The sequence below is a fragment of the Myxocyprinus asiaticus genome, chromosome 27 (assembly GCF_019703515.2).
Source record: "Myxocyprinus asiaticus isolate MX2 ecotype Aquarium Trade chromosome 27, UBuf_Myxa_2, whole genome shotgun sequence".
In the NCBI taxonomy this organism is placed as follows: Eukaryota; Metazoa; Chordata; class Actinopteri; order Cypriniformes; family Catostomidae; genus Myxocyprinus; species Myxocyprinus asiaticus.
This window is the reverse complement of record NC_059370.1, coordinates 5,009,968-5,154,146: the sequence shown is the minus strand read 5'-3', so window position 1 is coordinate 5,154,146 and position 144,179 is coordinate 5,009,968. Positions and strand designations below refer to the sequence as shown.

At 38.0% G+C, this 144,179-nt stretch overlaps 1 protein-coding gene across 2 annotated transcripts; it reads left to right on the top strand.

Moving 5' to 3' along the window:
• Window positions 1–85,304: 85,304 nt before the first annotated feature.
• On the top strand, window positions 85,305–143,509 carry gabra4 (gamma-aminobutyric acid type A receptor subunit alpha4). Of its 2 annotated transcripts, XM_051658566.1 has the most exons (9): window positions 85,305–85,724; window positions 85,931–86,049; window positions 94,228–94,295; window positions 96,260–96,480; window positions 99,125–99,207; window positions 110,583–110,726; window positions 113,357–113,509; window positions 123,568–123,836; window positions 139,632–143,509. In XM_051658566.1, exons 1-9 carry the CDS (start codon window positions 85,639–85,641, stop codon window positions 140,169–140,171), a joined length of 1,683 nt encoding a protein of 560 aa, XP_051514526.1. In that variant the 5' UTR covers window positions 85,305–85,638; the 3' UTR covers window positions 140,172–143,509. The 2 variants fall into 2 exon arrangements, with proteins under 2 accessions (XP_051514526.1, XP_051514527.1); XM_051658567.1 differs by lacking the exons at window positions 85,305–85,724; window positions 94,228–94,295 and having other exon boundaries at window positions 85,943–86,049.
• The last annotated feature ends 670 nt before the right edge of the window (window positions 143,510–144,179 follow it).

Below are 144,179 nucleotides of genomic sequence, written 5' to 3'. Positions count from 1 at the left end.
TTAGTCCCAGGTATCATGTTGATTGCCGACATAAGAGGAAATCATCACTTTGAAAGTTCGATTTATTCATTTTGTGGGATTCATCTGTGGGTGGTAGCTGGTGATTAATTTCTGTAGGATGCCCCAAATTTTACAGACATCCTTAAGGATAGCTGATGTGAATTGTGGTTCTCGGTCTGAGATTAGGTATTTGGGTACCCCCCCCCCCCCATCGGGTAAAGATCTCTTCTTTAAGTATTCTCATGATTCTCTGTGTTTTACTATCCCTCAAAGGAAAAAAAAACTGAACATTTCTTTAGGTATTCCAAGATATCTTTCCTTATAGTGGGCCACCAGGCTACCTCCAAGATTTTTAAAAGGGTTTGAAGCTTTTCTAAGTGGCCTCCTAGTGGGTTGACGTGAAAGTAATGTTAGAAGTCTGGGATCAAACTCTGTGGAACCACCAGCTGGTATTTTCCAACTCCATTTTGGATGGGTAACCATTGGTACAACACATTCTGATGTTCTTCAAATGTGATGCGATCTGAAGGTGATTTGTGGTCTTGAGTCTTACTCATCAGTTGGAATAGCTCCTTATCCTCCGTTTGTGCCTTGGCAATCTCTGCCATGGTATGTGTATTGCTTGGAGGCTATTACCATGCAGGAAGCTATATCAGTGTTTGATGGTATACAAATCCTTGACAAGGCATTAGGTACCAGGTTCAGACATCCCTGCCTATATTTACTTTGAAACTAAACTGCTGGAGCCTTAGTATCCATCGGGTTAACCTTGATAAAGTCTTTGGACAACTGAATGCCCAGGCCAAAGCAGCATGATTGGTAAATACTTCAAATTCTCCACTTTCAAGGAAATGCCTCCATTTCTCCACAGCCCACACCACAGCCAGGCATTCTTGGAAGTTGAGTAGTTCACCTCCACCCCTCTCAATGCCTGGGAAGCATAAGCTATAACCCTGTCTCCATCTTTTGTCTGCTGAGTTAGGATAGCTCCAAGACCAACATTGCTGGCATTGATGTGGACTTGGAAGGGCTGCAAGAGGTTTGAGTGAGCAAGCATCTGAGAATTCTGGAGAGCATCCTTAAGGGCTTTGAAGCTTGCCTGACATTCTGTTGACTAATTCCATTGGAATCCTTTTATCTTTAGATGGTTCAAGGGAGCAGCCAAGTCAGCAAAGCCTTGTATGAACTTATGGTATCAACCTGCGAGTCCTAGGAAACGTTGAAGAGATTTCAGATCAGATGGTTCGGGATTCTTCTTGATCACTCTCATCTTTGCTGTATCTATTTCCACTCCTCCTCCCGAAATAATATGCCCCAGGAATTTTAGCTGTTGTTTGAAGAAATTACATTTGGCCGTGTTAAGGGTAGGGTTGGCTTGCGTAAGTCGCTGAAGAACAACGTTGAGGTCTTCAAAATGCTGGGCAGCTGTTTCTAAATAAACAATGATATCGTCGATGTAAACGAAGCAGATTTTCCCTCTTAGGTCTGCCAGCACTCTTTCCATCAACTGTTGGAATGTGGCAGCACCATTTCAAAAACCATATGGCATGTGCTTGAATTGGTATAGGCCCTTGGTGGTTATAAAAGCCATCTTTTGCTTGCTGTCTTCCTCCATTTTCACCTGCCAATAGCCTGACTGCAAATCCATTGTCGTGAACCATCTTGTGTCTTCTAATGATTCTAAGATGTCGTGAATAATTGCCATAGGATACGCATCAGAGGTAGTCTTGCTGTTGACTTTTCTGTAGTCCACACAGAAACGGTAATAGCCATCAGGTTTAGGAACGAGAACCACATGAGTGAACCAGGAAGATATGGAGGGTTCAATGATTTGGTCTCATAGCATCTTATCCACTTGCTCCTCAATAATTTTTTCATGGCAATCATACTGTACAGGTTTCTGCATATGTGACTGGTGAATCGTGCCATCGGCCATGATGAATCTTTGTGGCTTGTAATTGTAATGGTCTGTCTGGTTAGCCCCAATTTTTTTCCACAAGTTCTCCTTCATCAGTGGGTAAGTGCTGCCAGGGGAAACTGCATGTAAACGTTCCAAGGATGGTGTACTGGTATGTTTGTTTGTTTTTTATTAGATTTTTCCAATTTTCATTCTCGTCTAAGAAAACAATCTACAATTGCTCTCTCCAGCTTCTCGAAAGACTGATAAACAAAATCTTGGAGACCAGCTATATCGGCCTGAACTGCCTCTCTTAGAGTAGTTTCTCGATTTATTTGACTGGTCAGGGATTGCTGAAATCGGATACTAAAGTCTGTACTTGACTTTGTAGGGCCAACCAAACACTTCTCACAATTCAGTTTGCATAGACAGGAGCAACTCATCATTAACATCATTGGCACATTCAGCATCAGATTCAGCCTCATCGTCCTCATGAATATACATTGAAATTAACAAAGTTGTAATTTATTCAGTTGGGTTGCGGCTCATTACAAACGGTCCTGCAGTAAAATCAGTCAGCACAACCTCAACATTAGACAGCCTTTCATCTTTCTCAGGGTTAACATTAGAGCTTACAACACTGGTATCTTCCTTTACAGAGCCAGCCATACTTGGAGACTCCATAATACCGCACCTACACACTGTGACAAATGCCTATACACAATTACATTAAACTATATACAACATACACCAAGATCCCCGTAAGGGCCACCACTATGTAACACTCTGTCCTAAGATGCTTGGGTACACAATACAGTTCGGAACCTTGACCTGATAAAAGTGTAATGAAATGAGTGACATCCAACTGTAGGGCTTTACTGGTTGTTTAGATCAGTGTTACTATCAGAAATAATTAATAATTATTTCTTTAGTTATTAATTAATATTTAAATTAATTAATTGAATCTAACTCATTAAAACCTCATATGGGGCTCCAGTAAATGTAGTGCACTACGTTTAGGAGCGGGTTTGGTTATTAGCAATAATTAATAATTATCAAAGATAATTATTAATTATTAAAATCAATAGAGCATTGATGAGAATCAATGTTAGCTTTTTTAAACCTTTAAATCAAAAATTATCAAAGATAATCGTTGATTGTTAACATCGATGAAACATTAATTAAAATTAACACTAGCTTATTGATCATTCAGATTCAACAATCATCAAAGATAATTATCAATTATCAAAAATCAATAGAATATTAATAAGGATTAACATTGATGGGGCACCACCCTGGGATCAGGGACTAATAACCAGATAGTATAACAGTCTCAATATTAGATTGTTTTCTTAAGAAAATTGACATCCGAAGAATATCGATTTTTCAGGGGAAAAAACAATGAATGAAGACTTGAATCCGAGCACTGACATCCCATCAGCATGACACAGGTGTATGCAAAATAAACCAAAACACTTCTCTTTGTAATATAAACAAAGTTTATTTATGCAGTAATATCAATTAATAATTAACACAATGCAGTCAATAAACTTCCGACTTACAATTACAAACTAAACAGTGATATGATTAGATATGGAAATCAAAATAATCCTATAACACATGAGGGTGTGTGTGTATGTGTGTGTGTGAGGAGGGATGCGCACAAAATGGCGGAGGTGACTCTCATGGAGAGTATGTCACACGAGACTTCCGGCCAGGGAATATGACCGCGAATGTGGGCGGAGAGAAACCAGTCAATGGCGTCTACCAGTTACCACGTGTATCCGCTTGTACGATAGCTCAAGGACAAAGCTGAGCTTTAGCACGGAGCTATCTACGAGCCAAAAATGTGTGCCAGAATGTTTGTGAGGGGTCACGCGCGTGTGTGCGTGTGTGTGTGTGTGGTTAGTACGAGAGAGAGAGAGAGAGAGAGAGAGAGAGAGAATTAAGTGATGGCCCCAAAGCCGATTTCGCAATCGTGGGAGAGAAAGCAGCTGTTAGTTTATCACTCAGAGACGTGTGGACGGCTCGTAAACAGTCCCACGTTCTTTGATTCTTTAATGGATAAACTCAGTTTGCCGGTCTCACCCGCGATGGCGGAAATGCACAACAGCCCACTGTGGTTTGACCACAATACAACAAATCTCATTCGTGATAGTATTAATAATGAGTGGACATGGCAGTCCGTAAACTGTACAAGCAAAAACCTTGAAACACAAGAATAACACACTATAATATTCTATCTCTGCCCAGACGTAAACCTCTTACTTGAATCGTATAAGGACGTAGAATGTGTGTTCATCTGTCCTTTAACTCCGACCCGGTTCCTTGAGGCTCGGGTGATGACGGGAGGCCGTTTCCTCACTCTGTTGGCGGGCACGGCTGCTGATTCTCGGCGGGCTGGCGGAGAACTCAAATGTCGACTTGATTGAAGATGGAAGAGAAATCTTTAATCTCTTCACTTCTGCAGGCAAACGGATGAAGATGCGGATTGCTGGCGGTCTCCTTCGGATCCGTTAGAGTGTTCGGTTGATCACAGAGTAATCGCAACTCGTCCAGCGAGATGGAGATTGTATAGCCACAGTTTCAAGTCGGACGTAGATTCCTTGTGCCACGAAGCTGCACCTGAGAGCAGCGATGAGCTGCGTCTACACCCGGCAAGCAAAGTTGCTGGAAGCAAATCCCGGAAGCATTTCAGAGGTATTTCTACTCCTGATGATGTCATGGTTGAGGTGTGTTCTGTTGTGTGCCTCATCCAATAGGAGTTGAGAGTTCGATCCTTTAGTGAGCAAGGCTTCATGGGATTTGTAGTCTGTTTTGGACTCCCTTTGTTTGATTTTTGGCACGGTTTTTATCAGTAAGATTTATGACCTGGTATGTGGGGGCCTGAGTTAGGTTTTATGACTGTGTTAGGCCTGCCTTTGTCTTCTATCTGAATACATGAGGCCCAACACAACACAGCTGTGCAAGTGCAACAATAAAGGTGTATTAAACAACATAAGTTTCAGCAGAAAATATGAATTTATTTATTTATTTATTCTTCATTTACATATATATATATACACACACACACACACACACAAAAACACCCAACCCCAATTCACATTCTTCTCTCTCTCTCTCTGAAAGTTAAAACCACTCTCGATAGAATCCTTTATAAAGTCTATAGACAATGCTACAGTCTTAATGAAACAATCTCACCCGAGAGCAATATTCCATATAGTCCTCTGTGTTTTTGTTGGGAAATCCTACAGTAAGTAAAGTGGTTCCACCAATCTCAAAGAGAGCGATAATCCACAGATCAAGTGTAATCCAAAGGGTAAAACAGCAGTAAACAGCACGCTTACTAGCAAGGTTCACGTTTCACTCGAGAGAAGTGACCCTATCACCCTGTCGTTTTCACTACCCTTTTTATCACAGTCTTTTGCAACACCACTTCAACACTTCCGGGTAGTGCCAAAAGATGACATCATCCAGTAAGTACAGTGTCCTAGCAATGACTTAGTTCACACTACATAGCCAAACACATCGGTGGGGAAAAAAAGCAAACAGGGATAGAGGAACAAAAAACACTTAATATAATTCCATTTATTTAAACATATCCCTGTAACCTATGTGGCAGTGTTACATGTTAATATAAGTTAATGCATTATGAATTAAATTTGAACAGTTTAATTTTCATAAACTAACATTAACTAAGATTAATAAATGCTGTGAACATTTTTGTTCATTGTTAGTTCCTGATGCCTAATACACAACCTAGTCTCATAGAATGAACGTTACTATAACTACATTTTTGTAAACTGAATTTACATGCCACATTCTATATTTCGCTGCAGTTTCCTGGTGAAATGAACACTAGAGGCACTACAACAACTGTGTGTTTTATTAATTTTCACACAAATCATGAGTACAACAGCTGATTATGACTTTATACTGTAAACACTTATTTTTGTCTCTATTTTTCACACTGCTATGCAATGATATTGAAACTTTTAATCTAACGCATCATTTGAAAAACAATACATTTTAATGGATTTATTACAAAGTGATTCGCTTGCACTGTAGCTTAAGTCATAGACTGTTGAACTTTGGACTTGGAGGTCCATGGTTAGAAACCAGCCAAGCATGCAAGCTGACATGTGAGAAGAGAGTGACATGGAATGATGTGGTTGCTTCAGAAAATTTGCTTTTCATGTCACTTTTACTTTTAGGACACTATTGGTTATAGAAGATTAAGGATAAGAATGTCTGTTTTGTTTACCTCTGATTTATCTTTTAGAACACTATTGATTAGGTTTAGGTTAAAGTTTTAGATTAGGAGGTGCATATTAAAAACTCCATCTAATATTCATATGAAAAAGCTTGTCTGATTACGACACCATTTCACTCATTTTTGGCATCCCCTGCTGGACATTTCACTGGGAAACTGCAGCGAAACATGCAATAAGGCATGCAATTTCACTTTGCAAAAATGTTGCCATGGTCACGTAATGTTAATGAGACCAGGCTGCTGATGCATTAACTAATGTTAACAAATACAATCTTATCGTAAATTGTAATCAAATATGTTATGTATATAGATTTATGATCACTTTACAATAAATGTAAACTTTTCTAAAAAAATTTCTTCATACATTTTATTTGGTTGATTTGAAATTTGTTACATTTGTATTTGTGTAAACTGTTATGGATTAACACAATAACAGAATACTCAGTGGCCCGCTATAAGACACTAAATGAGTGGTATCATGATACTTTAGCTGGTATAGTATCATCAGACATGAATATGATACTGTGACAACCCTAATGTACATGAAGTTCAGTCTGGTTTAATGGTCATCATGCATAATTTTATGGTGAATGAGCATGAAGAGCTGAAAAGTGTTTTTGCAGTTGACTTTAGGTAACTTGGGACAGCACTTGGTGTATCACCATTCTTTTATAATCAATCTGACAAGGACAGTGACAACACAAGTGAGTCAAGACATTACAGGAATGAATATAAACACAAAACAGACTGTAGCAAAATGACATAATCCCTCCTTGTAATCTCACTAATATAATAGTCTATTTTTGCTGCATTGTGACAGAAATCATGAATTAGGGATTTTTATGTTTTCGATTAACAGAAAAAATTAACAAGTGTATTTATTCAGCATTTATAAAAATATTAAAAAAAAATTAAATGGTCACAATTTGGAAGTCTCCCTTTTTATTCATGTTGTTATAAAGGCAAATCGTTTATAATGCATTTGTAAATGACATATTAGTCATTAATGAGCCCCTTTATAAACCATTAACAATGGGAAAATTAAAGTCAAGTCATTTTTATTTGTATAGTGCCTTTCACAGCACACATTGTTTCAAAGCCGCTTTACAGAAAATCATGCATTAACAGAAAATGAAACTGTAATATATATATATAATGTCTTAGAGTCATCATTGTGTAGTTTGATAAAACACAATTGTGAATTGTGTTTAAAAATAAGTAATTCAATAGTAATTGTATTTAGAAACCCAGTGAGCAAGCCGAAGGCGACTGTGGCAAGGAACACAAAGCTCCATATGATGTTGGTTAATGGAGAAAAATAACCTTCAGAGAAACCAGGCTCACTCTGGGGCCAGTTCCCTCTGGTTAACATCATGAATATAATGCCAATATTAATTAATTATGTACAGTGCAAGTCATGGTTTAAAATGATTAAACTAAGTAAGTGTTAAGGGTCGGTGTTTAAACAAAGATTTTGTAAGAACTGTAAGATTAATGACTAATGTCTTTGAAGTTCATCCTGGATTAACTGCAAAAGTTCACTTAGATGCACTGTCCTTTGTTAGTTGGTTGATGAAGGGTTTTGTTGGCAATTAATTGATAGTCTATGTATTCCATTTCAAGAGTGTAGTCCATCATTAGACTGAGGTGATGCAGGCAGAGATCAGTGAGGTGCATCGCAGTTCAACCGGCTGGTAATTTCGGTGAGGTCTATCCTAAATCCAAGGTTCAGGCAATGGCATATGATGTATCCCATGTTTTATGGTTTGAGTTAGTATCAGTTCATCCTCTGAAGTCCATCGTAATAGACTGAAGTGATGTTTGGATAGCACCGGCTGCATTTAGTCATCATCACTCAGAGACAAATAGCAGTGACCTAAACCATGCTAATGCAAGTCCACAAATGCCAACATAATTCTCTAGCCTATTCAAGGGAATGTCATGATCTGTTGTGTCTAAGGCAGCACTAAGATCTAAAAGCACTAGAAGTTAAATGCAGCCGCGATCAGATGAGCAAGTCATTTGTAACTCTGATAAATGCAGTCTCTGTACTGTGATGGGGCCTAAATCCTAACTGAATTTGTTCAAATATTCAATTTCTTTGTAGAAATGAACATAGTTGTGAGGACACTACCTTTTCTAGTATTTTCGACATAAACGGGAGATTTGAAATCAGTCTATAATTAGCCAGTTCTCCAGGATCAAGTTGTGGCTTCTTAATAAGCGGTTTGATAACTGCCATTTTCAAGTTTCTTGGGACATGTCCTAAGGATAGCGAGGAGTTAATAATATTAAGAAGAGGTTCTGAGATTACAGGGATACCTCTTTTAAGAGCTTAGTTGGTAATGGATCTAACAAACATGTTGTGGCTTTTGATGTTTCGATAAGTTTTGTTAGCTCTTCATGACCTATCATAGCAAAGGATTGAAGTTGCACGTGAGGAAAATTATGAGACACTGTTTTCTGAAGTACTGTGACAGATGATTGCATAATTCCAATTTTATTTCTAATTATTTCAATTTCATTAGTAAAGAAATTCATGAAGTCATTATTATTGTGCTGCAATGGAATATCTAGTTCAGTTGAGGCTTTATTCCTAACCAATTTAGCCACAGTACTGAATGAACACCTAGGATTGTTGTGGTTATTTTCTATGAGTTTGCAAAAATATGCTGACCTGGCAGCTTTTAGTGCCTGTCTGTAGCTAAAGACACTATCCTTCCATGCAACTCTTTAACAGGTCTGGTGTACCCCAATTGTCTATAAATCCTATGCTATTCTCCGGACACCACTCAGACATCCAGCCATTCAGTGATGCTAATCTACTATAAACCTCGTCACCACGATGAGCAGGGAGGGGGCCAGAGCATATTACAGTGTCTGACATCAAGTTTTTCAAGTTGACACACCTCTTTAACATTATCTCTAGTGATCTCGGACTGGTGAAGCCAGACATCATTAGTGCTGACATGAATAACAATTTTAGAATAACTAAGTTTAGCATTAGCCAGCACTTGTAAATTTGATCTGATGTCAGACGCTCGAGCCCCAGAAATACATTTAACAATAGTGGCTGGAGTCTCTGTTTCCACGTTCCTTACAATAGAATCACCAATTATTAGGGCTCTTTCAACATGATTCTCAGTGGGTGCATCACTAAGTGGGGAGAATCGATTGGAATCCCTAACAGGAATGGGAGAGTGGTGTCGCTTTGCTGAGTGAGTATGCTGCCAAGACGTCACCCAAATGCCCTGCTGTGGGGGCTCTAGAGCCAGAACCAAAGTGTGTGTGTTGCTCGTTGTACAACCGCATAAACAGTATCTACCAGCTTCTTTTTCTCACTGACCTCCAATAGCGTTCGGATGCGGTCTCTAACTCATTAACCTTCTCCATCAGCGCCTGACTAATTCCTTACATTTATCACATGTGAATCCCTCACTGCTGACGGAATAAGCTATAGTAAACATGTGACATGCAATGCAGGAAGAAATAACATGAGTGGATGCCATGACTTACCGCAATTGTTTGTTGTTGTTGGTTGTTCCTGAGCTGTGAGGGTTTGAGATAGATGTGAATCCCTCACGCAATTGTTTGTTGTTATGGTTGTTCTTGATAAGCGGTGCTTTGAGATCAATGCAATAATCTGTTTAACACAGAGGAGAAAAACCGGTGCGTGCTGTAAAATGCGTGCAGTTTAATTGCGATACAAATAGAAAGTGGATGCACGCGGAAAATGCACGCAGTTGAATCGCGATAAGATAATAATGCGAGGGGAAAACTCGATGAATGCTGAAAAATGGCAGATGTAAAGGATTAAAAGCTGAAAACAGAGATAAGCGATGCTAAAAAAAGCTGGCAGGCTACAAACACAGACTCGAGCTAGGCGCCACCAGCAACAGGTAAAATACACACAGATGAAACAGTAGAAAAGCAGAAAAACCGAAACACATGGTAAAATGACAAGATAATATGATGAACGTATTAGAATAAGAATAAGCAATGCTAAGCAGGCTAGCAGGCTATAACACTCGTGCAGTGTGCCGTCAGGAAGTCCAGTGACGAGAGCAGTGACGTAAGACTCTGTAAGTGAACCATACCAGAGTAATGTGAAGGGTTACAGTCCTTCCTTCTGTCATTCCTTCCTTTGTTAGATGGGAAAAAAAATGTGCTGGACAATAAGATAAAACTGGCATTCCAGACATGGAGCCATTGATTTGGTTGGTCTCCCAAGTACCCCAAAGTTTTGCGTCACTTTTGGTGAAAACAGACTTTTAGTCTGTATCCACCATTTAGTCTTACCAAGGGTAAAATATATATCGAGACATTTCCCACATTTTCTTCAATAACATTAATCCAGTGACCTAAAACCTTCAAAGTAAAGCACTATAGTATTTCATCAAATCAAACACACTAGCATTGACTAGACCCTCCAATTTACCCCTTAAACGATGATATGCTTTTGAATTTACTTAACTGAGTTCTTCCTGTTCCAAGCAACAGTAATTTTCAAGCAATTTACGTCTCCTGATATTGTTGGTCTCTTTAAGTATGGGGAATACAGGTGTGCTATAGAAGTAAATTCATGACTAAAGTCTTTGAAGCATAAAAGCATGTTAAATTGCTCTAATCGAAAAAAATAAATAAATGCATTGTATTATCAGTGCTTGCATTTAAATTCGTTGAATTTACAGTGCTTGCATTTTGGGAGGCTGAAATTTAACATTGTTGTAATTTTAAGCATTGAATATTTAATTTGGAAACATTTCACAACTAATTTCATTATTAAAAATTCAACAATTATTCACCTTCCAAAGTTAATTTCCAAAATATTCAGTACATTTGAAAATACCATCTAGATTTTTCAACAGGTAAAATTCAGCCCATTCTATTTTGCTTAACAAAATTCGCTTCCTCAAATTCAGTTGCTCAAATTCAGTTGGAAATTCAACCTTCCACATCCGGGGCTGCAGGAAAAGCAGCAGAATACCGATGCACAATCTCCACCTGATGCTTTTCGTTCTCCCCAGTAGGTGGTGCAATGCAATCGGGTGTTGACTGATGAAAACCAAAGCTACAGGTAGAGAGAACAGCCGTGTACATTTTGATAATTTGTTTTTCAATTTGAAAAGAAATGAGCAGAAACGAGATAATTATAAAATAATCTTTCAATAAAAATAATAAATTAATGAATGAAAAATGAATTAGGCCTAAATCAACAAACAATAGGCCTACCTTTGTGCACGAGTTGGTACAAAGTGGCCACATGATATTGTTTTAAATTCAGAAGAAATGTCGATGTTATACTATCTTTGCGCGTCTTCCCACATTCCTTCTCTTTACAAATTCTCATATTCCTCTCTGACACTGAAGGATGCTGTTTTGTGCACAGTTATGCATTGATGTCACCGATATCAGTTTGGGCGCAAAGCACAGATCTCCACTTAATCAGTTAGTGTTTGTACATTTACACTATGTTAGTGCTTCCATTACCATTTGTGCACATGAAATAGGCCTGCCAACATGTTAACCTCTTTATACTTTTTATATAGTCTTTACAGACCCTAGAAGCTAGCACCCCGATGGTCGACCCACAGATGATAAATGAAACATTGCAAACGCACATTTGATGAACAAAGCAGTATGTATTAAAACAGTAGATCATAGCCTCCAGCACAAAAATAATTACAAAACTATGTATTGAATTATGTAGTTAATTAGTTTGATTATTTAAGAAAACAACTTTAAACATTTCTCAGTGAGGTAAATTACAAGTGTTTATAAAGTTTTGCACAAATCTATTAATGATCGACACTATAAGGTCAGATTTCAGCACTTCACAATGAACAGCAACTCTTATGAAGTGCTTAAAAGTGCGTTACACATTCCTGTTAAGTGCAGGTTTGGGAAGCGCAAATGAAAAAGGAAAGAACGTTCGCAACTTTGCATGAAGAGAATGCTCTTAAGAGCTAAGACCCATAGTTATCGGAAAAGCATGCAGCCTGTCAGTGGCCAGGCCAGCAATTTTTAAGTGGGTGGACCTTGGTGAAACAGTGATGGACCTCTATTCGGAGCCTAATTTCATCATGAATATAATGAAGCGTACACCTTTGCTCAGCCATTATGAGTTAATATTTGCTAATTTACACAGCGTAATACTTAGATGCCTATACTGATACAATAACAATACTTAGTTGCTTTTAAACACTTAGTATGTTTAATATTAGTAATTTACCTTAATATGTCAAATATAGGCCATAGAATAAAATAAAATTAATTAATATAAGAGATAAGATACAGTAAACATCATTATTAGAAACTTTTCAGCCTTCCTGAAAAACAGGAGTCTGGTGAATTAGGTGTTCTACTTAACATCTGTGCAATAGACTTGGGTAATGCTACTTTTAACAAAGTCATTGTTATCATTACTTTGCATGGAATGCAGTGCGTTTTAGCATAATTTTTTGTAAAAACATTTTTTTTTTTTTGTTCCTCATGTTCAATGCACTTGGCTGGGAGCACTCTCCGTTTCAGTTTGAAGTGCTTAGAAGCAATGGCAGCTTAGAAAGAAATGGCATGCAAAGAAAATAGCGCAAAACAACGTACATAAATTAAGAGAAATGTCAAGAGATATAAAGCTCTTAATCCCTCATTACACATGGTCAGCGCATACTATTTGTGCAGTGCAGGCAGTTTCAGGCACGGCCGTTGCCATATTTACAATGAACAAGAACTCCATTGCGCCAAGTTACATACACACACGTTTGTTTTTACTAAAACCAATGTAATTAAATACAAATTTTATCCAAAGTCGTTTTGGGTCTGTTTTACCTTACCTCAAGGAGAAGTGCCCTGTCAACACTCTTTAATTAAGATGCAGTTGACCACAGATTTTAAACTGGGCTCACTTTGTTTCTTTAACTGTTGCACTTCATATAGTAGTTAAATAAAATCAGCAGATAGTCAGTTAAATAACAGAAGTCAGTTGAATCATAATCGGGTGTTACATGAGAAACCATTTGTTAAATAAAATAAAAACGGCACTTGATTTTGTTGATTTGTCTGTCTTTGATTTGCCTATGAGAAAACTTGATGCGAATTTTGCGCAGCATACAACCATACACAATGTATTATTTTTATTTGTTGTTTATAATTTCATTAGAATTAAGTAAAATATTTTGCATATGGTTTATGATTAGCATTGACTAATTTTTAAAATTAGGTTTCATTTTGCAGTTTATTTTAATCTGGCAAACCAACTTGTGCATTTATATGCTCCCAAGCCCTGGCTTTCAAATAATGTCTGGGTTTCCCGAAGCACTAAGTAGAACGTTAGCAGCACTTAAGTAATACTTAATCCCTATTGCGCATTTCCCAAAAGCATCATTATCAATGTAGTTTATAAAAACGTTCAAAAATTAACGAGAGCTTTGAACCGCTCTTAAGTCCATTAAATGCAACTTAAACTTATCTTTCTGCCATATTTCACAGTTTATCAAAAACAACAGGACATTTAATAAATTGTATTAATATATTATGATCATTGAAAAGCCATTGTAAACTACACTGATCAGCCACAACATTAAAACCACCTGCTTAACATTGTGTAGGTCCCCCTCATGCCGCCAAAACAGCGCCAACCAGTAGCTCAGAATAGCATTCTATTTTTCTCACCACAATTGTACAGATCTGAGTTCGGGGCCAGATGTAGGCATGGGCAGGGGTGGGCTGAGCCCACCCAAATGTGAGTCTTGCCCATCCAATCAAAACATTTTTTTAACATATATATATATATATATATATATATATATATATATATATATATATATATATTTCCAATTTGTGCATTGGTTAAAAGCAATATGGGGGCAGACTATGTGTTGCAAACATTAAGGGTGGGCTGTAGACTGTCCAACCAATCACAAAACAGCACAGGAAATGTGTAGTTTTTTCTATTTTTGTCATTGGCCGAAAGCAACGACACACTCAAGAAGCGGCTGCTGCAAACCAGAGAGTCCGAGATATCACGTGAGCGAGAATGGTAATAAGAGATATTTTTGCGCAATGCATAGGTTTTTAATGCCCATAAAGAAGCCTGGTGCTGTCTCAGTGTGCTGTGACCATGTAGCTGCTATTAATGTACCATAGGCTCCCTCTTATCAAATAAGACTGACTCCCTCTACCTCTATATCAGCTCCCCAAAATCGTGCTGCGGGTGTTCGTGAAATACTGGACCTGAATTATAAAGTAGTCTGCACGGGATGGATTTTCAGACCCGCTCCCGCAAGATTCTGTCCCACTCCCACAAAAAAAAAAAATGTAATATTTTGTCCCGCTCACGCCTGCAACTTTTACGATTTGTCCGACTCCCAACCACAAGCCCGCAGTGGTGTGCACAAATTTTTCAGTCCCGATCCCTTAAGAACCTGTCCTGCTCTGGTATCAGGCTTTTTTCTTTTTCTTTTTTTACAATTCCCACCCGAGGAAAAAAAAAAAAAAAAAAAAACTGGAAAGAGAGAGAGAGAAAAAATACTTGTTTTGTTATCACTCTAACATTGCCAAATATCTGATTGAACTTTGGTTGGTTTCAAAGTTTTGTTTGTACATTTCTTTAATAAATTGTTAACATCCATAGCACTTTCCATCGCATGGAGCACAAGGAATATTTTGTATGAATTAGCCACCAACCCTGCGCCTGTAAATAGTTTATTTTTTGTTGGTCTTGCACAATAGACAAATAACACGAATAACACTCTGTACCTTAAATACATTAAATACATTTGAGGGACATCGTTATTTAAATGTTATTTAAATATTTATATTTGCAAGTCATTTCTTGCTCCTGCGACACATCATCTTGCGCCGCACTCTGTTGCGCCGGGTCCCATTGATTCCACGGTCAATATTAGCTGATAGTACCGTACGTGATCATGATTCATAGAATGTGCTTCCGTTTCCTCTGTTGTTAATTCGGAGTCGATGAGAGATACTGTCTGTCTCCTTGTGTCTTACATCTCCTTTATACACATTTTTACAGTGCTTTGATAGTTTGTCGTTTATTGCTTGGCATTGCACTTTAAACTACTGTTTGCCATGAAAATAACCTTTGGTGCTTACATGGCATTATTTTCCATCCATCATTCCATCCAAATTTCTGTGTTCCCTAAATTACTTTACACATATAGTTTCACTGCTACAAAGGCCATACTCATTAACTAACACTGAAACTGAGAAAAATGGCTTGAATTATTTTGATGTGGATTTTGTAGTTACTGCATTTTCACACAATGGTTACTCTGAATTTCAGTAAATGAGACAAACTCATCTGTCACTGGACAGATCATAATAGACCTTTTTCATTCATAACTCTATTTTGCATTTTGCCTTTGTGGGGCAGGATCATAACTTATTACATTTCTGTCAAACAGAAAAGTCAAACAGAAAGAATCGTCATCATTTAATATTATATAATTACTTCTTTAAGCAGTTCCCATCTGTGTCAAATTTAAGGTTCTTAATCTTGATCTCTCCATTTAATATATTTTCTTTCACTCCATCCTTATTTTCCTCCTTGATATTATTTCTATCCACTCCATCCTTGCATTGTCTCTGATTTGTCTTTGTAATTTGCTTTAAGGCTGTAATTCTAATTACTCTGAAAGTGTGAAGCTGTCAGGGCCCACTTCAATCTTATGATTATATACAGTGTTTATCAGTTTATTTATTTCAATATATTAATAATATGGGGGAATAAGTGTAAAATATAGTTATATTGGGCCTTATGATCTTGACAATTACGCCATGTCATGCCAATTAAAGACATTAAATTAGTAGTCTGAGTAACCCCCCCAAATGCCCAACTATAATATCCCCCAGCCCAGCCTAGCAAAGCTGGCAGGAGCCGGCCCTGTCTGAGTTACTGTAGACTTTGTCAGTTCGAACCAGTCTTGCCATTCTCTGTTGACCTCTCTCATCAACAAGGCGTTTTCGTCCACAGAACTGCCACTCACTGGATGGTTTTTGTTTTTGGCACCATTCTGAGTAAAATCTAGAGACTGTTGTGTGTGAAAATCCCAGGAGTTCAGCAGTTACAGAAATACTCAAACCAACCCGTCTGGCACCAACAATCATGCCACAGTCAAAATCACTGAGATAACATTTTTCCCCATTTTGATGATTGATGTGAACATTAACTGAAGCTCCTGACCCGTATCTGCATGATTTTATGCACTGCACTGCTGCCACATGATTGGCTGATTAGATAATCAAATGGATGATTGTTGGTGTGCATCAGTTTCCAGCAAAAAAACTTTAGGCTATGTGAGAGCCCCTTATGATTCACATCATGTACATTCACATAACTTGCATTTATTGAATCATTTCACTTTCATTAATCTCTATGATTGAGCATCAAAACATCTGAATCTCCGTCTTACTAAAGCCATCATTATTTCTTTTATTAAATTCTGTAATAGTTTGGTAATAAATTTCGGCACCTCGACAAGGTTACAAACAACTGCATGTTTGTCAGTATTTCCACCTTCTTTTTCATTTTGAGAAGACAAACTCCTGGACATACTGGCCAAAGGGATCAGCACCTTTGGACTGCAAAGTTCCCATAAAGAAGCACTTAAGTTCTACTTAATAATAAGCGATGTACATGCTGGTTTGGGAAACAGGCGTTACTCCATTGTAAAATAACGAGCGATGTTAGTTAAGATGATCGTTAAACCTTAAGTTGCAACGTTATCGTGAAACCCAGCCCTTGTCTAATAAGATGATGTTAGCTCTGTACGATTACTCCAGAGCACTAAATCTACGAGCATTTTCAAGTTCTACTTAAGTTATGATGGCTTTGGGAAACAGAAGCAAAACTAAGATGACTCGTAAGATGCATTCTACGATCTAGGCTTACGATGCTTTTAGGAAGCGAGGCCCAATGCTGCTCGGTGCGCTCACATCTGCAATTAAAAACGTGTGATTAGAAATTTGAACCCATTCACATGTGAGCGATAATCTTTGTTTCTATCTTGGAAAATCCACAAATGTAGCATATTGATAGCTTTGCAACGAAGAACTTGTAAAATGCGTCTGTCTACTTTGCTATCACAAAATATGGGACATGTCTTCTGGGTGGAGGTAATGGGCATTTTCCAAACTGCATTTTTGCACCTGTGAAGTGCACTTCGGGAAGGGGACGCCACTCGAAGAGTCGTTCCAAACAAAAGTAAGAGTTTATTTTTTCACAAAGGGCCCTTTTACAGGACTTTAGTGAAAGGTACATTCAAACTGCAATGCCATGCTCTCTTTAGAGAGCCCACATCAAGAGCTTTGTCCTTTTGTAGTGAGTAGGGCATAGGGATGATCACTTTCGATTGGAATTCGCCCAATGTTCCCTCTGTGCCGCGTCCAGGCGTGCAGCTGCGCTCAATAGACGCAATCCATAATTTAATGAGCTGTACACAAAAACAAGAGCAGAAGAAATTGAGAGGCGATCAAATAAAATGCTAAATATTATTCTGTTTGCCAACAAGTCATGCATGTGAGTCCTTTATCTATAGTAGATGCTTGATTTGAAGAGAACAAGCTTAAAGATGTTAAATTTGACACAGTAACACTGAATTCAACATGTTTCTTGTAGAAACATCATGCCATGTGTTCCTCTAATAGACTATTCATATTAGTCGTTGACAATGTATAATTAATATAACAACATTATAATGAATATAATGTATAATGTAAATTGTTTTTTTTATTAAAATAGTTATTTATTCTTGCAGTGTTACTGTACTATAAAGCAGGAAATAGGAAAAATGCATATTCTTTGGTGTGTTAGAGTTTCAGAAATGGCTAGAATTTATCTGAAAATGAAAATGAATAGTAATATAAGTATGTCATTATTATTTCAAAGCATGGTATGGATATAGGATTGATTATTTTGCACTCTCTATGTTTTAGTTTCTAAAACAGAGCGAGCAGAGACACAGAGAGAGAGGAGAGAGAGAAGAACTTGCTCGCCGGCTCCTGGACGTGCTGTCGCCCGGTCCTCAACCGCTCCTCCACCCACGGCAGACAGCCGCGGTTCCTCCGGCTCTCGGTGGGAAGCAGCGACCCCTCCGTCCCCAGGCAGATGGCCGCGGCTGATCCCCTGGTGGATAGCAGCAGCGAGGACAGCACATCCCTCCTCCTCCCCGGTTTTGGCACCACTGTAACAGATAAAGGACGGGCAAGGAGGAGGTGGGAACCTGCTGAACAGTAAACATAAACTTTAATGGTAAACTTAAAGCCAACATAAACAAACGTGCAGTGCGGCCACGTGCATTTTTCTCTCGAACCAGCATCTCCGGCCGCCCCTTTATCTTGCTCTCCTGCTGATCAGCTGATTCAGCACCGGCTGTGCTCCATCATGTCCCGGCCATACCCTCCTCCTCGTCACAATGATGTAAAAAGCAATAAATTGCAAGAGCTGTCAGAAACTCCATTCTGATTGGCTGGCAGCTCTTATGAGGTGCACAGGTTTTTATCACTTTATCAGATAATAATAAAGTGTTGTTTAGAAGTTACCAGGCTACAAGAATGAAAAAACAAACAAACAAACAAAAATAAATAAATAAATAAAACAGTTAAAAGTACTGCTTTAAACAGATTGTTAAAGTGATCATTTGAATGAGCTACCACATTGTTGTATGTCATGCCACATTTAATGATAAAAATAAGTCAAATATATATATATTTATATATATTTTTTTCCTGAAAGTGGAACCCCTGCTTCCTGTAAGTCATAAGCAGTGTCCCGCATTTCAGTTATTTGTCTATATAATTTTTTTGTTGTAAAAAAAATACACATTCATTTACAGCCTACCCACTTTACCCTGTGAGACCCAAATATAGGAAAGAGAAAAAAAATGTCACCTTTTATATGTTGTTGTAGGAGGCCTCTAATGCAGAAATACATTTTTCAGGTTTTTACATTTTTTACATTTTAGTAAGTTTTTAGGGAAAAGTTGTAATATTGCAACGTTGAGCCTGTTGGGTAGCAGAATTTCAGAGATTTGACTCACTGTCTGAACAAATGAAGAGAACATCTAATGGTTCATTTGCAGGGTGTACTCCTTATGTAGCCCAATAACAGTAGCCTATATATCTATACACTAATAATCACACAATAATGATTATCAGACAAGTCATATTTTTATGAAAAATTGTTTATTATACAAATATGTTCAGATTGTATTTACAAAACCTGATGAACTGAATGAAAACTTTGTCATTTACTATGTTTAGCTCTGTTCATAGCCCTGACCAGAAAAAACAGTGTTGGGACTGATAAAATCCTTTTTCAGCCAGTGATACCTGTCTCGGGGCATGGTCTGTGTTCTTGAATGGCTTGGTTTTGTTGGCATGATGTCCAAATAATCATCCGATGGGCAGTCATTGGGTTTTTTATTTTCCTTTTCCAGTTCACAGGCATCTCCACATTCCTCTTCATCACTTGTATCAGAGTCCTTCTCAAAGTCACTGTTCCCATTTTGGACGGCATCAATGACATCATACACATTGTAGATAAGACGGTCTTTCCTGGCTGGTGGCATTCTGAAATGGAAAAAAAAAAATCACTTATTATTTTCCAGGCTAAATAATCTCAATGCAAATCAATCCCAATCATACTTACACGTTTTAAAGAATTGACCCATTCAACAGAATTCACACATTCCACAGAATTCACACAATACTGTCTGGCTAGCTTATCGTGCCCTCTACTTATCATGCTAAAAGCACTTATACCCCCCACATTATTTATATATAAGCAGATATTTGGGCAAACAAGCAAAGCCCAGAAAAGAAAACAGGACCAGTTAAGTATATTTTATAAATGATAAGATACAGATAGTTTCAAATATTGCTACACAAATACTTTCAAATTCTCAAAGAAATAATTTATTCCTTAATTCAACTTGAACTTATTTAATAATCATTTAATTTTGATTGATACTCAAAATGGTAACAAAGACATTTTAAACTTGTGAATGATCAAAAATAGTATGTTTCTATTAGTATTTTTTTTTTTCACATGGAACAGGTGAGAAGTACAATTCATCCATGTAATGTGCAAGGTGCACAGGCAAATTTTGCTACCCCTTTCACCCAGTGTTGTAAAATTACAACACTGACATGACATAAGCTCAAAATCTAATATGATCAAAGCATTCAACAGTACCTTAATGTCTGCATGATCTAGACATATTACTAATCACAGAAAAAAATATTTTAGGCATTTTACTTACTTGAATGTTAATTTATCCAGTCCAGTAAAACAAAATAATGTGCTTCAAGGCAAGTTTGCAGGTTGTGTGAGTTCATGGGCCAGAAGAACAGGCCTATTTACAAAATCTACCATCCAATAGCATTGCAAGGCTGAACAATAGGACCTATTAGTTGTGTAAATGTGGTCTTTGGGAGAAAAAAATAAAAAAATGTGCAGGTTTATTTTAGTAGAGCTAAAATTGATATTGTAATATTACAACAGTGGGCATCACAGGGTTAAGGTCGCGAGGGTACTGGAGTCTATCCCAGCTACATGGGGTGTATCAAGGCAGGGAAATAACCTTAACAGGTGGATTAAATTAATATGTAAGATGCAATTAATCCATTAATATGATTTGCTGGAACAGGTATTTTTTTATCTGACAATGTACCATTGTGAAAACAGAGCATTGTGTTTTTTTGTTTTTTTTAATGTTTCATTAACCACGTCTATATCTGCGTATTACTGTCCGGTGCTGAAGTAAATCATTCCAAAAAACCAAGGACTTCTACACAGTCGATGATTCTTAAAATCTGAAAAAAATTGAATAAACATTCAAATAATCTTATCTATGCTAACATTGTATTAATTTCTAGTAGAGACACCTCTGCCTCCCTCTACCATCTTCATTTGTAAAAGTCAAAGCTCAGTTTTCAGCTTTTCTAATGTTAGATAATTTTTTTTTAAATAAAATATTCCTGGGATAGGCTCCAGTACCTTCGTGACCGTACATATCAAATCATCAATCAAAAATCAAATCACTTTGTCACACAGCCATATACACAAGTGCAATGGTGTGTGAAATTCTTGGGTGCAGTTCCGATCAACATAGCAGTCGTGACAGTGATGAGACATATACCAATTTACAATAACATCAAATTAACACAACACAATTTAAACATCTGTTATACACATAATTACACTCAACAGTATACAAATAATAACATACACTGTACAGTATACAATACGCTGTTTTTTTTTTTTTTTACTATATAGATCCACATTATTCAATAAAAATTAAAAATAAAAATATATTTAAAAAAAGTATATATATATATATATATATATAGAATGTACAGTATTGTACTGTATTGACATTCAGGCTGTCGATTGATAGTCAGTTGTTAAGAGAGAACATAATATAATAATAATAATATAAATTATAATAGTCCGGTGTGAGATATAAGAGTAAGGGTAATAAAGTGCAGTGCTGATGTATTTTGATCGTGGGAGATCAAGAGTTCAGAAGTCTGATTGCTTGGGGGAAGAAGCTATCATGGAGTCGGCTGGTGCGGGTCCTGATGCTGCGATACTGCCTACCTGATGGTAGCAGTGAGAACAGCCCATGGCTCGGGTGGCTGGAGTCTCTGATGATCCTCCGAGCTTTTTTCACACACCGCCTTGTATATATTTCCTAGAGGGAGGGAAGCTCACCTCCGATGATGTGTCTGGCAGTTCGCACCACCCTTTGCAGTGCTTTGCGGTTGTGGGCGGTGCTATTGCCGTACCAGGCGGAGATACAGCCAGTCAGGATGCTCTCCACAGTGCAGGTGTAGAACCGTGTGAGGATGTGGCGGTTCATTCCAAACTTCCTCAGCCGTCTCAGGAAGAAGAGGCGCTGATGAGCCTTCTTCACAACGACTTCAGTGTGGACGGACCATGTGAGTTCCTCAGTGATGTGGACACCCAGGAACTTGAAGCTGCTGACTCTCTCCACTGGTGCTCCATTGATGGTGATGGGACTGTGTTCTCTGTCTTTTCTTCTGAAGTCCACCACAAGCTCCTTTGTCTTACTGACATTGAGGGAGAGGTTGTGCTCCTGACACCAGTGTGTCAGAGTGTGCACCTTCTCTCTGTAGGCTGTTTCATCATTGTCAGTGATCAGACCTACCACCATCGTGTCATCAGCAAACTTAATGATGGCATTGGAGCTATGTGTTGCCACACAGTCATGTGTGTACAAGGAATACAGTAGTGGGCTGAGAACACAGCCCTGCGGGGCTCCAGTGTTGAGGGTCAGTGATGAGGAGATGTTGCTGCCTATTCTAACCACCTGGCGTCTGCTTGACAGGAAGTCCAGGATCCAGCTGCACAGCGAGCTGTTTAAGCCCAGAGCCCGGAGTTTCTCATCTAGCTTGGAGGGCACTATGGTGTTGAATGCTGAGCTGTAGTCTACAAACAGCATTCTCACATAAGTGTTCTTTTTTTCCAGGTGGGAGAGAGCAGTGTGTATTGTAGATGCAATGCCATCATCAGTGGAGCGGTTGTTGCGGTAAGCAAACTGCAGCAGTTCAAGATTGAGTGGCAATACAGAGCAGATGTAATCTCTGATTAGTCTCTCAAAACATTTGCTGATGATGGGGGTCAGAGCAACAGGATGCCAGTCATTTAAACAAGTTATTTTTGATTGTTTTGGTACAGGCACAATGGTGGATGTTTTAAAGCATGTGGGGACTACAGACAAAGAGAGGGAAAGGTTGAAAATGTCCATAAAAACACCAGCCAGCTGGTTCGTGCACGCTCTGATGACGTGGCCTGGAATGCCGTCTGGGCCCGCGGCTTTGCGGATATTCACCCGTCGGAAGGATCAGGTTACATCCGCTACAGAGACGGAGAGTGAACTAACCTCTGTAGCTTCAGCCGCGAGAGCTCTCTCCACGAGGGCGGTGTTATTTCCCTTGAAACGAGCATAAAAAGTATTTAGCTCATCCGGTAGAGAGGCAGCGGTGTTCATGGCAGAGTTTTTATTCCCTTTAAAGTCCGTGATGATGTTAATTCCCTGCCACATGCTTCTAGAGTTGGTGGTGTTAAACTGTCCTTCAATCTTACTCCTGTACTGGCGTTTTGTGGTTCTGAGGGCATAACTGGCTTGTTTATGCTCCTCCGCGTTCCCGGAATTAAAAGCGGAGGTCCGCACATTAAGTGCCGCGTGAACATGGCTATTGATCCATGGCTTCTGATTCGGATAGATCTGTATTGTCCTGGTCGGAATCACTTCCTCTACGCACGTTCTGATGAAACACATTACGCTATCAGCGTAAAGCTCGATGTCGTCATCAGAGGCGGACCGGAACATCTCCCAGTCCGTGTGATCAAAACAGTCCTGTAGCGTAGAGTCTGATTGGTCCGACCAGCACTGGATCGTTCTGAGGGTGGGTGCTTCCTGTTTCAATTTCTGCCTGTAAGCGGGCAGAAGCAGAATGGAAGAGTGGTCCAATTTGCCAAATGGTGGGCGGGGGAGGGATTTGTAACCATCCCGGAATGGAGAGTAGCAATGGTCCAAAACCCGGTCCCCTCGTGTGTTGAAACTAATGTGCTGGTGATATTTTGGTGCGACTGATTTTAAACTGGCTTTATTAAAGTCCCCGGTCACAATGAACGCGGCCTCAGGGTGCGCGGTTTCCTGCTCACTTATACTCCCATACAGTTCCTTGAGTGCCCGGTCTGTGTCGGCTTGTGGGGGGATGTACACAGCAGTGATAATGACCGCTGTGAATTCCCTCGGTAGCCAGAATGGTCGACATAGAAGCATAAGAAATTCCAGATCAGGAGAACAGAAAGACTTGATAGAATGTACGTTCATCTGATCACACCAGGATTTGTTGATCATAAAACATACACCACCTCCTCTAGTTTTACCTGAGAGGTCTTTCGCTCTGTCCGCTCGGTGCACGGAGAACCCCACGGGTTCAATGGCTGAGTCTGGAATCTCCGCAGACATCCAAGTTTCTGTAAGGCAGATAATGCAGTAGTCCCTCGTCTCTAGTTGGAAAGAGATCCGCGCTTTCAGCTCGCAGAGCTTGTTATCCAGAGACTGAACATTTGCCAGTAGAATAGTGGGTAGCGGGGGTCGATTTGCGCGGCGTCTTACTCTGATGAGAACGCCAGCTCTGTTTCCCCTTTTCCTCCTGCGTTTCCGCAGCCGTGCTGCCCAGACAAAGGGCTCCGCTTGCGTGTTTGTAAACAGCGGGTCGGCATTGAGGAATGTGAAGTCCGGTTTTCGGTGTGAGATCGCTGAACCAATGTCCAAAAGTGTTTGTCTGTCATAGACAATAAGGCAGACAACATCCAAGACAAAAAACATAAGAATTGTGAATAAAACAAACAAAACATTGCTATGTTGTGTCGGAGCTCGCAACGCAGCAGCCGTACTCGGCGCCATCTTGAGTCCTACATAGGATAAGTGAGAATAAATTAATTGTATTTTTTACAACTAAAAATAATATAGGCTGAGTTTCCCGATAACAAGTTGCAATTTAAACTTTGATGATCATCTTAATTAACGCAGCACATTATTTTACATAAAGAATGCCTGTTTCCCAGTACTTAGACTGCTCATTATAAAGTAGAACTTAAATACTTCATTACAGGAGCTGTCCGGTCCAGTGCTGAAACCTTGGCCAAAATGTCCAGGAGTTTGTCTTCTCAACATGACAATAATGCGGAAATACTGACAAGCATGGAAATGATATGTAACCTTGTCGAGACACCAAAAGTTAATGAAGATCACTGCATTTAATTAAAGAAATAATGATGACTTTCAGAAGACGAGGTTTCAGACTGATACTCAATTTTATAGAGATTAAGGTTAGAAATGCATGTTTGTGAATGCATGCAATGTGAATCATAATAAGGGGCTCTAATGTAGCCAAAAAATTATTTTGCTGGAAACTGAATGCACACGGTATTGTCATTTTTCTATTTCATAAAATGCATCACACATTTATTTCATTTCCAAAATTAAGTTTTTGAATCAGTGAATGTAAAACCTGGTGTAGTACTTTTTGTCAGTTAGTGCAAATTGTCCCTTTATTTACCTGTGCATTTGTCTTCTGGATTTTGGAAAATAATTATGTAACTTTCTAAAATAATTTAATCAAATTTTATGACTAAATATCAAGCCTAATATTTGGATATATTAAAAGGCCTGCCAACTCCATAGATAAGTGTCATTCATTTGTTTAGACTAATAAATTCATTATAAAGTAATGCTGGGCTAAATAGAAAGGAAATCTAGCGCTAAAAATGGTTATATCTGTGAATGGCAATTGTTGTTAAAATACAAAAAATTTCACTTTATTTGCTTCAGTTCTTACACACAGTTCCCTATCTGTCACTCACTTGACGTTGTGTCGATGTAGTGACACTAGGGGTCACTCTTGGGAGCCCGAGACACCTCTGGTCTTTGATAAAAGGCCAATGAAAATTGGCGAGTTGTATTTGCTTGCCACTCCCCCAGACATACGGGTAAAAAAAAGGAGCTGGTATGCAACCACTCATTCAGATTTTCTCTTCGGAGCCAAATGGTCATGCTCACTGAGCTGAATTCCCACGACTGTTCATTCACCTCTGCTGGATCTGACGGTGCATTTCAGTGGCTTCTCCCTCCTCTGCACTGGTGCACTGCAGAGAATACCCCTGGGTGCTTTGGCAGAAATAAGAGTATATTTCTCTAAAAGAGTATATTTCTCTAAAAGAGCGGCACACATGGAACGTCTTTTTAAAGACGCGTCTTTTTAAAGATGCCTTTCCGATTGTGTGTTATTCCTGGTTGCGCTCATTATCTCTCGCCTTCTGACCATCACGATCACTGTCTTTCGTGTCTGGGCACTGCTCACGTGGAGACAGCATTCATGGATGGTCATTTTCTCGTTGCGAGGACATGTCCATGGCAACGATGCGGTCGCGGCTCACCTTCATAAGAAAGTAAGCCACCCCAGAGGCTCCCCGCCTTGGTCCTTTTACCTGCGTGCCCGTTGCAAACAGCGCCCCAGCCCGTTTTGGAGGCGTCTGTTGTGACCACGACGCACCTGGAGACCAGTTCTAGGGGAACACCTGCCCGGTCGGTCCAAGGGCTGAAAAGACGGTGACAGCCGCCTGCGGTGGTAGACACGATCACTCAGGCTAGGGCCCCCTCTACGAGGCGTCTGTATGCCTTTAAGTGGCGTCTGTTCGCTAAGTGGTGTCCTTCCCGACGGGAAGACCCCCAGAGATGCGCAGTCGGATCAGTGCTTTCCTTCCTGCAGGAGAGGTTGGAAGGGAGGCTGTCCCCTTCCACCTTGAAGGTGTACGTTGCCGCCATAGCAGCACACCACGATGCAGTCGACGGTAAGTCCTTAGGGAAGCACGACCTGATCATCAGGTTCCTAAGAGGCGCCAGGAGGCTGAATCCCACCAGACCATGCCTTGTTCCCTCAACGGACCTCTCTGTAGTTCTTCAGGGTCTACAGAGAGCCCCCTTTGAGCCTTTGCAGTCAGCCGAGCTTAAGGCACTCTCCTTGAAGACTGCCCTCCTGACTGCGCTCACTTCCATCAAGTGGGTAGGAGACCTGCAAGCGTTCTCTGTCAGCGAAACGTGCCTGGAGTTCGGTCCGGGCTACTCTCACGTGATCCTGAGACCCCGACCGGGCTATGTGCCCAAGGTTCACATGACCCCTTTTAGGGACTAGGTGGTGAACCTGCAAGCGCTGCCCCAGGAGGAAGCAGACCCAGCCCTGTCATTGCTGTGTCCAGTGCGTGCTTGACAGATCTATTTGGATCGCACACACAGCTTTAGGATCTCTGAGCAGCTCTTTGTCTGCTTTGGTGCACAGCGGAAAGGAAGCGCTGTCTCCAAGCAGAGGATCGCCCACTGGCTCATTGATACCATAACTATGGCATATCACGGCCAGGACATGCCACCCCCGGTAGGGCTACGAGCCCATTCTACCAGGGGTGTAGCGGCCTCCTGGGCCCTGGCCTGGGGTGCCTCTCTAACAGACATTTGCAGAGAAGCAGGCTGGGCAACACCCAACACCTTTGCAAGGTTCTACAACCTCTGGGTGGAACCGGTTTTGTCCCAGGTAGTGGCACGCAATACAAGCAGATAAGCCCGGGATAGCCTGCCGGGTGTATCGCTTGCACATAGCGCCTTCCACCTCCTTTTGAGCTGAAGATGTGCACCATTAATTCCCAGTAGTCTTCACAAACTTTGTTCCCTGGTTGACTTCCTACCTTGAATACTCTCTACGTGGTTGGAAAGACCATGTGACATATTTTTCCACTTAAATATCCCCCCCTCTTTGGGCAAGGTGTGGTCTCCGTGGTGTCTTCCCCTTGGGAGGGACACCCCCCGACTAGACCTGGCAGCCCAGTCGGATAATCCCCCTTCTTTTTTAGGGAGTGGAAAAAAAGAAGGGGAAAAGAGGCCATGACTGGGGTTAGCCTGTCTCTATCTTTTGGGTAGTCGACTTGTCCCCAAAGGGGCGTTCGACACTCATAACTATGTTGGGGGAGGTTACGTGTCGACCTGGTGTGCTGGCTATGAGGCACACAGTAGTCTGCCCACTACACACCGCCAGTTCACGTAACACAGTTCAGCCAATTCAATCAAATACCCTTCCCTGACTAGTACAGTTTGTGTCACAGGCATTCTTTAGTATGGCAGTTTGATGAGAGAGAGATAATATGTAGTTGCAATAAAAGTTGTGCAGCGGTGGATAACTATTCTGTTGCACGGCATTGAGGAACTGATGATGGCGTGGGTTGACCAATCAGTGGAAAGGTGCATTTCATGCCCACCCACATGTGCAAATCAAATATTTATCTATTTTCTACCCATGAACAAACATTTTGAAAACAAACTATCAAAACATACATGGCTGTTCTCTCTACCTCCAGCCTTGGTCTTCAGTAGTCAACACCCCATTGAATTTTACCACTTACTGGTGAGAACGAATAGCATCACTTTTCCTGCAGTTCCCGGATGTGGAAGGTTTCCAAGCGAATTTGAACCACTGAATTTGAGGAAATGAATTTTGTTAAGCGAAATAGAACGGGCTGAATTTTACCTGTCAAAAAATCAAGATGGTATTTTAAAATGAACTGAATATTTTAGAAATTAACTTTGGAAGGTGAATATTTATTGTTTATTTTTTAATAATGAAATTAGTTGTGAAATGTTTCTAAATGAAATATTCAATGCTTAAAAATAAAACAATGTAAAATTTCAGCCTCCCAAAATGCAAGCATTGTAAATGCAACACATTTAAATGTAAGCACTGTAAATTCAACACATTTAAATGCAAGCACTTATAATACAATGCATTTATTTATTTTTTCGGTTTGAGCAATTCAACATGCTTTTATGCTTCAAAGACTTTAGACATGAATTTACTTCCATAAGTGCAGTGAAGCCATTATTTGTATCTGTATCTGTGTCATGATTCACTGCTGTTTTGCCCTGTGTTTTGCCTCCATCTTCTGTATCTAGTCTCCCTTGCACTACATTTCCCATAATTCACTGCCCTGATCACTACCAGCTGTTCCCTATTGTTCTCACCTGTGTTTAATTTACCTCATTTATCCCTATGTATATATTGCCCTGATGTCTGTTTTACCTTTGTCAGTTGTTGTGTTTCTCTCCAGTTCGTGCGCTGGTTTCTATCCTGTTTGTTTACGTTTGTTTTGCTTCCTGGTTCCCAGTCTTGCCCTGTTCCAGCATTTATCCTGTTTTGTATTTTGTTTTATTTTTTCATTAAAGTTAAGCTGCTCCTAGATCCTGCTCTCGTGACCTTCTTTAAACATTACAGAACAACTGACCGAACAGAAATGGATCTAGCGGCTTACTTTGTCCAGTTGAACCGGGCGGATTTACCCATTCAGGAATACTCACAGCTTTTTAGCACCGTTGCCAGATACACAGGATTTACTGATTCCCACCTGAAATCCCTGTATCGGATCGGATTCGTAGCTCACAGGTGGAGGGATTTGTCTGCTCCACGGCATGTCACAGCCACATCTGAGTCTGCTCCACGGCATGTCACAGCCACGCCTGAGTCTGCTCCACGGCATGTCACAGCCACGCCTGAGTCTGCTCCACGGCATGTCACAGCCACGCCTGAGTCTGCTCCACGCCATGTCACAGCCACGCCTGAGTCTGCTCCACGCCATGTCACAGCCACGCCTGAGTCTGCTCCATGTCACAGCCAAGCCGCCCGCGGCTCCTTGCTCCATACCTGCCACGGCCACCGAGCCAACGCCCACGCCTGCCACGGCCACCAAATGCCACGGCTTCGCCCCTCGAGCCTCCTTTGGCTCCGCCTTCCATAGCTCCAGTTTCTAGTCTGCCTCCCAGGCCTCCTGACCCTGTTTCAGCCCTGTGGCCGCCAGCCAGGCCTCCTGATCCAGTCCCTACCCTGAGGTTGTCTCCTTGCTCCCCTGGCCATCCGCCTGATCTGCTCTGGTCTCCCTGGTCTCATGGCTGTCCGCCTGATCTGCTCTGGTCTCCTGGGTCCCCTGGCCATCCGCCTGATCTGCTCTGGTGTCCTTGGTCTCCCGGACTTCCGCCTGATCTGCTCTAGTCCAGCTCCATCTTGGCCCTGCCTCCCTTACCTGCCTTCCTTGGGCATCATGAGCCGCCCATTTATGGGGGTTGGGTTATGTCATGATTCACTGTTGTTTTGCCCTGTGTTTTGCCTCCATCTGTCTCTAGTCTCCCTTGCACTACATTTCCCATAATTCACTGCACTGATCACTACCAGCTGTTCCCTATTGTTCTCACCTGTGTTTCATTTACCTCATTTATCCCTATGTATATATTGCCCTGATGTCTGTTTACCTTTGTCTGAGTTGTTGTGTTTCTCTCCAGTTCGTGCTCCGGTTTCTATCCTGTTTGTTTACATTTGTTTTGCTTCCTGGTTCCCAGTCTTGCCCTGTTCCAGCCTTTATCCTGTTTTGTATTTAGTTTTATTTTTTTTCATTAAAGTTAAGCTGCTCCTAGATCCCGCTCCCATGACCTTCTTTAAACATCACAATCTGTATTAGGATAAAGCCGGATGTTGGCGGAGCTAAACCCGGAAGTGCATACAAACTAAATGAAACGCACATTTTTAAATGTAACTATTACATCTTTGTTTTCTGCAAATAAAATATGCCTTGTATATGCCTATTCACAATAATAGCCTAATAATAATGTTACATTTGTATAGCGCCTTTCTAGAGCTCAGGGACACTTAACATTTAAACAAAGTTTAGTAGAGTTAAAAAAAAAAAAAAAAAGGAATATTCTGAATAGATGTAGTACACACTATGGAATATTTAAACTTTTTGGAAATAAAGTCTTAGCCAGATACAGTAATTTTCTTCATCGTTGATGTGGATGTAAATGTGATCAACTTCAGAGACAGACAGACGAGCTCCAATATGAAATTATCATTTCAGGTCAGGAATTTAACATCTCACTCAGGCTGGTTTCTAAATGAATACATGGGAATCCTGTGAAACATTACCATAAACATTTCAAGAAGTTGAAAATGTGTATGATGTAGTACAGTATCTTAATTTTAAAGCTTTACACTTTAGAAGGCTAATATTGACTATATAGACTCATCATTTCATAATTTTGGATATGTTTACTTTAAATGTTGCTTTATCCTTGTGCTTCAAGGACAATCAGTCAAACAAATGTTTTTCTATTATTCGGATGAATCTGTTATTTCTTTTGAAGTCATTATTTGTGCCTTTTCAAATATGGTATTCAGCTTCGGGCACATCCCTAAGGGGGAACATGATAAAATCCATAATGACAACATACAAATGTAATGAGTTTCACTTTCTTTGAAGTGTAAAATCTTTTTTCATTGGCAGACGAAAATTTGTGTTGTGTTCGGTATTTACAGTTTTGACGTGAATTTTCACAAATTAATTTCACTGGTGATTTGTTTTGCTTGGATGTGCATCTTTCCTTTGAGTATTTAAACTTTTTGTGTGTAGCCTGTTCAATTTTGCAAGTCAAATTAAAGAGACAAAATTACAAGTAAATCAGTGAACAACAGACAGAAATAATGTCATGCTTTGTGTGAACAGTTTTGGAGTTGTGCATTGTGATTTGACTTTTATTCCCATATAAAAACAATCCTATTAAAATCATGGTTAGGTTTAGGGCTTGGTTAAGCAGTTACACTTCATGTTAAGGTTTGGGATAGACTTAGGAAAAACTGTAGTATCATTGTTCGTTGGTTAATTATTTTTTTCTTTGTGGGAGTAAAAGTAGTGTGTTTTTGTATGAGCAACTTGAGATTTCTTACCATTTCGCCATCGTGTACTACTGTTATTATTTGTCATGAGACCGGGTTGATTTGTGTTCACAATTAACATCACATTGTTGTCACTTAGTGTGAATAGGTCTTTTGTCTGTAACCATAAGATATTTTATTTCCCATATTTTCTTCATTGTCTTAAACCCTGTGACCTAAACCCTTCAAGAAAAGGCACTGATGTAATTTATCAAATCAAACACACTCGCAGTAACTCAGGAAGTCCTAGGCCCATCTACTTGAGTTCTTAATGGATGAAATGCTTTTGCCTTTTCCTCTGTAATTTGCAAATAAAACTTGTTCCTGTTCTTCTGAGGAGTTTTCAAGCAGCAACAAAATGCTTTTATGTCTCCTGCTTAAGATGAGTTGCAGCCAGTGAAAACAGCAAGAAAATAATGCTGCTAAACGTGTTTGTGTCCAACATGCATGCATGTTTGTGTTAAATGCATGCATGTGTGTGCCTTATTGTTCTGTGTTTGTGTTAATATTTATGAAGTGAGATCTTTATGAAGTGACTTCAGCGATTATTGAGTCTCATTCACTAAAGGTGTTTATGTACACATCATTGCATAAAACCTGTGTCCAAATGCTTTCATGCAGAAATCATGATTCATCAATGAGATCACACATATTCTAAACCACATGTATGAAAAAAAGGCTCCAGGTTGGATTTTATGTTTTATATACATTATTAAAATTCAGTAACTACTGTAAGTGACTGTTACAGGGTTAAAAATGGGAAATGAGGAGGCGGGAACCAGCTGAACAGTCAAAGTAATATTTGAATAAGAACTTAAAAAGACACAAACATAAACACACACACGGCAGCTGCGTGTGGCTCTCTCTCTCCCGAACTGCCGCATCCAGCTGCATTTATCCCTCTCCTCGACTGATTAGCCCGACTGGGTGCCAGGCGTGCGTTGTTACGGCCCGGCCCCGCCCTCCTTCTCGTCACAGTGACCCTACAATAAATCGCACTTATTTCAGAGTAACAAAAATGTGTTATAGCTCAAAAGCAAATGTGAGGTGAAAAACACAATTGTTGAAGCAACCACATCATTTTGTAGTGTTTCTATTTTTGTGATTCTATGAGACCAGGTTGAAGAATACAAACGAATACTAGTGAGATCATGTTGGAAATTTAGCTCGAGAGGCTTTCCCACAGTTTTTTTTGTGCACGCAAGTGAAAACACTTGTATGCAAATATTAGTGAATGAGATCCATTCAGTGTAAACATTCTCTTTTTGCACAAGTCAAATGCTCTTCAGGCTCCATTAGTTTCACTTTTTTATAGCCATTACCAAAGTGGGAGGAGAAATCTGCTTTGGCAGGCTGTTTTTGCATGAGTGTCCCCAATCTTACTCAATTCTCTTTTCATTTGGAAATGAACAGAAAGCAAATAGCTTTCTCTCGTTGATGTATGTTTTTATTGCTTAGTATACCCTGCAGGGACAATGTAAAACAAGTTGTCATTTCAAACAGGCAACACTTGTTGAAATCATTTCAGCTTGTCCAGTGAAACGATGAGTCTATTGCTCACTTCAGCATTTTGTTTGAGATAAGGTGAGAGTCTTGTGATGAAAGCTTTCAACAGGAACTGTTGCTCTAAAAGGGACTGAAGTGTTATCTGAAAACACATACTGAATGTTCTTAAAAATATAGGTAGAAACTGAGAGATAGTCATGGATTTGTGCAAATCTAACGAAAGGAAAATGTACAGTCAGACAGTTTTTATCGCAAAGTAAACCTGATACATGTCCTGATCACCCTGTCGGAATTTATTTTGCGATAATGACCAGCTTACTGTACATTGTCCCTTTCATATAAACCCTGACAGGGTGATCAAGACTTGTATCACCTTGAAGGGGTTTAGTTTGCAATAATGATCAGCTGACTGGACATTATCCTGCTTATTGCACTGCTACTTACCAAATAAATAAATAAATAAATAGACATGAAATATCGATTTGAGTTTAAATTATTTTATTAGCTTAGAGACTCAGGCAGGACAGAACATGAGTATGGCTATGAAGGAAACAAACGATTTCCAGATGAACGGTCAGTTGTACAGTGTTTCTGAGGCCATTATTCATAAATATTTCACTGGTAATATCGAGTTGAATATCGACCAATCAAAATCCAGTATAGAGAGCCATGTACTAGAGCAGTCTGGTTTCGGAAGTAAAAATCCAATTCTTTTTTTTCCATAGCGTAACTGATTTTTACAGATAACTTATGAGAAGCTTCGAGGTTGTTAATCAATGGTACGCTTCTGTTGAAGCTATCAATCCGCATTATTTCAACTTAATTAAAAAAAAAAATCTTGTTAAATAGCGGAAATCCTGGTGAAAAACTACACTACCCATGATCCTGAGGGGGGAAATACACAAACCGTGACCAACAAAGTGCAGCAGAAGAGCTCTGCACTGTGAATGATGCAATTGAGTCGGTCTCCCTACACTTTCAAACTACTTATACTGTATATTTTCATGAATCTGAATATTTTGGAATATACTTCAAATATATAGATTCTATACTTAAAATCAACAAGTTTAAATAAACAGTTTTATATAGGGTTGGGAAGTTTAATGCGTTAATTTCTGCTGTTTAACACGATAAAATAAAGCAATTAACGCAGTATCCGACTTCCTGAAACTTCACTAAAGTATTTCCCCACTTCCTGTGGCTAAAATTGGCATACATAAATTTCCAGGAGACACACACTCGACTCGACTCGACTGCACATCCTGGCACAGAAACTGATTGTGTGGAGCAGAGCATGCTTATTCATTACATGGATGCATATCCCGGGCATAATAAACAGGGGAGTGGATTTACTGTACAAGTGACTTCACCCGCAAGCGGTGAGCCAGGTGTGGGAGAAAGAGCTAGCCGTATTTCTTCGCATCGCTCGAAAATGCCCACTCACTGTCATCTGATTCTGAATGAAACAAAATGAAACTGCCTGAGAGAGACCCAGCATGTTTGCCATAGAGACTGAATGGCAGCCAGAGAAAATAGTTTTGAGATTTTAAACTTGGACATTATCCCACTTATTGCACTGCTACTCGTGGTGATGAGGTTTATAGTAGATTAGTGTCAGTGAATGGCTGGATGTCTGAGTGGTGTCCGGAGAATAGCACAGGATTTATAGACAATTGGAAGAGTTTTTGGGGTAGACCTGACCTGCTAAAGAGAGATGGACTCCATCCCTCCAGGGAAGGTGCCACTCTCCTCTCTAGTAATTTGGCTCATAGTCTTAATAGTGATAGTATTTGAGTAACTGGGGCCCAGGTCAGGAAGCAGACAAACTGGTTAATCTGAACGTCTGCTAGCTGCCTTGAGACATCACACAGGTCATATAAACTACAACAAATAGAGACTGTATCACCTAGATATCATATAGAGACTGTGTCTGTTCCCCGAACTACCAAACACAAACCCCTCACTAAATCATTTAGAAAAAAAATGATTAAGGTCAAGGCCTTATTCTGATTTCCTTGGTGAATTTGCACATTTTCTATCAGATCTAGTTAATGTAGATAGAGCTTTAATTGTTGGTGACATCAACATTCACATAGATAATGAAAATGACACATTGGAATTAGCATTTATCGATATTCTCAACTCTCTTGCAGTCAGACAAAATGTGACAGGACCAACCCATTGCCATAATCATACAATAGATTTAATTCTGTCATATGGAGTTGATGTTGATACTACCACAGAGCAATGACATCTCAGATCATTACCTTGTTTCTTGTTTGCTGCGATCAGCTAATGTCACTCAATCCACACCATGCTATCGTTCAGGTAGAACTATTCTTTTGACAACTAAAGATAGCTTCACTAATAATCTTCCAGAATTGTCTCACATAAAAGTCTAGAAGAACTTGATGTAATAACATAAATACAGTCTTCAGTCAACTGTCACAGCACCTCAAAAAACAGTGTCTCATAATTTTCCTCACGAGCAACTTCAATCCTTCACTGTCATAGGTCACGGAGAGCTAACAAAATTTATAAAAAAAATCAAAAGCCACAACATGAATGTTAGATCCAATACCAACTAATCTCTTAAAAGAGGTATTCCCTGTAATCTCAGAGCCTCTTAATATTATTAATTCCTCACTATCCTTAGGACATATCCCAAGAAACTTGAAAATGGCAGTTATCAAACCCCTTACTAAGAAGCCACAGCTTGATCCTGGCAAATTGGCTAATTATAGACCGATTTCAAATCTCCTGTTTCTGTCAAAAATACTAGAAAAGGTAGTCCTCCCAACTATGTTCATTTCTACAGAGAAAATTTATATATTAACAATTTCAGACAATTTCAGTCATGATTTAGGCCCCATCACAGTACAGAGACTGCACTTATCAGAGTTACAAATGGGTTTGATTGTGACTGCATTTCTCTTCTAGTGCTTTTAGATCTTAGTGCTGCCTTCGACACCATCGATCACGTCTGATGCAGTGAGATCCAGCAGATGGAAATGACTTCAATAAATCAGATGATTTGTAGAAGGAATAACAACTTTAATTTGTAAAAATGTATAAATGAATAAAAATTAAATAATGAATACTGAGAATAAATGCGGTAATACAGAAAATAAATGTTTGATTATAAATGTTAAGTAGATATATCTTAAGGATATATCCAAGGCCTAAGTCCTGGAATAAACCTAACAACACTTTTGGCAGCACATACCAGACAATTCCCGTTTTTTTACTATTCAGACGCTTTGCTGGAAAATTTATTCGGAGACACAGCTGTGTTGTTTAAGAGATGCAGGCGAGGGAAACGAGCTGGCGTGCTGGTCAGGCTTCGTCAGCGCGGCTTTCGAAGAGCGCTGCCGAGTATTCATCTAGCAAATCTCCACTCTCTTCCTAACAAAACGAATGAACTACATCTCCTCACCCGTACAAACAAGGACTTTTCAACCTCTACTGCCTTGTGCTTCACAGAAACCTGGCTGAGTGAAGCCATTCTGGACAGCGCACTACATCTGCCGGGCTTTCAGCTGTTCAGAGCGGATCGCGGATTTAATGGGGAAAACGAGAGGCAGTGGAACATGCTTTTACATCAGTGAAAGTTGGTGTACAGATGTAACAACGTTAAAGAAGATGTGCTGTCCTAATTTGGAAGCACTCTTTATTAACTGTAGCCTTTCTACTCACCATGGAAGTTTTCCTTGTTTATTCTGGTGAGTGTTTATATCTCGCCACATGCGTGCATGAACGCAGTGCTGCAACAGCTGGCTGATCAAATCACAGACACGGAACAAAAATACCCGGACTCAGTTATTATTATTCTTGGAGATTTTAACAAATCAAACCTCACACGTGAACTGCCCAAATACAAACAGCACATTACATGCCCAACCAGAGACAGAAATATACTGGATCATTGCTACACAACAATAAAGGATGCATATCACTCTGTCCCTCGTGCAGCTCTGGGACTCTCTGATCCCTGTCTGGTTCATCTTCTTCTAACCTTCAGGCAGAAACTAAAATCAGCTAAACCTGTAGTAAAGACTGTAAAGGGATGGACCAATGAAGCAGAGCTGAAACTACAAGCCTGCTTTGACTGCACTGATTGGAGTGTTTTTGAGGCTGCAGACACTAATCTGGATGAGCTCACAGATACTGTGACATCATATATCAGTTTCTGTGAGGATATGTGCATTCCTACTAGGACTTATTTAACATACAACAATGATAAACTGTGGTTTACAGCTTCATCAGGCAGCTTCGTCAGGCAAAAGAGGATGCTTACAGGGGTGGGGATAAAGTCTTGTAGGATCAGGCCAGGAACACACTGAATAAGGAAATCAGAGTGGCTAAAAGAAGCTATTCTGATAAACTGAAAAACATGTTTTCAACTAACGACCCTGCATCAGTGTGGAGTGGCCTGAAACTAACTACAGGATTCCTACCCCCAACACTGTAGTGGACCAACAACTGTCTGATGACCTGAATGTGATCTACTGTAGATTTGAAAGGCCCAATCTCACACCCCACATCTGCTCTGACCTGCTCACACAAACATCAACACCTCCTGCAACCCCCCTCCTCCCCCTCCTGCTACTCAACCTGCACTTAAGATCTGTGAAGAGGAGGTGTGCCGTGTCTTCCGAAAACAAAAGACAAGGAAAGCACAGGGCCCAGATGGTGTCTCACCCACTTGTCTAAAATCCTGTGCTAACCAGCTGGCCCCCATTTTCACACTGATCTTCAATAGATCACTGGAGCAGTGTGAAGTCCCATGCTGCTTCAAACACTCAATCATCATTCCTGTCCCAAAAAAACCCAGAAGGGAGGTTGAACAGCTGGCTCACTGGTGTAGACAAAACAACCTGGAGCTGAACACGCTCAAAACAGTGGAGATGATTGTGGACTTTTGAACACCCCAACATTGACCCCCCCTCACCATTCTAAACAGCACTGTGGCAGCAGTGGAGTCATTCAGGTTCCTGGGCACTACCATCTCACAGGACCTGAAGTGGGAGACCCACATTGACTCCATTGTGAAAAAGGCCCAGCAGAGGTTGTACTTCCTTCGCTAGTTGAGGAAGTCGAACCTGCCACAGGCGCTGCTGATACAGTTCTACTCAGCAGTCATTGAGTCTGTCCTCTGCACTTCAGTAACTGTCTGGTTTGGTGCAGCTACAAAATCGGAAATCATAAGACTACAAAGGACAGTTGAGACTGCTAAGAGGATTATTGGTTGCCCCCCCCCTCCCCCCACCCTTCAAGAACTGTATACTCCCAAAGTGAGGAAAAAGGCTGGAAAAATCACTCTGGACCCCACTCACCCCTGCCCAGTACCTTTTTGAACTGTTGCCTTCTGGCAGGCACTACAGAGCACTGAGCACCAGAACCATCAGGCACAGGAACAGGAACAGGAACAGGTTTTTCTCTCAGGCTATCCATCTCATGAACAGTTAAAACTGCCCCATTGAGCAACAATTAATGTGCAATACACAGCTTAGTCTATTTATATTTATCCAACATACCACACCTCTTCTGCCATTACATTCCCTTGCTTCTGTATATAACAGATTTGTATTTGTATACTGTACATACACACACAAACACACACACACACACACACATATATATATATACGTCCTATTGTGCATTTCCATATATATTTTATTTTTATTCTATATTTTTTATTATCTCTGTCTTGCTGTATTGTTTGTGCACTGGAAGCTTCTGTCACCAAGACAAATTCCTTGTATGTGTAAGCATACTTGGCAATAAAGCTCATTCTGATTCTGATTCTGACTACACTCTTGAAATGGAATACATAGACTATCAATTAATTGCCAACAAAAGCCTTCATCGGCCAACTAACAAAGGGCAATGCATATGTGAACTTCTGCATTTAATCCAGGATGGACTTCAAAGGCATTAGTAATTAATCTTACATTTCATACAAAATCTTTGTTTAAACACTGACCCTTAACACTTAGTTTACAAATTTTAAACCATGACCTGCACTGCACACAAATAACTAATATTGGCATTATATTCATGCTGTTTAGCCAGAGGGGAACTGGTCCCCACAGTGAGACTGGTTTCTCACAAGATTATTTTTCTCCACTAACCAACATCATATGGAGTTTTGTGTTCCTTGCCACAGTTGCCTTCAGCTTGCTCATTGGGATTCTAAGTACAATTATTATTTAACTATTTAATTATTTTATACACAATTTACAATTACACAATGATGACTCTAAGAATTTATAGATATTACAGTTTCATTTTCTGTAAAAGCATGATTTTCTGTAAGCTGCTTTGAAATGATGTGTGTTGTGAAAAATGCTATACAAATAAAAACGACTTGACAGCCAATCAGTCACAGATGTTCTTATATGTAAATTGGAGGGGCTTCAAGGAAAAAAAAAAAAAAAAATGGGAACCATTGTACTACTCCTTTTTAATGCTTCAGGAATGCTTGGAAAATTGTGAAATGTTCTCTACCATGAAACAAGAATTAATTTCTCTCATTCCAAAGCCCAGACAAAAAATATATATTTGATTGATAACTAGTGACCTAATACCCTTGTGAATGTTGATTACAAACTGATTACAACAGCATATGCAACAAATTTAAAACAGTCTACATCAGATCATATATGAAACACAAACAAGTCTTGTGAGATTTGATTTGTGATTTTGTTGTCCTTATGCCTCTCTCTCTCTCTCTCTCTCTCTCTCTCTCTCTCTATCTCGTTCTCATTGTGTATTTGTGCACTTGTGGCCTTTTGGGGAATTTGAGCAGCTGTTTGGGAACCTGGCCATCCATGAGTGCATCTCTGGCGATCTCCCTGGGAGAAGAGTTTATTTCTGGAGCTCCTATTTGCAGTATCCTGAATGAAGAGGACATGGTAAAGGGTACCAGCATCCTGACTGGAGAGCAGGAAAGCATGGGATGGGTATGTCCCAATAGGGGATTCAAAAAGACACCCACAAGAGACAGCAAGCGATACACGAGCATGAGAGTGGCACCACTAACTGCTGCAGAATGTCCTCCTCTTTATAACATTAATTAAATCAAATGAGTCAATAATAATAATAATAATGAAAACAATTCTTTACCATAAATCTCAAAATTTGTGTTTCACACTGTTGCAGGCTTTAAGTACGAGACCGTAGACAAGCTTGATGTGAAGATTAGGTTCATACTTACTAAATTTTTTACAAAAAGAGAAAAAAAAAATGGCGCACACACATGCCACATTTCTCCCATACTATGATCCATATACTTACTCCCCCTACTCATGACAATGACCCAAAAACTTCCTGTAGAGCTGCATAATATGTGCCTTATTATCAGGCTTGGGGAGTAATGGAATACTTGTAATGGTGTTACGTAATCAGGATACAAAAAAAATTTGTAACTGTAATCCGTTACATTTACATAAAAACTCAACGTATTCAGATTAGTTACATTTGGTAAAAATTGGGATTACTAGCTGGATTGCAATTTTCAATATTTAAAAAAATAAACAAAAGATCCTCCTGACATAAAATGATAAAGACCGCTGCTTGTTTTAGAGTGGTACAGATATGATCAGATGTATGCTGGAGATCTCTTCTGGTTCTCTCTCATGACTCACGTGAATCTGGTGTCACTTACTGTCGCATGCACAAATAACACCAGTCTCACATCAACACTGCACTCTCCAAATGAGGTCAAACCATTAAAAGGGCAGTTTCATTGTACACATGAATACCAAATGAATTGAAAATATTAAGTTCTTAGAGGAAAGTGCAATGGATAATTTATCTGATTTTGATACTTATTATAAATGTATCATTAAGAAGTTCAAAAGTATGAGTGAGGGAGAAATACTGGCAAATGTAACATTTGAAAACTCATAGAAAGTAGGAATAAGTAAATCAAGACACACTAAAAAAGGTTTACATATATTTTTATCTATTCTTTAAAACAAGATTACATTTTTTTTTTTTTTTTGGTCATTAAAATCCTCCTTAAACATAAACATAGAATCACCCATAAACGTTAGCTGGTGATGTTTTACTGTGGATCATGAGCAAGCAGAGGACAGGTACTGGAGGCATTAATAATAATGATGATGATGATGATAAAGAAGATAGCCAGTGATCTACCTATTGCAGTCGGAAGTTAATAAATGGTCAGTGCCAAATGGTCTACATGCTAACTGCAATACATGGCAGAATTCAACTTTGTAGTGTCTTTGAGTCTGAGGCATATCCTGTAATATTTTGTTTAATGTTAACCAAGACATAATTCAGTGCATCTGTTTAACTGTATTTGCTTGATGAGAAAATAAACTATTTTCTGTAACAGATTACCTCATTTGGTTAAAAATGCAGAGTAGCTCTACTTTTGAACATATTCTGTTTTCCTATTAAGGCGGCAATGTCCCTGTTTTTCATGTTTTTTTTTTATTTATTTTTTTATACTGTATATAATAATAGCTATCACTCATAATATTCAAATACAGTTTGTTTGCATTCAGAAGGCATGATTAAAAGTCTTTGAGAAAATATTGCTTTTCTCTTGACTTTATTCACATATGCAATCTTGAGGTAATCAAAAAGTAACTAAAGGTAATATGATTACGTTACTTTCTTATTGAGGTACCTGGATTAAGTTACTGAATATTTTTTTACTAAGTAATCTCTATTTGTAACAGATTACATTTAAAAAGTAACCCTCCCAACCCTGCTCATTATTTTAAATGCCTTTTGGATGTATTAACATGAATATACTTTATTATTTTTTATGTTTAATGTTACAGTAAATGTAAAGTTGCTTACTCCATGGTTATAACACTATATTAGACAAATGTTACACTGTAAAAATGTATTGTGAGGTAACTTAATGTGGTAACATCTTTAATAGATAGTTTTATTCAATTAATAATGTTGCTTAATCAGACTAAATCTACCTAACAAATAAGGTTACACCAACAAAAGTTATTTTTCTTGGGTAAATCAAGTAGAAATAGATCCTTGAGGGAACAATTTCAGGTTACCTCTTTTATTCAGTATAAAATATGTATGTATAAAATATGTTGCTAGCATTAGCTACATGTAGTATTTCCCTCTGTAACTAACTAACTAACTAACTAACTAACTAAATAAATAAAATAATAATACAAAGTTTTAAAAAGTGCCATGGTGCAGTAGTCTTTAGGACATGTACCATGGTAGAACCATAGTATACTTTGAAAACCCTTGGAGTACCAAAAATACCATGGTGCATGAATATGGTGCACTGACAAAAATGTACACCAAATAAATAAATAAATATATAAACTGGGCTTCACGTGGTAACATCTTACCACAAAAATATAAATCTGAATACATTAGGTTGCACACCAACGAAACAAATTTTAAGTGATAGATCAGGCAGAAACAGTTTTTGAAGGTAACAATTGCAGTTTACCACTTTAACTGTGTAGTTTTTGTACTGTTCCATTACACAAAAGTACTGCGGCACAATTTTTGGGATATGGTACCACAGTATTCTTTGAAGTACTATGCAAATACAATGATATGTGAATATGGTCAATTTTATTTCTTTCCCTTAGTAACAAAAAAGTGCTACATGGTCCTACTTAATGGTACTACATTAATTTGGATGTGGTGCCATGTTAGTACAGAGGAATTACCACTTGGTTTGGTATGTATGGTATGTAAGGGGACAGTGTTTTTCTCTGTGGTTCTTGGTTCGGTCTGTACAGCGGTACAATATTGTGTGCTGTTGTTAACACAGGTTCCCAATGCAGGCTAATTTCAAATCCAACTGCTTCCTCTCTGTGAATGTGCTCTGCTTCAGTTACCCGCGGGTGAATTTCCTAATCGCTCGCTCTTTGTAATGAGAGATTTGGTCAGTGGGCTGCACAGTGCTGTAAATGAACGTTTATTTTTTGCCTCTGAAACTACAAAACATTTACACAGTCGCAGGACTCGGGAGGATCTGTGTAGGTGTGAGGACACAGCCACCTGACAGTGGAAGCTGTTTACATTGACAGAGAACCTCATTGAGTGTTTCCTGTTTAATAATGTTTGACGTCAGTTTTCAAAGGAAACATATTTAACCCTCTGAAGAATGAATTATTAAATTACAAAAGGAAAACAAACATATTTTAATGTTTCTTTGGTAATACTTTAAATTAATATTCCCTTTCTGTTAAGGGTTTATAAAGGGGTACATTAATGACTAATAATTTGTTTACAAATGCATTATAAATCACTGATATGCCTTTATAACAGCATGAAACAAACGAGAGGTTGGCATGCATTACTTGGCAAATAGTGAGCCATTTTACATAATATGTTATAAATGCTTAATAACACTTATTAAAAGCAAAATGACATAACCTCTCCTTTTAATGTCACTGTAATTTTTGTTTTGTAATTATTATTTTTGCTGCATTATGACAAATCATAAATAAGGTCATTTTATGTTTCTTTTTAATTAAAATAAGTGTATTTATTAAGCATTTATAACATGCAAGTTAATTTGCTCACTATTCTGCTAGTAATGTATGAAACACCCTTTTTATTCATGTTGTTTTAACTGCATATCAATGATTTATACTACATTAATAAATGACTTATTAGTCACACACTAATGAACTCCTTTATAAACCATTAATAAAGGAACATATAGTAAACCATTGTTACCATTTTTTCTTTCTTTTTACCCCAAAATACTGTATTTTGGGAGAGGTACACATCTGTCCACTGCAATAAAAGTTAATGGAAAATATTACAGAGGTCATCGCCACTTTCATCAGCCATTTTCAATTTATGTCAGAAAAAAAATAATAAATAAATACAAAATTACATATAAAGAGGACAGTCATGTACTGTAGAATCATGGGTAAGGATCAAAATCACCCATGGCTTTTAAAGGTGGACACCAAGCACCAGAGGGTTAAATAATATCATTTTTTGTTGTCTACTTTTAGATATATCATTTATTTTTGTACGGTTTCTCTCTTTTTTTCCTATCCCTGACATTATTTTGTATTAATTTGCTTAATTTGCTTGAATATATTACACAGGGTTTCATACATAGTACTCTTCATTATTCATCTCAGAATGTTTGTTTCAGCTACTGTAAATTTGTATCACTATTTTTATTGGCAATTTTTATTCTAAATTTAAAATGCCTTTTTCTATTTATTTATTTATTTATTACGATGTATGACACTTAGCTTACATAAGGACACTGATGAATGAGTGTTGATTTCCGGCCCTCCTGATAATGTAGTTACTAACATGTTTCCTATTTTCATTTCCCTCTTTCTCCACTGAGACTAAAGCATCTTTGTAGTGAAACCGAGCAGAGAAGCATCTTGCTTCCTCATACATCATGTGTGTCAATTCTCAAATCTACTGCATGGAAAATTGCCCCACAAATCAGCAAGCAATAAAGGAAACAGAGCGTTTAAAAAAAGTATTTTTACAATTTTGTGCAGCTGTCTGTGCTTCTCAATCTGCATACAGAACAAAACAACTTAGTTTTGAATTGCTAAAAAGAAAAGAAAAATTACTCAAACTGTTCAAATCAAGCAAGCGATTTGGATATCCATGTGGAAGCTTTTCCTGTGTCCTTATGGTTACACCTTTAAATATCTCTGTACTGTTTGTGTAATGCCAGTGTGGCATAAAGCGCAGGTCATACACCTGAGAGCAGCGGTCGTGTGCCTGGCCTGACGACTGGGCTGTGGATTTTCAATTGCTCTGCGTGATTCAGTGGTTTACAGTAAGCAAAATGTGTTTGGCCTTAATACACAAACATCTGGCCTCAGGGGACATTATGCCAAGTGAGTGAGTTCACACACACACATGCAGTAAAACCCAACTATGAAAGTGACCTTTAGATGTGTAACATTTGATAGCATTAAAGGAATAGTCTGGGTTAAATACAACTTAAGCCACAGACAATAACATCAACTCATTCCTCAATTTGTAAAAACAAAGGATAATGTGTTTTAAGCAATACATCCATGGATACGTTTTTAAAATATGAAACTATCATGCTGTTCTGAAAGTGTGACCATAACACACACACAAAAAAAAAAAAAAAAAAAAAAAGAAATACATGTGGTGTTATAGACTGATGTAATAGAATCATTTACCAACCTTGTCTATTCAAAGGAATCGTTCAGCTTGTACTGTAAATCCAGTAAACCCGGTAACTTTCAAATGATATCCATGCAGAGATACCAGGAAGTTAAGTGATATAAGTAAGGGATAATATGCAGTCATATACATATTGCGGTTGTTATTGCAAAATAAATCCCAACAGGGTGATCAGGACCCAGACGCGAAGCAGAGGGGTTTGTATCACCCTGTCGGGGTTTATTTTGCAATAACAACCGGCTGACTGTACATTTTCCCACTTATTACATGGCTACTAACCTAATAAATAAATACATGGACTTCAAATATTGATTTACGTTGAAATTATGTAATTGTGTGTGAAGTAATAAATCGCTGAAATGCTAAAATTCAGTTCCTGTTTTCATCAAAGTTCTGTTGGTGTTTATTTTGTAATTAATGAACGTCTGACTGCTCATTGTGTATCATGGCTCATAGCTGGTCGTGCTAATGCATTCAGGCACTCTTGAGTTAACTGATCAAAAAGGGGATTTTGCTTTTTCTCCTGTAAAGCAGGAATCTTGGAAGCTGAATTCTTCGTTGATCAGCATTCAAATCTTAGGATGTTTTTGTCATACTGCAGACATTTGTACATTAAATAATGTGCTTGTATCTTTTTACTAATAATTTGTACAAATGATACAATCCGCCCCTGCAACCTCTGGAAAATTACTAAATAAAATGCTCTATCCAGTAACCACAAATGACTGTGATTGTTCCATCTGATCAAGCGCTGAGAAAATTAACATGTATGGTGTGATAACGTCGGTGGTTCACTTCAGTAGTGGTCTGCATTACAATAATAAGGAAATTTACACAAATTAAGTTTATTAGGCACTGAATAGGCTAAATATAATTTAAAGTCAATAATAAAACATGCTCTCTCCTAGTTCTGTTCCTTTTTTTTTTTCTTTTTCTTTTTTTTTTTTCTTGCCATTTCATCACTGTCATGTGACCGTCATGTGATTTTGGTGACGTGCTGGCTGTTTCTAGAGCACACGTGCAGACTGTAGAGACATGATTTTGACTTTCTGCCTGGAATCGTATAAAATGTAATGAAATATTTGTAGTAGGTCCACTGGTGAAACTAAGTTAAACAGTAATGTTAATTGGCAATCCGAATTATAATGAGAACAAGTCTGCTCATAAAGCTTAATAGGATGGAACATGCTAAAGTGCCGTTTGGGCAATTTGCGGATCTCTTTCAAACACTTCTTTACCACTGGTTTGCATCAACTAAAATACATCAGTTAGGTATGATTAACAAGTTGTTTACTAAGTATAAAAAACTATTATCAAACTGCCTATAAATGAACTTATTAAACAATAATAAATAATTTGCTACAGTGAATATAAAGAAATAACAAACTATTTATATGTGGCTTATTAATGTATTAATAATGTAGGAACAATAATTTATTAATGATCAATTGACTATAAGCTAATGCTTTACAAATATTTTATACTGTGTAGTTATTTTAAAGTGTTACCCACCCGCAATATTGGATTTCAATTTCAGTTTCAATTTCTCCCATTCGTTTTTTAAAAAGTGGTCTTGGGTCTAAACAGTCTCTTAATCCATTTTACTTGATACCACATGCCTTAAATGAAACTAAGTATCTTTAAAAGATTTGATGTCACTAACCTTTCAATCTTTGGCAAGTCAAATGATTATTTTATCCTCAAAAGCACTCTTTGTATCAACCTGGAACCTTGTGAACATGACTCTTATTAGATCAAGAAAGCATTTTCTAGTTTTGTGTGCAATATGCATTAGACAGTTAATGCATGAACTGTGAGGGGTCCGTGGGTATGCTGTCTGATATAGGGCTTAATTGCACACAGGTGTATTTCCCATAAAACAACATAACTCACTGCTTAACCCACAAAGTACGATGCACCGCTAAGAAATTAAGTAGCTTGTCATGACTGTTTCCTGAAACAGTCGCAACTATGTTGCACATCCATTGTTTCAATCACGTTGGTTCAACAACCGTTACATAAAATCTAGAGTTGTTGCAAACTTGCAGCAAGCTTACTGCAAATTTGGCACTCGTTATTTTCCCATGCAAATGAGCTTGTTATTCGGAACAAATTTTTGCCAGGAGTATTCAGCTCTTCACCGGTAGTGGTGAACCTGTATCAAATCTTTGGCGACAATGAAGAGTTTGCCACAAAGCTCATTTGCATGTGAAAATAATGAGTGACGAATTTGCAGCAAGTTTGCATCAAGTTTACAGCAATTTTGTGGCAACTCTTGATTTTTGTAAGTGAATATAAAGCTGTCGTTAATGACCTAACGCAGGAGTGGAGTAATCATTTCTGCAGAGATTGAATTGGATAGCAAAATCATAGTTTGTTTACATGGACACTAGAAAGCCGTTTATTGCGAGAAAGGTGCTTAAAACATGTAAGTGGCGTCCGCGTTTGTATGCACTGTGTAATCGCCGTTCTCTTTACCCCAGTATACATGCAGCTCAGTAAGTAAGCAGCTTTCTTCACAGCAACATAATTTCCTGAACATGGCATCTGAAGACAACTTCGCTATTTTTTTTTTTTTTCCATTGCTTCGCTTTATTTCCAAATGTCCCACAGCTGCTGCTATATTTTTTTATTTAACTTTCTATCATGTCCTGCGCACTTGAGCACACACGAACATGCACACTCTTTAAAAACTTATAAGAATGCTGATAATGCATTTACATGGCAGCATTAGCCGCGTTCTCTGATAGAAACCTTGGTGCGTTATGTTGTTTTCTCTTAATCCGTTAAACGGTGTATGGAAAACAAGCACGTTTAAATGACATTTCAGATGGCGATTTCTACAAAAACCCTTAAAATAAGCAGTTTTCTTAAGTGCATGTAAACGGGATCTTAACAAATGTAAGATATGTACACCGCAAACTAATAAGGAACTGCGGTGGAGAGCTGTAGTTCCAACTACACAACTTTGTTGGAACTATGGTTTCGGGAAACACCAAATCACAGAACTATGTTGGTAATGAAGGAACTTGTGACTATAGTTGGCTAGGAATGCTTTTGGGAAATGCACCCCAGAAAAGAAGTCGAGTACTCAATTACTTGGCAGGATCAATGTTTACCTTATGTAAATGACTCAGAGGTTCCCTTACAAAAATAAGAGGTTTTAAATGGGTTTAAAATTAGCTTGCAGGTTCTTCCATGGTTCATGTTTCCTCACGCAGCTGTAATCAATCGCGTGCATGATCGTTATTAATGCTCTTAATATTATGGCATTAAAATGCCATAATTTTTCACGATGCAAGAAATTTCCAGTGGATAAAATAAAATCCCAACCTCCATTTTTTCTCATTAAATATCCTCTTTCGATCGTAAACATCACACTGCAGAAGTAAAATTTGTTGTGAATACCCTATCATGTTGATGTTAAGATGTTTTTAGACCCAGAATATTCCTTTAATATTGATTCACACACACATGAGACTCCTGGCCTTGGTTTCCTCATCACAAACTCTGCCATATTCTTTCCCAACACTAGACTGCGTAAGGAGCGTCTCTTCTGATATTCTCTCAGCTCAGATCACAAATGACCAATTCTTTTTGCTCTTTTCTGTCTACCTGAGCATCATGCCAGAGTAAAATCTACAGAAACTTGAATTTCTGCACGTAAGAGGGGGAACTAAGCAGGATCTAATCCCAGTGAAGTGAAGTCTGTGGATGTGGACAGAGTTGAGCTGTTTCACAGGATTTACACTGACTGATGTGCCCAGAGAGCTGAACACACTGAACGATCTGGCGCATGTTGCAGGGGCTGTGTAGGTGGCAGGTATTTATTGCTTTAACATGGGCGGCAATGAGGCGTAGTCGAACACTGGCCATTTACACACTGCTAACGCTCTCACCCCAGGCCAGAGAGAGACAGTAGGAGAGACACGTGCTCTATTCCAAAACCTAGTGAGCTGCCTGCAGAGCCAGCATTTTAAAAGGATAGTTAACCCTCATTTGAAAATAGTCTCATCATTTACTCATCCTCATGTTGTTACAAACCAGAATGAAACACAAAATCACGCTTGACACTGATTATGCAAACTTGATTGCTTCCTGCTTTCAACGAAGGACAAGAACCTGTGTCTCTGAGGCTGCTGACACAACATGCTATTTCCGTGCCAAAGAAGAAAGTAAACACTCTTGAACTGATGCAAAAATGTCAGATGGGAGATGGAGACATGGTTTTTGCTCCATTGACAGTTAGGTTTAGGGTATGAGTTTGGGGGTAGAGATAATGAATTCCTCTTCACTGTATTAAATCATACTAACTAAAAACAAAACTTGCTTTTGCTGCCTCTCTGTGGACATTTCGTCCAGTAACTGGAGCTCACACATGCCCACACATTCAACAACACTTCCAGCTTTTGCCACTGGGGGCAGTGGTTCTAATTTTAGTAAGCACAGAGTGAGTTTAGCTGAAGAACTTTCAAAACTATTGGGTGTGTTCCATTCAGAAGTGATCATCCCTATATCCTGTTCCCTTCAAAGACTTTATCATCCACTGTGAGAGCTTTGGACAGCTAAAATGTGTGGGGTTTAAAAATAAGGGTCATTCGAAACTGACATTTTAAGTAATTTTTATTGGAAATTCTGTTTAAAACAATCTTACAGCATGACTAAAATGATTGTTCTCTCTTCAAACTGCCCTTTGGAGGGTGATTTATCCCGTTTGGAAAGCAGGGATTGTCACCGAATTCAAAGTGAGATCAGTGTGTTTGAACAGCGTTAACTGAGATTCCCATTTGTATAGTGAGGTGTGACTCACGTGAAACCTCACACACATTTTCCAGAGCACAAGCATTTAAATCTCTGCACTTTCCAGAGCACAAGCATTTAAAACTCTGGAATCTACCACTCACTTTGTTAATAAATGTCTATCTATGACCATGCACTGCATGGATTTTAAATGTCAAGTCATGTCATTTTTATTTGTATAGCACTTTTCACAACACAAATTGTTTCAAAGCAGCTTTACAGAAAATCATGCTTTAGCAGAAAATGAAACTGTAATATCTATAAAGTCCTAGAGTCATCATTGTGTAGTTTGATTAAATGTGATTGTAAATTCTGTATAAAAATAAATAGTTCAATAATAATTGTATTTAGAACCCCAGTGAGCAAGTTGAAGGCGACTGTGGCAAGGAACACAAAACTCCATATGATGTTGGTTAATGGAGAAAAATAATCTTGGGAGAAACCAGGCTCACTGTGGGGGCCAGTTCCCCTCTGGCTAAACAGCATGAATATAATGCCAATATTAGTTATTTGTGTGCAGTGCAGGTCATGGTTTAAAATTTGTAAACTAAGTAAGTGTTAAAGAGGCCCTATTATGCTTTTTAGTATTTTACCTTTCCTTTAATGTGTAACATAGCTCTTTGTGCATGTAAAAGGTCTGCAAAGTTACAAAGCACAAAGCCCACGCAAAAGGGAGTTATTCTCTCCAACAGACAACACTGCTCAAGAACTACAAGAAACGGGGGGGCCTGGTAGCTCAGTGGTAAAATACACTGGCTACCACCCCTAGAGTTCACTAGCTCGCTAGTTTGAATCCCAGGGCGTGCTGAGTGACTCCAGCCAGGTCTCCTAAGCAACCAAATTGGCCCTGTTGCTAGGGAGGTTAGAGTCACATGGGGTGAACTCCTCATGGTTGCTATAATGTGGCTCATTCTTGGTGGGGCGCATGGTGAGTTGAGCGTGGTTGCCGCGGTGGATGGCGTGAAGCCTCCACACGCGCTATGTCTCCGTGGCAACGCGCTCAGCAAGCCACATGATAAGATGCATGTGTTGATGGTCTCAGATGCAGAGGCCACTGGGATTCGTCCTCCGCCACCCAGACTAAGGCGAATCACTACACGACCACAAGGACTTAAAAGCACATTGGGAATTGGGCATTCCAAACTAAAAAAAAAAAAAAAAAAAGAACTACAAGAAACAGCTGTTTGTTTTTTTTTTCCGTAAAATATCTAGGTCTATGTGATACATTTGCATAATGCCCGCCTAAGGGCTACTTTGACCCACCCTCCAACAAACATAGTTATAGCAGAGGCCAGGATGAGTTGGGTTAGTGTTGTCACCATGTCGAGAAGATGCTGTTTTCTTCACTGCATAAGCAAAACCCCTTTTGTTTGAACTTCCAAATGCAGACAAATTGAAGTATCATTTATTAATTTGGCAGATGCAGTTTCAGTGGTTAAAATTTATTTTTATACCACTATTCCTCAGCAGTACAACTACAACCAATGCCGGATTTTCAAGACGGTTACTCCTGAAAGACGGTGCAGTTCCCACTTTGTTTGGACAATCTGCCGCTTCAGTATCACAACCTGTATGCATGTTTGATTATTTGTGGATTTATCTGCTACCGAGAGTTCAAATGCAGAGTTTTGTGTTGTAGCTACGGTGTACACCCAGTGCACAGCTGTAGGCTTCTGCTAACGTTACTGTGTTGAAATAGATTTGCTAATCAGCTGCGGGTCCACTTTTACCTACAATTGTGTAGAATTATGCAGATTGTTTGTCGTTTTTACTATCATGAATAGTGATCAAGTGTGGAGATGGATTTATTTTTACAAATGGTAATTTTACATCTGCAATCCATGGTAGAGCTTGGCTAACTTGCTATGTAATGTTATTGTTTTGGTAAGGATTTACTATTCAGCTGTGGGCCAGCTTTAACCTAAAACTGTGTAACAAAATGGTTGATCTCAAAAGTCTTATATAATTATATAATTACAAGCTGTAATGTTACGGCCACTATCGATAGTACACGGCTAACTTGCTCACTAACTCACTAATACACCTGATAATGTCCAACCTGGAGTAAGCCTCTGTTTTCTGTTCATATCTCGGGCAAAAAAAGTTCAGCTACACCCATTCCAGCAAAAGATGTCTAACTTAGATGCACTACGTCTTTTACTTGAAGCTTTGTTAAGTTCACAATAATCAACAGTGTACTTGTAAGAAAGCTACAAAATTAAAATTTATCACTGTGAAACGTCCTGCTCAAGTTGTGCTTGCGAAGGTGGTTCGGGTTGATCAGCTTGTTCCAAACTTTCATTATTTCATTCATTATCGGTCTCGTTATAGAGCTATTACGGCAAAAACCGATGCCACTGTTACCATAGTTACAGCAGTGTTTACAGAGCTGCTCACAAAGCCTCGGGAGCTGAAACTCGTTTATGGTAAGGGGTGTTACATTTCCGACACATGCTCTATGCGGTTGACCAATCACAACAGACTAGGCCAGCTGACCAATCAGAGCAGACTGGGCTTTTCGGAAAGATGGGCTTTAAAGTGACACGAGGTAAATCAGAGCATTTCGGCCAGAGTATGAAGAGCAGGGAAAAGAAATGTATGGTATGCAAAAAAGTATGTGATTTTTGAACATTAAAGCATGTAAACCTATTCTAGTAGACCCCCAAAATAAAATTATGAACCTGTAAATTCGAATATGAACTGTGAGATTAATGACTAATGTCTTTGAAGTTCATCCTGGATTAACTGCAGAAGTTCACATAGATGCAATTGTCATTTGTTAGTTGGCTGATCAAGGCTTTTGTTGGCAATTAATTGATAGTCTATGTATTCCATTTCAAGAGTGTAGTCCATCACTAGACAAAGGTGTTGCAGGCAGAGATCAGTGAGGTACATCGGAGTTCAACCGGCAGGTCATTTTGGTGAGGTTTGGTATCCGATGTATCCAATGTGGAGTCCGACACCAAGCAGGAATGGAGCTGAATCCTGAGGTTGAGACAGGGAAACAAATAGAATAATATTAGCGTAGATGCCATTCAATTTATTGCAGACTTATAGATTATGAGAAAATAGATTATGAGAAATCTAATTAAAATGCTAAAATACCACTGGCTTTCAACACAAAAATGCTTCCGATTACATAATCAAAAAACAATTTACCCATTAAATCCTCAAATGCAGCAAGACACATTATCAAAACTTCATTTTATTTGTCAGTAAAGCCACAACTGCAGCAAGACTTCAACATTTACTTGACGATTCAATCATTTAAAAAATTCAATTTCACATTAATTTCACATCAAACATTTATAAAAAACAATATCTTTGCAAAGGTGTCATTGACCTCATGGTATTGGTTTGCTTATGAAACATTCAACTGGAAGTGGCTTAGTCAACTTTAGCAAAACACTGAACTGCATATAATTGAAACAACTATCAAAAAAATGTTTAAAAAAAAACATAAACAAAAAAAACCCCACTTTTAAACTAAAAATGATAAGACTCTTTCACCTCCATGGTATAGGTATATGTATGAAACTGTCTACAGGAAAATTGAGTGACTGTCAATAAATGAAGCAAAACGTCAAACTGAATAAGTGAAACTAGGGCTGCACGATTTGGACAAAATGTCATATTGCGATTATTTTGAAAAATATTGCGATTGTGATTTGAAATGCGATTATGATAGACAAAAAAAAATGGTAATGTTTTTCACATGTTCAACTGCCAAAAGGCTACTGGGGTTTTCACACTTGAATTCTCTTAAAAAGAACCAAACTGAGACATTTTTTTTTTCAATTCACCCACTAACAAATAAATATATAAACAATGAAACAACAAAAAAAAAAAAATACTGTCTTCTTCATATTCAAATTGTACCATCCACAGTGTACCATGTCCATTTTGTGATACGGTCTCCCACTAATCATCATCATTTAGTTTTAACCCAGTCAACTTGAATATTAGGGATGCTCCAATCAGGATTTTAACATCCAATACCGATCTCCAATTTTCTTTTCATCTAATTATCCGATGCTGATCATTTAACTTTTTATCAGCAGCTCTGTGATACCCGGCGGAGGTGTTCCCATTGGGGTCCCCAAATCGCCCCCAGTGCTAGCCGTGCTGGCCTCATACCCGTAGGTAGAAGGACCGAGGCGGGGAGCGACCGCAACGTTGCCATGGTCATGTTCTCGCAGTGAGTACATGATCCATCCACGAATGCTGTCTCCGCGTGGGTCGCGCCCAGACACAAAAGACAGCGATCGTGACCATCCGAAGTTGAGAGGAAACGACCACATCCAGGAATAACACACAAACGGAAAGGCATCTTTAAAAAGATGTGTCTTTAAAAAGATGTTCCGTGTATGCCGCTCTTTTAGAGAAATATACTCTTTTAGAAAAATATACTTTTTTAGAAAAATATACTCTCTTTTTTTCTGCCGAAGCACCCAGGGGCGTTCTCTGCAGTGCACTAGTGCAGAGGTGGGAGAAGCCACTGAAATGCGCCGTCAGATCCAGCAGAGGTGAATGAACAGTCAGCTCAGAAAACACCGACTCTTTGACTCCGAAGAGAAAATCTGAATGAGTAGTTGCGTACCAGCTCCTTTTATACCCGTATGTCCGGGGGAGTGGTATGCAAATACCACTCGCCAATTTTCATTGGCCTTATCGACAAAACGTCGAGTGAATGACAGATAGGGAACTATTCTCTACTGTATATAAAATAGTCCTAAAGATCGAGGCTTAGTGTCAAACTGAAGTTGAAAGTGAAAGTTTTGGTTAGTTACCATTTCATTTATCTAATTCTTTTTATTCATTATTTTATTATATTTAATTTAACAATGCATTATATTATAGTATCTAAATATTTTATATAGATTTGTTAAATGTAAGTTCCTTCCTTTTTTCATTTTGTTGGATGTTGGTAATATCAGTTACGCTTTCACTTGTTTCCGCTGGGAGTGTAATAAGGGCGACACGCTCTCTCAAACAAATGGTAGGAGAATGGAGGAAGAGCGCATGTTTCTGGGCTCCACAAGTGCAACTGTTAAAGCTTAAGTGATAAATATAAAAATGTAAAACTGTTATAAAGGTGAAAATGTCATCTCAAAGGAGTCCTCCACTTCCAGAGAAACAGATGATGTGCTCGACATACAGTATGCTCAGGAGTACATCCCAAATGTTCCATAACCCCTGTGCAGTGCCGAATTTTCTGAGATGACAGGTCACCAGCATATACATGGGTTTTCTGTTTGCTGAGGTACTTCAGATCACTCTCTAGTTGCATCTGCATTTTTCTACAGAGATAATCAACAATTGGACTATGACATGGTGGCTTAACCAGTCACACTGTCCTTCCTTACAACATCCCATCCTCTTCATCACTCATGTGACTCCACCCCAGATAAAAAAGGATTATTGCTAAAGTCAGGATATTTTTAACAAAGTTTCATCTTTTTTTCTCCTAAAAAGTGCCCATAGCCATCACATTGTTTAGTCTAACACTGTGGTGGTTAGGAAGGACCTCTTAACTGGAAGCAATTCCCTCATTGCACAAAACCTGCTTTTTTAGAATCATGTGTTAAGGCCTATCCACATCAAAAGCGAATCAAATATTCATCAGGCTGAAAGAAAACCAAATTTAATCTGGTGGAACAATGCACCTTTTCATCAGAGCTCCATTGAAATCTACTGAGCTTGTGAATCAATTGTTAATAGTTCAAACAAAAACAATTCTCATCATTTACTCAACCTTATGTTGTCTCAAACTCGTAGGGGTGGGCGATATGACCAAAATCTTATATCACGATATTAATAATTTTATATCATAATAATGATATATATATATATATATATATATATATATACAGGTGCATCTCAATAAATTAGAATGTCGTGGAAAAGTTCATTTATTTCAGTAATTCAACTCAAATTGTGAAACTCGTGTATTAAATACATTCAATGCACACAGACTGAAGTAGTTTAAGTCTTTGGTTCTTTTAATTGTGATGATTTTCGCTCACATTTAACAAAAACCCACCAATTCACTATCTCAAAAAATTAAAATACATCATAAGACCAATAAAAAAAAACATTTCTGTGAAATGTTGGCCTTCTGGAAAGTATGTTCATTTACTGTATATGTACTCAATACTTGGTAGGGGCTCCTTTTGCTTTAATTACTGCCTCAATTCGGCGTGGCATGGAGGTGATCAGTTTGTGGCACTGCTGAGGTGGTATGGAAGCCCAGGTTTCTTTGACAGTGGCCTTCAGCTCATCTGCATTTTTTGGTCTCTTGTTTCTCATTTTCCTCTTGACAATACCCCATAGATTCTCTATGGGGTTCAGGTCTGGTGAGTTTGGTGGCCAGTCAAGCACACCAACACCATGGTCATTTAACCAACTTTTGGTGCTTTTGGCAGTGTGGGCAGGTGCCAAATCCTGCTGGAAAATGAAATCAGCATCTTTAAAAAGCTGGTCAGCAGAAGGAAGCCTGAAGTGCTCCAAAAGTTCTTGGTAAACGGGTGCAGTGACTTTGGTTTTCAAAAAACACAATGGACCAACACCAGCAGATGACATTGCACCCCAAATCATCACAGACTGTGGAAACTTAACACTGGACTTCAAGCAACTTGGGCTATGAACTTCTCCACCCTTCCTCCAGACTCTAGGACCTTGGTTTCCAAATGAAATACAAAACTTGCTCTCATCTGAAAAGAAGACTTTGGACCACTGGGCAACAGTCCAGTTCTTCTTCTCCTTAGCCCAGGTAAGACGCCTCTGACGTTGTCTGTGGTTCAGGAGTGGCTTAACAAGAGGAATACGACAACTGTAGCCAAATTCCTTGACATGTCTGTGTGTGGTGGCTCTTGATGCCTTGACCCCAGCCTCAGTCCATTCCTTGTGAAGTTCACCCAAATTCTTGAATCGATTTTGCTTGACAATCCTCATAAGGCTGCGGTTCTCTCGGTTGGTTGTGCATCTTTTTCTTCCATACTTTTTCCTTCCACTCAACTTTCTGTTAACATGCTTGGATAGAGCACTCTGTGAACAGCCAGCTTCTTTGGCAATGAATGTTTGTGGCTTACCCTCCTTGTGAAGGGTATCAGTGATTGTCTTCTGGACAACTGTCAGATCAGCAGTCTTCCCCATGATTGTGTAGCCTAGTGAACCAAACTGAGAGACCATTTTGAAGGCTCAGGAAACCTTTGCAGGTGTTTTGAGTTGATTAGCTGATTGGCATGTCACCATATTCTAATTTTTTGAGATAGTGAATTGGTGGGTTTTTGTTAAATGTGAGCCAAAATCATCACAATTAAAAGAACCAAAGACTTAAACTACTTCAGTCTGTGTGCACTGAATTTATTTAATACACGAGTTTCACAATTTGAGTTGAATTACTGAAATAAATGAACTTTTCCACGACATTCTAATTTATTGAGATGCACCTGTATATATACTGTATATCACAATACGAGTAACTGTTATTTAATATATTAAATAACCATATTGTACTGGCTATTTTTTTTTGGGATAATCCTGTCATTTATTAAATACTTTAAAATACTTTCTCTTATATAATTTTCTCTTTATTGGAACTTGACAATTTTCCAAGTTAAAAAAAAAAAAAAAAAAAAAACCAACTTGATTTTAAATCATTCTTACCATTATGCAATATTTTGCATTATGCCATGTTTCAGTTTGATATGTTGTTGACCAATATTATTATTATTATAAACTTTCCTCAAGAAACTCTATCTTCCAGAAGCAATGTATCAAAGAAAATAATGCATAAAAAAAACACTTGCAGAAAATATCCAAAATTATGTAAGCACTTCTTGCAGAAACTAAGTATAAAATAAATATAAACAATTCTTGCAAAAAAATAAAAAATAAAATAAAATAAAAAATATGACCAAATGCATTTCCAATACAGTTATTCCTTTAGCAGACACTTTTATCCAAAGACTTACAAAATGAGGAAACATTCACAGCAGCCTGCGGAGTGGATCTTTTGGCTTTCTTAATATTCTTTTGAAAATTTGAGGAGGTAAAACAGATTGCTTGTATTATGAATGATTATCGTTGTGTGACACAGTTTGCAGATTACATTTTTCTGCTCTGTGTTGGTTTTTGTGAACCTACACCACAGACGTTGCACCTTTTTTAATAACAAGCTCCTCTTCGTTTTCTTGACTTGTTTGGAGGTGTTTTTCAGGGTTTTTCCTGAGTCAAAAATGATTGAGTAGCGCGCGTGATCCCGCTCTGCGCTGAAGCTTGCTGGACTGGCACACGCTGATGTGCTCCAGAGATAGCGTGCACGATATGCACATGAAACACAGATGTGTATGTCAGATGAGAAGCATATTAAGTGCTTATAAAGTGCCAGACTTGAGATGAATGTCATTGAATTTGTTTTGGCAGCCGCAGAATTCTTTTTTAATGCCATAAAAACTTTCTTAAATTCTCTCATTCTCATGTGATGCCCTTCCCCACTGGCAGACAAGCCCAAGCTGCGCAAATGGATCTTTACATATCTCGATATACACGATTTAGCTGACTCCAGTGGTTTAACCCATGTCTTCTGAAGCATTCCGGTCGGTTTTGGGCGAGAACGGACCAAGATGTAACCCATTTTTCCACTATAAATCTTGACATCAACTGTCTCCTTGGTGATCGTGATTTCAAGCTCTATTACTCTTCCTAGCTTTGATGATTGTGCATGTAGATTTCAATGGTAAGATGTACAGTGAAAAAGGAGTTACATTTTGGCCTGTTTTCACCCAAAACCAACCTTTTTACTAATACAGATTAAACAGCTGGAGTCTTATGGATTACTTTTATGCTGCCTTTTTGGAGCTTGAAAGTTTGGTCCCCATTGACTTGTATGATATGAATATATTCAAATCATATATCCATCAAAATATCTTTGTTTGTCATGAGTTTGAGACAACACAAGAGTGATTAAATGATTAGAGAGTTGTCATTTTTCCTATTTCTTTTAAGCAAAATAATATATGTAAAAAACCTATATTATATAGTAATAAAAACGTATTCAAAAAAGCAGTAATGAAACACAAATGAAACTGTGTAAGCTTACCCTTTTGCTCCTCTGGTGAGCTTTCTTGGCACGCTTTTGGACAAGGCCGTCTTCCAGATTTTCAGGCAAGCTTGATTTAAATGTTTGCCCCGGGGCTTTGTAATACTGCATGAAGCTGTGAAATGACATAACAAATATGTGAGTTAATGTACATTTTACTTTCTCTTTACAGAAGTACAGTGAATAGGCTTTTTAGTTACTGATCAAAAAAAAAACAAAAAAAAAAAAACTCTTTCATGTCAAAGTCAAAACACAACTCTACCAATAAGTATACATTTTTAAATATTAAATACAAAATTGTATAAGTATCACTGGTGCTTAGGAAAATGGTGAGCTGTATGTACATTCAAGGTGTTTCAAGTGATTGCAGTATAAATACAACTGTATCTGTAAAATCCACTTAGTGGTGAGTCAGTATATTGGGAATTAAATATGGGGTTGTTTTTCACTCAAAGTGAAAACTGTCATTTACTGACCTACACGATTTTCTTCTTTCCATGGAACACAAAAGGAAATATTCTGCTGAATGTCCAAGCTGTATTGAAAAGCACAATCTTGACATTCAGCAAAATAACTCTTTTAATAATAATAATAATAATAATAATAATAAATAATGACCTACTGATGACATCTGGAGGGACATCAGTTGTTGCTGCTCTTCTTTCATAAGGAAGGTCACCACTGACAGGTTGTGTGCAGAGTTAAATCTGTGCAAAAGAAGAATGGTGTTACAGAAGATTTTGCTTCAATTATATGAAGTACACTTGACAAAGGGAAACATGTAATTGCATCTCCTATTCAAGAAGATCTGTAAAAGATCTATTCTGGCATAAGCTACATACTTCTCCTCAAGACGAAATTGCTTGGTGTTGTCCTAAAGAGCTGTTAAGTCTCCTCACCAAGTCCTAAAAGTGATTAGTAAACTATGAATATTTAAATATTAAATACTCATTTTGTAAATAAAAGCATTTTATCTTAGTATATTGTAGAAATGTATACTGTATTTAAAAAGCAAGCAAACAAACAAATAATCCAATTACTTTTTTTTACAGCGATGTCCTTAAAATGGCGCTGTTTTGCCTCGTCTTCTGTGTTGAGCAGCAGTTACCTCAACATTCCCTCTCTTTTATATTGCTTCATTGCATTGCTAATATGTACATTACTCTTCCCTCACATACCTAAAGAAGTATAACAATGTAAAAAAGTAGAATGTTATGTTAAATTATTTCTTTTCCAGTTGATTCAGCTAACTAGCTAGCAAATATGGCTATCTGCTAATGCTTATTGCAATTTGGCAGGAAAGGGCCCGCTGTTTCCTTTTTCTGTTGTGGAAGTGAAATGTATTGAAGCTATTGTGCGGTTCTGTAGGTTTGTGGATGGGGGATTATCACTCGTTTTATCACTTTGAGTTGACAAAATTGAATATTTTTCCATCTTAACCATGTGTTGTACACTGGAGCCATTTTTTTCCTCAGTTAAAGCTGCCTCTATAACCTAAATTAAAATACCAAAATTATTTTACAATTCTTTACAGAAATTATCAAAATGGGATGACAGGGTTGACATGTTTAAGCTGTGATTGCAGAGACTTCAACATTATTTGTTTAAAATATATATATAAAAAAAAATATATAAAACTTTCCAGACCACGTGTCCTACTGTTGCATCCACCATGAGCAGTAAGTGGGAAAGAGGTACTCAGAGCTGACCATGACATTGTCTGATTTATTCAGGATTATAAAAAAATCTGATGGAATTGATGCAAAGTGAGGACACAACTTTGATAGACAGTTTTATATTTACAGTATTAAAGTTTACTTTATGTATAGTTTGATAGCTTACAGATCCATACTATTCATTTGATATTTCATATGATATTAATTTGTTGCATTTTTAAACACTTTGTTTGGCAGTTTAACATTGTGACATCTTGCTGAGTATATGTGTAGTTACATGTGCAGTATAGAGAATGCATTAAATAAATAAATAAATAAATAAATCACATAGAAATGCACATTTGACTGTGAAGCATTCAGCTGGGAGGCAGATGTGAATTTACTGATATTAACACAAATAAAATCATAGTAATCAATGTAAGGCTATGACATTAGGACTTCCTAACTGATATTTCTCTTTCATCAGCATCTTGATTATTGAATTGACTTTTTTCCATTAAAGTTCATTAGAACTGAAAATATTTACAGAGGAGGAAAAACTCAGAGCTTCATCCTTAATCACGGGGGCCCAGGCTTTAAAGCTATTGTTAAATTATCCTTCGTACTTGCCCGTATGAAAATTTACCACAGTTTTTCCATAGAATCCAGAGTTTAACTGTAATTAGTAAGAACATGGTGATCATAGGTAAAACTATGCTCCTTATTACCAGATGTAATTATGGTTTCTAAAAAACAAACTGGAAATGAAAATTATGAGAAACAATATCCATGTAAAGACTATTAAAAACAACTGCATTAAAAGTGATATATATTTCCCTAACATACAATATTTAATATAATTATAATTATAGTGACACATATTTCAAATAAATACAACATTTCTGGCAAAACACCATAGTTTCCACACTGTACATACATAAAAAAAAAAAAAAAAAATTTAACGGTAAAAGATTGTAAAAATGCTACAGTAAAAAAAAAACTTAAATTGGTTAATGGGTAGTTACCTTAAAATATATGGTAAAATGTTTACATATATTTAAAAAAGACAATACATGTAGTTTTACAGTAAAATTTTGTAGAAAAAAGTATGATTTTCTGTATAATTAACAGTACAAATTTATGTTAAGTTTAACAATTGAGTACATGTACTTTTTATGGTAAATTATTGTTAAAATTATGGTAAAAAACAAAAACAACAATCAGGCATTCCCAGAATTCCCTTGTGTGACCCAGTTCATTTCATTATATTTTATGGGAATAGTTATGTTTCTTCTTATTTTTAATATCAGTTATGTACATTGGGATGTTCTGTGTTATATTTAATGTAGTTTAGTTAATGATTATTACATTTTATTAATTTCACACGTGTTATCCTGATGGTGTTTAGTGTTTGTGTGAGTGACAGTGAGTGCTGTCTCTACATGTTTATTGTATTATTTAATTTCGCATGTGTTACTCTAATGGTGTTTAGTGTTTGTGTGAGTGACACTGAGCGCTGTCTCTACGTGTTTATTGTATTATTTAATTTCACATGTGTTATCCTGATGGTGTTTAGTGTTTGTGTGAGTGACACTGAGCACTGTCTCTACATGTTTATTGTATTATTTAATTTCGCATGTGTTACCCTGATGGTGTTTAGTGTTTGTGTGAGTGACAGTGAGCGCTGTCTCTACGTGTTTATTGTATTATTTAATTTCACATGTGTTACTCTGATGGTGTTTGTGTTTGTGTGAGTGACAGTGAGTGCTGTCTCTACGTGTTTATTGTATTATTTAATTTCACATGTGTTACCCTGATGGTGTTTAGTGTTTGTGTGAGTGACACTGAGCGCTGTCTCTACGTGTTTATTGTATTATTTAATTTCACATGTGTTATCCTGATGGTGTTTGTGTTTGTGTGAGTGACACTGAGCACTGTCTCTACATGTTTATTGTATTATTTAATTTCGCATGTGTTACCCTGATGGTGTTTAGTGTTTGTGTGAGTGACAGTGAGCGCTGTCTCTACGTGTTTATTGTATTATTTAATTTCACGTGTGTTATCCTGATGGTGTTTGTGTTTGTGTGAGTGACAGTGAGTGCTGTCTCTACGTGTTTATTGTATTATTTAATTTCGCATGTGTTACCCTGATGGTGTTTAGTGTTTGTGTGAGTGACACTGAGCACTGTCTCTACATGTTTATTGTATTATTTAATTTCGCATGTGTTACTCTGATGGTGTTTGTGTGAGTGACACTGAGCGCTGTCTCTACATGTTTATTGTATTATTTAATTTCGCATGTGTTACTCTAATGGTGTTTAGTGTTTGTGTGAGTGACACTGAGCGCTGTCTCTACATGTTTATTGTATTATTTAATTTCACATGTGTTACCCTGATGGTGTTTGTGTTTGTGTGAGTGACAGTGAGCGCTGTCTCTACATGTTTATTGTATTATATTAATTTCACACGTGTTATCCTGATGGTGTTTAGTGTTTGTGTGAGTGACACTGAGCGCTGTCTCTACATGTTTATTGTATTATATTAATTTCACACGTGTTATCCTGATGGTGTTTAGTGTTTGTGTGAGTGACACTGAGCGCTGTCTCTACGTGTTTATTGTATTATTTAATTTCACACGTGTTACTCTGATGGTGTTTAGTGTTTGTGTGAGTGACACTGAGCGCTGTCTCTACATTTTTATTGTATTATTTAATTTTGCATGTGTTATCCTGATGGTGTTTAGTGTTTGTGTGAGTGACAGTGAGTGCTGTCTCTACATGTTTATTGTATTATTTAATTTCACATGTGTTATCCTGATGGTGTTTAGTGTTTGTGTGAGTGACACTGAGCACTGTCTCTACATGTTTATTGTATTATTTAATTTCGCATGTGTTACTCTGATGGTGTTTAGTGTTTGTGTGAGTGACAGTGAGCGCTGTCTCTACATGTTTATTGTATTATTTAATTTCACATGTGTTATCCTGATGGTGTTTAGTGTTTGTGTGAGTGACAGTGAGTGCTGTCTCTACATGTTTATTGTATTATTTAATTTCGCATGTGTTACCCTGATGGTGTTTAGTGTTTGTGTGAGTGACAGTGAGTGTTGTCTCTACATGTTTATTGTATTATTTAATTTCACATGTGTTATCCTGATGGTGTTTAGTGTTTGTGTGAGTGACACTGAGCACTGTCTCTACATGTTTATTGTATTATTTAATTTCGCATGTGTTACCCTGATGGTGTTTAGTGTTTGTGTGAGTGACAGTGAGCGCTGTCTCTACATGTTTATTGTATTATTTAATTTCGCATGTGTTACCCTGATGGTGTTTAGTGTTTGTGTGAGTGACAGTGAGCGCTGTCTCTACGTGTTTATTGTATTATTTAATTTCACATGTGTTACTCTGATGGTGTTTAGTGTTTGTGTGAGTGACAGTGAGCGCTGTCTCTACATTTTTATTGTATTATTTAATTTCGCATGTGTTACCCTGATGGTGTTTAGTGTTTGTGTGAGTGACAGTGAGCGCTGTCTCTACATGTTTATTGTATTATTTAATTTCACACGTGTTACTCTGATGGTGTTTAGTGTTTGTGTGAGTGACAGTGAGCGCTGTCTCTACATGTTTATTGTATTATTTTAATTTTGCATGTGTTATCCTGATGGTGTTAGTGTTTGTATGAGTGACATCTTGCAATGTCTTTACCATGGGACTGCAGGGTGTGAGTGCAAGGCAAGTTGGTCAGTGCTGTGCAGGTTTAATCAGGTAGCATTATTTCATCATACTTTGAGTATTTGGGGTTTTTGTTCTGCAGAGACACAAGTCCTCAATACTCGACTGGCCCACCAGGAAAAGTTCCGGTGCTCCAGACGGCCAGTCCATCACAGCTTTATTTGAACACAAATTCCATGCATTTTTTCTTAAGAATCTGAGTGAATTTACGGTAAAGTCATATCAATCGCCTCTCTTCCTTGATTGAAATCAGAGATAAGTCAGCGATGACAGCCGTCAGGATCTTTCCTTTCTGGATTTAAAGGTCTTTTAAAACATATTTTGGCAGCCTTAAGACAGTAGTTATCTTTTTCCTCTCAAAACAACTTTGCGAAATCCCCCTAGGTTGTCAATGCTCGCAGTACAGTTATTCATTTAAACTACTACAAGTAACACTCGGATGTGTCGGCGCAAAAAATTACAGCCAATCAACAGGCGACAGACCAAATGCACTGCTGACATACAGCATCGAATAATGTTTCAAATACAAATTATGCTTTTTGGTCAAAGTGGGGGGCATGGCCATCAGGTGCCCCACCCCGTGGTTTTGTTTGCCTTCAGATATTCCAAGAGATGATCTGAGCCTGATAAAAGTAAAACAATATCTGCTATAAGGATTAAAGGAAACATTTTCATTAGCAGCACAATCCCAACTCATTAAATGTGATCAAAACTTCTAATGTGTTCATTTATTGTGGTTCTTTCTTATTCATTTTCTATTTAAAGTCTTTTCAGTTATTTATTAAACAGTTTGAACTTAAATTTGTTTTAGTGTCTCTTATTAAATACGCAACAGTGCTTGAGTTTACATTTATTAATATTGATACAGTTTATATATATATATATATATATATATATAAAGGTTGTTGTTTCAGGTTAAGATAATATAGGGGCCCAGAGCAGAAAGCTGTCACGGGGCCGAAAAATCATATGGCACCCCTGTTTACTGGAAAACAATGAGTTTTTTTTTTTTTTTTTTTTTTATTTATTTTGAGGTTCCATGATGGTTTGGCCTCTGCCTTTGGAGGGAGGCGCCTATGATGGTAGACAGTGAGGCTGCTCACTAGGCTTGGAACAAAGCAAAGAAGAGAAATGTTGGGGTTGTGAAAGCATACATAAACAGAGGTGATGAAAGGGCATTATATATAAGTCTGGCGTTTGCTGTTGTGTACACTTGAGGGCTTCTTTCTCCCCTTTTTCTGTGTTTTCTTTATCAGTCTATCTCCCTTTTCTGTTGTGAACTGGTACACAGTGCCTGAATATTGCAGGAGAAGACAGCGTGAAGCAGCCTCCTGTTGATCTGAGGGTTATCGAGTTAAGTTCTGATGTCTGACAGTATAGCTTTATCACTACAGCTTTAATGCGCCAACAGGGATGTGCGAATGCCTGATGGGTCCATTTCTAGCCCTGTCCTGAGGCAGATGATCAGAGTTAATTGTTGAAAATGAAGTATCATAGCTCTAGATCAGACCACGTCATCTTTGACATTTTGTTTGACACTTTTTCTCTTTCTACCGGATGAAATATTTAGTCTTGCAGGGCTTCACAGTTCTGTTGTAATTCATCCAGTAATCTTGCAGCACAATACACAGCTCCGCGGCTTGATTTCCGAGAAACTCTTTTTAATTAGGTGACATATTTAAGCACCCCTCCCACTCTGTTTTACATCCATGTCTCTATACCCCTCAAAAGCACAGTGCACTCTTTTCCTGAGGTTCCTGTGAAGAGAATCAAGAGCCCTAATGAGTTTCATCAGTGTAATTGACGCTGTAGGGTTGCTTTTACAACCATTTACACCACTTTGTTCCCCAGGGTTCACAGTGTAAAATCTATCTGGGTCTGAGTGCACACTGTACTATCTAATGTGTGAAATTTCACATACTGACTCTGTGTGTGAGTTGCTGTTTAGGAGAGAATGCAAACTTGTGCAAGAGAATCTACTGTACTGTATGTGTTATTGAAAAAATAAGGTTGTCCGAGATGATAAAAATGAGAAATCTTTTAAAAATGTAGTTTAAAACATATGTGTCTAGTTTGTAGAAATGTAAGGTACAACACTAAGGAAAAGTGTTGGCACCACTTAGGAAAAATATATATATATATTTTTATTTTTATTTTTTTTGGTCGCAAAATGCATCAAGATTGAAAAAAAAAATACATATTGTTTTTTGTTTTATTTTATTTTTATTAAATATTGATAGAGCAACATAATTTGTTTAAAAATAAACAATAAGAGAAGGCTGTTTTGATTTAAATTCATTAAAAAAGTTGTAAACCTGAGGTAAAAAAAGGGTTTATAGTAATATATTTTATTTACTTATTTTATTTTAAATGTCACACGAGGTCTAAAGGTGTCCTATCTTTTTTTTATTGTTCACATGACAACAAAATGGTGGCCTGCATGTTGGTTACACAACACTGACTTTGATTTGATGTACTTTTTTTTTTTTTTTTTTTTTTTTTTTATATTTTTTGGGGGGAAAAAAGGTTTCATTACTTCTTCTTCTTTTTTTTTTTTTTTTTTTTTGAAATAAAAATACAAATTATTCCAAACTATTTATGCCAACATTTCTTTTATTAAATGTAATTTATTTATTTTAATTCAGAGACTCTCATTTATTTATTTATATATATTCATATAGTTGTGCTCAAATGTTTGCATACCCTGGCAGAAATTGTGAAATTTTGGCATATATTTTGAAAATATGACTTTTATGTGTTTTATATTACCTTCTATGGTGTGGTTGTTTCAAGGAGCACAATACTTGTTGACCCCTCTCCAAACTCCAAATTAGGTCTCATCACTCCAAATTACAGTGTGCCAGAAGCTGTGAGGCATGTCAAGGTGTTGTCGGGCATATTGTAACCGGGCTTTTTTGTGGCATTGGCTTCTTTCTGGCAACTCAACCATGCAGCTCATTTTTGTTCAAGTATCGTCGTATTGTGCTCCTTGAAACAACCACACCGTCTTTTTCCAGAGCAGCCTGTATTTCTCATGAGGTTACCTGTGGGTTTTTCTTTGTATCCCGAACAATTCTTCTGGCAGTTGTGGCTGAAATCTTTCTTGGTCTGCCTGACCTCGGCTTGGTATCAAGATCCCCGAATTTTCCACTTCTTAATAAGTGATTGAACAGTACTGACTGGCATTTTCAAGGCTTTTGATATCTTTTTATATCCTTTTCCATCTTTATAAAGTTCCATTACCTTGTTACGCAGGTCTTTTGACAGTTCTTTTCTGCTCCCCATGGCTCAGTATCTAGCCTGCTCAATGAATCCACATGAGAGCTAACAAACTCATTGACTATTTATACACAGACACTAATTGCAATTTAAAAATCCACAGGTGTGGGAAATTAACCTTTAATTGCCATTTAAACATGTATGTGTCACCTTGTGTGTCTGTAAAAGGCCAAACATTCAAGGGTATGTAAACTTTTGATCAGGGCTATTTGGTTGATTTCTGTTACTATTATGATTTAAAAAGGAGCCAAACAACTATGTGATAATAAATGGCTTCATATGATCACTATCCTTAAATAAAAGACCGTTTTTTTGCATGATCAGCCATATTTTAAAAATCAATGCCAAAATGTCACAATTTCTGCCAGGGTATGCAAACATATGAGCACAAGTGTATATACACAGGGCCGCATTAAGGTGGTCCGGGGCCAGGGCTTATCGTTTCACTGGGCCCTTGTCAGTCATCAGAGCGGGGGCCGAGTGAAACGACAAATACATTTTATATACAGACCATTTTTGTGTATAATATGAGCCAGGTGATGTGAAGTGAGTCAGCATCAGTCAGTGTTTTCATTCATCAGCACTACGTAATTGCTCGGATTACGACTACACTACTAAAGCTAGGAAATAGCTTTAAACGGCTTTAAACTAACAACTGCAGCATTAAGGGTCATTACAGCTGAGAGACACAACAGACACATTGCTTACAGAACTCAAGGCACTTACCTCTTACCGGAGTTTCAACATTGAAGAGGAAATACTGTTCAAAATGGCAGAGGAGATTGCGGTTTCTATTGTGAATGACTCTTGTGCACCAACTGCTGTGAAATAGGGAGGAATACCCCCACTTGGACGACTATTTTTCCACTGAGAAAATTTATTTTGATAAAAATGAAATGTGTTAAAGCTGTTAAAATTATGTAATGCAGTTAAAGGAATACTGTATTAGTAAAACTTTACAATAAGGTTACATTTGTTAACATTAGTTAATAACATTAGTTAAAATTAAGATTAATATATGCTGTAAAAGTATTGTTCATTGTTAGTGTTAATTTCAACATATACTAATACATAAATCAAAAGTTGTATTTGTTAATATTAGTTAATACTCTAAGAACTAACAATGAACAATTGTATTTTTATTAACTGACATTAACATAAATTAATAAATGATGTAACAAAAATATTGTTAATTGTTTGTTCATGATACCTAATGCATTAACTAATGTTAAAAAAATGGAACCTTATTGTAAAGTGTTACCTGAATAGTTTACCCAAAAATGTAAAATTCCATGATATTTACCCAATTATTGTTCCAAACCTGTATGACATTCTTATGCTGAACACAAAAGGAGAATTTTTAATGAATTTTCCAGTCCATCTTTCAACACAATTGCAGTTTCTAGTGACTCACTTCAAAGCTTAATAAAGGACCCCAAAGTAGCATGAAAGTAATCCACGTGACTCCTGCGTCATATTCCATGAGTTCTGAAGGCATATGACCCAAAAGTCATTATATAGTGAAAATCATGATGTTCAACACACGTTCATGACCGCTATAAGGGAAGCTCATTCACAGTGCCTTGTGTGGGGGCGGGGGGTGGGGGGGGGGGGGGGGGTGGTGTCTGTGTGGGTGCCTCGTGCCGCCCCCCTGCAAGATGCCGCCCTGGGCAATTGCCCATGTTGCCCATGCCCAAATCTTTATTGTAGTAACAGACCATTTTGTTATATAGGCATAAGATGTTAATACTTGTCATTCTCATACAAGTTGTACAACTCATCTGGTACGCATCATAATTTTGTCATTTCCTACAGCTTTCAGTATGCGGTTATGCCTCTTTCTAAATTTTGTGTGGTCGGCTTTATGCCCTCCCTTTTTCAGAAATAAAAATAATACTTTTTCCATTGCTTCATCCTCATGGAAAAATTATCTCAGTTAGCTCCCGCATCACTTCCTCAGTCATCGCCGTGGTGACACCACCCCCCACCAACTGCAACAGATGTATCCCCAGCACTTTTCTGGGGCTTTTGCTGAGTTGAGAAAACAGGGCAAGAACCCACTGTAGCAACATCGCCCATCAGATAAACCTGCATCAGTTTTGAAGCTCATACAACAGAGGCAGAAAGACAAAATGCATCGCTCGCACACAGCGTGGGTCATGTCTGCCTTACTCACGGTTGTTGTTTTTTTTGTTTTTGTTTTTTGTTTATATCCTCCCAGAGAATTTTTCCCGGGTTTGAGCTGAGCATATTGTCATGCTGCTCTCTATTTGCCCGAGGCCAGATCACCGATTGTTGATGCAGAGTCCACTATATCACCTTTGAGATGTTGTGGAGAAATTAAAAAGAATTAGTTTTGCTTCAGAACCTGGATTATACGTTGGACATCAAGTGGAGTATAAATATGGATTTAAATGTATAAATATGAGCATGAACTGCATTAGGGGTGGGAATCAGCTGGACCTGACCATTCAATATTATTTTGATAATGTGGAAGTCTTTTTGCTTAGTGTATCCTGATTAAAAACTGTTATATATTGCAAACTTTCACTTATTTACCATGTTTCTCTATTGCACTTTGGTGCTTTGCATAATTTGTGTTGTCCTGCTTTACTTCATTTTAGAGAAGTAGTGTAGAGCAAAGACTTGCCTGTGTTGACATGAGGGAATAGCATATCTTTTGTTCCAGCATGTTTATTATTACATGAAAACCCTTGTAGTCCAGCTGTATGGAGGATCTGTATGGATATCCTTACAAAAAACAAGTTATACACTTATATTGTTAGCTTGTTCAGAATTGGCCTTTTGGTCGATAATGAGAACATAATGAGTTGACCAAATGCTGCAGGGTGATTCTCACAAAACCTTCCAAGACAATTACCATATTTAACCCAAAATAAATGCAAAGAAATTATCAAATTATATTTTGCATAAAGAAAAAGAAGCCTATATTTAGGAACATTTCGATTTTTTACATTGTGACATTATTTTCAGGACACTTAAAGAATATTCCTGGTTCAATACAAATTAGTTCAATCAACAGCATTTGTGGCATAATGTTGATTACCACAAAAATTAATTTTGACTTTTCCTTTCTTTTCTTTAAATAATATCAAGGTTACAGTGAAACACTTACAATTGAAGTGAGTGGGGCCAATCTGTAAAAGTTAAAATACTCACTGATTCAAAAGTATAGACACAAGACATAACAATATGCATGTTAACATGATTTAAATGAGATAAAATCTCTTACTAACCTTTTCTGTGTTCATTTAAAGCCAATTTTACAACTTAATTGCCATGACGATGTAAAAAGACCTTAAAAACAAACAACAATTTAAACAACTTTACAGCTCAAATAATACACAAGTTTTGACAGAAGAATTAATGTAAGTGCTTTTATAAAATTATAAACTTCACATTTCTGTGTTTAAACCCTCCAAAAAGTGGCCCCATTCACTTCCATTGTAAGTGCCTCACTGTAACCTCCATTTTTGTTTTTTATAAAGAAAAGGAGAGACGAGTTGAAATCATTTTTTGTGGTAATCGACATTATGCAACAAATGCTGTCGATTGAGCTTAACTTGTATTGAACCCAGAATATAAAAAGTACATTTTACAGCCCCGGACCACCTCTGCTTTATTTGTACTTTTCCCATTGTTTTCAATGATTCAATCACTAGCGCATTGTTTAACAGAATAATGTGGTGCAATTTTTTTTTTTTATTATTATTATTAAAATCAGTGAGAATGAAAGATGGGCCCTGCTTTAGGGGGTACTACTATAATGTATAAATACTTTACAATGTAAATAATATATCTTTTTTCATGTTGTGGTAATGAGAATATCATAATGACCATTCCCCCCCCCCCCCCCCACACACACACACACAATGTAATAGATCTTAATGGCTCTCAAAATAGAAAACATTTAATTTCTTATTTGTTTCTTTTGAATTTGGAGTTAAATAGGACCAGGTCATTTTCTTGGCTGGTTTCATGAGCAGTATTTGCTCTCAGAGGTTGTCCATAACTTTTCCTCAAAACAAATATTAATGTGAAAAATGTAACTAATAATATTGATTTTTGTTGTTAGAATATCAATACAGTATTGTGAGGGAAAAAACTGCAATACTTTAAAATATCCATTATTGATAACATGATGTAGGCGGCATAAGATAATTGACAATTGTCTCTAGATTTCTAAAAAATAAAAAAATAAATATCATGCTTTTGGAAGCCAAAAATTCAGCACACAAAACACATTGTGGTGGAAACAAACCATGTTTATCCTTGCTGCAATTAAACCCATATTTAGCTGTCTGTTTTTTTGTTTTTTGTTTTTTTACGTAGATCTGTGTTCATGGTTTTCAAGGATGACAGCATGTCACGCAACCTGTCCATGTTGGCGTCTGCCTAGTTTGGCTCGCATCTACCAAGTGACAGATAATTTTGTGCCAAAATAACATAGCGTTTGATTGGCTGTAGAGCCTTTTAGCATAAAATAATAATAATAATAATAATAATAAAATAAATATGGGAAGCCTTTTCTCCTCCCTTTAAAAAGTTGACAAGTCTTTTTATTTTGCTATCTCCTGCAGAAATAATAATAATAATAATAATACTAATAATATAAAAATGCTTAAACCATTATCAGAAATTAACTTTATCATTAAGGACTAATATTTGCACCCTGGATTTGCTTTCCAGGGGCATTTCTTAGCTTTAACCCTTAAATGCATGGTAATTTTCCCAAAAACTATTACATATTCCAGTCTTTAGAGACCCGGCACTTATATCTATCAAAAATGGTTGTACAAAATGCACAGATAGTGTAACATTTTACAAAAAAATTCAAGAAAATTAGAAAATAATAAAATAAAATATATTTTGATGTTTTAATTTTCATGAATTAAAAAGATAATGCATCAAATCAGGACAAATCTAGAACGGGATTCATTATTTTCACACTGAAATTTCATGAGATGCAACTGGCTACACATAACACATAATCTACACATAAGATACACATAAGTTACACAGACATTAGACATATGTACAGTGGTGTGAAAAAGTGTTTGCCCCCTTCCTGATTTCTTATTTTTTTGCATGTTTGTCACACTTAAATGTTTCAGATCATCAAACAAGTTTAAATATTAGTCAAAGATAACACTTGTAAACACAAAATGCAGTTTTTAAATGAAGGTTGTTATTATTAAGGGAAAACAAAATCCAAACCTACATGGCCCTGTGTGAAAAAGTGATTGCCCCCTAAACCTAATAACTGGTTGGGCCACCCTTAGCAGCAACAACTGCAATCAAGCATTTGCGATAACTTGCAATGAGTCTTTTACAGCACTGTGGAGGAATTTTGGCCCGCTCATCTTTGCAGAATTGTTGTAATTCAGCCACATTGGAGGGTTTTTGAGCATGAACTGGCTTTTTAAGGTCATGCCACAGCATCTCAATAGGATTCAGGTCAGGACTTTGACTAGGCCACTCCAAAGTCTTCATTTTGTTTTTCTTCAGCCATTCAGAGGTGGACTTGTTGGTGTGTTTTGGATCATTGTCCTGCTGCAGAACCCAAGTTCGCTTCAGCTTGAGGTCACGAACAGATGGCCGGACATTCTCCTTCAAGATTTTTTGGTAGACAGCAGAATTCATGGTTCCATTTATCACAGCATGTCTTCCAGGTCCTGAAGCAGCAAAACAGTCCCAGACCATCACACTACCACCACCATATTTTACTGTTGGTATGATGTTCTTTTTCTGAAATGCGGTGTTACTTTTATGCCAGATGTAATGGGACACACACCTTCCAAAAAGTTCAACTTTTGTCTCGTCAGTCCACAGAGTATTTTCCCAAAAGTCTTGGGGATCATCAAGATGTTTTCTGGCAAAAATGAGACGAGCCTTAATGTTCTTTTTGCTCAGCAGTGGTTTTCGTCTTGGAACTCTGCCATGCAGGCCATTTTTGCCCAGTCTCTTTCTTATGGTGGAGTCATGAATACTGACCTTAACTGAGGCTAGTGAGGCCTGCAGTTCTTTGGATGTTGTTGTGGGGTCTTTTGTGACCTCTTGGATGAGTCGTCGCTGCGCTCTTGGGGTAATTTTGGTCGGCCGGCCACTTCTGGGAAGGTTCACCACTGTTCCATGTTTTCGCCATTTGTGGATAATGGCTCTCACAGTGGTTCTCTGGAGTCCCAAAGCTTTAGAAATGGCTTTATAACCTTTTCCAGACTGATAGATCTCAATTACTTTCTTTCTCATTTGTTCCTGAATTTCTTTGGATCTCGGCATGATGTCTAGTTTTTGAAGATCTTTTGGTCTACTTCACTTTGTCAGGCAGGTCCTATTTAAGTGATTTCTTGATTGAGAACAGGCGTGGCAGTAATCAGGCCTGGGTGTGGCTAGAGAAATTGAACTCAGGTGTGATAAACCACAGTTAAGTTATGTTTTAACAGGTGGGGCAAACACTTTTTCACACAGGGCCATGTAGGTATGGATTTTGTTTTCCCTTAATAATAACAACCTTCATTTAAAAACTGCATTTTGTGTTTACAAGTGTTATCTTTGACTAATATTTAAACTTGTTTGATGATCTGAAACATTTAAGTGTGACAAACATGCAAAAAAATAAGAAATCAGGAAGGGGGCAAACACTTTTTCACACCACTGTATGTATTTTCTCAGGCACTTATTGAGTCTAAATAGATGGACAACTTACATCATTTCAGAAGTACACCCAAATGGCAATAGTCATATCATACTGTTCATATGTTACACTTGCTATAGTTGACTTCAATGTTGTTTCTATGTCAGCTAGCAATGTCAAATGTAAATCAAGTCAATCACTGAAACATCAGCATCACCTTGAGTAACAAATAGCATGTATAATATGTATGTGTACATGCATATGGGATGATAATTCACCATTGTTGCACAGAAAGTCAAATGCTGAGAACTTTCCTGACCCATGACTTATAAAAAATATTATCATTTTTATTTCTTCAATTATTTATCTTATTTATCTTATTTACAGTATATATACATCTTTGTTGATTTGTATTTTTACTTTTTTTTATTTATTTACTTTTATTTTTATTATTATTATTATTTTTTTTTTCCTTCACCTGTACTTCTTGTCTTTATGAATCAGTGATTGTATTCCTACACTGTTGGATCTGTGTAATTTTGTATATCTTATTGAAAATGTACAATGAACCTTCTGTTTTTCAATAAACAAAAAATAAAAATCTACAGATTTAGCACAATGTGTGGACTTTTCAGACGGTCCCTTACTACACTATCCACAGTATTAGCACGTTTCAGCACAATGTGTGGACTTTCCAGATGACCCCTTGCCATCCGTATGAAACATTCCCAACTTATATCAATGTTAAATTAAGGATCTGGAATGATTTTGCCGTGACGCCATCTGACCAGGTTAAATTATGGGACAAATCGCATCCCGTATTGATTCGATACAGGACGCAACTTTTCATCTGATGATCCCGTATTTTACGGGACGGGTGGCAACCCTACCTGGAGGTCTAATACATTCTCATGAGCAAAGTGTGGATGCAGAAATACCTCCCCCCATCCCTCCTGGAATCTTCGCCCCTGCTCTCAGCCCTCTTAAATTTCTGACCCTGACTTAAATCCAGCCTAAGGTAGTTTGCTGGTCTTACTTCAAGCTGGTCTAGCTTGTCTTCCATCCTAGCTAAGATATGCTTTATTTTTTAAATTATTTTTTTGGTTGATTTTATTATTTGCATTTAGCGTAATGTCCCCCTTCTGTCAGTGACCCATTCAGAACAGACCTGCAAAAATGGGTAAAAAAACAAACAAAACAAAAAACATTAAAACATTAAACCACAATAAAAGTGGTTTTATGGTCCTGTATGCCAACAGTCAGACAACAGAACACTACAAATCCCACAACACATGCTGGACAGGCCGATAAGACGGTGACAGGTGTCACGGTGTGAACGGACAATGAGAACGGAGTGTGTGATAGGATATCTGAAATGCGAGAAGGACAGTTGTGAAGCTCTGAAACGCTGAGTGTGGTTATGAGAGATTGCGTGCAGTGTGGGTGAAACATTGTGGGCAGTGGATGGGTTTTATAAAACATTCACCGCAAAATAACAGAGGATTTGTCAGGACCAATGGTGATCACAAGGAAATGCAGCATGTTTTGTGTGTGTGTGTGTGTGTGTGTGTGTGTGTGTGTGAGTCTGTGAGTGTATGTTTGCTCATATCAAGTGCTTTTCTGTGGATAGGATTTGATTACCAGACAGTTTGAGTCACAGTTCTGAGTCATTAGTTTCATTTGCCAGTCCCTCCATAAGACCTCTGAAAACAAGCAGTAAAAAGGGCCCACTCTCTCACTCTCTCTCTCTCTCTCTCTCCTCTTTTTCTCGTGGTACTCTCAATGCTCTCACACTCTCTAACACCTCATATACACTGTTCTTTAAATGTTCACCCAGCGTTCCATCAAGTTCTGGCTTGTTAATACTCTATCTGCGATCTGCCTGCTAAAATGGAAGCAAAGCAAATCACTTGACACAGGACGTGATGTCAAACGGAAATTTCTAGAACATACTGACTATTGTATTTATAGCTAAGCACCATCTGAGTTCTGCGTGTTTTTCTGTCAGTTTTATGAATCAGGAAATCAACAAGGTGCAAAAATGGCATTAGCTAACATGAAATAGCTTTTAACCAATGATGTTTTCTGCTGTCTGCTGTTTTACATGTTATGTATTGTTTGTATTGTGTTTTATAACAGTTCATGACATTGTGTACTATATTATCATGTACTGTATATTGTTGTATTATATTTTTATGATATTATGTACAACATATTGGTCAACTGTTGTTGTTTTAATAGTGCTCTATAAATAAAAGTGACACTGACATTGACATTAACATGAAATAAAACTCACTTTATTTAGTTTTGTAATGCATATTCCTGGTCTCATTTTGCATAATTCATTGATGCACGTTACTCGAAATAAATATATGTAATTTGTAGGAATAAATGTCTTCGTAATTCTTCCTTTATAATGTAATAATGTGTTCCACCTCTGAAAGGACCCCTCTTCCCCCTCGAGCATCAAGGTTTTACAACACGGGTATACAGTTTGAAAAAGAAAAGAAGTTCTTAAAGAACTGTGAAAATCAGGAAAAGTGATCTTAAACTGAATTAAGCCCAAAGTATACTTTGAACTTTCAGCGTCCACATACAGGACGCGTGACACAAATCTCGTCATAAACAGAGTACGCGAGCACTGATCGCACGCAGCACGACTTTTCTAACCACGTGTCTTTGAATGCACAGAATTGCACTAATTAGTGGGTCCACAAGGTGGACACACTCACATTTGAGCCGTTGTTGTCACAAAGAAATGCTAGAAGAAGATGTAATCGCCACTAAACAACAGGAGACAAAGGTAAAAACAACACCAGTGAATGTACACGTCAAGAGCGCATGTGTGAGGGGGTCAGGAGATACCTGCAATTGTATAACTTGTGTCTGAAGGACTATAAATACTTCTTTATAGGTTTAAACTCCTGAAGAGAAATAGTCCTGCATCTCATAGCAGTCGTAGAGCGCATGCACCAAACGCGCACAGTCAAATGGAGTATAATTTAACAGGCTCGTGTTCGACTGTACGGAGATGCTGAGCATTCGCATCAAAATCAAAGTAGACTTGACTGGTAGTCAACATTATTTAAAAAAAAGCATGAAATAGGAGGCCTGGGTAGCTCAGCGAGTATTGATGCTGACTACCACACCTGGAGTCGCGAGTTCGAATCCAGGGAGTGCTGAGTGACTCCAGCCAGGTCTCCTAAGCACCCAAATTGGCCCGTTTACTAGGGAGGGTAGAGTCACATGGGGTAACCTCCTCGTGGTCGCTATAATGTGGTTCTCGCTCTTGGTGGGGCACGTGGTGAGTTGTGTGTGGATGCCATGGAGAATAGCGTGAAGCCTCCACACGCATTATGTCTCCGCAGTAACACACTCAGCAAGCCACATGATAACATGCGCGGATTGACGGTCTCAGATGCGGAGGCAGCTGAGATTCGTCGTCTGCCACCTGGATTGAGGAGAGTCACTATGCCACCACAAAGACTTTTGGGTATTGGGCATTCCAAATTGGGGAGAAAAAAAAAGAACATGAAATGGTATTTGAAACATATTTAAAGTTTTCCTCATTAAAAAAAGTTTAATAACTAAACCGATTTAAATGAATGTACACTCACACAAGATGAAGACTCTAGCCTAATAAAGCTGTTGTATTTTACATTGAGCGAGATTGTGTCTAGAAGGTACAGCCCCTCGATCTGGGAAAGTCTCATGAGTTGCATAAAGGTTAGGGTTGAATTTCAGGGTTAGGGCAAGGTAAAGGTCATGGTTGAGCCATATGTTAGGTCAAATAAACACAGTGTTTGGATGTTGCATTCGAGTCTTGAAACTCAACCCAGACCATGGAGTGGGTCACAACATAGGGACCGCCATTTGTTAAGATCACATGACCAGTCGAATACTACTCCCTATATCTCGGAAAATATCCATTAACAGACTCTTTCACTCATAAATACATTTATCATAACTGTGAATTCTACAATTTGCCATTTATTCAATGGCATTGGTAATGGAAAACGTAGTTTTTTGCAAAATGCTGCATCAGCGCTGCTATGTGTCAATATAAGTTCAAGATGACTAATGAAACATGGAGGAAGTGTTTGAGAAACCTGTTTGAAAACAATCGTTGTTTGTGCAGTTCGATTTGTTGATGCTAGTGGCACAGGTTTATATACACTCTTAAGGTTTGGGGTTTGTGTTGGGGGGTACAGTTTATTAAATATGCAGCTGAAATTAACTTGCTTCACAACTTGCTTTTGCCGATCCTCTGTGGACAATACACCTGGAAACTTTAGTTCACACATGCCCATGTGCCCAACAACACTTACCGCTTTGACCACTGAGGGAAGTGTTTAACATTTCCATTAGCACAGACCGATTTCAGCTAAAGAAAAGTCAACCTACTGTTTCCGATTTCACTGTTTCATCAGTCTGATATGTTCATGACATATTTATTTATTTACCCATTATGCCAAGTTACTGACAAGCGCCGTTTCCCATGAACATTTTTGCATCGGTTCAGGTGTGTTTACCTTCTCCTGTGATGCAACCGGAAACATGTTGCATCAGCAGCGTGGGAGGCCAGGGTTCTTGTCCCACTTTGAAACCAGGAAGTAATCACATTTGCAAAATCAATGATGAGCGAGATTTGGAGGTTCCATTTTCCCTTAACCCTTGAAATCACTTACGGGTCAAGTACCACTGTTGTACTTGGAGGAGCAGGTACTTTTAATACTGTGTATGAAAAAAATGAAATAAATACAAAAATCAAATTCATATGTGGTCGTTTTTATTTTATTTTAGTTTTGGAGTCAGTTATTATTATTATTATTATTATTATGTTGGTATTTATGGTAACACTTTATATGAATTATTATTTAAGGGTTTATAAGGGGGTTTTATAACAACATGCATAAAAGCTTTCATGCAATACCTGACAAATAGTGAGACATTTTACCTTACATGTTATAAATGCTTAATAACACTTATTTAACATCAGAAGACTATACAAATACCATACTATAAAGTGGACATAAATGAAACCTTAGAAACCTATGTATATAAACTTGTGTGGTTCCATGTCCACATGTGGACATTGTATTTTGGCTTCGCTATACACAATGCATAATTTAAATTAATTTAAACTAACTGAATACTGTTCACAACACTCTAGACTGTCATTCAATGGTTAAACTTCTGGTGCACCGAGTCACATGACACAACAGCGTGACGTTGATTTCCATGAAGCGCTTCTACGGACACAGCAACAACAAAAGTGCCTCTGGTAAGAGACCTTTTTTCATTTAAATCTATTTGGGTGTAAAGACTAGAGTATCAAGTTTCATTTGATATGCCGCTTTAAAAAAAATATTAATTTTTTGCGTGTCAGCGTGCTGATGTAACACGTGGATATTGGGACATTATTCCCTCAAAAGTAGAAAAAGCATGTTTGTTATTTTGAATAACTTTCAACATTAACACATCTGTGGGTCATTTTGCTTCATTTTAATAATATATTTTTATATATATTTTATTTTGTTATCAATGTACATTATGGCTCCATTCATTACCATTTGTAAATGCATTCCTACTGTATATATTTACTATGCATTTTCACATTGAGAATAAATGTAAAAGCTGAAAAATTTTGTTTTCAGAGGATTTATATGAAGTTAGGATGAAAGTAAGGTGCATTTTAAACTGTTCTGAGACCAGTGCAGACAGACAGCACACTGGAGGTTAAGTCATTCACTAGGGAGCAAGGGTGCATCCTATAGCTTTCCTATGCAGTTAAGTGCATTCACTTCTAAAATCCAACCAAAAGTTCAGTTTCAGGCTGCAGATGATGTTTGCACTCAACAAGTTTGGCAGACATGGGACAATGATAATCAGTACATAGATTCAGAATTTATAATGCTAAATTTTATTTTAACATGTCAGTTGCCAGTGATTTGATAATGCTGGACATTACTTTGAATAAGAATGAATAATTCAGCTGTGCAGAAAATCAGCTGTAATATCTGTAACATCTCAAAAACATGAATAACCAACACTCCTGGAAACATAATAAACTATTTGATGAAAAAAATTGACTTTCTATTGCTTGGTATTATTTAAAAGTTCACAACATAGTCCCAATGTCCACATATTTGGACATCAATTTTTAGGAAAACTATTCGCTCTAAAAAATATATAATTTTTTTGTTTGTTTATTATGTGCTATTAGTTGCAAATCAAAAGGGAAATTAAAAATGTACACAGCAGTCACACTCGAGTCTCAGAAGGATAAAGATCACTATGATTTAACAGTCATCAGGCTTTATTATATGATATTCTGTATGCTGTGAATGAGCATGAAGACTTTATGTAACTAGGACTAGGAAAGTTGGGACAGCACTCGGAGTAGCACCATTCTTTTAACATCAACGTGGCAGAGAAAGTGTCTACACAAGTGAGTCAAGACAGTACAGTCATTGATATAAACATAAAGCGGACTGTAGCAAAATGACACAATCCCTCCTTTTAATTTCACTATAATAGTCTATTTTTGCTGCAAATCATGAATTAGGAAATGTTATGTTTTTGAACAACACAAGTATGAATAAGTGTATTTATTAAATATTTATAACATGTATGTTAAAATGCTCACTGTTTGGCTAGTATTGCATGAAAGTCACCCTTTTTATTCCTCTTGTCATAATTGCATATCAGTGATTTATAATGCATTTGTAAATGACTTATTAGTCATTAATAAAACCCTTTATAAACTCTTAAAAAAGGGAACATTAAAGTATTACTCTAGATTAACTGGATAAGGCACTTTATATTGGTTCTGATGGTGGAAAACCTATTAGACTGAGGTTATTATGGTCTTTCCCCATGCTGCATTTGCAGTGGATATGACTGCTATCAAACACAATTGGATAAGTGTTAATTAGCTTTCCATGTCACCATTACCTTTGAATGTTGGACCCAAGAGAGTACCTCCTATGCAGAGCTAACCAGGATGGCGAACAGCCTGGAAAACCAAACATACTGCTCTTCCCGGGACGGCAGTCCATTCCCTACCCTGCAGGCATACACACACATGCTACTATGAAGACTTGGTCCTGTCCCAGGTGTACAGGAATCTTTGGAGCTGCGTGTGGCTTGTCCTACTTCCTATACAGTGTGACTGTACCTTGCAGTGTGTGTGTGTGTGTGTGTGTGTCAGAATGTTGCGACAAAGATTGACCCATTTCAATATGCTGTTTTATATTTACCTGTAGTGTTCAACAAATATAGAAAAATATAATATACCTAGAAAGCAGGGTGGCTGATGGTTAATATAATACAGATATAATGTATGTACATAATGCAATTTAAACCTCAAGTCATTTTTGTTAATGATTAATATGCTGAGATTAGTCAATTTATTCCCCCAAAATTGTAAACAATGTTCTTTTTGTTTGAGCATCCTGACAAGCCCGACACAGCAACATTGACTTGTAACCAGCAACCAATGGCATGAGTTTGGGGCGGGACTATCTGTTTGGTTTGACTAATGACAAATGAGGGAAAACCTGTTTGAAACAAGTCATTGTTTTTGCATTATGATATAACTCGCTTCACTTATTAATTAGAGCAAATGAGACACAGCAAAATCCCCGGTGTAAAATGTACACTCCTGGTGTTTATATGGTTCTCACCCGTTGGTGTTAAAAACTAACACTGAAGCAGTGTTGAATCTACAGCAGATAATTAAATAAAGTAGATACACTCTCTGAGTGATGATTGATCATTAGTGATGACACCTGATGTTAACAAGCAGAGTCTACTGAAGGAAAGAGGAAAAAGAACAAGAAAACAAGAGAACAAACCAGCACACACCACAACAATTAAATCTGTCTTACAGCCACACAACATTAGATGTACATCAACCGCAAATAAAATATGTTCTTGGACAACAAATTAAATGTCTCAACATCTCACGGGAGAAAGCTTGAAAATGCTCAAAATACAATATTGCCATGTTCTATTATTATAAGTAACTTTGGAATTTTTTTTTTTTTTTTTTTCATGTGTGCAAAAGATTAGGAGTTAATAAAGCTTTAGCTTCATTTAGTGTTGCTGATTTTGTGTTATCATTATTTTATTTTTTATTTAAATATTTTATTTAAATGGTGATTAGTGTTATCTTTGGTTAGTCACTTGAACCTTATTCTGTATTATCAAGTACTCTTTTAACCAGTGCAATAAGATTTAATCAAAAGAAGTGTAATTGTATTGTGATGTGATGAGAGAGAATTCAATTAGCTGATCTTATTTTGAAAAGAGTCAGTTAGAAGTGTGATGCAATGATTCCATTTGATGGATGCTCACTGTAAATAAAATTAAAGCTATAATATTCATACTAATAGCAATAAACATGAAAGTTACTGCAACAGATATTTGTCAAGTTGAGCAGATACTGCCAGTGAAGGATGCAACAGCCGCTTATGAAAAAATAAATAAAACCTTTGCATAATTAGACATACAGTCATCAACACTCGGTGTACAAAACTCATCAATGGTGACAATCAACAAACTCATTTTTAGATCCATGCCGCAATGCATGCTGGGTGCCATTGTTGAGTTGTATACTATTCAAACACCCATAATGCATTGCGGCATGAATCTGAAATTGAGTTTGTTGATTGTCATCATTGATGAGTTTTGTATGGTGAGTCTTGATGTCTGTGTGTATCATTAACAGCATATAAATTATCTTTAAGAGACAGTTTCTGGTCACCTTATCACAGCATTGAATTCACCATTTTTATTCATGTTTTTTCATAGTATTTCTGAAATTCACAAGACTTTATTTTTAATGATGATACTTGAGATGAGATCTCATTTAAATATACCAGCTAACATCCAGGTGGATCTTCTCTATCCTCCAGTTTTGTATTTGAACAGCACTACACTGCTCTGCATATAATCAAGTTTCAGGTATCTAACCAAAGAGAGCAATAATCACCAAATTAAACAACAACATGACATCAGCAACACTAAATAGAGACAAAACTCTATTAATTCTCATTAAATAACTTTTCCAGACATATAAAACAAACATCCTCACTCAACATATTGAAAGATTGTTGTCTAATAACATATTTTATTTGCAGTTGATGTACATCTAATGTTGTGTGGCTGTAAGACAGATTTAATTGTTGTGGTGTGTGCTGGTTTGTTCTCTTGTTTTCTTGTTCTTGTTGTTTCTCTTTCCTTCAGTAGACTCTGCTTGTTAACATCAGGTGTCATCACTAATGATCAATCATCACTCAGAGAGTGTATCTACTTTATTTAATTATCTGCTGTAGATTCAACACTGCTTCAGTGTTAGTTTTTAACACCAGCGAGTGAGAACCATATAAACACCAGGAGTGTACATTTAACACTGGGGATTTTGCTGTGGAGATCGAACATTATGCTGCTGAAATCGGTCTGTGATTACCAAAATTTACACCACTGCCCCCAGTGGCCAAAGCTGGAAGTGTTGTTGAGGTGAAATGTCCACAGGGTGGCACTAAAACGAGTTGTATTTGTAGTTGTAAATTATGTTTATTGTCAACAGGAATGCATATTTTATTAAACCTACCCCCTAACCCAAACCACAACCCTGAACCTAAATGTCAGTGCAGTAAAATTGGTGTTAGGGTTTCCCCTCCTCAAAAGTCCCAATTTAGTCCAGGCTGATGGGGGATGGCGCTTGTCAATAATTTTGTAAATTGAGGTCGATTTCAGGGTACATGAACATTCGGAAGCAGTATGTTGATTTTTCAAGTGATTATGTTGTATTTAAACAATATTATTCAAAATTTACGATAAAACGTGAAAACAGAAAATATATCACATCCATTGATAAGATTGTTGGCAGTGTTGGATAGTTACTCAAAAAAGTAATCCACTACAAATTACTCTTTAAAATTGTAATCAGATTACTTAAATGATAATTTGCTGGAAAAGCAATTACATCACTTATTACTTTAATTTTAATACTTTTGGGTTTTTCTGCTCAAAAAAATTCAATTGTCTATATTTTCTCCTTGTTAATTTTTTAGTTGTCCCTTCAGCTGTCACATAAACACAAACAGATGTGCATATGAACATAATGTTTTAAATGTATTCTACAATATTATTTCAGAAATGTGTGTAATGTACTTAAAGTAACTTAAATGAAAGTCAGTAACTGTAATCTGATTACAATCATTTAATCAATCAATTTAATAAAGTGTAATGTGTTGAACCTTTTTTGACTTAAAAGTAATTAGATTGCAGTAATTAATTTGATTATCTGAATACAAAATAAACAAATTACTTTGTAATCCGATTTCACCCAAGACTGGTTGTTGGTAAATTCTGGATTTGAGAATAGGCACTAACGGTTTTCTAAGCAGATAATTATTAGTTTCTTTCTTTCTTTCTTGATGCTAAATTTATCCTCATCACTATTGTCTGCACCATTAAGGAGCTGTCGATGCAGAAATACAAAGGGGATTATGTTCCAGGAAGCCCAGAATTTAGATTAGCACTTTTTAGTTGCTTTCAGGCCAACATCAATTAACACCCGACCCCGAAATCAAACTTTACACGTGGCAAGATTAGACATGACAATAGCTGTATAAAGTGAGTCCAAGCGCAAAGCTGCCTCTACATCACCAAAGTCATTCTGCATGGAGGATGCGCAAACAGTTGCAAGCAGACTTCTGTAAGTGCTTCTCGTATCTCTCTCTCTCTCTCTCTCTCTCTCTCTCTCTCTGTGTGTGTGTGTGTGTGTGTGTGTGTGTGTGTGTGTGTGTGTGTGTGTGTGTGTGTGTGTGTGTGTTGCGCGTCGGACGTACGTCCCAGTTTTGGCACGGAGGATACAGTGTGTAGGAACCCAGCGCGTCCTCCGCTCTTACCAGCTCTTCACAGCGAGACGCACGATTCCAAAGGATGCTTCACCATATGCTTCTCTTAACCGCTGAGTTCGGAGTTTGGATGTAGGCGATCCTTCGGGCGCGGAGAGAGCTCTGAATTTGGATGCTTCGTTGGCACGGCTTTCTTTCCTCACCGGTGAAAAGAGATTGCGGGTGACGGTGAAGCGCGTCTTGCGCGCTGCCGCTCGATTTTCACGGTCTCTCCTCGGGACAGGACCTTCTGGAGAAGGGAAATGTGAAGAAGGTTTAAAGAATGGCATGTAAACATGGTTTCTGCCAAGAAGGAGATGGTGACTACGATGTACCCCACTTCTATTTCCACTCTCCTCTACTTTCTCTGTGTGACGGCTTGGTGAGTTCCAACTGGATCCGAGCGTTACGCATCGCACCTCTAGTTTTCACACTCTCGATTTAAACGTCTTGAGGTTACAAACGGCAAATTCATTCAATTCTGAACGCTTGATGCTATATTGAAAACAGAATACGAGTAATTTTCATGTGAGTGCGCATTGTACAGAGATGTTAAAATGCTTCAGTTTGCTCTGTGTTGTTTTTTAGCATAAAGAGAATATCTGGACAGATCAGAAAGGATGAGAAATTATATCCAGAAAATTTCACACGCATTCTTGACCGACTACTGGATGGATACGACAACAGACTACGACCTGGATTTGGGGGTACGTGCCAACATTTGAAAAAAAGCACTTCATTAAACCATTTAACGCACAGATTTGTCGCTTCTTGCTCAAAGCGAGCTTTCTCGTGTTTTTATGTAGTTTTCTTCGGTAGATCGCATGTTGTTTACTGATGGTCGATGTCCTTTGAGGGGAGTTGGTGTAAGCCAACTCCAAATGTCCTTTTGCTGCCCACTCTCTTTCTCTGCTCTCCACTTATTATTGGATTGGTGCATTTTGAACGTTAACGCGAGATTGGTTGTGTAATCGGGCTGAGAAAGCCGCTTAATGCACGTTTTAAGTAGGAAGGGAACAGATGTTCTCTTTGTGTGCGTAAACCGCGCTGATTTCCTACCGTCTTCTATCTTTTAAGAGAGTGCGCATAGGCACATAACCTGGTATTGGCAGCTACTGCAAATGATGCGCTGCTATAGTTGGTGGTCAGCAGTGAATGCTTTAGCTCCTGTTTTGTCTACTGTAGCCTTGTGCAACTTCAAAACTAACCCCAATGTGCATAGAAAGTTGAAATGACCCCAAAGCTTTAGATCTGCAATAAATGCACTTCTCTGTAAAAAGCGTGCAATTGTTCCTATTTCGATTTACCTGTAAAAATGATTTGCGTTGGTGTAGTCAGGTAGATTCAGTCATATATATATAGTATATACAGTATAATATATATATATATATATATATATATATATATATATATATATAGTGGCTTAACTAGGGAGGGGGCCCGAGGTTGGAGGGGGCCCGCGACGGCCGACCAAACCTCCGCCTCTCAAATTAATTTATTAGAGATGGTAGCACATTTTTTAAGTTCCCTGACAAAACATTTTCAGGGTTCATTGATAACATTAACAAACATTATTACATAATGCTCAACATCATCAAAGGGCTTTTAAATAATTACAAATGAAGGAAACTTCAATTCATATGTTTTGACTTCCTATAGAATCATATATGAATCTACATGAGCTGCTGATCTATAAATGATTATATAATGTTTATTTATGATTTATTAATGTAAGTTACTATGTGGTGGGGGGGGGGGGGGGGGGACTTCAAGACTCTCTGCAAACGTCATAGCTTCCGCTTTCCCTTTTTATCCTTTCATTTTTATTTATTTTTTTAACCCAAGAAATAAATAATCAAATCACTGTGGATTTCTATGCGTAATTCTGGGATGTGATTGGAGCTCTGGGAATGAACGCTGTTTTTTATGTAACTTTAGTGAAGAGGCAGAGAGCACATCTCACCGTACAGAACAGCACACCCACCTTCACATGACAAGAGCTCTCGAGCGGAGCTGGATCACACTGGAGGGGCTCCATCAGCTCTTACCTAGATGATGTAGGTTCACAGTTCTAGTAGGATCGCATGAGTCGCCCTTGCCAAAGAATATAGTGCTTGAGAGATAATAGATATCATGGCTTAGCTGCCTCTGGTCATTGGCCTAGTTGTTGTGGTCTGAAATAGGTTTGATTGTTGGGCCATAAGAACTTGAATTTGAAGAGATGCACTTCTGACTTTAGTGTACTAGTGGCAAAGTGTGTAATTATATGTTAACATACTGTCCCAGCAACACTGTCAGTGTTACCGAGTGGCATGACGTGGGACTATTTATTTGTCGACAGATAACCATTGGTCAGTGTTCTGGAAACTTGTTGAAAATAATTATTATTTTTGCAATTCTGTCTGTTGACGGTCTTCAGCCCAGGGTAGATGTGATAGGCTCCAGCAACCAATTTGCTGACTCTCATGTTGTTGTGGTTAACAAAAAGAGAAATTATGAAGAATCTCTATGCAGCTTTTCTTATATACACAATTCATAGTAAGGCTCTAAAATTAATATTCAAAGTTCGAATATTCGTCGAATTTAAGATGAAAATGCACATTCGACTGCAAAAATTGTGCATTCCAATTTTAGATATGTGCTTAGCACTGACGATGGCTTAAGGCCTGTTCACACCAAATCCGTGACAATTTTGCGAGATGGAAGGTCTATGTTTGCCGTACAAAGTGTTCATAAACTGCAACTATTTAGTTTAAGCATCTAATTTTTGGGGGTGTGTATCAGCTGCATGTCCAATGCCAGTGTCTTCCGGTTGATTCACTCCACCAATGCGCTGGATTGAGCAGCTGCAGCGACTCTGGAAAAATTACAAAAAGGTCTTATTTCATTGGCCAGTCAGTTTTCATCGCAGTCTGAAGAAAAAAATCTGAACACTCTCCATAAAAAAAACTTTGGATTGACGGCGGGCGATTTGTCAGACCCGATGTGAATAGTGTCATCAGAATCCATTGTTACTGTACAAAAGCTTGTTCGGAACGACCATTCGTACCGAAAAAACGGACTTGAACAGTGTGAACAGGCCTTTAGGTGATGGTCATTGGTCATTGCATCTTACTTTCTTATCCAACATGATCACACGGAAGTCTGTATGTTGCTTCCGAATGTTCCACAACCTGGCATCTGCCCCATCATGCCGAGTTACTGCCAAGCAACAACTCCCATAAGACATTTTTGCATTGGTTCAAACATGTTTACCTTCTCTTGGGATGTGATTGGAAGCGCATTGTTGCACCAGCATTGGAGATCACCTTCTCGTTCCACATTGAAACCTGGAAAGTAATAGTGTTCGCATGCTTCCAATTTCAATAAGGACAGTTAACATCAAGAAAAGTCAAACTACTATTTCCGAATTCACTGTAAGATCAGTCTGTTTTAGCAGCGTCTCGCAGCACAAGGGACCATTCACGCAGAACTGTTTTTGTGTTTGTGTCCATCCGCACTCTTTTCCCATTTTCTATGTTAACATGCGCTATACAGAAGTCTTTGATCGTTGTGCTGTTTTTCAGCATCTCACTTAGGAATGACAGGTATTTGGATACTGTGTAATGTAAAAAGAACATCAACTTTTAAAAGCATGTTTAGACACATGCAATCTGTTATATGCACTGCGCTGCATCTAGCTATTTTAGGACAAGAAAATGACCGGTCTGAACGGCCATTTAGCAGTGCATTTTAAAACGCTGTAACAAGTTAAAAGGAGTCAATTTGGAAAAGCACATCTCAACGTCCCCGCATTGCTTTTCTTTTGCGCTCCGTCTAGCATCCTATTTGAACGGCCCCAATTGTAGCACTGGGCTCAGATACATGCCGTTACTGCGGTGAGACAGAATCTGAGCAGCAAATACTGCTTCACAACCGAGTTCAACCGAATACCACTACTATCTGGGAATATTACTATCATACTGTAATTGGTGAAAAACACTGTGGTACTACCGGTATTTTGAAGCTTGAGTACCATGCTTTACTGTGGCATTGGTATGCTGTGCAACACTACCATAGAACTACCTACTGAAGCATTTATTTTCTTCTTTTACTTTTTTGCCAAAGATTTCAGTATATGAACTGGCTAAAAATCTTTTGATTTTATAATTTTATGCTCTTCAGTTTAAAATGAAGGACATTTTTTTAGGTAGCCCATGTTCTTTGCAATAAACAATAACACGGTGCTGTATGGTTTATACGTATTCACTGTGCCTTGTTTAGACTTCGGAGACAACATCAATTTAAAAATCTGTTGATCACTGACATCTAGTAGTTATTCACACAACTGATATAATGTCTTTATAATTTGAATTTAATTTGAATTTTGAATTTAAGTGAAAAAATCTAATTTTGTTTCTCTTTTTTACAGCCCTAATTCAAAGAGACAAAAGCACTATGAAAGTAGTCCACACTTGTTCTCCATATTTCACGTCTTCTGAAGCTTTGTGTGAGGAACAGACTAAAATTCAAGTCATTATTCACAGGTAATCTTCCCCTTCATCAATGTTCTGAAATCTCATTCAAGATACTGATGTGGCAGTTCAAATATTTAGAATGGAGAATGAGATTTGAGAGCTGATGAGAAAGATTTTCTGTGAAGAACATTTTAAATTTCAGTGTGTTCTTTACACAGAGTTATCATATGGCTTCATTAGACAAGGAATATAGCGCACAAGCTTCTTCCTTTTCTTTTCTTTTTTTTTTCCGCTCATTTTTAGAGTTTGGCAGCTGTAGTCACTATGAACTGTCTTTGTATAGAAAAAAGCTGCATAAAGATTCTTCAAAAATTCTCCTTTTGTGTTCCACAGAAATGTAATAATCCATGTATTCAGAAGAATATGATAGGTGTGGATGAGAAACAGATCAATATTTAAGTCCTTTTTTACTATAAATCTCAACTTTCACTTTCACATTCTTCCTCTTTTGTTTTTGCCGATTTGCATTGTTCATGCATATTGCCACGAACTGGGCAAGGAGGAGAATTTATAGTAAAAAAAAAGGACTTAAATATTGATCTGTTTCTCACCCACGCCTATCATATCACTTCTGAAGACATGGATTAAACCATTGGAGTTTTATGTATTACTTTTATTCTACTTTTATGTGCTTTTAGCAGCTTCAAAGTTTTGGTGACCATTCACTTGTATTGTATGGACCTACAGAGCAGAAATATTCTTCTGAAAATCTCAGTCTTTGTCCAGCAGAAGAAAGTCATACACATCTGGGATGGCATGAGGATGAGTAAATGACGAGAGAATTTTCATTTTTGGGTGAATTAACCCTTTAACTTTCATATGTTTCTCTTAAAATTCCTGAGGTGAAATAAAAATAGACAGAGTTAAGGCAATTGTTGACATACAGTGTGAGTATAGAGCTATACAATTAATGCAGATAGCATAGCGCAGATAATTTGGTCTTGGAAGAGTTATAAGATGATGAGAAATGTTTGAGTTCATTCAGTATTGAAATCTCTGAAGTTTGATCTAACAAATCTGATCGTGAGACATTGTTGAGATCTTTTCTGAAACCCTAGAGGAGATATGTGTGAGGTTACTAGGGTTTATTTCTCAGAAGAAAAATCAGCTTTATGCTGTCTAGAAGAGACAACTGAGATATTCAAGAGGTGTCTCTTGTGATGGTGCTGTGTACTGTACTGAGTGAGATTTTGCTTGTCTTTCATATTTCTGCCGGATTCATGGTTGTCAGCTGTGAAATATGTTTTAAATGTCTTTTAAATGACAGATAATACATTTTCTTTGAGTTGGACTGAAGGCACTTCACTCCCAAGGGATTTACTCCAGCATCCATCAGAGAGTCTCAAGAACATTAGGAGTTCACCTCCCATGAGTTCAACCTATGAGATGTTTCAATGATTAATCATGTGATTTAGAGTTTTGATTTCATTAACGTTAAAGTCAACATGAAATAAAGATTGTATGGTCTTTATTGTGCATGATTAATCAGCGCACATTATTCCAATTTATTCTGGTATGATACGGCCACAATTGAACTGATTTCCAACTGACCCTCTATACATTTTTGTTCTCATTGAATTTCCAGTATGACTCTGAAACATTAATGTCACATTAGGGAAGGAAAATGAGAATGATGTTTTATGTTGACTTGCAAGTAAAGCAAAAAACGCCATCAATTCTGTAAAATGGAATAGTTTCTTTCACATTTAGTAGTGGTCATATAAGTGTATGTCACATATTCCCTGATTTTTTGCTTAGACTTTTATTTTGAAATTCTTGTTTAGTTCCTGTTTCCTGTGTTTTGTAGTCCTTTGTAGTTTCATTTTATGATTGGTTTTCCCCTGATTGTTTTTCCCAGGTGTTCCTCGTTCCCTTGTTTGCCCTTGTGTATTTAAACCCTTGTATCCCTTGGTTTCTTTGTCAGTCTTCACATGTATTGTCATGTTCTGTACCTGGTTCCCTGTGTTTTGTTTTCATTTCATTCTGAGTTACCTTGTTCATCTTTTGTTTACATTAAAAGCTGCATTTAGATCCTCCACCCTCGCCTGCCTCGTTACAGAAAGACTGACCTAAAATGGATTTAGCGGCTCTGCTCCTTAAACAAGGGGACCGTCCAGTTGAGGAGTTTTAGAGCTAGCGAATGTAGTGCACTATCCATACCGCTATCTGTTGGTTTTCTTCTGGTCCGGTCTGAATAGTGCACTGAAGGAACTAATGCCTCCAGCTGATCCTCACTGGACACTCTAATTCTCCAAATATGTGGAGAAGGCTCTGGAACTTTGTGGTTCCCTTTACACAGTGGATTATGATGAACCCCGGGCCAAAACCTGCATCTTCGGCTCCCTTGCTCCATGCCTCCCACGGATCCCTTGCTCCATGCCTCCCACGGATCCCTTGCTCCATAGCCTCCCACGGATCCCTTGCTCCAAGCCTCCCACGGATCCCTTGCTCCAAGCCTCCCACGGATCCCTTGCTCCAAGCCTCCCACGGATCCCTTGCTCCAAGCCTCCCGCGGCCCCTTGCTCCAAGTGGCCCCTTGCTCCAAGACTTTCTCAGCCCCTGTCTCGAATCCTTATATGACCCCTGTCTCCAAGTTGATTTGCCACTGATGTCGGTGCGTAGGGCCATGAAGACCCTACCTCACAAATTGTCAGCACCCATGCCTGCCACGGCCAACGAGCCAGCGCCCGCGCCTGCCACGGCCAACGAGCCAGCGCCCGCGCCTGCCACGGCCAACGAGCCAGCTCCTGCCACGAACCAAGTCTCTGCCTAAGTTCATGACCACGGAGGTCGTTCCCGAGTCTCTGCCAGTGTTCATGACCACAGAGGTTGTCTCCGTGTCTCTGCCAGTGTTTACGACCACAGAGGTCATTCCCAAGTCTCTGCCAGTGTTCACGACCACAGAGGTCGTTCCCGAGTCTCTGCCCATGCCCACGACCACAGAGGTCATTCCCGAGTCTCTTCCCATGTTCACGACCATGGAGGTTGTTTCCTAGTCATCCAGGACTCTTTGTGTCGAGCCTCCCACAGCTCCGCCTTCCATGGCTTCACCCCTCGAGCCTCTCCTGGCTCTGCCCACAGAGTCTTCCATGGCTCCGCCCGCTCCCCCAGAGACTATTCCTCCAGCGGCTCCGCCCGCTCCCCCAGAGACTATTCCTCCAGCGGCTCCGCCCGCTCCCCCAGAGACTATTCCTCCAGCAGCTCCGCCTGCTCCCCCATAGACTCCTCTTCCAGCAGTTCTGTCCACCTTTCCAGAGACTCCTCTTACAGCGGCTCTGCCGCCTGACCCAGTCCCTGTCCTGCGGCTGCCTCCCAGGCCTCCTGACCCAGTCCCTGTCCTGCGGCTGCCTCCCAGGCCTCCTGACCCTGTCTCGGCCCTGCGGCTGCCTCCCAGGCCTCCTGACCCTGTCTCGGCCCTGCGGCTGCCTCCCAGGCCTCCTGACCCTGTCTCGGCCCTGCGGCTGCCTCCCAGGCCTCCTGACCCTGTCTCGGCCTTGTGGCCGCCTCCCAGGCCTCCTTACCCAGTCCCCACCTTGAGGTCATCTCCTTGGTCTCCTGGCCATCTGCCTGATCTGCTCTGGTCTCCTTGGTTTCCTGGCTGTCTGTTTGATCTGCTCTGGTCTCCTGGCCATCTGCCTGATCTGCTCTGGTCTCCTTGGTCTCCTGGCCATCCGTCTGATCTGCTCTGGTCTCCTTGGTCCTCACTCCCACCGGCTCTTCCTCGGTCTTCCGAGCCCCCAGCTCCACCTCAGCCCTCTGAACCTCTGGCTCCAGCTTGGTCCTCCGAGACTGCAGTGTCACCCTGGCTCTCCATTCCACAGGCTCTGCCTTGGTCTCAAGCCTCCCTGTCTTTGCCTTGTTCCTCTGCTCCCCTTGTCCCTTGTGCCCCCTTGAACTGGCTGTTTCCCCTTTCCACCTACACCCCATGGACAATTTTCTTTGTGGAGCGTCTGGAATCTGCTCCTTAATGGGGGGCTCTGTCACGTATTCCCTGTTTTTTGCTTATTTTTATTAAAAGAAAATCTAGTTTAGTTCCTGTTTCCTGTGTTTTGTAGTCCTTTGTAGTTTCATTTTATGATGGTTTTGCCCTGATTGTTTTCCCCAGGTGTTCCTCGTTCCCTTGTTTGCCCTTGTGTATTTAAGCCCTTGTTTCCCCTGGTTTCTTTGTCAGTCTTCAAATGTATTCTCATGTCCTGTACCTGGTTCCCTGTGTTTTGTTTTCATTTTATTCTGAGTTACCTTGTTCATCTTTTGTTTACATTTAAAAGCTGCATTTAGATCCTCCATCCTCACCTGCCTCGTTACAGTATGGTTATAGTTTAATGCTGAAACAGTGTTGAGATGCTTACAGTTCTTGTGTCCATTCAGGTCCAGTGACGGAAGTAAAGACAGATATTTACGTCACGAGTTTCGGCCCAGTGTCCGATGTAGAGATGGTGAGTGCTATGAGATATTTGTGATTGTGTGAACAGGTTGGATTGTGGTGGTTTTGAGAGTGTGTGTATGCATGTATGTGTGGGATGTTACAGTTAGTGTACAGGAGCATCTGTTATGTAAGGTGTCATATTTGTCCATATATATATTAGGCAGAATGCCATTTAAATCAATGCGAGGAGCTGTTACCTGCTTAGAGTGAATTAGATACTGTGAGGTACAGTTTCAAAATTGACATTTGTTATTGAATCAACAGTTTTGGCAGGGATAATACTCTGGGAACAACTTAGGCTTCAGCACTTCGCTCATGTGCATAACTGTGACCAACTCTCTAGTATCTGCCTCATATTGCAACTGCTACACTTATTTGAATGTGTTCAAGGAATAGTTTATCCAAAAATGTTGACTGGCATATTTTTCTGAACCCATCAAATTTAATGTATTTTTGAATCACAAAAGAAGATATTTTGCAGAATGTACTGACTGTTTTTTCCTCACAGTGAAAGTCCTGCTCCAAAGATGACAAAAAAACACCATAAAACAATTTATCGCTCTATTCCAAGTCTTCTGAATCCAAATGTTCCCCTCCGTCTTAGCTCTCAAATGTCCTTAGTGCTTACGTACTTTCAAATATGTTGCGACAGGACACATCAAAGCATGTTTGACATCAATAATCATTATTGACACAAGAATCAATAAAATCTGGCTTCATTTAACTTGCCAAATCTTGACATGCCATATTTAAGTGTGTACACATGAATGAGATTTGAGATCTACGGTGGGGGAAGATTTTCAGTTTTTCAGTCAGAACGTTCTGGAAAACTTCTTTTGTGTTTCATTTGAGTTACGGGAAGCATATGGCTTTGGTGAGTAAATACTGACATCATTTTCATTTTGGGTGAATAGAGTAAATCTTATTATTTATTTATTTAGTTAGCTATTTCTTACTTTAAGGATTAAAGGGCAACCATGAGAGGAAGCATTTATTTGTCTACCTGTCAGTATTGTCATTAACAAAAACAAAAAACAAACAAAACAAAAATGTCCATGAATCGACTGAAATTATTTTCTTATTGAAAGTAATTAAATTATTCACATATATCAATATTTTCTGAGAAAGAGCCCAAATAACAATTTGTTAAATAGTGTGTGTGTGTGCGCGTGTGTGTGCGCGTGTGTGTGCGCGTGTGTGTGCGCGTGTGTGTGCGCGTGTGTGTGCGCGTGTGTGTGCGCGCGTGTGCGCGTCTATACAATATAGATAGATAGAAAAAAAATGTAAATACACAAAACAAATTTCTAGGGCTGTCAATCGATTTGATTTTTTTTAATCAAATGAATTGCATGTGATTATTGAATTAAATTAATCATATATATCAATATTTGCTGAGAAAGACCCCAAATATTTCAAATAATTCAGACTGTAAAACTAACTAATACAAATTTGTGAACCACAAATTAAAAAATGATCATACATTAAGTTTATGACACAGTGTATTATAAAATTTAAAACCTTTATAAACTGCCTTTTATTAAAAATAAAAATGCCACTGAATAGTAATAACACTAAAAGCTCTGGGAAATGTAGCAGATTTAATGAGTTCAGTTAACGCATTAACTTCGGTAGCTTTAAAATACTGAATATACTGACAAACTAAACTGAAACTAACAGTAATAACAAAAACGTATCTAAATTGGAAGGACAAATTGTAATTAAAATAAAATGAAAAATTCAAAACTATAATAAATCTGGACTTGGATGGTGTTTGAATTATTTTTTTATTTATTTTTGTGACAGTGACAGCTTTGTCTCTTGTTGGATCTGAGAGACTGGTGTTACCTGTGTGCTGTTTACTTCTCTATATTCTGTATGTTTTCTGTCATGAGTACAGGTTACATTTTGTGCTGTTTTTGAATCGGGTAGCTGGTCTGGACTGTGTACAACACTTCCATATCTGTTTTCTTTCAGGAGTACACAATGGACGTGTTCTTCCGCCAGACATGGGTGGACAGACGGTTAAAGTATGATGGTCCGGTGGAAATCCTACGACTAAATAATCTGATGGTGACTAAAGTCTGGACCCCCGACACTTTCTTCAGGAACGGCAAAAGATCCGTGGCTCACAACATGACGGCACCCAACAGACTCTTCCGGATCATGAAAAACGGCACCATCCTGTACACCATGAGGTACACATAAAAGAGACTGAATGACTATGCAGGGCCAGCCTATGGTTTGTGGGGCCCTAGGCGAAATCATGAAAATTGGCCCCACCAGTGTAAATATTGTCATAACCTTAAAACATCCATAGAACCACTGCAAACATGACGAGTGGGTTTTATTTTATTTTATTTTTTTAAAGAGAAAGCACAAAAAAAAAAAAATTTGTCACTCTATATAGTTTGGTAGATGACAAATAACCAAGAACTTCTTTTTTTCCCAACATGAAGATGTTAGGTTAAAATCTAAATTAATGTATAAGGTAATGTGTGCATTTTAGGTGCTGTGACAAGTCAGCATTTCTTCACTATTTCAAGTTTTCCACCAATTTAATCACCTTCATACTTTTTTATTTATTAATTTTTTTAGAATTACAAATAAACTAGTTTCTCAAATAATACAAGTCACGGAAACTGCAAGTATAATAACTACAGGGTAACACTTTACAATGATGTTCTATTTGTTAATATTTTAATAAATGCATTAGGTATCATTAACAATGAATAATATATTTTTTTACAGCATTTATTAATCTTGATTAAAGTTTGTTTATAAAAATATAAGAAATACAGTTGTTTATTGTTTGTTCATGTTGGTTCATATTTAATGTTAACAGAGTATACAACTTTTAAAGTTAAAAATGCATTAGGTTATGTAGAAATAAACATTAACCAAGATTATGTATTGTTCATTGTTAGTTCATGTTAACAAAAACAACAATATTGTAAAGTGTTACCCATTACAGTATACAAGATAAGAAAATGTTGTTTAAAAGTCACACACATGCTTGAAATTATGTCAACTACCCACCTAACTATGTGTAAATGTTTATTTAGTGCAACAAAATCGACAGAAAAAAAAAGTGATTTAAAACATCAGTGAAAATCAGGTAGCTACAGCAATGTGGGGAAACATAATGTAGGCCTGTAAATAAAATAGCATATTTTAAATACGTCCTAAAAATACCACCTCAAAAAATATGTGTGTGTGTGTGTATGTATGTGTGTGTGTGTGTATATATATATATATATATATATATATATACATACACAAGTAAACATACCTCTTAAAGCACATATATTTACATATAGGACACCTTGGTTATTTTACTGATTAATTGTTCATATTTTCACTTTGTGTGAGTTTTATGCATTTTTATGTTGGCAGTGTCTGAATTCCTTCCCCAGATTATTCTTGACCAAACGTGACAAGCTCTTTGCTTTTGACATGAACTGTTTCTTAAATCCGTTGAACAAAGTACATAAGCCTCAAAGACTCAAATAGCCACAAAAAATATTTTTCGTTCCTTATTTTTTGCATTTCTCTCAGGCGTGAGCATTATTCAGCAAGGTGTGTGATCTGATAAGCGGAGCTCAACTCCCCGTAATGCATTGCGATATGAATAAATTATGCAAATTACTGTGTACTGCACATAGCTTTAATGTTTGCTGATTTTATATACACTGCTGTTATTTTAATTGTTGCAACTTTCAGTTATTTGTCGTTTGGTGATTATTCAGAGCTCATCTTATACTTAATATATTGTTTTTGGTGATCACCAAATGATCACCATTGTGATTTGTATGGTAAATGATGTGGTCTGCTCGCGGTTGTTGCAATGCTTATTCTGTGGACTACTTGAAACCACAGAGGATTTCAAAATAAGTTATTTATAGTTCTCAACATATTCAAGACATGAACAGGAGCTATGTTTTGCAAGGCCCCCCAGAAATGTAGGGGCCCTAGGATGGGCCGGCTCTGCTACTATGGCAGGCTATTTGATGGTGGGTGACCATAATTGCCCTACATATTTTGCTAGTTCTAGAGCAACATTCCTGGCCAAAAAACAAAGACCTAACACTATCCTCAACCCAAATCATCACTACCCCTAAAATGATTGGTTAAAATGCAGGTTATCAGGCCAAGCTGGTCTACAATACCAGAGAAGAGCTATCCATTAGCATTCCCATTTATCTCAATGTCAGTTGCTAAGCTGGTGCACGCAGCCCTGGCATTTCAAGACTTGCTTGTTGCCATCTTTGTTTGTCAGAATACACATCTAGTTTTTTTTGGCAGCATCATGGTGTAATTCTGGCATCTAATTGCCGAAGCTAACCAACCAAATACGAACTCCTTGACCCTATTATTAAACTTTCAGTAACATCAGAGGGAAATTATAGGTTGACAAGAATGTTTCTAAGCCCCTTCCCCAACAATGACCCTAACTACATCATCAAATTGATTAATATGAATGTTTTTCCAGTTAAAACAAGCATGTTGATCCAGGAGCATGTTTTCCTTGGTAGGGCATGTTCCTGGAACAACATTCCTATCATCCAATTGGATTTCTGGGTTAGATTAAAGGGTTAGAGGGTAAGGGTTATGGGCTTATTCACCATTCTTTTTAACCGGTAGGGGTAGGCTATGGTCAGGGTCAGGGGTAGGGACCGGGTTTGGACCATGTTTCTTGTACAGAAACATTGAATTCTATTACAGGACCAGTAAAAGCTGCTGATCCAGGAATACGTCGTACTTGGCAAAATCACAGTGATTATTGGCAGACATCAAATCCTCACCATGTTTAATAATTTTTGTGTGTTTTTTTTTCCACAGGTTGACGATAAGTGCCGAATGCCCAATGAAACTCGTAAATTTTCCGATGGATGGCCACTCCTGCCCGCTTAAGTTCGGCAGCTGTGAGGATTATTTTTTATCTATGCTTATTCTTAAGAGCCTTAACCAATTTTCACCCGCCAAAACTAAGAATGATTTGAGGATTTGAGTCAAGGAAAGACTGGAAAATGACAGTGTATTGAAATGAAGTAAAGAACATTACTTGAACCGCCTCATGAATACGACTTAAATAATCCTTGCTTTTAAAAGGGATTTATCTTCTCCTTATTGCCGGATGACTAAACAACTCATACAGTAAACAGAATAGATTTAGTTTTCTGGGGATTTTATGGTTTGAGTTTTGAAGGAATGGAGGCCAATTAAGCATAACTTGTGAAGTTATGAAATTGTTTAGAATAATGGTAACACTTTACAATGAGGTTCCATTTGTTAACATTAGTTAACAACATTAGTTAACATAAACTAACAATGAACAATACTTTAAAGCATTTAATAATCTTTGTTCATGTTAATTTCAACATATATTAATACATCGTTAAAATAATTTTTTTTATTTATTAACATTAGTAAATGCACTATGAACTAACATGAATTAACCATAAACAATTGTATTTTTATTAATTAACATTGACAAAGATTTATAAACGTTGTTAAAAAGATATTGTTCATTGTAAGTTCTTTATACCTAATGCATTATCTAATGTTAACGAATTTAACCTTTTTGTAAAGTGTTACCAAAATATTTTATGCACCAGTTATCGGTGGTCCTGTAATCTCATTGTATACGCAGCATTCCAAGAGTGCTGATATTGTGTATAAAAGCACTGGGGCGCTTCAAGTTTGCATCAGTCTGCTTGTTGGTGTTCGTGGTATTCCAGATTAGCTGCCAATCTGTGTGTTGCTCAGCATCACGCAACAGTTGATTCTGCTGTTGTTTCGTTTGGAACTATTTTTGTTAGACGAGCAACAATTTTACTTGCTTTACTCGCAATTTGTGCAAAAGTGAATAAAAGTTGTTGTAGCGCCTCTCATGTCATTTCACAAGGAAGCTGCTGCGAAAAGTATAATACAACAAACCACGTAAAAATCATTTTGCAAAACTATAGGTATAGTAAGGTGACTCTTTGAGACCAGATTGATTGAAATACTCACAGCACATTGAATTGTGAGCAGTTAATGAATAAGATGCATGTTGTTGCATTGAAATACTGTGTGCAAAAGCGACTCAACTATTTAGTAAATATGCTCATAGATTTATTTTTGGCAGAGGGTATTTGCACTAAGTGCAAATAGCGAAAACATACTTTCTACACCCCTGATTAAATTCTAACATACAGTATATGGGCATCACTGCAGTGTGTAGAGTCCCACATAAACTCTACACCAAACCCTAACCTTCGCTTACAAAAATTAGCCATTGTTTTACTACAGTAACCATAGTATCACCATATTACTTTAGTAACACCATGATTAATTGCATTAAAACTAAGGCTTCTGCCAAAAAATATACAATATTACTATAGTAAAACCATGGTTTATTTTACCTAGATCAAATCTTTCTCTCAACTCCCCGACCTCCACCGTGAACAAATCACTATGAGGAAATCATCCTTTATAAAAAAAAAAATGATTTATTACAAGTAGTAATAAAGGAAACTTTAAGAGTGGAGACAGGAAAGAGGATGGGAAAAAGTGGGACAAAAGGTGAAATCTAACCCGGGTCATCCGCACAAGAAAATCACATCCACACCATCGTTACATCGCAAGTTACTGTAGCAACACTTGGGGCGCGGCTTGTCTTTATAAGTGTTTCCACCAGACTATTGGAGTGCAGATAGTCGCGCTGTGTGGCAGTTGCTAGTAACACCTACTGCAAATATTCACTTGTTTATTTTATCATATGTTGGCACACTCCATGTCGAATTCATAACATGATTTTTTTTTTCTCTAGAAAGAAAGTGTAATGATCACCACAGTACCTTTAGAGATCTCAGAAACAACTACTTTCCATGTGGAGAGATTATTTTTCCCTCAGAGTGTGTAAATACAGAATTGGTTCATATTTTAAAAACTGAACAAAATCTCCATATCAGCAGCATCGTTCACAACAGTTGGTCAGCAAAAATGAAAATGAAATCACAAAAAGAAAGTACAGGAAAAGACAGAAAAGAGGGTCTAATCTCAAATGGGAGTATGCGGCCGGTGGGGAGGGCTCTTTTATGGAGGCTGATGGGTGATCTGAAGATATAATCAGTCCAGAAAGCTCCTGCTGGTAGATTGTGACATTGTGATGAAGGACGTTCACAATGTTGTGGTATTTTAGCGGTGGGTGTGTTAATGTGCTGACAGATCACTCTCTCTGTGTCTCTCTATCTTCATTGTCTTCTTATACTTGCCCTCTCTCTTGTCCTGAGGGGGAAGGATCTAGACAGAGCGCTGTTCGTCCCCTGTAGAGAAGAGAAGGTCACCACAGTTTTCCCTTCTGCCCCGGGACAGTTTAGACCTATAACAGCTCTCGTTTTCATTTTACCCTCTTTCCTTTGTGTTCTGACACAGTTTTCTGCTGTTCTCAGCTCTGTTGATCTCATTCTTCTGTATTCGTTTTTTAGTGGTGTTTGCTCAGGCATCACTATTACTATTGCTTATACTTTAGGCTAGGAATGCTAACAAACCCCTTACCCTGCATTAAACTCCAGCCCACATTTGTGTGTTACAGACATGAATGATAGCTCAAATTGTGCAGCTAGTTGTGGAGTGATCAGATTTATGACTCTTGCCTGGAGGATGATATAATGGGGAAAATCATCTCACAGACATACATTGAAGGAGGAACCCAAGCCATATCTAGAGTTCACAGAGACTTGGAGGTGGCATATTTTGTCCTGGACAAGTTGATGATTCTCACAAAACCTGTCAAGACAATGTTATGGTCATATTTAAACCCAAGTCAATAATAATAATAAAAACAAATAATAATAATTATTTTTCATAAAAAAAAATAAGCCAATATTTAGGATCATTAATATTATTTGCATTGTAACATTACTGTATTTTCAGAACACTTAAACACATTTTAACCTCCATATTGCATTGCTCTAACATGTTTGGACTTTTAACATTTACTTGCCCCATTGTTTTCAATGATGATTCTTATTACTGTAACATGGTAATTTTTTTTTGACTGTATTATAAATATAAAAAAGATGTTATACAATTTATCAGTTTATTAATTATCATTTATTAAAATCAGCAAAAGTAAAAAAAAGTAGTACTATGATACATTTAAATATCTTTTTTTTTTTTTTTACATTGTGGTAATGAGAATATCATAATGAAAATCTTTTGAGAGTTTGTAAGGAGTATTTGCTGAGATGAGACGGGAGACGTTGGATCCAATTGCAGGCTTTTAATGAAGATGATGAAAGTGAAACAAAAACATGAACTGACAAAGAGGGAACAAAACTAGAGGGTATTTATACACACACAAGGGCTATTAAGGGAATGGAGAACAGGTGAGAACAATGGGGAACAGATGGCAGTGATGAGGGTAGTGCATTATGGGAAATGTAGTCCGGGGGAAACAGAACACAGAGGACAAAAACCACTTCAAAATAAGAGTCCTTGGAAACACGAGGGAAGCACTGTGACATAACCCCCCCCCCCCCTTAAGGGGCAACTCCTGGCTTTAGGAAGGGAACGGGGTTCGGCGGTCTGCCTGCAGGAGGTGGAAACTTAGGGAGTGGAGCCATAGGTGGATCCAGAGGTGGAGCAGCAGGGGTAGGGACTTGAGATCCCAATGGCAGAGCTGGAGATGGGTCCGGAGACGGAACGGGCAGAGCAGTCGAAGGAGGAGTCACAGGATGAAAAGCAGGCGGAGCCACAGGAAGAGCCGGAGTTTGAGAGTCAAGAGGTGGAGTTGCTGGAGGATCAAAAGCTGGACACTCAGGAGAAGGACCCGGAATGGGGTTGGGCAGAGCCACAGGAGGATGGAGGATATGGGTCTTGAGGAGGAACCGGAGGTGGAGCAGGTGGAGCCACAAGAGGATCGGGGATTTGAGAATCAAGAGGTGGAGATAGTGGTGGAGTGGGCTGAACCATAGGAGGTGGAGTTTCAGGGGGTGAGGGTGGAGCCATGGAAGATTCTGAGGGTAGAGCCGAGGGAGGCTTGAAGGCAGGCAGAGCCAAGAGAGGCCTGAGGGGTGGAGCCATGGAAGACTTTGAGGGCGGAGCTGTTAGTGACTGGGAACTGACCTCCGTGGTCGTGAGCCCTGGCAGCCAATGGGGAACGATCTCCGTGGTCGGAAGCCCTGGCAGCCACTGGGGAATGACCTCCGTGGTCGGGAGCCCTGGCAGCCACTGGGGAGCAGGAGCCCTTCTTCTCCTTCTCCGCTTCCGGACTACCATGAGCACAGCTGTGGGAGGCTCGAAGGGCGGAGCCGTGGTGGCCTCCCCCGAAAATTCCACTAGGGCTGAAACAGGCGTGAATGCTGGCTCATTGTTCGTGGCAGGCACGGGCGCTGGCTCGTTGGTCGAGGGAGGCTTGGAGCAAGGAGCCGTGGATGCAGGTTTTGGCCCGGGGTTCCCGCCATAATCCACTGTGAAAGGGGAACTGCAAAGTTCCAGAGCCTTCTCCACATACTCACAGAATGTCCAGTGAGGATCAGCCAGAGGCATCAGTTCCTTCAGTGCACTATTCAGACCGGTCCGGAAGAAAACCACCAGAGAGCGGTCAGGATAGTGCACTAAATTCGCTAGTTTTAAAAACTCATGGACGTGATCCTCAACTGGACGGTCCCCTTGCTTGAGAAGAAGAATTCTGACAGCCGCTAGATCCATGTTGGTCAGTTCTTCTGTAAGGAGTAGTTGCTGAGATAAGACGGGAGATGTTGGATCTAATTGCAGGCTTTTAATGAAGATGATGAAAGTGAAACAAACAAACATTAACTCAAATAACAACAAACAAGAACTGATAAAGAGGGAACAAAACTAGAAGGTATTTATACACACACAAGGGCTAATGAGGGAATGGAGAACAGATGAGAACAATGGGGAATAGATGGCAGTGATGAGGGCAGTGCATTACGGGAAATGTAGTCCAGGGGGAAAAAGAAGACAGAGGACAAAAACCACTTCAAAATTAAAAAAAGAGTCCTTGGAAACACGAGGGAAACACACTGTGACAGAGCTGGGGGATTAAATGTGTGTAACTGCCATGGAAATAATGTCACAATTAAAAAAAAAAAATCTTAATGGCCCTAAAAATAAGCTTCAGTGTAATTTTTTTTAAATATAATTTCCTCTTTGTTTCTTTTGATTTTGGAGTAAAATGGGACCAAAAATGGGTTCTTCTTGAAAGGTTTTTGTGAGAATCATGTACTGAAATTGAACCTTGTGTTTCATTGCTACCTTAAATATTTTAATGTAAAATCAAAGTGGTGCCAAACGTACAACTTGTAGTATTATTGTAAGATCATTGCACTTTTTCAACCACTTTTAATTCATTTAATGGGGCACTCAGTAACTTTTTTGATTGTGTAATCTTGGATTTACAGTGATACCTAGCGGCGTTGATGCAGCATTCAGAATCAATCATTCAAAATCATTATTTTTCAGTTACGGAGGCCATTGTAGAAATTCACTATTCACAGTGAGTCATGATTCATTTAATCCATGAGTGAAAGTGTCCAATAACAGGGCAGTTTCTGAGATTAAGCGAGTAGTATTCAGCTGGTTATGTGATTCTAAAACTGCAGCCCCCATGAGGGCACCCCCGCCCCATGTAGGATAAAACAGCATTTTATAAGGTTACTGATACTGATTACTGAAGTCTTTATCTCATGTGAGTGGTCATGATTTTATACATATGTTTAAAAATTACTATTCATTTCTTTTAGGGTACAACTTTTTAATGAGGGAAAAAATGCACCTTTAATATAATTACTGATAAAGAAACTCTGAAACGTTCAAATATTCAAAACACCTTAGCAGCTGCATAGCAACACACTGGCAACCACCCACAACACCCTAAAACTGTGTCTGCAACTTTTGCAATGGCAAACACCACTCATGTTTTCTTCAGAAAATGAAAAGATCTAGTTTATAATCATTTGCGGTGTTCAAGAACCTAGCCAGCTGCATATGGAAGCAGTATTTTAAGGCATCATAAGCAAACTTCTGACATGTAGACTGCTCCAATTATGGCAGAATAGCTATGCCTTCAAATATACCTGATTTTAGCCCATTTCTAAGACAGGACATATCCTTCATGGTGAAAAATATATAAAAAATTGTGGACAAGCCAAAAGAGAGATGCTGATTATAAATAAGTTCATATTTCATTCAATACTGAAAAGTATAGCTAAAAATAGTTTAATGTAATTAAAAATGTGACAATGGGTCTGTCCCAAAACCTAATGAGTGGCCATGCTACCTACTAACAACGTTCACAGCTTCTATGACATGTAACCTCATTCTGTAAGTAACTAATTTGGACCCTCTACATAGGCAGCAACTCTGTGTACCATATAGCACTTCTCTCACAAGGAGCACAGGAAAGGAGCTTATTTTACCCAATATTTGTGTTTAATGTGTTTCTATGCTTTTTAGAATATCAAGGCATTAGCTTAGCAACGTGCTAATGTCAAACTCCACAGAAATCAATTGTGAGTCGAGTCTGTTGTGCTGACTGCTGTGCGGAGTTGCTGCCTTTGTAGAGAATCCCAAATCGGTCACTTAGGAGGTCCTGTAAGGATGCTGCCTATGTAGGCAGTGAGTCAGCTCAGTTAGAGCAGAGAGTCTTGCTTTACTAAAATGTCTCTTTCTCCCTCTTGGTTTTTATTCAAGATCCCCTGAATAATTCCGTCATGCCCAGCTTGACTTTTGGATCATATGCAGAAAACCTGCTTCTTAGTGTCTCCCTCTCTAACTCTCTCTCCATCTCTATGGGGTTGTTAGTTGGTGTCTTAGAAACCCTTTCACCGCTTTATTTCCCAGAGTGTGGGGGTTCAGAAACAGAGATGGAGAAAGAGACGGCATGGAGGATATACATTTGTGCTCAAAATTTGCATACCCTGGCTGAAATTGAGAAATTTTGGCATTGATTTTGAAAATATGACTGATCATGCAAAAAAACTGTCTATTATTTAAGGATAGTGATCATATGAAGCCATTTATTATTATATAGTTGTTTGGCTCCTTTTTAAATCATAATGATAACAGAAATCACCCAAATGGCCCTGATCAAAAGTTTACATACCCTTGAATGTTTGGCCTTTTACAGACACACAAGGTGACACACACAGGTTTAAATGGCAATTAAAGATTAATTTCCCACACCTGTGGATTTTTAAATTGCAATTAGTGTCTGTGTATAAATAGTCAATGAGTTTGTTAGCTCTCACGTGGATGCACTGAGCAGGCTAGATACTGAGCCATGGGGAGCAGAAAAGAACTATCAAAAGACCTGCGTAACAAGGTAATGGAACTTTATAAAGATGGAAAAGGATATAAAAAGATATCAAAAGCCTTGAAAATGCCAGTCAGTGCTGTTCAATCACTTATTAAGAAGTGGAAAATTCGGGGATCTCTTGATACCAAGCCAAGATCAGGTAGACCAAGAAAGATTTCAGCCACAACTGCAAGAAGAATTGTTCGGGATACAAAGAAAAACCCACAGGTAACCTCAGGATAAATACAGGCTGCTCTGGAAAAAGACGGTGTGGTTGTTTGAAGGAGCACAATACGACGATACTTGAACAAAAATGAGCTGCATGGTCAAGTTGCCAGAAAGAAGCCAATGCCACAAAAAAGCCCAGTTACAATATGCCCGACAACACCTTGACATGCCTCACAGCTTCTGGCACACTGTCATTTGGAGTCACGAGACCAAAATAGAGTTTTATGGTCACAACCATAAGCGCTATGTTTGGAGAGGGGTCAACAAGTATTGTGCAACAAGTATATATTTTATATCCTTTTCCATCTTTATAAAGTTCCATTACCTTGTTACATAGGTCTTTTCACAGTTCTTTTCTGCTCCCCATGGCTCAGTATCTAGAATGCTCAGTGCATCCACGTGAGAGCTAACAAACTCATTGACTCATTACACACAGACACTAATTGTAATTTAAAAAGCCATAGGTGTGGGAAATTAACCTTTAATTGCCATTTAAACCTGTGTGTGTCACCTTGTGTGAATGTAACATGGCTAAACATTCAAGGGTATGTGAACTTTTGATCAGGGCCATTTGGGTGATTTCTGTTACCACTATGATTTAAAAAGGAGCCAAACAACTATGTGATAATAAATGGCTTCATATGATCACTATCCTTAAATAAAAGACAGTTTTTTTTGCATGATCAGTCATATTTTCAAAATCCATGCCAAAATTTCACAATTTCTGCCAGGGTATGCAAACTTTTGAGCACAACTGATATACACTACCAGTCAAAAGTTTTGAAACATTTGACTGAAATGTTTCTGATGATCTTAATAATCTTTTGATCTGAAGATGCATGCATAAATGTTTGAAATTAGTTTTTTAGACAAAGATATAATATAATATAATATATATATATAGAGAGAGAGAGAGAAAGAGATTGTGATGATGTTCTCAAAGGAGGACAGGAGCAGAGGGATCGTGCAGACAGACTCATGGATGTGCAGTCAGTTTCTGCTCAGAGTGTGTTTCTGTTTGATGTATGGATATCTCATCCATAAATGCAATCTGTGTGATTCTAAGTGAGGGAACATTTCATTAGGTCTTTGGCTCACATTTGTGATTGGCCCACGTTGCATAGGACATTGGCAGCTGTGCTGAGAAACACTGGTCATGCTTGGGCCACTTCTCTTCTCTATATACACAACATCACTGGGACCCATCATTCAAGCACATGGTTTCTCTTACCACTGTTACGCTGATGACACGCAACTCTACTTGTCTTTCCAGCCCAACGACACCACAGTGACTGCTCGAATTTCTGCCTGCCTGGCGGACATCTCGGCCTGGATGAAGGAGCACCACCTGCAACTCAACCCAGCCAAGACTGAACTCCTTGTCTTTCCAGCCAACCCTGATGTTGAACACAACATCACCGCGCAGCTGGGTGCAACTACAGTAACGCATTCCAAATCGGTCAGAAATCTAGGGGTAACCATCGACAACAGACTAAATTTCACAGACCACATCTCAAAGACCACAAGATCATGTAGATTTACGCTCTACAATATCAGGAAGATAAGAACCTTCCTCTCTGAACATGCCACACAACTGCTTGTCCAGTCACTTGTCATAACTAGACTGGACTACTGTAACGCTCTCTTTGCAGGCCTCCCTGCATGTGCAACTAGACCCCTCCAAATGATCCAGAATGCAGCAGCACGTCTGGTCTTTAATGAACCAAAGAAAGCACATGTTACACCACTCCTTGTCTCTCTCCACTGGCCACCGGTTGATGCACGTATCAAATTCAATGCTCTGATGCTGGCATACAGAACTGTTACTGGGTCTGCTCCAGCATACCTAAATTCATTTATGCAGAGCTACGTGCCCACTAGAAGTCTGCGGTCGGCTAAGGAACGTTGCATTGTTGTACCAACACAAAGAGGCACCAAAACACTTTCCCGGACTTTCAGCTTCATCATACCACGTTGGTGGAACGACCTTCCCAACTCCATCCGTGAAGCTGACTTAGCTGATCTTTTCCATGAGCACTTAACCAGTCATTAAAAAAATAAAAAATAAAAAATTCTTTATTTATTCTATTTTGAATACTATTATGATGCTAGTGATACTTTGTAATACAGCACTTTTTATACCACTGTCTCCTAAGATGATTCGCTTATGTTTTCCTCTCTTGTAAGTCGCATTGGATAAAAGCGTCTGCCAAATGAATAAATGTAAATGTAAATGGTCATTCAAACCTGATCTCGATGTCTACAGTATATGCAGAGACACGTATAGCTGTTTTATCAGCTTTGGGCAATGACATGTCCTGGGGATTTTTTTTGTTTGTTTGTTTGTTATGAATGTCATTTCCAAGTTTCACTGAATTTGAAACTTCGAAATTTACTTTTGATACTTTTCAAATGTCTTTTATGTACAGATTTGACTGTTTCAGTCTTGTCCCAGACCCAGATTTTCAATATTAAACTATAAAAATCCATTATAAAAATTCAAATTATAATATGTTAAAACTATGATCATCTAAACAAAGAGTAAAATAAACATAAACCATTTGAATATTTATTCTGTAAAAATGATTCCTATCAATTTTTCAAAAATTACGATTGAGGTGTCCACCACACCAAACAATTTTGCTCCTCATAAAGTTTTTTTAAAAGTTAGTGTACTTGTTAATCAAGTCAACAAAAAGTGTCAGTGAAGAGCATGCTTGAGATGAAACATGAGGCAAGTGATGCTTAAAGAAAACAATGAAAATTCAAAGTACATATCAATTTTGAGCAGAATAGTTTCATTGGGCGACATTCCTAATCAAGCTGGAATTTTTCCAAATTATGCAAATAGTGTGAAAATATTATTTCAGTGTATTTAGGATACATAAAATGTTAGCTGTGAAATTAGCCTTAGCAAGACAAAGGAATCAGCCATTTTATTTCAAAAATGTAAAAAGATAAAATTAAAATGGCATTTCCATCGCCATTTCCACTACAGAAATCTTACGAGTTGGCTCATACAAGAACGTACAACTTTTACTCCCAGAGTGAAAAAAATAAATGAACCAACAAACTACAGTATGTTATTAAAATTTTTCCAAAGTTAAACCCCTCACCCAAACCCTTAACCTAACCATGATTTTAATAGGAAAATCACTGTTGTGTACAACATAAGAAAATATCAGGGTCTGGAACGAGACGAGGGAAGCATATTACAGGTTATTGACATACATCATTTGTAGTGCATAAATAAATATGGAATGAGTAACAAAATTTGTTCACTGACATTTCTTATGTAAAATAAAGAGGAGTGACTATTTGCAATAGGTGTAAATAGCACCTACCACACATCACAGCTATTTGCACCCCAATGGTCTAGTGGAAACAAATAAATTGAAAACAAACTACACCTTAAGTGTTGCTGAAATGGTGTAGTGTGTAAAGATGGTGAGCATGTGTATTTTTTGTGCAGTTGGATCCGGGTTCGATCCCCCCTTTTGCCCAAGTTTTTCCCATCCTGTTTCCTGTCTCCACTCTTAATATTACATTTAATACTTGTTATAATAATGAATAAAAATTAATAAAAAGGTTTATTTCCTCAAGTAATTTGGCCATGGTGAAGGTCTGAGAGTTGAGGGAAAGGTAAAAAAAAATGTTTCTTTCAATGGAAACACATATGTCACAGGCATGTTCTGATAAACTGCCATGAATGTCCAAGTCTCTTTAAAGTTCTTGTTATGATGGTTCTCTTTTGTGTGTCAGATGCGTACCCAAAGACTGAGATGATCTACACCTGGACCAAAGGCCCTCAGCATTCAGTGGAGGTCCCACCTGAGTCGTCCAGTCTGGTCCAGTACGACCTGATCGGACAGACTGTGTCCAGTGAGACTGTAAAGTCAATCACAGGTACAGATACACACTCACAATTACACACAAAAACAGTGTTTTATTTGGTGCAGATATTTGCATTATTTAATGTCAACATGAAATCAAAACTGACCCTATTTACTGTCTTAATCCTTAAATGCATGGGTAGTTTAACTATTTGGGCAACCAGATTAACCATACGGGCAACTGGGCACATGCCCAGGGGCACCATGTCCAGGGGGGCACCACCTGAAGGCATTTTTTTAATTTTTATTTCAATGGTCATTAAAGTTTCTGGCATCATGAATCAGGTGTAAATTATCGTCTAGAGGTCTGGACCGCTACCAAAACAGCATGTTGACAGAGCTGCCACGTGGTACCTGTTACTTTCCTCAGCACTGGCCAGGATGGGCCAATCACGGTTGTTTATTATTACTGGATGACAATTTTTACTGTATTTATGCTTACATTAGATACTGCTGAGGTGGGCTTCCATTTACAGGCATGAATCCTTGCAATTACCAGTTTTTATATATATAAAAAATATATACTATCCAGTGTAAAATATCTGCAATGAGATATAAAACATTCTGAGAGATTTAAATGGAGGATTCAGTTTTCTGAGCCGTCAAGCGCCCCCTACAGGAAGAAAACTATATGTCTAATAAGCACAGACAGTGGCTGACAACATGTGCTTTTTCGGTCAGTTCCTCACACAAAACTATCGTATGAATTTAGAAAACATGAAATATATCATATGAGTCAAATGGAGTTTGGAATGAAGGTGAGTAAATGATGTTAGAAATGTTGGTGAACAATCCGTGTTAGTATTGTTTTGTGTACTTTACTTATATCTCACCCTGAAAAAGACGGTAACTCTGTTAAAGGAAATCATTTAAACTATTTTTAACTATTAACAGTTTCCGTGGCAACTATTAGTGGCATGGGTGTTTGCCAAACATTATTACATACCTCGGGTCTTTAGCAACCCTAACTTGTATATCTATACCAAAATGAATCTACAAAATGCCCAGATAGTGTAAAAGTTTCAAAGCATTTTCAAGAAAATTAGAAAATAACAGAATATATATGTGTTCTTATTTATTTTTTTATTTTTTTTATTTTTTTATCAAATAGATAGGACTGTTGACTTCAAAGTGAAAATTTTATGTGATGCAACATACTGTTCATGTGTTACACTTGCTATAGTTTAATTCCATGTTGCTTCTTCCTCAAATAGCAATGTCAAAAATAAATTAATCAATCACTGAAAAATCAGCACCACCTTGAGTAACAAATAGCATGTAAAATACAGGCTATGTGTACACACATACGGGATATTGATAATTCACCATCAGAAAATCAACATGATATAGTAGTCATTTGTGTGTATATATAGCATTTGTCTAGTAATAAACAAATAAATAGATATCCTGGGATATTAAAGTTATATAGATATAAAATAATCATAAAAATATGATTTATGAAGGCGCAAACATATATTACAACACTATTACATGTGTCTGATCACTAACAACCCCATATACTTTTGGTAATTAGCTTTTTTTATTTTATTTTTTTATTATTTTTTATTTATTGTTTCACTATTCATTAGAGAAAGGTTGATGAATACTAAAGAGGTGGGGGCATAACTCCAAATGGATGAGTTAAAGGGGGTGGAATGAGGTCCCAGGTCACTAAAAACCCAAAATATACATAAAAAAAATAAATAAAACCTCAAACCACCTGTATCCATTCTGCTATGTAGCGCCCACTTTTTTTTAACAATCCAGTCAATTTCAGATGGGTAAAGTCAAGTCATTTCACACACTTTTTCTCAATGAATACCATGTTTCATGCAGAAAAGTCACATTACGGGAAGTAAAATGGGTTGAGAATGGACTTTCACGTTGACTTTAAGAACTGCTTTCCACAAATGATTACTCATACGGCAGTATTTACATTATATTTGTCTAAAATTGTCACAGATTTTTCATCTTTTCACAGTTAGTATTTTCATATCCAGCACCCCCCCCCCCCCCCCAGTGGGTTGAAATACATATTAATTTTTCAATCTGCTCTACAAAGATCTTTGGCTACGTTACAGATAAGTCTATCTACTATAAACACGCATATGTTGAGAGATACCTGGTCTGTGTCCAAGTCACCTGATCAGTGTATACAGAGAATATTAGATATCAATGTCTACTGTAGATTAAAAGAAAAAACAATTTTTACTCATGACTCATGCCAAATGTTAGCTTAAACTTAAAGGTCATTGTGGATAGTTTCAAATAGGCTTATTTTTTAGGACATATCAGTTAACCCCTAAGAAATTGTGTGTCTCAGTGAAACAGATGGTAAAAAAAAAAAATAAAAAAAATATAGTGCTATTTATTTTTTTCTTCATTCTGATCAGAATTACATAAGAGGTTTGGAGATTTTAGCCTTTGTTTTGATTACTGGAGCAGTGTTTTCCCGTTCGGCTGCAAGCCTGATTCTATTAAAAATAAAATGAATCTGCCAGCGCAACTAAACAACAGCCAGAAAAACTTTGATATTCAGCTAAAATAAGTCTAACATTTTGACAGACTGTTACTCTGACCTTGTTCCTTCATGTGTCTGCGGTCAGGATAATAAGTCACTTCCTTTTTGCTCTGCTCTTTCAGGTGAATATGTTGTGATGACGGTGTACTTCCACTTGAAACGGAAAATGGGCTATTTCATGATTCAGACGTACATCCCCTGCATCATGACTGTAATCCTTTCCCAAGTGTCTTTCTGGATAAATAAGGAATCTGTTCCTGCCAGAACTGTCTTTGGTATGTGCTACTCTCATCTTCTGTTTCATTTTCATGCAAATATAGAGAAAAAATAGATATTTTCTTCTGTCATCATCATCATCATCATCTCTCTCTCTCTCTCTCTCTCTCTTCCTCTCTCTCATTTTATTTTCCTGACTTTCTGTTTTATGCTATCCTATCTACACTGTACAAATTCAATCCACTAAAACTGAAAGATAAACTGAAGTCTAAATACCGCCTTAAAGTTTTAAGTAAATACAAGTCATGCCAGCTACAGCTTGCAGTAGTAACATGTTTATAGCACTTTTTTGACTACTTTAAATTTGCGTTACTGATTAAGAAAATGTAGTTGAAACTCTGAAAACACTGAAAATGTGGAAATGACAGAAATTATTGTGACAACTTGCATGAATGGATCCATCATCCATACATCCATATTTTTTCATCCATCCATATGTGTCATCCATCCATCCATCATCCATCCATCCATCCATCCATCTTTTATATCCATCCATGCATAATTTTATCCATCCATCCATCCATCCATCTTTTATATCCATCCATGCATAATTTTATCCATCCATCCATCCATCCATCTTTTGTCATCCATCCATCCATCCATCCACCTGTGCATTGATTCATCCATCTATCCATCAATCTGTATATCTTTTTTCATCCATCATCTGCCAATCCATTCATCCATCCATCCATCTTTTATCATCCATCCATCCTTTTTTATTGTTTTTTTTTTCATTCAGCTGAAAGCTGTTCAATTACATGATGTGCCCATTAATTAACAAAAATTATCGCAATTAATCTTTTTATCAGTAATAACTAAGAAAGGCCCCCAAATAAATTTCATTAAAATAATTCTAAATAATATAATATAATATAAATATAATAATTCTTATTATTTAAATACATTACATTATTATGAGAACACACATGTAAAACTTTATTAGACAATACAAAATGTGACTTTTGGAGTCTACTTATTGTTTGTTTTATTTCCGTAACATGAGCATGTTATTTGCCTACATTTGACAGCAATCCATTTTGCAACTAAGTTTTTCAGTCTATTACAGGAAGCGTTCTTCTGGAGCGTCGCATTTTGTTTGGATCACATCTCAATGGTTTTCAGCATTTTGCACCCTAAATGCCCTGTGTCAAGTTAAACGTAGTTTAAAATTTTGAGATCCCTGTATTCTGTTGTGCTCAGTCAGTATTTTAGCATAATTTGTTTTAGCACAATTTTTTTTTTTTTTTTTTTTTACATGTTATTTTTTATGTAATTAATCACACTTTATTAGCATGTTATATCAACAGCCCTAATATATATATATATATATACACACTGGCAGCCAAAAGTTTGGAATAATGTAAAGACTTTGCTGTTTCAACAGTAAAGAGAAGACTCAGGGGTGCAGGCCTTGAGAACTTTTTGAAGTAGTTGAAGAAGTTCTGAACATTTTTTTATTTTTTTTTATTTTTTATTGTAATAGTAATTATTCACATTATTAATGTCCTGACTATACATTATGATCAGTTGAATGCCACTTTGGTGAATAAAAGTACCAATTTCTTTCCATAAGAACATAATCTGTACATTATTCCAAACTTTTGGCTGCCAGTGTAGGTGTGTGTGTGTGTGTGTGTGTGTATATATATATATATATCCAAAACATTATGACCACTCACAGGTTATGTGAATAGCATTGACCACCTCCTAATAAGGGCACATGTCAAGGTCTGGGTAGATTAGATGGTAAGAGAACAATCAGTTGTCTCAGTCAATGTGTTGGATGCAGGAGAAATGGGCAGGAGTACAGACCTGAGCGACTTTGACAAGGGCCAGACGTCTGGCTCAGAGCATCTCAAAGACAGGGTGTTGGGTGCCCAAGGCTCATAGATGCGCAAGGGCAAGTATTACTACTGTGGCACAAGTCACAAAAAAATGTAATGATGGTTACTGGAGGAATGTGTCACAACACAGTGCATCGCACCCTGCTGCTTATGGGCTGCATAGCCGCAGACTGGTTAGAGTGCCCATGATGACCCCTGTCCACCGTCAAAAGCACATACAATGGGCACGCGAGCGTCAGAACTGGACCTTGGAGCAGTAGAAGAAGGACGTCAGGTCCGAAGAGTCTCATTTCCTTTTACATCATGTGGTCGGCCGTGTACGTGTGCGCTGTTTACCTGGGGAAGTGATAGCACCAGGATGCACTGTGGGAAGACGAAAAGCCGGTGGAGGGAGTGTGATGCTCTGGGCAATATTCTGCTGGGAAACCTTAGGTCCGGCCATTCATGTGGATGTCAATTTGACACGTGCCACCTACCAAAACATTGTTGCAGACCAGGTACACCCCTTTATGGCAATGGTATTCCCTGATGGCAGTGGCCTCTTTCAGTAGGATAATGCGCCCTGCCACACTGCACACATTGTTCGGGAATGGTTTGAGGAACATGATGAAGAGTTCCAGGTGTTGCCCTGGCCTCCAAATTCCCCAGATCTCAATCCATTTGAGCATCTGTGGGATGTGCTGGACCAACAAGTCCGATCCACGGCGGCTCCACCTCGCAACTTACAGGACTTGAAGGATCTGCTGCTAATGTCTTGGTGCCAAATAACATAGGACACCCGCAGGGGTCTTGTTGAGTCCATGCCTTGGCTGGTCAGTGCTGTTTTGGCGGCACACGAGGACCAACTGCATATAAGGCAGATGGTAATAATGTTTTGGCTCATCAGTGTGTATATATATATATATATATATATATATATATATATCAGCAAATCGTGTGGCAGCAGTGCAGTGTATATAATCATGCAGATATGGGTCAGAAGCTTCAGTTAATGTTCACATCAACCATCAAAAATGTGATCTCAATGATTTGGACTGTAGCATGATTGTTGGTGCCAGATGGGCTGGTTTGAGTATTTCTGTAACTGGGATTTTCAAGCACAACTGTCTCTTTTCATTAAAGTGTCTACCAAATAAATAATTTCACACTGCTACACCACCTTCACCTTTCCGCTGGCTTGTTCATTTCCAAACCAAGACATCACTGTTAGCACAATGTATGTGCATGATCAATTTTAAACGCCCTTATTTGTTATGACATTACCTGTCTGATACAAGCTACTAAACAACAGAAACACGCACACATCTACATATCCTCACAATCATTGTCACACCTCCTGTTTCTTTCCAAACTTCACCTGGGGCACTTGAGATGCTGAGAATAGCATGCTCTCATTTTGCACTGGAAAAGTGTACCAATGACCCACCTTCAGATGGCTACTAACAGAGCTGTCCGCTTGGACCCGGGCCAGAGGAGTGAATCTTCATGTCCTAGATGGAAGTGTGCATAGTGATGGGGTTTCTGGGGAGTGACAATATGGTTTTGTGATAGCCAGTGCACTTTCAGAACAAACACAGCAGGAGAACTCTGTGATCTATTCTGGGATGGGTTCCATTTTTCACTCTCTCTAAATATGTCTCTAGTACCAGTGTGATCTCATGAAAATTAAGTGACTGTGGTTAAAGACACACTTCTATGTGTCATGGTCAAAAGCAGACCTTACCGTGCAAGCTGTTAGAAGAAAAGCCCCAGCAAGCCACGTGAGCAAGTAGCATTTTCAGAGAAAAAAACTCTCGAAGTGCACAAGTACCTTATCTGCAAAACTGAGCCATTTAAATGTTAGACAAAGAGAGAGATGTAAGTTGATTGGCTACCTGATTACAAGTCAAAGAACCAATCAGCTGACACCATGCGAGCCGATTGGCTTAACATGTCACATGTGAGCGAGCCGACTGGCTAACGGCTATCAAGTCAAAGAACTTATCAGCTTGCACCAAAAAGAGTTTCATGGCTGAACTTTGGATATGTGTGCAAGTGTTGTGTGCATGACTGTTTACGTTTTGACGTCAAAGCAGAGAATAATCTAATTATTTGAAATCTCACGTAAACACACTTTTCTTGCATTGTCGAATTTTTTGAACAAGCTGATTTTTGGTTTTTATCAACATATTGGTGTACACTCCAAGGCATCACATCTGCCATGATGTGTCTTCTTAAGCCAGGTTTGAATATGCACAAATACAGAAACCATGGAAGAAATAAATTAACAGAGGTTTAGAGCAACTTGAGGTTGAAGGAATGATAAGTTTCATTTTTGGGTGGACTATCTCTTTAACTTAAAGAATACTTGCTGCCAGTTTATCCTCTGACCCATTTTACTTTGGTAATGTGTCATATTTCCCAGTGAAATAAGTGTTGGGAAGGACTTCGTTTATCCATCAGGAATTGATAGGATAGTGAAAAGCTGATGGTTTAATGGGAGGGTTTTTTATAAACCGTGACGTGCCTTGTAACCCCTTTGCTTGTCTCGTTATCTCTCTTTGCTCATATTAGCAACCAATCACAAGAGTACCTCACTTGCCTCCACCAATAGCACATGAGCAGGAAAGCAAAGCTCTCCCAGCTCTGTAGAATCTGCAGAGAAATAGAAGCAAAACATATCCAGCACCTCTGGCTAAATGTAGCCTGCGATGTACCTATTGATCGTTCCACATCATTCTGTATGTAGGTGTTTGTAAGTGCGCTGGGACTGTGTGAAGTTTTCCAGGGAGTGTAGATTATTCTACCGAGGTGAGAGCTGATTTCATAGGCTGTTTACACACTTGGTTTGATTGCTTGGTCCAAACCCGAGTTTAATGCTCTTATCACACTGTATTACATTTGGTTCTGTATCACCATTATGAGCTGTTGCAGCAGTTGCTTATCTCTGTAGCTACATAACAAATCTGGAGGAGAAGATGCCGGTTTCACTGTTTTTACGTGGTTTAAAAAAGAAAGAAAAAAGAAAAAAGGTTGGCTGTTACAGCCCTGTTTCACAACAACCAAACACACCAAATTTTATCATCAGACAGACTTGTGCATCATACGATCTAGCATAAAAAGCGGCCTTTTACATCCGTATTCATTTTATGCATCTCAAGCCACTTGCATACTCCATAATTCAGAGAGAATATGAAACAAGAGTGAGAGTGTGTTTGTCTTATTACTGTACATAGATTCATGTGTGGGTGTTTATGTACAAGAGGTTTGTGTGTGTTTTCTTGTTTTATTAGTGTGTGCATGTAGGTGTATATGTATCAGTGTGTGTGTGTGTGTGTGGGGGGGGGTGGGGGTTGGAGATGGGATACAGGCTGCCTCTGTCATTGTGTGTATGTGTGTGTTGGTGTATCCATGTGTGTGACTCAACCTCTGGCATGCTCTCTTGTTTTGGCAAGCTTTCGTTGCACCCAGAGAAAAAACTCCTGACAAAAGAGTGAACTCCTGACTCCCCCTGCTGGTTCAAAGTATCACTGCTTGCTGTTGTAATTCCACTGTTTCAGGGGGAGACAAACCAAAGCTGTTACCTTTGCTAATTAATAGGGCTGTGAATCGATTAAATTGTAACCAATTATTTGCAATTTTTTCTGTGATTAATCATGATTAAATTATGGTGTATATTTACTTAGACACATTTTTACAGGTTTTAATTGTTGATGTTTATGAAGTTTATGTATACATGCTATAAAATTTTGATTCAGTTCATATCAAATTTAATGTAAAGAGAAACTAAAGTGTTCTTTGCCAATGCATTATTAGACACGATACATACAGATATAACACATACTGAATGCTGAAATTAAATTTGCTGAAGTTTAAAATCTCAAAACTATTATTTTCTCTGGCTGCCGTTCAGTGTCTTCAAGTATACCTCTCTGCAGCTTGCTGTACACCGGTATACCAGTCTCATGTGCGTGCAGGGTCTCACTCGGGCGGTTTCGCTTTTGAAACGGGTTCAGACGAAAGTCAGTGAGCGTTTTCACGTGATGCGAAGAGATACGGCTGATTGCCCGTATCACTCGCCACTTGCGGGTGAAATCTTCATTCTCCTTACAGTAAAAAGTGTTTATTATACCTGAGACATGCATCGCGTGCAATGAATAATTGTGCACTGCTTCACACAATCAGTTTCTCTGCAAGGATGTGCAGTTGAGTTGAGCGTGTACCCCCTGCAAATGTATATATGCCAGTGTTAGCCACAGAAAGTAGGGGAAAGCATTGAAGTTTTGCCCATTGTACAAAAGTGCTTAGGTTTATTCCTGGCAGGCAGCAGATGCCCTAGGCTGAGTAGCCTGCCAGGAACAACTTGGGACAACTTTTTCCTATCACGTGAAGTTTCAGGAGTGTAAAAAAATGGATACTGCATTAATTAGGCTTCAGTTTTTGCAATTAGACTTCCATGTTTGTTTAGTAGAGATCTCTGCACCCAGACTGATCTCATAGTGTAATCGGAAAATGTAGGTTGACTTATTTTTTAGGTAAAATTGGTCTGTGTTTACCGAAATTTGAAACACTGCCTGCAGAGGTCAATGCGGTAAGTTTTGATGGGCACGTGTGAGCGACATTTTCCTGGTGTAATGTCCACAGAGGGGCACCAAAAGGGAGAATGCAACCTCCGAATTGCACTTGTCACTCATTATGTGAACACGATTACTTCTGAACGCCATGCGTTTCCAGTTACACCACAGGAAAAAGGTTAACACACTGGAGCTGATGCAAACATGTTTGGTATGAGATGATGCTTGTCGGTGAATCTGCATAATGTGGCCAATCCTAGGGTACTGGAACTCTCAAAAACAATATACCGATTTCCCATTTGATCATGTTGCTGTATCATAGTACCTGGCTGTGTAAACTGATTTTTACCTATTGTCTTTGATACTATGGTTTGTCTGCTAGCATTAGTGTCCTACCATTAGACTCAACAGAATTAAACCGTTCGAGTTCATTTACAGACCATTACATGAAAATGGAATTCTCAGTTAATAGTCTCATAAAATGCAGTCAACTTTTGCCAGTTAATGGAATAGTTCACCCCAAAATGAGAATCCTTCCATCATTTTCTCACCCGCATATTGTTTCAAAATAAATTGGGCTGTCAAGCTTCAAAAATGAGTATTCCATGAGGCTTGTGTGCTTTAATCCAAGTCTTCTGATGTCATGTGCAAACCAAACTGTAATTCATTATTAACTGACAATCCTCCACTCTGTTCTCTAATTTCATTAGTTCTTCAGTTCAGTTCAGTAATGGCATGTCAAGACGAGATCCCATGGCTGACGTCATGATGTCTGACTTAATTGGTTCTCGCTTCTCATCATTGATGTCAAACCTGAGATTTAAGGGCTATGGCAGAGGACAATTTTCAGTTAAATATTGGTATGTTCCACACACAAAGCTATCAAATGTTTTCAGAAGACTTGGAATATAGTGCAAAGTTACATGGATGGCTTTATGGTACTTTTTTTTAATCATATTTGGAGTTCAACACCCCCAGTCCTCATTTGAGAAAAGATCACTTTGCATATTGGCAAAACGTCTTCTTTTAGGTTCCACAGAAGAAGAAAAAATTACAGTATACTTTATACTGTACAGTATACTTTATACTGTACATGCAGATTTGAAACATCATGAGTGTGAGCAAATGATGAGAGAATTTTCATTTTTGGGTGAACTGCTCCTTTAATAGTAAACATTTATTATTATTTTTTTTATTTTCCTAAAAGGCCTAAATACAATTTTATGGGCAGCAGGGGATGGGTAAACATCTGCAATATCATATGTTCGGTTGATTTTGTCTTTTAAGACAGTTTTTTCTTCCTCATCTACTTAAAGGTATAGTTCACCCAAAAATGACAATTCTCTCATCATTTACTCATCCTCATGCGTATGACTTTCTTTCTTCTCTTTCAAAGAATATCTCAGCTCTGTAGGTCCATATAATGACCAAAACTTTAAAGCATCAAAAAGCACATAAAGGCATTGTAAAAGTAATCCATAAAACCAGGGGCAGACTGGCCATAGGGAGAACAGGGACTTTTCCCAGTGGGCCGGCTGCCGGCCATCGCTCTGATGTCTGTGGTCATGAAATCATTTGAGAGACTGCTGTTAGCCCACCTGAAGGACGTCACTGGACCCTTTCTAGATCCCCTTCAATTTGCTTATCGAGCAAACAGGTCTGTGGAGGATGCAGTCAACATGGGATTGCATCATATCCTGCAATATCTGGACAGGCCAGGGACATATGCAAGGATCCTTTTTGTGGACTTCAGTTCAGCTTTCAACACCATCATCCCAGCTATTCTCCAGACTAAATTACACCAACTCTCTGTTCCCACGTCTATCTGTCAGTGGGTCACCAGCTTTCTGATGGACAGGCAGCAGCTAGTGAGACAGGGGAAATTCACTTCCAGCACATGTACAATCAGCACTGGTGCCCCCCAGGGATGTGTGCTCTCCCCACTACTTTTCACCCTGTACACAAATGACTGCAAAAATCACTCTGGATCCCACTCACCCTGCCCAATACCTTTATGAATTGCTGCCTTCTGGAAGGCGCTACAGAGCACTGAGCACCAGAACCGTCAGGCACAGGAACAGTTTTTCCCTCAGGCCATCCACCTCATGAACAGTTAAAACTGCCCCATTGAGCAATAATTAATGTGCAATACACAGCTTAGTCTATTTATATTTATCCAACATACCACACCTCTTCTGCCATTACATTCACTTGCTTCTGTATATAACAGATTTGTATTTGTATATTGCATATATATATATATTGTTTGTATTTATTTTTCCTATTGTGTATTTCTATATATACTTTATTTTCTATTCACTTTTTATTTTATTTTTTTAAATATTCTTTATATTCTTTTATTTATTTTGTCTTGTTGCTGTACTATTTGTGCACTGGAAGCTCCTGTCACCAAGACAAATTCCTTGTATGTGTAAGCATACTTGGCAATAAAGCTCATTCTGATTCTGATAAGCTGAAACGGGCTGCCACGTTATGCCGAACAGGCCGCGACAGGCTGAAGAGGGCCGCAAAACGGCGCTGCGATATGCTGAAGGGGGCTGCGATATGCATAAAAGGACAGCGAAAAAAGACTCCAGTGGTTTAAACCTTTTGCACATATGATCAAACTGGTGCGATCTGCATTTGTGCTGCTGTTTACAAGCAAAAGAGGGACTGAAGCGGTTGTCATAATGAATCTGCTGCTCAAATAGTCTTTTCAACATCACAATATTTTTTCATTTTACAAACATTCAAATAATCACCAAATAAAAGCATAAATCCATTACCGGAGCTGACTGTTTTGATGCAGCACTGTCGTGATGTTTTCTGTCATCACACAAAGGACATATAAACTTCTTAGTTCACTTAAGCTTTCTCCCATTCCATCCGTCACCTATTCTCACCACTTCTGGGGCTGGGAAAGTGGAAGGGCTAGGTTTTTAGAACCTTCTATGCTTCTATGCTATGACAAACTCAGAATCCCATGCTGCATTGCAAAGTAAACTATGTGGCGGCGCACATACCTGGCAACCACATTTGTGATCAAATCTTATCTTTCATAATCAATCATTATAATCATCTAAAAAACACATTATTTGTTTGTTAATATTTTATTTGACCTCAGGTGCACCTGCTGTAAAGTGTACGGTGACATTTTATTTTTAATTGCAGCACTCATTAAAAAACTCAGTACAGGAGAAACTCACTTTCGAAAGGATTAATCCATGTCTTCTGAAATGATACAATCGGTTTTGGGTGAGAACAAACCAAAATGTAACCCCTTTTTCTCTAAAAATCTTCCTTGCGTTCCAAATGGGATAAATCCATCTCCGAAGGGGAACAATCATGTTGAAGTTCCTAACCGAAGGGCTCATAAATAGCTGCTTCGAAGGGCCCTTTTGAAATGGGCGTTTCCATAAGGGTTCAACTGATGGACACTTCGCTTCCAAGCAGAACAGGAGCATACATAATAAATCTGCAATGGCAAGATGTAAAAAAGAGGTTACATTTTGGGAGTTACACCTTGAACCTTGTGCATTTCGCTTTAATACGGAACACAATGTGTGATGTACAATTAATATAAATGTTATTTTTATTATACAAGAAATATTATACTATGAAAATTAATAATATTGTTTTTTGATTTTGTCTTTGCCACAGGAATCACCACTGTTCTCACAATGACGACCCTTAGCATTAGTGCTCGCCACTCTCTACCCAAGGTCTCGTACGCGACAGCCATGGATTGGTTCATAGCGGTCTGTTTTGCTTTTGTCTTCTCCGCCCTCATCGAGTTTGCTGCTGTGAACTACTTCACCAACGTGCAGGCGGAGAGAGCCAAGAGAAAACAGGCCAAAGCTGCCGCTGCAGCTAGTGCTAAGAGCGCCACACCTTCAGGCAAAGCTAAAGACACAGAGGAGGTTCTGCAGGTGAGATGATGCTACAGACACCATACAGACAAAATATGTATTATAAAATCGATAGTTTTGGCTCTGAATTCTCATTAGATAAGCCACATAAAATTGCTGATACATGCACATTGTGTGTAAATATATGAAATTCTGAATTAATGAGGCTAGTCACACAGTTCATAGATTAATAATTGATTGTTTTGTTGCTCTCCTTCGAATCTTGTCTTATAGCAGCCCTTAATCATGGTAAAATTACAGTAACACTGCTTAAGGAAAGTAGTGGTCTCCAAAACAGTGCCCACGGGCACCTACTGTAATAGTCCACATGGAGGCTTTGAGTCACCCACAGAGTGCATTCAACAAATAATCTACATTTTAATGGTTAATTTCTTTTCATTTTATTTTTTCATAATTCTTGCATGTAATTATGAGAGTAGTTGTGCTCAGCCCTATGAAAAACTTAAGAGTCGCATTATGACATATTTTTAGCATGATCTCATAAAAAATGAAGTAACTGTGGCAAAAGTTTTGAAAAATGATATTACGTGGTTCATTACAACTGATGCGGCAGTTCTGATGTGAAATGTCCATTGAGGGGCACTAAAAGCGAGTTCAGTATTCTACCAAACAGATGAGATTTTTAAGGTTAATGGTCTATTGAGATTTAAATCTTTAAACTGACCTCCCTACCCTAAACCTAAAGACTAAACTTAACTGATAGTTTCAGAAAAAGCAAATGTGAGATGAAAAACAAAACTGCTGAAGCAACCACGTCATTTTGTGGTGCTTCTATGACACTTTTGGTTCACAAGTCCACTCGAGGGCTCTTCGGGACTAGTACCCCGGTCCTTTGCATCGCAAGTGCAGTGCTTTTTCAGTTGAGCTACTGCACAATTTGACCAGAAGCCACAACAATTCACGAGCCAGGAACAAATAAGTTTAGCAAAACTGTAAGAATACTAACGTGATTCTTTTAGACCAGGTTGGGGATGTGGCAAAGTGTTATGGAGCTGTATGGTCAGCAAACCAGGAACTACTTCACAGCTGTTCAATTAGTAACTTTTGTCAACCAATCAGAATCAACTATAATGCCAGCACAAAAAAAAAAAAAAAAAAAAAAAAAATTATAATGCTTGTTAGTAATCATAACTATATTCCTTGAGCCAGTATATCAAGGGATTTCAGTAACACTTTACATTAATTTTCCCTTTGTTAAGGGTTTATAAACAGGCTCATTAATGACCAAAAAGTCATTTACTAATTCATTATGCATCATTATATGCTGCAGTCATAGCAATGTATGAAAAGGGTGACTTTCATTCAATAATAAATAATAAATAATAATTAAATAATATGCATTTTATAGTGAGCATGTTATAAATGTGTAATAAATACGCTTATTCATACTTATAATAATCAAAAACATAAAATGCCCTAATTTATTATTTATGTCACAATGCAGCAAAAACAGACTATTGTAGTGAGATAAAAAGGAGAAATTGTCATTTTCCTTCAGTCCGTTTAGTGTTTATACAGTATTCATTTATAACACTTTTCAGCTCTTCATGCTTATACACAGCATATATCATATAATAAAGGCCACTTAACCATTCTGAACTTTATGTACATTGATCTCTAATTTTGGCAGCTTAATAAATGTGTCCACTCTACATTAAGATACATTTGCATAAATTTTCAATGTCTAATGAGTGTTATTAAGCATTTATAACATGTGAGGTAAAATGGCTCACTATTTGGCAAGTTTTGCTTGAAAGTCAGTCTTTTTTATAAGTTGTTTCAAACCCATATCAATTATTTATAATACATTTGTAAATGACTTATTAGTCATTAATGAACCTATTTATAAACCCCTTACCAAAGGTACTATTAATTTAAAGTGTTAACAAGATATACTTATTATTCCTTGGACTCAAGTTAGAGATTAAAAGTGAAAATACCAGCAGTTGATTTTTGCATGGAGCAAAGCCTTTCTGGTTTGCAAGTCTTGGTAGCTTAAAAATGCTGTTACTTAAAAGCATGGAAGGCTTTGTTTTCATCTGATAACTTCCACAAACAATTTAAATCAGTCCAATTGTCATTAATGTAAGAAGATCAATAGTAAAAAGACCTCTGTTATTAGAGCATCATGGGAGTTTTGCAGTGTAAAGGACACAAAACGACATGCTAACCGTATACTGTAATTATGGCTGATAGAACAGCTCTTTGGGAGTGTGCGCGTGAGCTCGGGCAGATTTAGTTTTTCGCTGGATAACGTGTGTAAGCTGAGATGTTGGATTAGACATGGCACATGCTGACAGCTGTGAGACTTAACCAGAGTGCCTGTCAGACTGTAGATGTTATGTTGCAGCCATGCTTTCTGTGTCGTTTATTCTTACAGCAGGCTGCAGATTTTAATGTTGCATATCTAATGGTGCTTCTTCGTAAGTGTTTCAAAACACAATTTTCTCGTTCTCTTTTTTTCTGCTCGCACATTTGCTCAGTTATATGATTGTTTAGTCTTTATGGTGAATGTGAAAATCGAGGCACAATGCAGGTTAACTGAGCACGTGACTCGTAAGTGAGCTCTGCACAGCGGGAACCACTGAATGTTTGACTCTGTACACGTAACACATAATCCAGCCTGGAAATGTACCAGCATTATCTCGTTAAAAAGGCTCAACGCTCATATCCTAAATGTTCTGTGCTGCTTTCTCATAATTTTATTGTCAGTGATGTATTCTGAGAGAGTTTGACTAAATAGTACACAGCGTATATCAAAGCTTCAATAGATTTTTTTTTTTTTTTTTTTGGGCATGTGGGACCTGCTCACTCACAGTACTTTTAAACACCCTAGATTAATATATATATATATATATTAAGCTACATTTTTACATTTTGTGAAGAGAACGTGAGTGGAGCTAATCTCTAGATTTGGCTCAGGTTCCTCCTTCAGGTGTAAGTGGAATATTTTTTTTTACATGTTATCTTCTAGCAGGTTAAAAACCATAAGTGTTATCCTTTAGAAAGTAATTGAACATCTCTCCTCAACAAGACATATGAATTGGGGTACAATTCATGTTTGTAGCACAAACAGTGCAGGGTGTGTTACATGGCAAAGTATAATACTCAGGATTATGGGTTTGTTCAAATCCCTAATTCTTAGAATGAGCAATAAAAATAAGGATGCCTGCCTTTGCAAGCACTACTACTGATTAAACGTTATTGTTATAACATGGTATGGTTTTTAATAGTTATTAAGTTTAACAGTATTTTTATGCATAAAGAACATTGTAATTTTATGTACAGTCTAGACCCATTAAGAGACATTAAGAGACAATCCCAATATGGAGCAATTTAAATGTGCGTACGTGTTGACCACAGGGTGACCATGGATTAATGAGATGCCATTAGTAGGTTTTCTGATCCGGGGGAAAAAAGAGAAAATGCTGACATTTTTGCATTGTCTCCAGCTTTTTTACCTTTCCCGTGTTGCATGACTGGGAACGTTTTGCATCAGCTCTGTAGGAGACCCTGGTTCATATCCCGTGTTGAAATCAGGAAGTAATCACGATCACATAATCAGTTATGAGCGTGATTTGCTTGCATTTTCCTCTATAACCTTAAATTTTTACTCCACTGATGGTTAAGTTTAGGCTTGGGGTTTGTGTTGGGGGGTTCAGTTTATAAAATATGCATTCCTCTTCACTGAATTACGGCCTGTACAGCTGAAAACAACTCACTTCACAACTCACTTTTGGCGCCCCTCTGTGGACATTCCACCTGGAAAATGGTTTTGCAGTGTTTTGCATTTTGCATTTTGGTGAGCACAGAATGATTATAGCTAAAGAAAAGTCGACCTACTGTTTCCAATTGCACAGTGAGATCATTCTGGCTTTGTACAACACACTCTCATTATGAAACGTCACCGAGGCGACTTTTTGCCATCACCACCATAATGTTGCAGTTGGTCCGCATGTTAAAAATTTCACTCTGATGCCGTTTTAAACGTATTTTGCTGCATTTCATTACTTTACCCAGGGCTAAATTTTAAAATTGAATGAACTGAAAATTCTGTCATCATTTACTCATTGCTTTATCATTGATTTTTTTTTTTTTTTTTTTTCTCGCTGTTGGACACAAAGAGAGTTTTCTAAATGTAAGGAAAAATATAAAATACAGCACAAACACTAGGTGATTTGGAATCTGCTCACAATTTAAATTAAACTGCCTGCATATCTTCACCAATAATACGTAGGATTTTATATGTAAATAATTAGTTTAAGAATCTTGGCAGCGTTCGACCACTAAGATAATGTAGGGAAAGATAAATGACGAATAAACAGATTGGAAATCTGATTAAAATTCTCCACCATTAAATATGTAATAAAACAGGCTTGATGTATTTGCTAATAATTTATAAGCAAGGAATTTAGCTCAATAAGGGAATTATGTTTAATTTCGGGAATATTGAAATAATTAATGTTTATGTCTGATCAACCAGCGGCCAGCATGGAGTTGATATGACGTATCGGTTAACCCTTTAGAGTAATACTATTCTCATGGCCATTGAAAATAATATCACAAATACTGTATGTTGAAATATTGTTTGAGCATGTAGCGTAGATCTTATAATTCAAGTGATTTTATTTATCAAAATATACCACAGTCAACTTCTCTTTGAATACAAACAAACTTTATTGACTAACATACACATAAAACTAACTAACATATAGCAGGCTAACATGAACAGGTTAATGAATTAGATTTGACAGAGAATGAATGGAAATAATCTGTAACAGGAAAATTTGGAGTCTATAGGCCTTGCCTTAAAACCACTAATACTTAATTTACAGTGCATCCAGAAAGCCTTATTCCAAAATGGATAACATTCATTATTTTCCTCAAAATTCTACAAACAATACCTCATAATGACAATGTGAAAGAAGTTTGTTTGAAATCTTTGCAAATGTATTAAAAATAAAAAATGAAAAAAATTACATGTACATAAGTATTCACAGCCTTTGCCATGACACTCAAAATTGAGCTCAGGTGCATCCTGTTTCCACTGATCATCCTTGAGATGTTTCTACAACTTGATTGGAGTCCACCTGTGGTAAATTCAGTTGATTGGACATGATTTGGAAAGGCACACACATGTCTATATAAGGTCCCACAGTTAACAGTGCATGTCAGAGCATAAACCAAGCCATGAAGTCCAAGGAATTGTCTGTAGACCTCCGAGACAGGATTGTATCGAGGCACAGATCTGGGGAAGGGTACAGAAAAATTTCTGCAGCATTGAAGGTCCCAATGAGCACAGTGGCCTCCATCATCCGTAAATGGAAGAAGTTTGGAACCACCAGGACTCTTCCTAGAGCTGGCCGCCTGGCCAAACTGAGCGCTCAGGGGAGAAGGGCCTTAGTCAAGGAGGTGACCAAGAACCCGATGGTCACTCTGACAGAGCTCCAGCATTTCTCTGTGGAGAGAGGAGAACCTTCCAGAAGAACAACCATCTCTGCAGCACTCCACCAATCAGGCCTGTATGGTAGAGTGGCCAGACAGAAGCCACTCCTCAGTAAAAGGCACATGACAGCCCGCCTGGAGTTTGCCTAAAGGCACCTGAAGGACTCTCAGACCATGAGAAACAAAGACTGAACTCTTTTGCCTGAATGGCAAGCGTCATGTCTGGAGGAAACCAGGCACCGCTCATCACCTGGCCAATACCATCCCTACAGTGAAGCATGGTGGTGGCAGCATCATGCTGTGGGGATGTCAGGATCGAGGGAAAGATGAATGCAGCAATGTACAGAGACATCCTTGATGAAAACCTGCTCCAGAGTGCTCTGGACCTCAGACTGGGGCGAAGATTCATGTTCCAACAGGACAACGACCCTAAGCACACAGCCAAGATAACAAAGGAGTGGCTACGGGACAACTCTGTGAATGTCCTTGAGTGGCCCAGGCAGAGCCCAGACTTGAACCCGATTGAACATCTCTGGAGAGATCTGAAAATGGCTGTGCACCGACGCTCCCCATCCAACCTGATGGAGATTGAGAGGTCCTGCAAAGAAGAATGGGAGAAACTGCCCAATAATAAGTGTGCCAAGCTTGTAGCATCACACTCAAAAAGACTTGAGGCTGTAATTGGTGCCAAAGGTGCTTCAACAAAGTATTGAGCAAAGGCTGTGAATACTTATGTACATGTGATTTTTTTCGCTTTTTATTTTTAATAAATTTGCAAAGATTTCAAACAAACTTCTTTCATGTTGTCATTATGGGGTATTGTTTGTAGAATTTTGAGGAAAATAATGAATGTTATCCATTTTGGAATAAGGCTGTAACATAACAAAATGTGGAAAAAGTGAAGCGCTGTGAATACTTTCCGGATGCACTGTAGTACACAGTGATTTGAGATCAGTTACTGAAATTATATTAAAGAAACACCAGCACTTTCAATGAAAGTTTGGAGGTATATTGTACTTGCGTTATGTTGTTTGGCGTTGAAGTCTTTGACGTCCTTTGGCTTGGCTTGTGGAAGTTTTGTTTAGTTCGATGTTTGAAATTCTGTTGAAGATCTTGGAGTGTCGATTTCGTCAGTCGCGGACTGAAGTGAAGGAGGACACCTGCACAGTGCCTCGTGGTTCCAAGGGACCTTCCCTTGGAAATTAACATGGTGATTACATTCAAACTCATCTGCTGGAACAAAAGAGCCCAGAGCTGGGCCTCGGCCCTTTTCCCAGAGGTGAAGGGAACCTGAAGAACTAACTTTTGTGGTTAGGCATGGTCTTTTAACCCTTTCAGTTTGGTCCAACTCTCAGCCTCTAAGCCAATTAAATGTGTCTTTACAATGTCACATGATCACCTCTTTCCCTCCTTTTTCAAAGTTGATTTACAATCCTTTGTATAAAGTCCTCTTAAAATTCCTGCTTGAAAAAGTATGTTTTAATCATACATTTTATACCTTAAAACAAATTATAACAATAAAATTAATTCACCTGTTACTCACCTCATGGGAAGACAAACCTTCATATATCAGACATGATACATTTGCTCTGAATATTAGTTAACTAACTGTTTCAACATGGATAATACAAGATTAAAAATCATAATCGCCAGTTTATCAGTAATAAAAGGGATTACAAGTCATAACATATTTAAAGGATACAATCAGGTTAGAATAATTGGTGTAAGATGAATTTGTCCATTTTTGGTTTTGGAAAATAGACTGTGCATTGTGCAGTGAAAAATAATGGTACAATTGAGTCTTGTGATAGTGTTAAAGTTTATGATGTATATGCATTGTAACACACAAGGAAAGTCTGTTTTGTGCCTTTGGAGATAGAAGAAAAGTAGTAGTTGTGTCCAGCTAAAAAGAGAATACAAAAGTTCAGATCCAGTGAGAGTCTGTTCAATCTCTCCGTCTTGTATTATGAGTTTTAAGCATGTGATGGGTATAATGGCTGACTGTCTCATGATGGTCATTCAGTATATAATATTAAGTGTTTGTGTGTTCTGACTGAATGAACAGAACAAACCTTCCTTTGATTTCTGGAAACCCCAGGCTTCCATGGTCACAGTTCTTTCTCTGGAATGTGCTTGCCAGTTGTGGGGGTTCTGGGTAAAGGTTTTTCTGGACACCCTCCATTGTTTTGTGACAATTACGCTGGCCAGATGCAGGTCAGCTCAGGCTCCTTGGCGCCAGTTCAAATTTCTAGCTTCTTAATGCTTAGAGGAATTTCCCAGAATTATAGGCCATCTTGGTGTACATATGTCGTTTATAATTTACATTATGAAAATTATAATGTCGTACATAATTTCTTCTGCCTGGCTACTCAGATCCTACATAAATTTCAGTGTTGCCACTCAAAAAGGGAGTAAAGTACTATAAAAATGATCATTTAGGTATATTCCTCCATTCGTTCAAAGTCTCCCAATGCCGTGTGATTGTGATTATGTGAGAATAAAAATCAACATTGAACTATTTACTCAATTATCAGCGTTCCCATCATTTAAACACTGATAATTTGCGGCCTCAACAAGCATTACAGCAGCTTTGGCGGCAGTAATGTCAAGTGCCATTGGTTCTCGCGTTTCATGGGATCGATTGCAACATTCTAATGTTTGCATGTGTATATTTGAATGAGATGTGACTGCCTTCATGGAGAGGAAGGTTTTCTGTTATTCAAACCTTCAGTTTCACTCAGTTCCTCACACGGAGCTATTGTTTGACTTCGGAGGACTTGGACTGCAGCATGAGTCGTTTCGAATGCAATTATAGTGTTTTTTTGTTTTTGTTTTTTTTTTGTTTGTTTGTTTGTTTGTTTGTTTGTTTTTTGGGGGGGGGAGAGGATATTTTGACCATCCTTTTTATCTGCTTGTTACGTTTTTTATATTATTGAGTATTGGTCAGGTTTAGGCGTAGGGATGGGGTTAGGTGCTCAAAAACGCAGGATAGTGTAATGTTACTGAAGTTGTTGTGACTAAATTAACCTGCATGTTAATTGTTTGAAATTGTTGATAATTGGATAGGTTTTGGAACAGGGTTGGGTTAGGGAACTAAAATATCAAAATGATAGTATAGTGTAACTAAACGAATATACTTATAAGTATAATGACACATATTGTGGTTAAACATGCATTAATATCTGAAGATTGCTGAGCCTGTGACGCAGTCATTCAAACAAAGGAGAGACCGTCCTGGGGTGCGTTTCTTAAAAGCATCGTTAGCCAACTATGGTCACAAGTTCCATCGTTGCCAACATAGTTCAACAATTTGGTATTTCCCGAAACCGTAGTTCCAACGAACATTCGCAAACAGCATCGCAAAGTTGTGTGGTTAGAACTACAGCTCTTTACCTGTTGTTACAAGCATAGTTTCTATGCTTCTATATCTTTAATTCTTTCACTCTGTCAACACTTTGACCACATTTACAAGAATTTAAGAAAAAATTTTTTCCAGTGTTGCAGAAAGCGGTGTTCTGAAGGGTTTAAGACTGTTAAGAGAAAGTGGTTTTAACACACTGTTGGAGAACACGGCTTTTATGTGTTTATGTTAATGCATAAGTGGTGTCTATATGTTTTTGAAGAGTGTGCATGTGCGCATGTGCTCAAGTGCATCAAAGAAAACCTCCAAGTCTGATGTAGATGGAAACCCCACTATTGCAGCGTATGTATCTGTCGCATTACACAGTACACACTGCTTTCAGGTCTTCAGCAGCCTTCTCGCATTAAATGGCTTTGTGGTGTACGTGTAAATGAGCTTTTATAATTTAATATCCGCCAAAGTTATTACGGCAGCTGTATATTGTTGAAACAACGTGGTTTGAATGATGGATGTGCGACATAGTGATTTCCGGAAACTGTCGTGACTAGCATCATACTATGGTGGTTAAGCAGTGAGTTATGTCGTTGTATGAGAAACACATCCCCGTCCATACATTTTCACGGTGCAGGTAAATCCTTGTTATAGTGATGACTCACTTATGAGATTGCCCTGGTTTGTGGGGTATTTTAATACAAAAACCTGCATCTTATTTACAGTACAAAGCACCCTCAATCTTGTTTAACCAGGTGCTAAATGTGCTGAAATAACTGCAATTTGTTTTCAGTGAAAAATGCCTTTTTTCTATGTAAATTGTTATAGATTATTTATACGTAATTACAATAGATTATGCCTTATTTGCAAAACTATGTGCTATTCGCACGGCACTATTAATGTTGCACTACTTCCCACAGAAAGCAAAGACAGCAGGCAGCAAAGCAGAATTTAATAGTAGAATTTTATTTAAAATTGTATTGTCAAATTATATAAAAAATATTATATTATTTAAAAAGCTGATAATTATTATTATTATTAGCATGACATATCCGCTATGCAAATTGTGTTTAGCACTAATTTTGAGGCTGCACTTGCACCATTACATCGCATAATTCCTTTAGTGAATCTGTGAAATGCTGTCAGTGGCCGCAATTTATTCATAGTGAATTCTGCCCAGAGAGTACAAGCAACGGATGCAAACACTGGGCAAACTCTCCTCATGAAGTGAGCTCTGCATTACATGGATTCCAGGAGCCTGTTTCATATCTCACAGAGCTGTGTAGGGAGACTCCTGTCTCTCCTCACTGATTGTGCTAACATATTTTTCGCACACCACAAGACACCAATTACACTTTGCCAACTGTTCATTTCTCAGAGGAAATGGTAAAAAATACCATGGTGAAACTGGGCTATCAGGTCCAGTGAGACAGATAAGAGAGAATGTGTTCTTTTCACAATAATCGCGATATATTTGTTGAACTCATGTACAAAATAGCACTCAACGCAATCAGGCCATTTCTTGCCATATTGGAACATAATTTGATTCATACTGGAAAACAACCAAATACACAAATTCATACCTTATTCAGACACACATTCTGCCTACTCTTCCCCCAAAATCAACAGAGAGAAACAAGATATTCTGTTTTGTTTAAAGAACATGAAGCCTATTTTAGGACCAGTAAGATGTTTTTGCAGTGTAACATTATTTTCATTACAATTAAACATATTCCCTTCAATTCTCATTACATTACTGTAATACAAAAAAAAAAAAAAAACAAAGACATTAAAATTTTATTTAAAAAGTATTTATACATCATACAATTATAAAAATAAAAAAAATAAATATTATATTATATATAGTTTTACTCAAAGTATGGTAACTTAATTTTACAGTGTCCTTGTTACAAATATATCTTACTATTATTAATTAGTAAAGTAATAACAACAACATGTTATTAAAAGCAGTTTTATGGTAATTACATGTAGTTCAATAGTATTACTCAGTAATTACCTCTAAAACACAGTAACATGAACACTGTAAAATACAGTTTGTCTAAAAGTGTGTATATCATGGTAGTGTTTTATTATACTGCCTTTAATGTATACTCGTTTAAAGCTACACTATGTAGGATTTTTTTTAATTTAATTTAATTTAATTTTTTTTTAGAAATGAACAAAATTTAATTAATGATCAAGTATACTAACAATCCGTCTTCCAAACCATGTTTTTGCCTTACCCCTATTCACTATGGTATGCCTATAATTATTATTTATATTTTAGAGCTGTCGGGACAGATTTGGAAGGAAATTGCATACTTCCGTCAGTCGTCCGTGCATTTCTGTCATGTCCGTAAGTAAAGAAAAGAAGATCCGGAGCTACTACTGCGCATGTACATACAGTGATGGTTGTGATAGTAGTTTGAAGCTGAAAGCTTGTAGCCACATCCAGGGTTGGGGAGTAACAGAATACATGTAACGGATTACGTATTTATAATACAAAATATAAGTAACTGTATTCCACTACAGTTACAATTTAAATCATTGGTATTTAGAATACAGTTACATTCAAAAAGTATTTTGATTACTGAAGAGATTACTTTGCATTTTATTGTCATTTGTTTCATTTAATATTTAGTCCTTTCAGGTGGAAAACATTTATACATATAAATGATGCGATCCAAAGTGCATTTGAACAGCGGTGAAACACTTTCTTATGATGTGTTACATTCATACGAGCAGACAGAGAAGTAAGTTTGAAGTAAGTTTGGAGCAGAAGAAATAGAAATAAACCTTGTGTAAATTGTCAGCTTTACGCTAATCTAAAATGCTATTTCTAGCCATTTTACATGCACGTTACCAGGCACGATCATATTTTTTTATCAAGAAAATTCATGTTGGATCATAATTTATTTTTTGCTATTAGGGCAAAAATCATATTCTTGATAATTTGTGTATTGTTTTCCTGTAAAAATATATTTAAAAAAATCATTAAAACAAGATAAGTTAGATTGATCTTGTTTTAGAAACAACACTGCATAAGATATTTAGGTTTTTCAGAGAATGTATTTTTAATGTGTATTTTGTCTTACTTTTCTGGCAGAGTTTTTATAGTCAAAACAAGTGAAAAAATCTACCAGTGCTGAAGAAGTAATCCAAAGTATTTAGAATACGTTACTGACCTTGAGTAATCTAACGGAATATGTTACAAATTACATTTTACAGCATGTATTCTGTAATCTGTAGTAGAATACATTTCAAAAGTAACCCTCCCAACCCTGGCCACATCACATGAGCCACATTGACCATGGATCATTCAGAGTTTTTATTGCTCGACAGGTAAGATATTTTATTGGACAGATAGTTAGCCAGGAAGCTCTCTTAGCGTGTTAGTTCATTAGTTAGCGTTAGCCACTCTAATGGGGCATTTTTTTATGGATTGTGGTACTGCAGTGCTTGATTTCATTTTCGAGGAAAGACAATGGAAAAAAAATAACAGTGCTGGTAACTGTGCCAATCTCTAAACCAGTTACTACCTTGGTCTATTTGCCTGCTAGCTAAGTTATAATAGTTTCCACCGTTTGACTTTATCTGATATGAGTAGCAATCATCTAATGTCATCGTTGCCTAACTTCTAGGGGTGTAAAGGTGTATCGTGGCATGATACATCATGGTTCAAAAATGTGACGATACGCATCGTGGAGATTGGACTTTTTTATTTTTATTTTATTATTATTATTTTACAAGTATCTGTATCCAATACACGTGACGTCTTATGCCTACATAACGAGGGCATACACATGGAAATCTCTTCAATGCACACAAGAAGAACTAAAGTGCGATTAATAGTTGAATTTGTGAGAACTGAAAGTGAAACCATGTAAGCGAATGTAACACAGGGTGCAGGAAAGAGAAGCGCCTTTTTAGCCATAAGGGATCTGTCCGTATGCGTGAGAGAAAATTAGGCTACATTCACACAGTCAGTGTTTGGTTTTGACGACCAAATTCACTTACAGGTTTGAGTCTTGAAATGTCCCGTTCATACAACAGTTTACAGTAGCAGTTCAAATGATGTCTGTATGAACAAACAACCGAAGTCAAGCCCGTATTCTAACAGCTGTAACCATAGTGACAGTGACTAAAGTAAATTTCAAAGATGGCGACATCCATAACACCTGCATGTCTAATCACAATTGACGCCGCGTTAAATATACAAGTCCAATCGAGGCGCGGGTTCAACCATCAGATCGTAGTTAACCGACAGCGGCTTTGAATGCTTTTTAACCATGTGTCACGCAGCTTGTGCCCGTGAGTAGCCGGTGGAAAACAGCGGCTGAATCTTCAGATGACAAGCAGATAATATCTCCGTCTCCGTGAGTTATGAAACACACAAGACACACGCGTGTACAATGTAGTGTGGCTATCTCACATTAAATGATGTGACTGTTAACTAGTTCAGTGCAGGTTTGCCGAAAATGCTGTTGTGAGTCCTGAAATTAATGATAGTGCCATACTAATCTACTATATATAATGCTGAATATGTATAATGATGCTATGCTATGTCAAATGTCATGTCTGATTTGATTTCATCAGAACATTTCAGTAGGGTTTTAAGTAGGGACATTATTTAACTGGATAATCATGCACTTCCATCAAATATGCATTTTTGAAAAGAATATTTAGGTGTTGGCTAATCAGAGACAACATTATTTTAGAAAAATACAGCATATTTAAAATATTTTAAATTCATTTAATCAGTGACAGTGTGTAAGCAGCATATATATCTAACGTTATTCCATATTTTCAGCAAAGCTAATTATTAGCTAATATTTTCATTTGGTGTCACCATTGCCCTGTTCTAGACTGATTTTTAATCCCAGTAAATCTCTGATGGATCATATAGCACTTTTAATAGCAGTGCTACATTTGAAATGTTTTGCATATATCTTTAAAGTAATACTACTACTACTACTAATAATAATAATAATAACTTTAGGCTTAGTTTAAAAAATCGTAAACTGAACTGAACCGTGAGCTCAGTATCGTGAACTGAACCAAATCTTGAGATGAGTGAACCGTTACACCCCTACTAACTTTTGTTGAAACAATTGTTTTCAGTAAGTCAAAACAACAGCATAAATATGCTACTTACATGCTAATAAGACATATTTTTTCAGATATCCACCTTTTTCTTCCTTTATTTATTTATTTTATTTATTTGAGGGGAGGGGGCGAGTTTTGTTGTTGTTAGTGACATTCACTCTGATAAGATGATCACCTGTAACCATGGTTACACCGGTACTCCTCAAACCATCAGATTCATCCCCACAGGGGAGCAAAGCCAAAGCCCGATGGACGTAATTACCAAAACAGTGTTTCTCTGCAAGTAACTTGCCGTTCTATGCTTCAAACGCTAGAGGGCCAAAAGTTACATAGAGGAGCTTTAATTAAAAAACAAATTAATGGGCCTGTGTAGCTCAGCGAGTAAAGATGCTGACTACCACCCCTGTAGTCGCAAGTTTGAATCCAGGGCATGCTGAGTGACTCCAGCCAGGTCTCCTAAGCAACCAAATTGGCCCGGTTGCTAGGGAGGGTAGAGTCACATGGACTAACCTCCTCGTGGTCCCTATAATGTGGTTCTCGCTCTCGGTGGGGTGCGTGGTGAGTTGTGCATGGATGCCACGGAGAATAGTTGAAATATAACCTGAAAATCTGCTTGTGAGATTCACCACAGTGCATCCTTCTAATAAACATGCATAAATCATTAGACAGTTACATTCCAGATAGAGAATGGATCAATAATATGGCTGAACATTCTTTAAAAATAAATGAATAAAAATAAGGAATTCCCATCATCCCTAGTATAATATCATTAGCATCTACAATCTTGTGCACATGTACAGTACATACAGAAAAATACAGTATACAGCCATTCACACACACCATACATAGTGGAATCGTTTCGCTAGTCGCTGTTTAAAGCAATAAAGCTGCTTATAGAATCATTCCACCCTCCTTCTCCACATACCCACAAACAACAAACCATCTGATCATAAAAGCTTCTTACTGTCCTGGATGTTACTGTAAGCATGACGTCTGTTCACATCTGCATTAGAGACACATACTGGCTACAGAAGTGCACTTTTAATGCACTTCAGCTCATAAAAGCTTTTCATCAACTTAAAGGCATGGTTTGACCCCTGGGGGTCCATAAAGGTACTGCAGGGTGATTTAAAAATGTTCAGAACTATCAGAATGCACATTAATTAATGACCTGATAAACGCTGTATTATGTAATAATGTTAGTTCATGTTTTAATGAAAGTTATTATAAACTGCTACCATGATAATCAAGCTTTTCCCTTTATATTGGGGGTCCCTGGCAGTCGCGATTTCTCCGAGTAGGCAAAGGAGGCGTCTCCTCAAAAAGTGGGGTGAGCAAAATAAATTACTGTACATAAATAAAACAAATAAAATATTATGAAATGTGAGCTCAAACAATGTGTAATAGCAGTCATATTTCTAAAGACACTGTATCAAACAGCGACACCGGCAGATAAATTTTCAAAGGGAGGCAGTGTCTCTCAAGCCTCCTTTCAGCTCATTGCAATATCACTGAGTTCATAAAGCCTGTGGTGAATGTGAGGGGGAAAAACCACCAAGTATAGTCAAAAAGTCACATGATGGGGAGACTCCGATTAGTTTAAATCTTAAATATTGCAGAAAAGTGAAATCTATGGAATTTTTTTTCACCCGTTATGAATGTCCACAAGTGAAATCATAAATCTGAGTACTAATCTGAGTATACCTTTCCAAGCCGCACAATTTGAGGTATCATTCATATATGTAGCACAAATGATGCGGGACTTTGAAACATGTTAGAGTTTAGACCTACTATTTAAGGTTAGAGTATTTTTAAGTCCCCCAAATACAACTAATAACTAGCTAGTTTGCTGTGAACATCTGTACTAATTATATGTTCTTTTTTCTCTGCAGCAAAACTCAGACACCAACGGCAATTTACGGAAACGCGTGAACTCCAGCATTCACTCGCAACCTGATGCCAAGAAACCCCAAAGAACCGAACCAAAAGAACCGTCTGGCAAGAGCGGCACTGCTGCGTCCAAACCGACTCTGACCAGCCAATCATCTTCCACCTCAGAGGGTACCAGCAGTTTCTCCAGCCAATCATGTCTCAGCCCCAGTGCGGCCAGCCAATCCAATGCAGCCACTTCATCCTTAGCCTCTAAAACCACACCCCCAGCCCCGCCCTCTACGCCAACAGCCCCTGAAAAATCCTCACCCACCACTGGCTCCGCCCCTCTTCACCATCTTCTCGGGCCTAAATTAGAGAACATTAAAAAGAAGGAAGCCAAAACCGCCTCTTCTGCTCAACCTGCACCTCCTGCTACCGGGGGGGCCAGCAAAATCGACGAGTATGCACGTATTTTATTCCCAGTGTCTTTTGGGGCGTTCAACATGGTGTACTGGGTAGTGTACTTATCCAAAGACACCATGGAGGCCAAGGGAGGCTAATAAAGACTGGCTTGTTTGTTTGAACACTTTTTCTACAATTCACTGATGATATAAAGACCCCTTCGAAGGATTATGTCAACTATTATGTAAACTGTTTGCCTCAACAAATTATTTGGTGAAATAATATAAAAACATTTATTTAATTGATTATCAAAAGGGCCGTTCCAGATTTAGCATGTGTATATATGATAAGTAAAAATAATTTAATTAAAAAAAAACAAACTAAAAAAACAATTCAAGCAATCTCACTGGAATGAATCATAGATTTTTCTGTTGTCTGTTTGAATAGCCATATTTCTGGTCCGTCCTATATATTGCCAGATCCACTGCAGCAGGGACAATGCTACTGAATATAGAAAAAACAATACCCAGGCCATTTAGTCTATTTTTATATAGAGACACATTCTAAAAGATTCCTTCATTTGGAGACTCGGATAAGTTTTCTGAAACCTGATAGATTTGAATTCACCCCGTGGATGCCAAGAAAACAAATTTCTGACATTGTTATGACACTACACATCTCATTTGATAAAGCAACATTGTATATGTAAACTGCTGTGGCACAAATGGTATCTATTATGCATTCTCTCGCCAAGAGAAAATGCTAGAATAGAGTTTTGTTTTTGTTTTGTTTTTTCAGTGAAAACATATGCATGTCTTTTCTTTTTTTAAAGAAACTACAAGAATTTTCTTGTAAGTCCTTAAAGCACAAATGATGGCTTTCTCTCTGGTATTCTTTGTTTTTGAATGGCTTGTTTTTAGTTTAGTTTGATTTTGGTTTTGGTTTTATTATTAAAGTATTTATGTCTTATTGCTTATATACAGTATACTCTGATAGAAAGATTGTAGTGTGACATAGGGATGGAGTTTAACTATATGAAACACATAGCGCGCGTGTACGGACCCCTGGCATCCTGATCACACAGTGAAATCGGAAAGAGTAGGTCAACTTGTCTTTAGCAAATATCGGTATACATGTATGCTTACCGGAATTTAAAACACTGCCCCCAGTGGCCAAAGCTGTAAATGTTGTAGGGCGTATAGTCACATGTGAGCTCCGTTTATGTCCAGGAGAGGTCGCCAAAAGCAAGTTGTGAAGTGAGCTCCTTTCAGCTGTACAGGATGTAATACAGTGAAGAGGAATGCATATTTTATGGACTCTATCCCCCAACCCAAACCCCAAACCTAAACCTAACCATTAATGGAGTAAAAATTAAATGTTAGGGGGGAGAGTGCAACTTCCGAATCATGCTTGTCATTGATTAAGAAAACACAATTACTTCCTGGTTCCAGTGTGGATACAAATCCAGGTTGTTCACGCTGATGATGCAATGCACTACCGGTCGAGCCACATGGGAAGGTAAACACACTGAAACCGATGCAAACATGTCTGCCGTGAAATCTCGTATGTCAGTGAGTCGGCGTACTGTCATCGATCCTAGGGTATCGGAACTTTCAAAAACAGCACGCTAACTTCCTGTGTGATCATGTTGCCCCTGGAGCCCGTTTCCGTGGCAACTGCTCAGGGTCGAGATGGGAAGCTCAAACTGACTTTTGAGGTCATCATACAAGTGCCAACAACAACAATGTCATGCAATCCTCATAGGGCTGCTTATTGTAAGTGTATATTGGATCTAAAGCAGTGATTAGTTGAGATATTCAGTATCCACCAATCACTCGTCACGTCACAAAATTTATGTTAAGTAAAATTTAAAGGACAAGTTCACCCAAAAATTTAAATTCTATCATTATTTACTCACCCTCATGAAATGTGTAAATTTCTTTCTTATGCGGAACACAAAAAGCTCTTAGAATCACGTTACTACACCTACATTTAAAAAATATATATATATATATATATATATATATATATATTTACTTTGCTCGATGTATGTATCGCGGCAGTTTTTGGGTGAAATGAACGCTAGAGGCGCTACAACAACAATGACTTTTATTCACTTTCACACAAATCACAAGTAAAGTGGCAGATTATCAGTTCATACACACTTTTCACCCTGTTCGTCACACAGTGCTATCTTATGACATCTAAACTCTTTTACTATTGTGCATGACTTGTAAGGCGTTACATTTTAATGTTTGCATTACATAACCAACTACATTTACAAGCTTGTTCAAATGCAATCAAATTGCGCAGTAGCTCAACTGACAGATTGTTGCACTTGCAATGTAAAGGATCGGGGTACGAGTCCTGAAGAGCACGCTTTTCAAAACGTGAGCCAAAAGTGTCATAGAAGCACCACAAAATGACATGGTTGCGTTTGTACTTTTTACTATACTGTAGCCCTACATCTCCACCTTCACTTTCACTTCCACATTCTTCTTCTTTAGTTTTTTGGCTATTTGCATTCTTTGTACATATCACCACCTACTGGTCGGGGCTGGTCAAATGTGGAGATTTATTGTTAAAAAAGGACTTAAATATTGATCTGGTTCTCACCCACACCTATCATATTACTTCTGAAGACATGGATTAAACCACTGGAGTTGTATGGATTACTTTTATGATGCCTTTATGTGCTTTTTGGAGCTTCAAAGTTCTGGCCACCATTCACTTACATTGTATGGACCTACAGAGCAGAAATATTCGTCTAAAAATCTTCATTTGTGTTCAGCAGTAGAAAATAATATGCATCTGGGATGGCATGAGGGTGAGTAAATCTGTTTGGGAGAAAGTTTTATTCATTTTAAGCGCCACACAATGGACATTTCACCTCAGAACTGATGCAATAATGAACCACGTGATATCATTTTCCACAAATGTTGCCACAGTCATGTAATTTTCCTGAGATCACACTACTCATTTGTCAAATCTTGGCAGATATGAGAGTGTTGGTCATTCATGTTTTTGAGTCATAATAGAAAATACAGCTGATTCTGTGTAAAGCTGAATAAATAATTATTTATCAAAGTAATGGCCAGCATCATCCAATCACTGCCAACCTTGTTAAAATAAAATTATACATTATAAATACAGAATCTAAGTATTGCATCGTGTTTGAAACAGCATGTGGGTGAATTTTTTAGGTGAATTATTCCTTTAAAAGCATTACGATTAATCCGAATTTGATGGTGTGAAAGTTGCTGTCATCTCTGTGTTTGCTTCTGTTTTGCTGTTCATTACTGGTGCAGGAAGATGCTGCACTGATGCTCTGGTGTTGTGAAGTAAGGTTACACCCTTCTGATGATCCTGGGAGTTGTTAGCAGTTGGCTTTGACTTGATTCATTCCACCATTCTATTAAATGTGACATACAACACATACTGTATATGCATATATGGCACAAATTTGGTTGATTAATCCAATAAATTATTATATTTTTTATTATTATTATTATTATTAATTAGAAGAAATGTGCATGTGTATTCTATGCATGCATACATATAAAATGTTTTTCTGTTTGTGTGTGTGTGTGTGTGTGTGTGTGTGTGTGTGTGTGTGTAAGGAGACACAGTGTGATAGACTTTCTCACTGGTTAGACTGGACTCTGAGTGGTTACTCTCCTTTTTAACGAGGCAGCACATTTAATCTAATGACCCATTAAGTTAGCTTTCTGTCCACCAGACTGTTTCCAAGAAAGACCGTCTGCCTTACTGGTTGAAGGGGACAAAAAGAAAAAGGTCATTAAAACAAGCCACTATAAATCGGAATGGAAAAGTAGCCTTTTATTTTCTACTTACAGCCCAGTATATGGGTGTTCTTCAACTTTGGGCACATTTACTACTGTGGAACTCTAGAAAGTAAAGTCTCGTTAAAACCTTTTTCACTCTCATTATTATTATAATTATAATTATTATCATTATTATTATTTTATTTTTTTAAATTTACTAACAATGTCCAAAAGTATCTGTGCATTAATCGCCGGAGATTTATGTCTTTTTTTTTTTTTTTTTTTTTTTTTTTTTTTTTAACCTTTTTTTTTTTTGAAAGTCATGAGAATTCCCACCAATGTCCAGCACATCTCAAATTCTGTATTGTGTTTAATAGAATT

Coding starts and splice junctions, on each gene's coding strand:
- gabra4 (XM_051658566.1), top strand. CDS start 85,639: ATGGTTTCTGCCAAGAAGGAGATGGTGACTACGATGTACCCCACTTCT. Junction 96,481..99,124: donor ACCATCCTGTACACCATGAG/GTACACATAAAA, acceptor TTTTTTCCACAG/GTTGACGATAAGTGCCGAAT. Junction 99,208..110,582: donor CCCGCTTAAGTTCGGCAGCT/GTGAGGATTATT, acceptor TTTGTGTGTCAG/ATGCGTACCCAAAGACTGAG.